This window comes from Stigmatopora nigra, chromosome 13 (genome assembly GCF_051989575.1).
Source record: "Stigmatopora nigra isolate UIUO_SnigA chromosome 13, RoL_Snig_1.1, whole genome shotgun sequence".
Classification (NCBI taxonomy): Eukaryota; Metazoa; Chordata; class Actinopteri; order Syngnathiformes; family Syngnathidae; genus Stigmatopora; species Stigmatopora nigra.
In genome coordinates this window covers 10,030,510-10,150,149 of record NC_135520.1, presented here as the reverse complement: position 1 = coordinate 10,150,149, position 119,640 = coordinate 10,030,510, and the positions used below count along the sequence as shown (strand labels likewise).

The following is a 119,640-nucleotide window of genomic DNA, read 5'->3' as shown; positions in this document are numbered from 1 at the left end:
GCAACCACAACAATAGCCTGTGGGACCATCTGTTTTCGAGATGAAATGTATGGAGACGTACAAGAAGTAGTGTCAGTAATGTAGGTCTATCCTTCTATTTAAAGATGATTAATTAGGGCATTTGAATAAGGGCGAAGAGAGATAGGGATTACCTTTATGAATAGTTAATTCATGTGCCAATTCTGCCACCACCAAGGGGATTGCGACTGTTTATTGGGTCAGAAGACACCTTCTGTTTTTCTTGTTCATATTTTCATTTAACAATCTATTAATTTTACTTATTATCAAGAAAGATGAATAGCCATCGAACATGGGTTTTAATCAGTCCACATTAGTTTCTAGAATTGTTCCCGTGAAGCGCCAAAAACTCTTTTTTTCTCTTACATGGAATGTGATAAAATAAGGATAGCTCATTAAGATGAAATGAAACTTCAGATGGATTTATTTATTCTTCAAAGGGGATTAGTAGGCAAATCCATCTTTCTCCTTGTCTTTGTCAAAGCTGGAACCACATTGTATGACTCACTCTGGATCACAGGTGTCAAAGTGGCGGCCCTGGGGCTAAATCTGGCCCGCCGCATCATTTTGTGCGGCCCGAGTAAGTAAATTATGAGTGCCGACTTTCTGTTTTAGGATCAAATTCAAATGAAGATTATAGGTGTATATTATATTTCCCGATTATGCCCTTTTTAAATCGATAATTGCAATGTTTATCCATTCCTTTCTTTTGGTGTTTTTGGTCAAAAAGCATTTTGTAAAATCTAAAAATAAACCTATGTACATATATATATATAAATATATATATATATATATATATATATATATATATATATATATATATATATATATATATATATATATATATATATATATATATATATATATATATATATATATATATATATATATATATATATATATATATATATATATATATATATATATATATATATATATATATATATATATATATATATATATATATATATATATATGTATATGTATATATATATATATATGTATATATATATATATATATATATGTATATATATATATATATATATATATATATATATATATATATATATATAAGGTTCAAATAAACAGTTTTATATCTATAAAAAACTGAATATTAAGGGATCTAAAAATAAACCTATATACATATATATATATATATATATATATATATATATATATATATATATATATATATATATATATATATATATATATATATATATATATATATTTATATATATATATATATATATATATATATATATATATATATATATATATATATATATATATATATATATATATATATATATATATATATATATATATATATATATATATATATATATATATATATATATATATATATATATATATATATATATATATATATATATATATATATATATATATATATATATATATATATATATATATATATATATATATATATATATATATATATATATATATATATATATATATATATATATATATATATATATATATATATATATATATATATATATATATATATATATATGTATATATATATATGTATATATATGTATATATATATATATATATATATATATATATATATATATATATATATATATATATATATATATATATATATATATATATATATATATATATATATATATATATATATATATATATATTCCGTTTTCAACTTTAATATTGAATATAATTTTAAAAAAAGGTTTCCATTTGAAATGAAAAAAAAATGATTATTAGATGTTTTCCCTGAAACAAAGGTTCAAATAAACAGTTTTATATCTATAAAAAACTGAATATTAAGGGATTTTGATTCAGTTCTTATAATCCAACTTAAAAAAAAATCTAAATATTATATCTAAAGCGGTCCGGCCCACATAAAATCGAGTTGATGTTATTGCGGCCCACAAACCAATCCGAGTTTGACACGTTTGATTTTGTCACCCCACAGTCAGTCACAATTTTGATTCAATCTATTCCAACTGTCCAAATGTTCTATTTTTTATTTTTTAGAACAACAAATTACAACATGAGGAAAAGATGGCACTATAAATGAATTCAAAACAATCCAAACAACTTGTGATATGTTAGTTATATGAAACCAGGACACTGCGCTTATTTAAAAGCCACAGCATTATGACAACACACAAATAATCTTTACAGTCCAATGTTTGTGCAATCCCTGACTTTTTGGTGCAAAATGAAACACACTACTACTCCAAGTTTATGTTTGCAAAGAGCATCTCTGCATAACCTATACCACCCACATAATGAATTCAATTAATACATATTAGCAGGTATCTTGGTCAGTAAGCAGGTATCACATCTGTCTCACAGTTCTGAGAACAAAAATTCAATGCAAGGTTCCATTTCTGATGTTCTCACATTCCCTACCTGCTTATGTGGGCTTTCTTTTGGGACTCTGATTTTCTCCCTCAGCCCCAAAATCGTTGTTTTTCAGCCTTTGAACCTTTTCAACATTCCGAAAAAAGAAAGGCTACAAAATAGCACCTCAATTTTGTCTGAATAATTTATACAATGAAACATTTTGGTGATGATTTTCTAATTGTTAAGAGGAGGGGCAACTGCCAAAACCCCCATGAAGGATGACTCAGAAGGAAGGTAACAAAGAAAGCCAGATAATAGAAAGCTACTATATATTAAAAGATCATGTCACGACTATGTGGTTGTTTAGCAACAAAAACATTAATATTGCTGCTTTTTAGTATCTGTGGTGAACATCAACAATATTCTACTGCAGCAACTATTTGCAATTCATTTGTAATCATTATCACATGCATTTATATAACAACTGTGAGTCCATCAGTGTCTCCTCTTTGTTAGCCACTGCTTTCCTTCTTATTTGTGTGCAGTTGTGGGGGTGTGTATGAGTGTGTGGGTGGTTGGCAGCTTTTTTTTTGTCTATGTGAATGTTTTCTATGTGGGTGATAGCAGTTTGAATGTGTCTCGTGTGAATGTTTGAATATCTGCAGAATATCACACACACACACAGGATTCAAGGTTGCTTCTTATTCTTTTGAAAAATACTGTTGCGTGGGTAAATTTTAATAGTCAGTTATGAACATTTACCAGCACCTACTTATGCCTCTTGCCTTCTTAATATAGGAAACAATGGACATACATCATGCGTGGGTTTCCTCCGAGTACTCTGCCTCTGGCCCGGAGAGAGCTGGGATTGGCTCCAACACCCCCTGCGACCCAAATGAAGCGGTTAAGAAAAAAAAAGAGAGGGAGAGAGAGAAAGAGAAAAAGAGAGTGAGAGAGAGAGAGAGAGAGAGAGAGGGAGTGAGAGAGAGAGGCAGTGAGAGAGAGGGAGAGGGAGAGGAGAGAGAGAGAGAGAGAGAGAGAGAGAGAGAGAGAGAGAGAGAGAGAGAGAGAGAGAGAGAGAGAGAGAGAGAGAGAGAGAGAGAGAGAGAGAGAGAGGCAGAGAGAGAGAGGGGGGGGGGGTAATTTTGAACAATGAACAAGGTTTGCAATGCATAAGGTAAATAATCCCAATATAAAAATCGGGATTCTATGATCGATTTAATTTAATTTCCTTTTATGAAAAGATGCTATTTTTTGAAGGAACTCCGATTCCCAACACTTCTCATATATGTAGTAATATGTCAAAAAACATACTGATAAATGGATTACAAGATCCAAGCATAGTGATAAAGAGTAAGAGTGTATCAGTAAGAGGTAGTTACATAACACCATTCCAAATATCATGGAAAAGACCTGAGAGGAAAATGAGCTATTTTAAACTCGGGCTACAGCTCAGAGAAACATGTTTTGTGGATGATCTAGTGGCCATCACAGCAATCTCTACTGATTTGTAAGTCTGTGCTCTCTTCCTAGTGGAAAACTGGCCTGACAGTACAATGAAGGTAGGACATGTAATGATGTTTATGGTACCAAACCTCAAAATGGTTATGATACATATAAAAATAGAAGCTAATACATTTATTGAATTCATTTTTTTAATTAAAAATCTGTTTACCCTTCCTTCTTTGGAGTGGATAGTTTTATTATCATTGCACAACCACAATATGCCTTCCCGGTACACCGCATAGTACTGCATTGGGGGAATAAAAGGCAGGCAGCCTCCAATGTGCTGTTGCATGCACTCCGACAATAGTGAAATGAAGATACTAATGGGGTGGTAGTGGTGGTGGTAGTAGTAGTGGGGGGAGGTAACCCCCGGCCTTTCACTCCCCTTTATAGGAAGAGAAATGACGGGTTTTGGAAATACACTTTGAAAGCAGTACATTAGAAAAGACATGTAGAGATTCTGACCTCATATACGGTAAGGACAGGGTTGGAGGAGGTGGTCCGTCATGAGGATGTGGGCAGTAGCAGTAACTATGGTCACTAGTTTGATGTACCTCAAAGTCGTTGGATCGCATTGTGTGTGTCTGTTGCTTGTTTTATCAAACAGTTATCAAGTTTTTTTTAGATAGACAGCTGATTTATATTTGTATATAAATAATCCTAAATCAGGTTTAGGGGGATTTGGCGGTTCACACTGAATGAATAAAATGTGATATGTGTCATATTTGGTAAATAAATCAGATTTAAACTGCAGTGGGCAAGGTATGTTTAGTACATCGGGTTTACAGTTGCGAAAACAAGGATTCGATCCTCGGTGATTCCGACCTTCCTGTGTGGAGTTCTCCCCCATACCTGCATGGGTTTTTTTCCAGGTACGCCGGTTTCCTCCCACAGCCCCAAAACATGGCTTGTAGGCTGATTGAAAACTGTAAATTGTACCTAGGTGTGAGTGTGAGCATGAATGGTTGTTCATCTCCTTGTGCCCTGTAATTAACTGGTTGGGATAGCCTCAGACCCCTCCCCGATGCTTGTGAGGACAAGCAAAATGGAAAATGAATGAATGAAGGTAAGGGCTTCTACCTTTCTGCACTAATTGTTATTATATAATTTTTTGGTGGGTTCTTTAATCCAAAATAGGTACACAGGTGAGCAATGTACTGGTTTTATTTGACTTTAGTCTATTTCAAAGGGCTTGACTCCACTCACGATATTTGTGTTGGACTTTTGTTAAAAAGGGATTATGGGAGTATACAGCATGTCTTCATTTTATCATTTTATAGATAAGTTTTCATTCCTGTCACTTTGATTTTAACTGCATAAACAAGGTAATTGAAAAAAATACAATCCATTGATTTTCCTAATGAGCAATTTAAAGAAAAAAAGTAAAGAATGAAAGAAAATTAGAGTAATTCTGACAAGAACATGGAAGTGATCAGGAGTCATTCTACAGGGACACTTATGTCACAATGCAGTTGCGTTTGATGTCATCGAACCGTTCTCTTCACATTGAAGTTTGTGCAATGTGAACAGTGACTCAAAAATATTGAAATTAATAAAACCCGAAATGGGCCTGACACACTTAGTGTTGCAGTCATGTATGTACTTTTCCTAATAGAATAAAACAAATGACTCATTACAGTGTAGTTTTGTCACATGTTTATTTGGAAAAAAAAATACAAAACATACACCACATTCAATAAAATATACTGTATCCAATGTTTTTTATGCTATGAAAGTTATGTAGTGTATTGAATGTGAATTGAAAAGTATCAGTAACACTCTACCAATAAACTAAAGCGTGGATGTGGGCACAAATAATCTAAATAATCAGATAAATAACTAAAAGATGCATCGTGTACTACGAAAGACAGGCTGCAGCACACAACATTGATCAGTTTGGGCGGATGAAGTGAAATTCATAAGAATTTAAACAACATGGACGCTTAAGTGAATAAATGAAGGTTTAATGATTTGTACAATTTATACAGGGCGGCCCAGCAGCTAAGTGGTTAGCGTGTCGGCCTCATAGTGGGGGTACCTGGATTCAAATCCATGCTGGTCCACCTGTGTGGAGTTTGCATGTTCTCCCCGTGCCTGCGTGGGTTTTCTCTGGGTACTACGGTTTCCTCCCACATTCCAAAGACATGCATGGTAAACTGATTGGACACCCTAAATTGCCCTAAGTTTGAATGTGAGCATGAATGGTTGTTTGTCTCCTCTGGCATGGAGTGGGCTGGGATAGGCTCCAGCACCCCCCACGGCTCTAATGAGGATAAAGCGGTTCAGAAAATGAGACGAGATCATACAATTTATACATTCTCATATTTGAATAACAAGCAAATAATATCTGTAAGAAATACATTTACACTGTGCCACACAGTAGCACCACCATAATAAAAATTTTGAATTTTTAATCATAGAATTGCCAGTTCTCAGAAGATGCAAACATGCTCAGGTAGAAACATAAATAACAACAATAATAATAACAAATATTAACCCAGGCTACCTGGCGACCGAGTGGTTAGCAAGTCGGCATCTCAGTTCTGAGGTCAAGTGTTCGACCCCAAGTTGGTCCTCTCAGTGGGTGTGGAGTTTACATGTTTTACCTGGCCTCGCATGGCTTTTCCCTGGATACTACGGTTCCCTCATATATACCCAAAAACACTCTAAATTGCCCCTAACTATGAGTGTGAATGGTTGTCCGTCTTATTGTGCCCTGCGATTGGCTGGTTGGAAGTGACGAGCACCACAAGAAAAAAGTAGTAGCTAATTTCGCATCCATAGGTATTAAGAAAATATATATAATATAATTACTTTAATCTCGTAACATTAAGTGTTTAATATTATGTTTATGTTTTATTTAACATTATGATTTGTTTAAACATAATAATACATAAATGTACTTGGTATGTATTACAAATTTCATCTCATTATATGGCAAAACATTTCTCATTGTCCATTTCTTTTTGTTTCTTTGTGTGGCCCGTAGTAATAATTGTACACTTGAATAAGCTTCTGTGTATCCCCACTTTGTGTTTAGTGTTTATACGGTTACTGTACATCAGCAAGAAGTGTTGGCTAATGTGGCACAACCGCATGGTCTCTTCTCTTCCTGCTGCGGATGCAATTTGAAGGCTCACCTTGAGATAAAGGACATTGAGTTTCCATCCTACCTCACCTATTATTCTATTACCTAAAACTCACACTTAACTTGAAAGTTATGCAACATAAACAACAGAACAAATAGCTTTGTAAACTCTACCCATTGTCAGCATTGGCATGCCTCCTGGGAATGTCTTTTATAGCTGTTTAGTGCCCTCTGTTGTATTTATATTACTGCATACAAAAATGCCCTGCAAATTCAGACGCATCTCTAGGGTGATTTTGACAATAGAGGATTTTTTTTCCTTTTGTGTGTTGTGTGTGTCTGCCTGAGAATGTCTAAGACATTGGTATAAAGTTTATATCAACAACATGTTTTATTACAGTGTCAAAGACCTAAGAGACCTTTGCCATTTGGCATCTAATCATCAAACTAAAAACAATTGCATTACGAAGCATTCCTCAGCGTAAACGTGTTTCCATTTCTCAAATAATACTTTAAAAAGTATATGTTAAATCACTGAAATTGCTGATTCAGATAACCAATGACTCATGAAGAATAAACCTTGAAAATTATCAGGGTTGTCCAAACATTTTCGTACCACTGCAATTTATACATTTTTTGCACATCTTTACAGTGTAGAAAAAATGCATTTGCCCGTATAAAAAATGAAAAAAAAACTATTCTGACAATACATTTCATAACAGGTGCATGGAAGTGCATTGTATAGAACCCAGGCTAGGCAGGGTTTTCGCCCTAGTGATTTCTTAGTACTCCAGCTGCCTGATTCGGTAAAGGTTTGCTGTGGTAATCCCTGAATCTGCCCAATGATAAGGGATATTGTCAAGGTGAAGAAACAGTCAGTTTTATTGGGTCATTTTTGGCCTGCAAGACTCCAGAAGCAGCTGACCAAGCGGAAAACAGCTCTGGTTGTCTCTGAGGCAAAAACAATGCCAGTATTTCCTCGAGGCCATGGAGAACTATTCTGAATGGCTTCAAATTAAATTTGGTCCACCACCTGACGTTTCAGGAGGGATTTGTGGTGGCTTCAACTCCACCGACACGCCTACCTCACTGCTTCTGTTCATAAAGTTTATGGACATAATATCTAGGAACACCCAAGGCATTGAGGTTCGAGTTTGGTAGTTTCAGTATTGCATCTCTGCTTTCTGCAATTTATGTCTTTCTGTTGGCTTCATCATAAGTGTTAAGTGGTCTTCATTCGGGAAAAGGTGTCATGTCAGTCCTAAAAAAAAGGTTTGAAGAGGAATCCAATTGGAATCAAATATCGAGGCCAATGTCTACCAAATGGCTTGGGAATGCCTTAGGAAACTTGGGCAGTGAAGTGGCTGGGGAGAGGAGAATCTGGGCTTTCCTGCTGAAACTGCTGCATTTCGACTCGACCTTTAATATTGTATGATTAAAATTAAATAACCATCTAATATCTCTTATAAAAAATATGTCATATCTTAACATGGTAAGCAAACATGTCCGCCAGCTTCAGCCAAAATGCTTTGTGGAAGATTTTTACAGGATAACAAAGATGTTGTCCTCTACAAACTGTAGTTCCAATGCAGTCCCGGTATTTAGGCACTAAACATCAGTTGCAGGGTCATTCTTCTTAGAGATGAGGACATAGAAATGTGAAATCCAAACATTATCCTATACCACACCACACAACAAGGCATATTTTCAGTCAATCCAGTTGAATCCATAAACCGCTGCAGTACAGGTGTCGAGGAGAACAGCTTCATTTTGACCAGAGGTCTAAAGCGTTGTAATCGCACCAATATCTCTTGTCTTCCCTCTGTTATTAAAATTTTGCTGACTCACATCCAATGTTGGATCAGTCTTCTTGTACATCGACCTAGGTGGGGCTATGGTGTTGAGATCGTGTTGATCGGCAAACAACTTCCTCTCATTCTCGTAGTGGGACTTTAGCATTTTGATAGTGCGCTTTCCAATGAGGTAGACCATCTCACAAATGCACATAAAGATACAAAGTGCACTAGAGATGACCATAAACAACATGAAGATCTTTTTTTCAGTTGGGCGGCTGATGAAGCAGTCCACGGTATTTGGGCAAGGTTCTTGTGAGCACTTGGATAACCTGAAAAAAAATGGCAATTTGATTTTACAAAACAATCGTTAATACTCTGATGCTAAATTGGTCATTACAAAAATGTGACCTTGTAAGTAGGATGTTGTATTAAACAAAGCAAAAACAGTGAATTGTATATTATTCTCAACCTCTGCTAAAATGAATTACAATGTCTATGTACAGTGTTCCCTCGGTTTTACACGGTTAATGGGGACCGGGACCACCCACAATAAGTGAATTTCCGCAAAGTAGGGATTCCCCTTCAAAAATGCTTAATTTTAATTTCCCCCCCCCCCCAATTTTTTTTTAAATTTTTGTTTTTAATTATTTTTACCCCCCTGTATACAGTACACCATTTAGAATACGGGTATAGTGAAATTCATGTTATATAAAAAAACTGTAAAATATGTTGTTTCAATGTAATATTTGTATTTTTTATTTTTTTTCCCCCAAAAAATCCGCGAAGCTCTGAGTCCGCGATAGCTGAACCGCAAAGTAGCGAGGGAACACTGTATATAATTCATAAGTTGAAATTAAATATCCTGTTTCATAAATTCTATTCATTATATCTAGAAAAATAAATTGTAAATCAATAGTATTTACATAGAATTGTACAATATAGAAAGAAATAAGTCATTACCTTGGCAAGTCATACCCATGGTAAATTTTATATAGAATGCATAGGAAAGAGATGTCGAATCCAGCCTTGAAGATCAAACTTAATAGATAGGTCCACCAAAGCCCTCCTCTCTTCTTTCCAGGGTTTGCATACAAGTGTGAACCTTCGTGCGAAGCCACATATTTTTTGTCCCTATCTTCCCGGAATTTGACATGGGCCATCACCAATAGGGATGGGCAGGTGACAAAAATCAGCTGCAGTGCCCACAGGCGGATGTGAGAGATGGGGAAGATGTGGTCATAACAGGCGTTGTTGCAGCCCGGCTGGAAATCAATTGAAACAATTGTGATTATTACTATTGAAACCCACATTTCCATTGAGTACCAATCATATCCCAACTTTGCAGATAAAATGTCTGATGTTAGTTTATAGATGGGATTAGGAAACTCACAATATTAGTGGACAGCATGTATATTCCAGAGTTCTCAATTGAGAAAAAAATAGAAAGTGAAAGTGGTAGCAGTAGAGGCAGAAATAAATGGAAATAAATGTTTTATATTATTTTAAATGTATTTCTTTATATGTAAATATAATAAGTACAATGGTTTTATTGACATATGTATTTTAAATAGAAACATTTAAAAATATGACAGAATGTTAACATAATGTATTATTATAAAAAATATATAAGTATAACATTAAAAGGAATACAGAGATTCAAAACATTGAGGTTTAATCCGCAGGTCAAGAAAAACCTGACTAACCTCATTTCATCTTTCTTTGAAAATGAAATATACCAAGTTTTATAAACATCAGAGCTACAGTAATTTTACAGTAAATTTAAGAATGATAATTATAATAATAATAACACAATTTTCTCATCTCATCTCATTTTCTGAACTGCTTTATCCTCACTAGGGTTGCGGGGGGTGCTAGAGCCTATCCCAGTTAACTCCGGACCAGAGGCCAGCCGATCGCAGGGCACAAGGAGACGGACAACTATGCACTCCCATACCTAGGGGCAATTTAGTGTGTTCAATCAGACTACCATACATGTTTTTGGAATGTGGGAGGAAACTGGAGTACCCAGAGGAAACCCACACAGGCCCGGGGAAAACATGTAAACTACAAACAGGTGGGACGTGACCTGGATTTGAACCCAGGATCCCAGACCTGTAAGGCCGATGTGCTAACAACTGGCTCAACCGGGCCGCCGTACAATTTTCTCAAAGTCTCAAAATACTACGATTAAAAAACAATCCATTTGTAAACCTGTCGATAATTCAGCAAGTTAAAAGCATTATAATGGAGAAATCACATTTTACATTGACTACATTAAAGCAGAAAACCCAAGATGGCTGCCTTTCGACAACAATCTTTATATACAGATTGTCCTGACAGCGTGAGGTAGGATGGTTGCGCAGATGAAAATGGTTGAGTTCTATTTTTAGAGGTGTGAGAAGTGTAAGGTGTGGCGTAGGGTGTAAGAATGGCCAGAAATGCATGACAGTGCATAAAGAACCTTGATATTCAGTCTTACCTGTCGTGTATTGCACACAAAATCTTTGCTTTCATCTCCCCAAACTCTCTGAGCTGCCACCACAAATACTAGCACACGGAAAAGGAACACCATGGACAGCCATATCTTTCCAAATGCAGTGGAGTACTTATTGACTCCACTCAAAAGGCTTTCAAATCCTGACCAGTTCATCCCAGTGGCCTGAAATTGTCTAGGTTATAAAAACACCGACACCTCCTGTAAAGGAAAAAGTAGAAACAAAAAATGTTGTTAGAAAAGATGATTGTTACTTAGCAACATGGGGCCTCGCGGTCGTGTTACACATAAGAAAGGATTCGCCACACCTTGCTTGTTGTAATCATCTTAACATGTGCAGACCTGTATCAAGCTTTTCATATTGACTCAATCAATACTAAGTAGGAATTTAGAATGCATGTTTTGACTCTGATTTTTAAACCAGACTGATGCCAGTCTCGTGGAGATGCTTTCTTTTAATGGTAGTATTTCATTATTTTAGCCTTATTGTTCATTCAACTCTCCAAGTCAAAATGGATTGGATATGCAATGGGGATTGATTCATTTGGATAGAAATCTTTTACAATACAGAACAAAGTGGAAATCAAAATACATCAGAAAATTAGGTAAACTTAAAAGTACTTCATACAGTCAGACCGTATGAAAGAAGACTGAGTCTTCTGATTCAGTCATGCAACAGTGTTTGAGTGTGTTTCCGCTCTTGATGCAGTGGAAACTTTGACGTGTATGAGGTTAAAGAGATTTGAGGGCATAAGAAGTCTAAATGAATTCAACTATATGACTCAAGCAACTAAGCTGTGCATGATTTTAAAATTGTAATCATTGTATTATCCCCGGTAAACCCATAGGCAATTAAAATGAAAACAACTCCCATTCTGTCATTTACTAAAACACTTTATCCCCACTAGGGTCATGGGCAAACCTGCAACCCTACTGAGGATAAAGCTGGTTGTTATCCCAACTGACTTCAGGACTGAGGCGAGGGACACCCTTAATTGGTGGCCAGACAATCGCAGGGTACAAGGGGACGGACCACCATTTACACTCACTCTCATACCTAGGAGCAATTTAGAGTGTTCAATCAGCCTTCCATGCTTTTTTTGGAATGTGGGAGGAAATTGGAGTACCCAGAGAAAAACCATGCAAGCCCGGGGAGAACATGCAAACTCCACACAGGTGGACGGACCCGGATTTGAACCCGGGACCTCAGAATTTTGAGGCCGACGCGGTAACTACTCAGCCGCCGGGCCGCCCTTTTCTAATTTGAAATAAAACAAATTATTCTTACAATCTCAAAAGTTCTCGGCGACCTGTGTGAGGATAAACAGCTTGGAAGACAAACAAATTAAAATGTCATTTTTGATCCTTTTCAGTGATATGTAGTCAAAAATCATATATAAAATAAATGTAATTGTATTCTTCCAGTGTATTTTGAAAAAATAATTCTCAATTTAACCTGCTGTTTTTATATTTTCTTTGCTGTTTGACATTAAAATATTGGGCCAATGTAGCAGACACAGCAGAGCACTGGTGGTCAAATTTGAGTGGACCTCAGATGCTTTCTCTTTATGTCACGATTCAATGTTCAAATACCAATACTATATGAACTAAATTCCAATGATTCCGTTCATTTAAAAAATATCTGTGTTTTTGGTCGGCAACTATACTTATGTTTAATGCATTTTTTGTGCCTTACAATCGGTGGTGAAGAAGCATTAGGGAGGTTGGGCCTCCAGCTATGGGATGCTAATTATGCCAGGGATTGGAAGTGGAATAAGTAATTTACAGGTAGAGTGAGGTAAAAAAGTTGCTGATGATTGAGCTCATTGTTCTAGCTATTAAAACGTCAATGAAGAGGTAATTGTCAGAGCTGAGAAGACTGCAAATTCAGAGAAAATGAATTGATTAACAGTGATTTTCTCCCCTGGCACTGAATGCCATCAAAAAAAGACTTTCAAAACTCAAGGCAAAAAAGGGAGACTTCTACAATCAGGCCATGGATGCTTCATTTTGAAGGGTTTGGGTGGACTTCATTGATGGGTAACATTAAGACTGAAATAACATTTTGAATGAAAATGTGTCATGCTACATTTTGTATCCGTAAGTAAAGAAAATATTTAAGGAGTTTTTAAACAAATAATAAATACGCTGGAGGTGGTCATATGTTTGTTAACCTGACTGATGACATTAGTGCATGCCAAACCATTAACCTCACCGCATCTTACGGTCCTTTGTATTACTCAAGTGTTATCATTGAAAAAATAGTCATTGCCAAATAATGTCTCTCGTGACTTATGAATATGAAAATATGTAAATAGTTGGGCCATTAAAAGAGTGTTCAGCGAGTCGGCAAAATTTTGGGGTCGAGGATTTGATCCCAGGTGGGTCCTCCATGCTACATAGCTACCAAGATTTAAAACAATTGACACACATTTGGCTGACTTCAAACAGCTAGTACACATGTCAAAGTGGCGGCCAGGGGGCCGAATCTGGCCCGCCGCATCATTTTGTGTGGCCCGGGTAAGTAAATCATGAGTGCCGCCTTTCTGTTTTCGGATCAAATTTAAATGAAGAGTATAGATGTATGTTACATTTCCTGATTTCACCCTTTTAAATCAATAATTGTAAATTTGTAATCATTTTTTTCTGTTTTTAGTTCAAAAATCATTTTGTAAAATCTAAAAATCTATATTAAAAAAAGCTAAAAAAAAATTCTTGTAGATCAATAACAAACTCAATATTCAGGGCTTTTAATCAAGTTCTTTTAATCCGTTTATAAAAAAATTAATCTAAATATTATATCTAAAATGGTCCGGCCCACGTGAAATCATGTTCACGTTAAAGCGGCCCGCGAACCAACTCGAGTCTGACACGTTTGAGTTAGTACAAAAACAACAATCCTCAAGAAGTAACCCCTTCCCCATCTTCCCCAATTTGTCTTTGGAGATATATGTATCCTGAGAAGGAGTGTACTGCGTTAGGAAACTTCAATTGCCACTTATTGACCATCAGTGATGTCTGATCTACAAGATCTCGTATACCATCATGATTTTATATATTGTATATTACCAATACAAAAACAGGAACAAAAACATGCCATTACATTGTGAATTCCAGTTGTGAATTGATATAACAATCATTTTTTCCCTCATGAAACACATCTGCTGGTGCTGTTCAGAAAATACATCTGAACTTGCCAGACATGGAAACGTTAGTCAAGAAATTCCATTTCAACTTACCTAGTCCTGAAACCCTTCCCAAACTTTAAAGTGTAATTCCTCAGAAAAAAAATTAGAAAGTATCAGATTAAAAGAACTTGAGTAGCTGTGAAACAGCAGTTTTCAACTATTTAGCGCTCTTCCGCCTTTCAGGGTTTGTCTGTTCTCACTCGCCCATTCTCCGTAAATCTTGCCAAACCAGATTCAGCAGCTCCCACGTCATTACACAAACACACACATACAAATGTACATGCACCTCCACACACGCCCTGGCATGTCCATTCTACAATACAGAGGCACTCATATCTAACACTCCAAGTCAAACTATATTCTTTGAGGCCAAATGAGGCCAACTTTTACATGTACCACATACATTCCTGTGCATTTCTGTGTGTGTGTGGGTGGTTTTTGGGAAATGTGGTGTGTGCTGCAAAAAGCCACACCCTCGTGTCCCACACATTTTGGACTCATTGGAAAAAAATGTAGTTATACCAAGGGTAACTTCCATCATATTTTCAATCACTACGTAAAATTTTTGGGGCATTGGTGCCATTGGAGGAGTGAGCCGTCCATTCCATGGGACCAATGTTTATTTACCCTCTACTAGTCACCTGAGAGAAAGAGAGCGAGAGGAGATAGATAGATAGAGAGAGAGAAAGAAAGAAACAAAGAAAGAAAGAGATAGAGAGAGAGAGGAAAGAGAGGAAAGAGACATAAAGAGGGAGAAAATGAGAGGGGGGGGGGGGGTTATTATAGATACTATATTGGTGGAGTGAGGATGTTTTCAAGTGGCGGCCATCTTTCAACAGTTGACATTTCTGCCATGCTCTTACAGCAGTGAACATAAATGATTACTTTTTTTCCTCTCTCTTCACTCGCTAGTATTTTTGACAGACTTACTAACAATTTGTTCCAAACCAAACCGTATTCGCATGCTACAATAAAGGTGGGTTGATTTTTTTCTGTTTAAATGTTACATTAAAAAAATGCATCAAACGTACATCACTGACGATCACAAAAAAATGAGGCCATCGGGAGACTATTCACAAATCTGTTTTCATTTCGAAATACACGCTCGATCAAATTTATTTACACTATTGTGACGAGAATGCATCTGACGTTCAGATGTCCGATAAATAACGACTTGCTGCCGATTTTCAGGGAATCTAGCCTTCCCATATATTATGCCTATGGTTGCACGGAGGACTGAGATGTCAATAAGTAAATGGGAGTAGTAGTAATAATATAGCAGCTTATAGTATTATAGAGAAATATTTTTTTCACAACATGTCTTCCCAAACCGACTTCATTTAAATATTTCCGCTGACAGCTGAACTGATTTTGTTCTGGACGTTAAGGTTCGTACCTTCCTATACATGCGTCTATGGGACAGGTTGTGCATGTTGGAAAAATTAATTGCTATATAAATGTATAAGTGATGACTTGTGCTTTTATTTATGCGTTGGTTTTGAAATGGAATTTCCTGCCATTTTATTATTTTACATGCACTATCATTTTTTACAGGTATGTTAAGACTAGTGTAGCGAGGATAAACAGTAAGGAACATTAATGACTATAATGTTAATACAGGTTAGATGATAAGGTCGTATCGCAAATAAAAAAATAAACTCCTCAGCTATTTTCAAATAAAATCCTTTCAATCTTGAATTTGTGATTGATTTTTAAAATTGTCTAATGCAAGTAATGTCTGCAATCTGAAGCTGTATCGTACAGACTTAACGCACCGATATTTAATATTACAATCATTATAAAAATCGCTGTCGTAGTCCTGAATATTTTTTTCCAACCGATTTCCCTCTTTTTTTAAATTGTTTTTTTTGGATATAGTACGCTACCGTGTTCCACTTTAGCATCAAGCTAGCAGGCCGTCGTTAGCCGGGATCAGATTCAGAAGAAAAACAACAACAACATCAGCATCATCATCAATGGTGTTTCTACATCCACGAGACGTCGCGTTGTCCTGTGTGTGCTCAATGAACTGTCTCCTCAGTGCACATCACAGTGAGTAATAGTCAATTTCACATTCTTAAATCCATAGTTGAAACAGTAGGAGCATTATGACTACAGTATGATTTTAGCTCTTCCCTATTGACTTGTATTCCTCCATTTTCAGGCTGCTCATGTATGGCAGTTGCAAGGCGTGAAGGGGAGTTCTGCCAAGCCCAACACCTGCTGGTCATTGTGGACAAGTGAACCACAGAGACTGGAAAAAAAACTCAAAACACTGCCTTTCACATTCACACAGGTGCGCCATAGTATACTTTTTAAATTGTGCAGTGCTGTCTGATATGGAACAAAAATGCTATGCACCCTTATTCTTTTTGATAACAATATTCCTTGAGATAAGAAAATTGTTTCTTCGTCCTAACCCTCGTGAAAAACTACGAAAAATAATACCGTTTTTCTCCCCAATCACATCTTTTTTTAGATTGACCTAAAATACAGCTGCCACAAATTTTCCATGCATCACATAGTGCTGCAATGTAAAATATGTATTACATTTTGAACACTTTCAGTGCAGTAGCATGCACATTTTGTGGAGAAAAAAAGTAAAAATATGTAATCATACACCACCTAATGGTGTAGAGGTTTGCTCTCCTGACTTTGGTGTGAGCAGGCGGGGGGCTCGATTCCCTCTGATGGTGGTACTGATTGTGAGTGAATGGTCTTATGTCTTTGTGTGTGCCCTATGGCTCAATGGCGACCAGTCTTTTGTGCGGTCTGCCTTTTACCTGAACGCAAATGGGGTAGGGGATAGGCTCTGGCAACCTTCGCAACCGAGGATGTGTGGTATGGATGATGACTGGTTATATTTTGATATATTTTTAGGGTTTGGCGACTGATCTATTGGTGATCTTTAGCTGTAAAGTACAAAAAGTCCCTGAATTATTTTGACAATATTGTTACACTGTTGCTCATCAATGAGTATCAATAAGAGTATGCATATTGGTGCGTTCAGGACTTTCCATATTTTACTTCACCAATTCGCGGAGAGCCATACGGAGAGGAGCCATCAATACCGCCTCATTTGGCTCTCGAGCCGTAGGATCCCTACCCCTGTTGTCGAGCAAACAATTAATATAGCAAGTTATCCCTAATCAGGTGCTAACTGTTGGCCAAAATGTACATTGCAGAAACAGGAATAATTATATATCTTGTCATATACGGCACTGAGTGATGATAATCATAATACAAAAAAATGTAATAATAATGATATTAATGCAAGACAGAAGAATAACACACTGTCACTACCTTTGCAGGTCTTCCCTGTTATCTTGTTGAACCTCATGAAGAAAACCTTTGGCACAGCAGAGGTTCTATTTTTGATTTTTGTTCAGAACCTTATCTTGCCTTTCTTTCCACCTTCCCCGTCCCATTTTCCTTCTTATCTGATCTTCATCTGAATTACCTCTCTGGATGGGTTGAGATTTTTTGAAGGAAGGCTGGGTTGATCTTTTTGTTTTGCCATCTCACACAGTCTTAAGATTTTGTCAACAATTCATTCTGTTTATCACTCGACCTTTGCTATTCTATATTTAGTACAGCACACTTGTGCAGGCTTAAAAATGAATCGACTTGCTCCAGTGGAAATCACTTATGACTGTTTAAGGTTCCTTATTACGCACAACCCCACTGATGCTCAACTTGGAAGATTTATAGAGGTAGGACTATGTTTATAATTTGTGCTATTATTTTCATGCTTTTAATTGTTAGAAAAACATGTTGTGACAAACCTAATTATGTGTTTATTCAAAGGATCTAAAGGCATATGGAGCTAACACCTTGGTTAGGGTGTGTGCTGCTACTTATGACAAGTCACCAGTGGAACAAGAAGGCATTCGAGTCCTGGTGCGTGACACTTTCAAACTAGTTTTTTTTTCATTTATTTGCACAATTATTTATTTAATTAAAAACCAAACGAGGCGATCCGGTGAGGGAGTGGTTAGTGCGTCAGCCTCACAGTTCCGGGTTTCCATCCACATCCCCATGCATAGTAGCCTAGTTGAACACTAGAATTTCCCCGTAGGTATGTGTGTGAGCGTATATGGTTGTCTGTCTCATTGTGCTCTGCAATTGGCCACTAGTGGGAAAGATTTCATCAGAAAGTGACCCAAAATTAACAAAGTGACCTGTCAGTACCGTAAAATGAACAAGGAAATGGCACAATATTGAAGACTTTGACCCTTATTGACAACACTTGGCACTCTATCAATTTAAACTGGGAAGAACAAACATCTTCCCCTCCCAGTGAAAATGGATTGGACATCTAGCATTATCAATGGCGGTTATCAAGGACGTTTACCCTAAAATGCCTCAAAATTAATAAAAAGTAAACAAAAATGTACAATTTCTCCAGAAATTGCATTTTATGGTTCCAACTTCAACTACCCTATTTTACGGTGTATAAGTCACATTTTTTTGATAATTTGGCCTGCGACTAATCATCAAGTGCGACTCATACGTTTGTTCTTCTCTCTGACCACCGATCTGAATAACTTGTGTTTTTGGCCTATTTGGCCAGTGGTTCTCCTATCATTGTTGCTTTAATGTAATTTCTTTTCTTAGTTTCTGATAGAATAAGAATTGCCAACCAAAAATGTGACTTATATATATTTTTCCTTTTCATTGTGTTTTATTTGGCTGGTGGGACTTATAGTGTCCGAAATATTCGGTAATTTCCTGCATGAATTTGCTAATATCCTCAATCTACAAATCTCTCCCCCTTCCAGGATATGCCATTTGATGACGGTTCTTCTCCCCCAGATCAAGTGGTTGATGGTTGGTTGAGTCTTTTGCAGACAAAGTTTCGAGACGAGCCGGGCAGCTGCGTGGCTGTGCATTGTGTTGCTGGACTGGGAAGGTATTTTTGCCCTTAGATGTATGATATACATTTGGTCCATTTACTTCAAATACTAAATAGGATTGGGATACTTGGCCTTTATAAACTGGAACTGAAAAAGGAGGTTGATTGGTTTGATGGAGGTTTTAGGACATTTTTTGTCTGACGAGCCAGCCTTCAAAAGTGGTCTGTGGGTCTTTAAAATGGCTTGCGCACCAGTTGAAAAATTCATGACTGGTGACGACTGATCAAAAAAGGTCAAATTTGATCTTTAGATTCGTATGAGAAGCACTTACAATAGACTTTGGATGTATTCATTTGTTGGAATTGGCTTTTTGTATCCAGAGCTCCAGTTCTGGTAGCCATCGCGCTTGTCGAGTGTGGGATGGAGTATGAAGATGCTGTTCACTTTATAAGACTGTGAGTACAATTTGGCCTTATTCTTGACAAAAAAAAACATTTTATACTCTCTCATTGACATTTATACATTCTACAATTGCAAATTTATACACTTTGTCACGAATGTTGTTTTTAATGCATGTTGTTTCTTCTCTCAGGAAGCGTCGTGGAGCGTTCAACTCAAAGCAACTACTTTTCCTGGAAAACTACAAACCCAAACTGTGCTTGCGCTCCAAAGATGCTAATGGACAGACTTGCACATTACAGTAGGAGTTCAGTCGGTGGTTCAAGCATATTTCGATTTTATTACAACTTTAAAAAATTAACTATGTCCATAAAACATCAAAGTAAGATGATCTCAGAGGCATTGAGAATTGGATCGTAGCTAAGAGACTTGGTATTTTTTAATTAACTTGGAGTCCTTAAGTATGCATTTTTCGATCATACAACTAAAATAATGCATCCAAAAAGTCTTGGAAAATCTTAAATGGAAAATTCGTTTTCATATTTTGTCTATAATTTAGTGGTTATTGGGTATATCTAAGAACATAACTGAAACATGCACAAGGTGTGCCATAAATGATTTTGGTCACTAATAATTTTGAGGCATTTCACATTTAATTTTCTTGATAACTTATTGAGTGCCATTGATGACGCTAGAAGTTTAATCTATTTTGAGTGGAAAAAAACAAAAAGTTTTTCCCCCCCTCCCTTGTGATTCGACGTCTAGCGTCGTTATTGGCACTGAAAGACAATCATTCGCAATTAGTCCTTCTGGTTTAAATGAATTCAATGTCTAACATTTATGATGGCGGGCAATGAGTTCAGTATCAACTCTTTCTACATAGTTGCAAGTAGGCTGGTTGTGTCGCAAGCAAAAAAACAAACACCACATTTGTCAGTGCTAAAAATAGGTAGCCTTGCTACAGTCGCAAAGTCATGACCCGGTAGGCGTCGACTTACTCCAGAAAAAAACTTTGTTGTAAATATTGAACACTTATGGTATCCAAACTAGGGGCCTGACCCATTCTTAGCCAAATTAATTCGTTTAGTAGCTTGATTTTTTTTTTAATGCTTGGCTAAATAATCTCAATGTTTTAAATTATTCCCTTCCTCATATCCTCATCTTTTCAGTTGTGAGTATTTCATTGTATATAGACAATATGAAATAATTGCCCTTTGAAGGTAGGTGTATGAACTGAATAATCCTCAGTTAAATTGATAAATTAGAGGTCAAGAAGAGAAAACAGGAATAATGGGTTTTTTTTATCTAATGGTTTTTACACTAAATACAACAATATTGGTGTTTGTTTCATTCACTTTATATCTTTAGTTGTTTTTTTTCCTTTCAAAATTTGTGCTTTGTGAATGTTGTTGACGTCCAGTTCCAATCTTTAGTCTTCATAGTTGTTTTTAGAGTAGCATAGCTTAGTAATGTTAAGGAAAAAAAATCAAATATATGTACGTTACGCATAAAACAAGCTGAACTGTTGTAGGTAAATGTTCATGTTATTCGGTTTTAATGTATCCAGTGTTTGTCTCATGTCACTGTTTCTCTGGGATAGTTTCCCGAAGGACACCAGGTCGTGCGATGGGAAATAGATTAAGAATTGTTATACGTATCTGTAGTACTGTTAAAAAAATAATAATCGTATATTTGTCCCCCCTACAAAACCATTTAAATGTGCATAATATGTACAAACCTCAGAAATAGGAAAAGGTTCATACTTTCAAAGTATGCTTAATATTTTACACATTGTGTCAGCTGTTAAGGGCAAACCCAGATAAAAAAAAAAAAACATTTTCTTCTTAGACGCCAGGCCTTTTTTAATGATAAAAAATCTTTATCCCTTTGTGATGCTGCTTTTTGGTCTTTATGCTGAATAGCAGTATATTGGTTGGCTGTAATGCAGCGTTGTGCATGGTAACAGTCCACATGAGAACACACTAAAATTGAGAAAACCAAAATGTTGCCAATTTAGCAAGTTCTTTTCCCGTCTAATACTCTTTCTTATGTTTTGTGTTAGACTTTAGACTATTCTAATGTCCTTATTAGTTTATTTGCTTTCTTTTCGTTTTGTATCTGTTAATACAGGAATATTTACCTATTTTACTGTTTATGTGAAATTATTAAACATCATAACTAGGCTTGTTTGTGTTCATACAAAGCATAAACCCGGATGAATATCCAAATTTGAAGGCAGGTTAAAAAGACACCTATTGGCCGCATATTATCATATTTGTAAGATTCAATGGCAAGGACACATTTGGAGATTATTTTACAAACAAGTAAGCTACCCTTTGTGACACTCTTTAGAGAAATGTTTGCGTGTTGTCAGGTCAGTCACTAAATCCAATCAACCTTGAACCGACTATTGTTTCCATGTGATGCCACTCTGACGATGTTGCACACAATTATACAACAACAATGTAGCCTAGTTTATGCCTTTTCGACCATGTTTGAACAATTCTTTGGTTCCCTTTACAGTTAGTTCCTCATTGTCAGGCAATAATTTTGTTGACCCCGCAACTCATCATTAGAATCAGAACACTTCATTCAACAATGCTTTAATTAACACTTTGAAATAATATGCAGATTGTATGTTTTCCTTCCAGGGGAATCAATCAGTCGCTGCAAATCCTTCCAGTCGAAGTAAATTCGACGTCTTTCGACGTCAATGGCAGTGAATGAGATAAATAGCAATGTGTTATTGGCTTTAGTGAACAGTAGAGGACGCCAAAGTTTCACGCGCCTATCACTGAAGGTCATTGAATGTTGTGGATATGGATTCTTATCTCCCAAGACCTTTAAGTATGTATTATAAATTACAGAATATTCCATTTCAAATATTTTTTGTGTGTATTAAGTAACTGTTAGATATATTTTTTGTCTTTTCATATTGTTTAAAATTACATGAAACTGGCTCAATTGCAGACAAATCCAAATAACTGTTGAAAATATGAATTATTATAATCTATTATATACTTGCATAAACAGTAATCGGCTTTGACCACAGTACACCCGCAGAGGGATGTCCAACAATTGAACTGCCATGCCTGATTAATATCCCATGCAAAAAAAACATATCCAGTATTAATTTCCACCATTTTATAGCATAAGCTTACATTTAAAAAGCAATAAAAATAATTTATTGGATGGGGGAGGAGGGAGAGACAGATGTGACGGATGAGCCGGACGGTGACCTACTTCAAACTGAGAACATTCGAAGCCCGATAAATGATGAGCAAACAATAATATGTTGTTTTCTTCTTGTACACTAATATTGCAGTGGATTTCAACTATGTGAGATCTCCCTGGTGGGTGAAGCGATCAAGAGGAACAGCGAGGGAGGAAGACGGCAGGAAGGAAGGAAGGAAGGAAGCACGGGGGTGGGTGGGGGTTGAGAGGAAAGAAGAGAGCAGGACTTTTGGCTTTTCCATGCATCTGGATTTCTGCTGCACTCCAAGTCTGGGAGGAGGAGATCGAGACAACTAAAGACACATTTGTGAAGAAGAAACGAGGAAAGGAGAGGATAAAGTTCTTTTTTTCCAAGTGGGCAGGAGTGGTGTGAGGAGCAGGAATGTTACCGGTGAGTTTCTTCTTTTTTCTTCTTTTTTTTTAATGATGGGATGAATATTTTATTTGAACCCTGCATTGGCTCCCAATGGTAACTGTTTGAATGTTAATGATTGGACGTTTGATATAGTCGATGGGACTAAAATAAGGGACTGGTAAAACTAAATCATGCTATTAATTATAGTGTTCCAATACAATGACAAAACTTACATATAAATAGTTGTAAATGGCATCTGAATAGGTTGAATTAATGTGTGGTAGTTAAGTCTCTAGTTATATTTAATGGCGATAGAGTTCCTATCATATCTGCTGGGAATTTAATGTTTTTTTTTAATAAATGACAAATAACTATCAGAATGTGTTAATGACATGCATTTCAACCAATATTTTTTTTGTTAAATCTCCTACTATTTGTGTCAGAATTTGTTTGAAATTCAGGGTCAAGTATTATTTTTATTTTATTTAAGTAAACTAAACTTCCATAAAGTAGTGAACTCAAACATTTAAGTAAAATGTATTCAATTTCAAATATGCATATAAAATATTTTAATCCAATCAAACCCAGGTTATCTCAGTGATCACGCCCAATTTAATACTATTAGTATTTTTTTTCATGTTATTAATGGTTAGGAATACCCAAAATATTTGACAATTTAATCTATAAGTATGTTTGGTTCTACTCTCCCATTTTTTAGACAATAAATCCAACCTGAGTGAGCCAAAAGCTAAATCTGTTAACATAACAAATTAACAAATATTCATATAACCATAGCCCCCAATCATAACCTGTTTATTAAAGTTTCAATATCTCTACTTACATCTCTACTAATTCCATTAAAGTCTAAACTTCTGAAATATTCTGAAGACTCTACAAGTATATTGTATGCCCAGAGCAACATTTTTATGGTTGTCCAAATTGTGAAAAAAATGCAGTTTTACGAGTATTATTCAGAACCATTCTTGTTTTTCTTCTTGTACTTGCTTTTTTCATCCAAAGTGCCAAAGAGCATGGGCGAATGTTTTAAAAAAAAAAAAAGGGATGACTTAAAGAAATTTACAATTTTTGCCAAGCACATCCTGATATGTCACTAAATTTCCAAGTTATTAGTTAGTATACTGTATATTAGTATATAAGTTAGTTTGCAAGATACATATTTTTTGGTTTCTGATACAGATTTGGTTAGGAGTAGTACTGGAGGGTCTGGGGTTAAATTCCAGGTCAGTCCTTACTGTGTAGTGTTTGCATGGTTTTTCTCCAGGTACACTGGTTTCTTCCCACATCCTAAAAACATGCATGGTAGGCTGATTGGACACTCTAAATTGCCTCTATGTATACGCCTGAGCGTGAAATGTTGTCCGTCTCCTTGTGCCCTGCGATTGGGTGGCCACTGAATCAGGGTGTCCCCTGCCTCGGGCCCATAGTTAGGTGAGATAGGGTCCAGCACCCCCCACAACTCTTGTGAGGATAACCGGTATGGAAAACGAATGAATATCTATCCATTTGAACAGTTTATCCTCACAAGGGTCGCTAGGTGTGCTGGAGCCTATCCCAGCTAACGGGGCAGGGGATCCCCTGAATTGGTGGCCAGCCAATCGCAGGGCACAAGGAGACCATTCAAGCTCACACTCATACTTAGGGCAATTTAGAATGTGTGAGCATGCTTTTGGGGTGTGGGAGGAAACTGGAGTACCCGGGGAAAACCCACGCCTACATGAAAATTCCACACTGGAAGGCTCGAAGCTGGGATTGAAACCTCAATCTCAGAACTCTGATGCCAATGTGGTAACCACTTGACCACTGGGAAATTTGATATTGATACCCAAAATAATACTCAGTCATTTTTGATATAACATTTTTTTTCAATTATATATTCTCTAGTATACTTTTTGTATTAATTTAATGTTCATTCATTTAATGTATAATTGATAAATTAAAATAAATAAAAAACTCAATGATTATGTTGTAATACATAATACTTACTCCTCTTATTAATTTTAAACTAATCAATAAATCCAGGCATCAAAGGGATTCATTCATTTGCTGTGTTTGAGACCTATATACTTCAACTATAGACTTCACAAATACAGATAGTAGACTTGTGACCCAAAAAGAGTGTTTTCTTTTCCTTGTTGAAGTGGAGGCTCGTGTTTAAGTGGTCACATGTGGTTCCTATAGAGATGATACTTGGCTCAGCGTGTGTGTGTGTGTGTGTGTGTGTGTGTGTGTGTGTGTGTGTGTGTCCATGCATGCATGTGTGCTTGGGTGTGGGCAGAAGAATCTTGACTCAATGGAACGCAAATCACCTTCAGCTGTCACTGTGTTTTGCTGTGCTTTGTGCAACCCCTTATGTTTGTTTCTTTGACTTTTTCTTTCTCAATATATATTGCAATAACATTTTGTGGTTTTCATCAGATGACTTGAATATCTCTAATTCTAGAGAATAAGAGAATTAAGTCATTCATTCCAATATTGAAATAACAATACCATTATTTTAAGACATTTTCGAATATTATGAGAATAAATGTGTTGTTTTGCTTATTTCAATGCAAAAATTGTGCCTCAGCTCAAAGTTAACACTTATTTAGCATCATTTAGACTAAATTTGGGTGTCCTGTGAAAAACCCAATCACCTATGAGGGGATCGGAGTAGAGACGCTGCTCCTCTGCATTGAGAAGAGCCAGATGAGGTGGCTTGGGCATCTGATTAGGATCCCTCTTGGACACCTCCCTAGTGAGGTATTCCCTGCATGCCCTACTGACAAGAGGTCGAGGGGCCTGATCATGGACACACTGTGCCTTGAAAACCTTGCGATTCCTCAGGAAAAACTGAATGAAGCCACTGGGGAGATTCCTTGCTGAAAATGTTGCACACGTGACCCAATCTTGGATTATAAATAATTAAATGGTACAATGCTAAGAAATTTGAAAAAAATAAGGCCCTCATAAGGATGATTGCTGTACTATATCCTCTTTATCATTTGTCAATGTGTGCTTTCTGAGTGTGTGTGTGTTTGTATGTGTAGAGAGTGCGTGCGATTGGGTGTTTGTATCTAATCCAAGATTTAGAGAATGTATCCGAGCTCTGTCCGTCTGCATGCAACCAGATCACGTGATCTGGATAGGTGTGTAGTAGACTACCAGGGATTAGTGTATAGTAATCAATCACATGTGATGTAAAGTTGTATCACAATGGACAATGCTTTTTTTGTGGTAAGGGAAGAGATCAATATTTGGGGAAGAATGCTAAGTACCCTAAATTCACCCTTCAACTCTTGACTTACGAACAGGCATGACATCATCTTACATAAATTCCTGTATATGTTAGAATAATGACAATAACAATCACAATGACAGTATTTATATTGAAAGAAAATTGTTTCAGTGATTGATCCAAAATCCTTCTTTAGGAAAGAAAACTAAAAATTAACTAATTATTTCTCTGCTTTTAGGTGATCCTGACAGTTTACCTCAATGACACCCAACAGATGCTTACTGAGGTCCCAGTTACACCCGCAACCAGAGTTGCAGATGTGGTGGAGTACTGTAAAGAGGCAGGTGAAGGGGAGTGTCACTTAGCTGAGAAATGGAATGGGCATGGTGAGTCGTTTTTTATTGGCCCCAAGTTATAACATTTTGTTGAATAATACCTGTTTATAGGTATATAATTACTCAGGGACCCATTCACTTACAAACACCATTAGCAAACTACAAAATCCCATTTCTTAAGAAATTGCATGGGGATTCTTTGCTTTCTCTCCCATGGCTCACTTGCTGTAGATTTTTAGTCAAGTCTTGTTTTTTAACATTTTTAGGTCACTTCCTTGTTATCGCAATTGATGCCATGAACAGCGCGAGACATCCAATCCATTTTGACGTTGGTACATTTGCCGCTAACCCGTCAAAAGGGAATGGACGTTTAACGCCGTCAATAGCACTGGAGGATGCGAGTCCCTCCAGTTAAAATGAATTAGAACAAATGACGTTGTAATTTAATTGGGTGTCACTTCCTTGTTCATTTTAGGTTGCTTATGGGTCACTTTCTTTTGATTCTGGGTAACTTTTTGCACATTTTGGGGCATTCTGTGGTCACTTGCTATACATTTGGATCATTTTCTGTTGATTTGAAGGCAAGTCTGGGTCTATAAAGGTTTATGTAAGGTATTTTTTTGAAGTAATGAGGATGTTTTTGTTAATATTAGAGGTGAAATCGAAAGAGAGGCTTTATCACATGAGTTAGAGAACATGGACAGGATTTTCATTTTTACAAATTCTGTATGTGGGGAACATGAACATAGTATGAAGTATATTGTGAAAAGGAGGATAGACATGAACAAAGCCAAACCCATGAAAGCATAACCTCATTTTATGCCTTGTCAAACTAAATGGACCAGTCTATTACATTCATACACTGGGAACCACTGTGGCCTTAATTCATTCAACCCTAACTGTTAGACCAGTGATCCACATCACGTCGCTGAGTATGTGTGACTGAGTGGTCAGACTATAAAAGGTTCTAATACAATAATGCTTTTAAAGGTTAAACATATAAAGCAGTAGTCAATAAATGGAAACCATAAATTACCATATGTCCTATGACAAGTTGCAAGATGTCTTGTCTGAAGGCTATAGTACAATCGAATGGTTATTTGTTTTTGTGTTTGTGCTATTATTCACATTCCTGGCATTTGTATTATTATACATATTATGTATTATGTATATTATTAATTTTTTTCTTGCAAACTCTACGGAGGGCCAAGTCACACTCATGCATTCATGCAAGAAGAGATTCAATGTGAAAAAGGGGGACAGACAGCACTTCATCATCTGAGCTCTGTTGTGGTTGTGGTCAGGGTTGGCTTGTGGCATACACAGTTTATGAATTTATTTGAGGCACATCCGCTGAGCGTGCATTTATTACCATATTTTTTTGCAACCTCATTTCCTCAACATCTTGTACTTGTGCTGCATGCAATCATAAAAGTTGCTATCGATATTTTACAAATATCCATGATAGGCAGACTAAACAAAATTATCAGTAGGTATGAATATGTGGGTGAATAATTGTTTGTTAACATGTGCTTTGCGATTGGCTGCCAAGCAGTTCAGTGTGTAGATCACATACTATCCATAGTTAGGTGGGTTGGGTAATGGAACCCCCATGACCCTTGTGAGGATAAGCATTTAAAAAAATGAATGGATTAAGATACTAGTTCCTGCAATGCATATGTTGATCAGGAGAAGGCATTCAATTTTTGCGCTCACTTTCTACATTGATCAGATTTTCTATGCCATAGTAGTAGGTAGTACTACTATCGGCCTAAAGATATCACTAACATACCCTGATAGTTAGCCTATTGGGTTTCCCGCCAAATGTATTTGAGTAATGCATGCAAGAGAATGGAAAAGAGCAACACATAATTCACATGGAACAAATACAACACTAATAATTCCAAATATCTATATTAGATAATTTATGGTTTTACTGTATTTTCTACACATGAATAGCTAGTATATTATCTCAATCCTGTACTTAATTTGTCATTGATTTTATATATACGAAATGTCCATAATAAACTATAGACTTACTATATTTGACGTATAGTTTGGATGCGATATGCATGCAGTATGTAATTAGATCTATTATATATATATCATTGTATTATTTCATTCCTTCCAACAAAATCAATGAAACATTCCTTTCAATTCTTATCAGTTTCCCTGTGATTGACTGGCTGCCGATTTAGGGTGTCTGGTGCCTACTGATTGTAGTTAGCCTGGATAGGATCTAGCACCCCCTTGACTTTTGTGAGGATAAGCAAAGGAAATTGAATAAATGATGAGTTTCTTTCCCTTTTGACAGTTGCTTTTCCTTTCACTCTCACTACAGAGCGAGTTCTCCCTCAGCAATTGTTACTAATGGATCTTCTTCAGCAGTGGGGTGCAAGGAGGCCTGAGGTCAGCTTCTACCTGCGACACTGTCCTTCTTTCCCACAAGGTAAAGCACTGTGCTAGGCTATGGGTATACCGACTGTGTATATGTCCAGTTATGGTGCTTCAATCCTGCAAGAGAAGAATATTTTGAGCCATTTTTTCAACCTGTTGTCAGTTGCATTACAGTGATTTAAAAAATAATAATGGTACTTGATTGGTATATGTATTTTTAGTACTTTGTAAGGCAAATTTATACCCCCAAGAAGAACAGTACACAATGAGTAGTGTTTACGAGGTTTAGAGGTGAGGTCAGGGGCTCGGTCAGCAATTAGCCCGATAAGATGATTAGAATTATGTAACATGCATAGTGCGACCCTGAATAGTAAGGGCTGCCTGATAAATGTTACTTCTTGGTTTATTTATTTTAATTCATGCAAACACTTCATTGACAGTTATATTCAGAACTCTGATCAAAATATTGGGATATTTTCCACGTTCAGCAAATATACAAAGATATTAAGTGCCAAAATATGTTGGAACAGAAAATTCAATGTAGAAAGTGTTCTGAATTCAACTACAAGATACGACCTGAGTCTAGTCTTGTTGTCACCGCAACATGTTAGAAATGCTTTAAGTTCAGGGCTTTAATATTCTCCACGTGATAGTGCAAAATGGCTGCATCATGGATGACCACTCTGTAAGAAGCTTTACTAATGACAATGTTTCTGCTTCTTAAGGAAGTATGCAGGCTTTTGAGACAACCTGGACCAAAGAAACAACAGAAGGCTCTAATACTACCGTAAGTCATTCATTACACAAACACACTTAATGTATTTTTGTCACACTTGCGTTCTACAGTGTGAGAATATAGAGGACATTTGACCATAGACCACATTTTAACAAAAAATTGATGTACATATGCTCCACATGACTACAAGCCGCATGTGTCCATGTCTTAATATGGGATATTTCCATTTATTTAAAGACAAAACATATCACTAAGTTTACCAAAAGAAAAGTCCACTTTATTTTAACCTCTATAGTTACGATGTCCTCTTTAAATCCCCATTGGTAGGCCATTTAACCTGAGGTGAACGGATGTATTGGTAGTGCGAGCATTGCATTTTGGGTATCCACCCACTTTTTAAGAAGCTATGTTAGGGTGAATATGAATTCGCAAAAACATCAACAAGTTCAAAACTTCCATTGCTTTTTGTCGCCAATAACATCCTCTGAGTTCTGGTTGAAATGGACTAATATGCAACAATGCAGCATCCCCTCATCGCAGTAAAATTTGGATATCTGTCCGTTTAAAATCTTTTATTTCCAACAGTACATTGTATTAAATGAAGCTTTATTCATCTAGAAAATCCCAAGTTTTTGATAAAGTCTGATGTAAAAGTAATGCCTTTTATCTGACGCAATTTTTAGAACACTAACATAACTAAGGATGCATTTATGTCAGAGCACACGATAAATCCAGTGATGTCACATCACCTGGAGCAAAGTTCCAAAAATGTGGATTTTGTTTGTGCTCACAGAGATAAGGCACTTTTTATAAAAGCTGCATAGATCAAAAAGAGTAGTGAAAAGAGTAGCAATTTATTGTCCAAAAATGAGTGTTCTTATACTTTATTCACAGCTATATTTCTAGTCAGTCTGTCCAAACAATGCCACATAGACAGTTCAACCAATAATGTTTCTTCTAGAACAAGCAGAACCTAACTCCAATCAACTGATTACACTTTTAAAACAGCAGAGTGGTGAAAATGTATCTTCTTTATCAGTTGGAATGAAAATCTGCACCCACTGCAGCCCATGAGGGCCATGCTTTAGTCTACTAACTTATCGAACCATACATTTTTAAAATTACATTTTGCCAGGTTGTAAACTCAGCTGTCATTTAAAAAACAGAATTAAAAAGTGTAGGATGGTGAGCAACTGTGCTGGATTTGTTGTGCTTTGGTGCTGCTTTCATGGTACAAAAAGACAACAAATCCAGCTCAGTGTTGGTCGAAGTGTGTTAGGCAAACTATTTTGGTCACTATTTCCGTTTGTTTTGAGCTCAGACGAGATCCTTCCTTTACAAATGCTGGTGAGGCAGTCATTGATAAACATTTGTGTGGTACAGCGTTGGTCAGTCTGCCTGTGAGTCAGCTAGTGTGTTTATGTGTGTGTTGGCAAGTCAGTGAAGGTGGGATTAGCTTGGTCTCATGACATAACCAGACTAAGAGGATTGTTTGCCAGCCAAACAGCTCCTCCTCATCCTTTTCTTCCTTTCACCTTTTCCCGCTCCTTTGCTATTGTCTTGTGTTACTCCTGTGTTATTTTCACATTTGCTGCAAATCCAAAAGAATTTGAGGAGTGGCTGCTGTTTGAAAGGGCGAGGGTAAGTTCTCCAGATGGTTTTCAAATAACTTTTTTTTCAGATTATGACCAAAGTGTTGAACATTTGCTTTATTTTTTGCTCCTCATTGCGACTGATCATAGTAACTCTGATGTTAATACCTATGTGTGGTTATTTCACAATGTTAGGGCAGAGTGTGTGTTTTGTCGCCAAAATTATTAAGTAAACTTGCTCCATGTTATCTCATTTGGCTCTTTCCATCCTTGTGCTGTGAATTGAAATGAGTTTGTCACTAGTAGACGTCCAATCCCTTTTTGGTAGGATGTTTCACAGTGAATGAATACTTTTGTGCATTCGCTGTTAGCATCTAACCTTAAATGAAGCCTTATTACATGTACTTGTTTTTTCGTTCATTCAAATTGTTCAGGGTCGTTGATAACACTCTTTACTTACACCAAATCCAACAATTTATTAATTTTTACTTTGAGTTGGCAGCACCATTAAAATCTCCGTTTTGCCCATTATTGTAAGATGACCATATATAGCCAAACCTTTACTTTTCAATCAACAATTTGCATATCTGTTGTCATTATTGCCATTCAGTGCTCAATTTATGAAGAGATGAATGAATGAATGAACAAAATTAGATATATCAATATGTAACAATATATTATATATGTATGTATGTATATATATATATATATATATATATATATATATATATATATATATATATATATATATATATATATATATATATATATATATATATATATATATATATATATATATATATATATATATATATATATATATATATATATATATATATATATAATGATGATCTCACAGTATGGCACCTTAATATTGTTAATATATAATAATATTAGATTGCTATACTGTGAGATCATCATTATTATGAGTCTTGTATAGCAATTGTATTGGAAGGTACACAGAGGTTCCTACCTATAATGGGAGTTTAAAGGGGTGTGTGTGTGTGTATATAAGGCGTGCTTTTTTCTTTGAGGGCCACTTACAGAAATATGCAAGTGTCAAACATTCCATTTTCTTTTGTTAAACAGAGTATAAGAGTGTGGTAAAAATTATTTGCTCCTGAGAATTTATTTATTTGTAAGCATTAACTCAATGGCTATTATTGCCGGCATTCAATGTCTATTTGGACTAAGAGAGTTGGCTGCGATTGCCACCAATCAAATTGGATTGAAAATCTAACCTTGTCAATGGCAGTCCAACATGATACTTAATTTCGCCCTTACAATTTGAAAAGGACTTGACTGTCAGTGAAAGTGAATGAGTTAAGAGCTATAAAATGAAAAATTATCCAGTGGTATAACAATATGCATAATATAAAAACGTATTAATACGACTGAACCAAACTGTGGAGATCAAAGACAAAATCTCTAGCGACACCAAAAAAGTCACAAAATCACCACCAAGATAGGTCAATTCATTACATTGAATTACTTTTTCTATATGTGTATTTAGTTAAAACAAAATAATTTTCCTAAATTGATTTACTAAATATGTGGCCACATGATTGTGTACTGGTTCACTTACCTTGCTTTGGTGAAGGCATGCGCGGGATCGATTTGCACTCGGTGGAGGTATCATTGTAAGTGTGAATGTTTTCTCTCTCTCTCTATCCGTGGGTGACTGGCAACCATATGGCGTGCTCTGCCTTTTGCCCAAAGTCAGCTGAGATAGGCAATAGGCTCCAGCAAAATCCGCAACCAAGGATGTGCGGTATGGATTATGACTTAATTAATTTCAATATGTTATCAGATTTCTGAGCCATTGGAGAGGTACTGTTTAAGTTAGGGATGCCCAACTCCTGTCCTCGAGGGTCCCTATCCAGTGTTTTTTCCATGTCTCCCTACACCAACACTTCTGAATCTAATGATCAGAATCGTTATTAAGCTTTTGGATAGCTTGCTGATGTGTTGATCATTTGATTTAGGTGTGTTTTGTAGTGGAGTACAGACTGTAAAGGAGCTCTCGAGGACCGAAGTTGGGCACCCCTGGTTTAAGTGTTAGGCATCATCTTATGTTAAAGATGAGATGTGCATCCGAGTGTAGATTTTACTTGAGCTTCTTGTGCAGCCAATATTCATTGATATTTTCAGAATTTGCTCGCAGGCCAATAAAAAAATGGGGGCCGCAGTTGGCCCGCAGGCCGCCGTTTGGCCACCCCTGGGCTAGTCGGGAGGTGAAACTTGGTGCCGTTGCAGCAAAAATCCAGCTGTAGCTGCATAAGAGGCACTGAGTGAAGGAGTATAGGCTAAAACTTGACCGGTTGTAGGAGAAAATATTAAATTACTGACATTATCATTCTATATAACATCAATTAAAAATGGATACAATGGGAGTTGGACTGTTTGCCTACCAAAAGTGAATATAGTTACATTGAGGGTTCTTACTCTGCACGTCACATCCGACCATCCCAATAACACTTTATTGAAAACACAGAGGGGAGGGAGTGCGGGTCGTGCTAAGGAGAGTGTGAAAGAGAGAGAGAGGAAGAGAAAGAGGAGGAGGTGTCGTAAATTTTAGCACATCAGCACCAAAATGGAGGAGAAAGTTGCGATAAGAATTGCTTTGTTTCTCCTCTGCCGCAACACTATGGCATTGTAATTCTGTTAAAAAAAAATCTAAACGTTTGTCTGGAAGTCCTCTAAGGATGGAGTGGAATGAGGTGGACATGGTGCAGGAATTTACCATTGAAGGACAATGCAGCAAAATTAAAGTCCGTTCCTGCAGGATCACATGGGACAGCCTGCAGGTAAAATACAGCATGGCAGGAAACCAGCAGATTCTGCATGATAATATGACTTGGAAATGACACTAGTGCAGTCTACAGGATGTTGCACAGTGGTCATTGCATGAGCTACAAAGTGTTATTTTATGTGCTCTAGTGATTCTTAGTATAACTGTAAAAAATACAATATAGTTCAATTGAATTAATTTTATAATTCTTGCCCCAACTATGACAAGTGATTACATTAACATAAATGTATTAAAAAAAGAAAGATTGAAATATGCCTAACATAAAAATGGCACAACTTAATGAACGTAAAGCAATCACAATAATGAAGTAAATCTACATATTAAGATAATGCTGAGCTGGCTTATTGTTAAAGGTTTGGTGCATTACACTATAAGTGGATTAATGCAGTAATTTAATGAAATGACACCAAGCCATTTTTTAACCCCATGCTGATTTTAGGGTGCTAGTTCCAACAACCTCCTCTAGCTTTTTTGTTATAATTAGGGCATAATGCACAACATTCACAATTCATTTTTTAGGCTGCCAAGAACAGCCACCTGGTTGTGTGTTATCATCTGATGCCGATACTGTAACAATATCACATAAAAAAGGGTATCAATAAAGCAGTGTGTGTAGCATGGATGCACAATGTTTGTGTGTGTGACTTAAAGTAAACAATTGCAGGATGTGGCTGGGTTGGGACCTTCCTTTCATGCAATCTTGTATAAATTTCTCTCCCCATACTCGCTGCTATAATTATATCGGTCTAAATAAGGATGAGTGGTACTGCATCGGCCTCATAATTGTGGGGTCGGGGGTTTGATTCCAGGTCAGTCCTCACTGTGTGGAGTTTGCATGTTCTCTCCGGGCTTGTGTGGGTTTTCCCTGGGTACTCCGGTTTTCCTCCCTCATTCCAAAAACACCGATTGGACATACTAAATTGCCCCTAGGTATGGGTGTGAGTGTGCTTGGTTGTCCATGTCCTTGCACCCTGTGATAGGCTGGCCACTGATTAAGGGTGTCCCCCGCTTCTGGCCCGGAGAATTGGCAGTGTTGTGATAACAATGTTGTTCATCCAGCAGCCATTCTTTAAGATGATTGGTAAAGTATTTGATATTGATTGAGTTCCAGTTATGCGAGGCATGAACTGAGATTGTGCTTTGGCTAAATAATGTACTCTTTATGAAGGGAACTACTCAGTCACCTCTAGAACCAGCTCTTGTAGATCTGTGTCTGAGTTTTGTGATGGTAGATTTTGTATACCAAGATGGCATCATCATGTTTAACGGGAATGTCGCATTTAGTCGTTCGTGTTTCTTTTAATATCTGACAGTGAGGGTACGTTTTTTATTTTTTTGTCCGTAGTCTAATGTGTAGTCTACATTTTACCCAAAGTTAACAGGGATGCGCTGTATGGATTATTAAAGAATGAAATGAGTTGTTTTGTTCATGTAATCCAGAAAATGGTATTAAATATTCTCTTCGAGTATTGATATTTAGTTGAAAATGTCAGTATTGTGACAACATCACTGATCAGATTGCACTTCAAATGTCATAATATCATTAACTGTGCCAGAAAAAAAACTGAAGCCAAATAGAAATCAGGCCATTTTCCCTGAACTAATGCCATAACGCCGTCACCCCGCCAAGGCCACCAGCTGCTAACATAATAACATTTCTGTAGTCAGCTGAAGAAGCTGAATGACCCTTACATGTGTGCAGCTGTGCATTCTAGGCCAGCATTTATCTAGCGTCATTGCCGTTTCATCTTATCAGAAAGAACCTCATCTCTCTTGACTCAAACACTGTATAATAGATGGACTCATGACTAAATAATACCAGCAATCCATGTAAGATATCATATTAAGATACGGTACATCATCTGATTTTACTGTCCTTATTGTTAGGTTCCCCGTGTGGAGCTAACCCTTTCTGAACTCCAGGAAATGGCTACAAGACAACAGCAACAAATAGACGCTCAACAACAGATGTTGCTTGCCAAGGTAACTTTTTCATGCACGCATTAACAGTCATTCTATTGATGGATTAGGTGTCACTTACCGTTTGCTTGTCTGAGTCCGTCTGAAAAGGATTGACCTCTATACTCTGGTAGTTAAAGTGAGAAGTGTGCATCTGTGTGGTTCAAAGGTCATGGCTCGTGTACTCTATTTTCCATGTGTATCTACTTGGATAAAATTAAATGATTAACTCATTGACTTCCTTTGTCGACGGTAGACGTCCAATCTATTTGGACTAGGAGATCGGGAATGAACAAATGTGACATATGAGCTTTCACAGCCATTATTAAAATGAACTAGAGTATATATATAGTACATATATTTATAGAGGACTTAAACGACTCTGTTTGGGAAGACCTGACTCACCATGAACACATGGTATTCATATAATACTGTTTATTTCAGGCTTTGGCAAAGGAGTGGTCCATATGGCAAAAATATAATTTCTCAATTTGTATTTTTTTTACAAATAAAATCACAATTTCGTCTTTGTTTCATTATTATTATTTTTTACATTGTCCATCTCCGTCTCAACCGCTGCAAGTGATGATCTGGTGTGCCGCAGAATATTATCTCCTAAGAAAGTGAGAGAAAAATTGTAATATGTAATGATAATTTCATAATTAAATAAATAAAAGACAAAAACTACGTGAAATTATTAGATTAAAGTCATAAATCAAAACTAAAGTGTTTGGAGCTTTAACTTTTGGCGACATAAGGCCTGTGCGATCACAAAACTACTTTTGGTATAATACTAGGAGATTCAATTATTGTTGATAATTGTGAATCAGAAAGATACAATTTAAGATAAAAATATGATGATTTTTTGTACGATTTTTTTTATTTATTTATGTATTTATTTTACACCTGAACTAAAAGATTTGTCAGGTGTGAAGAGTTAGGAATTAAAATAATGGTCAAGTGTCAACCAGCGTGTCGGCCTCACAGTTCTGGGGTTGAGGGTTTGATCCCAGGTGGGTCCTCACTGTGTGGAGTTTACATCTTTTCCCCAGTTTTGCATGGGTTTTCTCCGGGCATTCCGATTTCCTCCCACATCCCCAAAACATATAGGGTAGGCTATTCTAATCTAAATTGCCCCTTGATGTGAGTGTGAATGGTTGTCCGTCTCCTTGTGCCCTGCAATTGGCTGGCTGCCGATTCAGGCAGTCCCCCCAACATAGTTAGCTGGGATGGGCTCCAGCACCCCCCGCAACCCTAAGCGGTATAGAAAATGAATGAATAATACAAAACACAGCTGCTAGCAATGAATTACATTTCCTACAGGTCTAATTGTATGTACTGTACTAAAATAAGGTACCATTACAGAAACTATTTTTAGTTTTCAGGCATGAATGTGTTTTAGTGAGTGATGGGGACACTTGTCAACATTCCAGTGCCCTCTTTTTCTGGACATGTACGAGCACGCACACGTGCTGACACGCAGCTGTTTATTTCTGAATACAGGCAGTAGGCTACATGATCCAGAGAGGTGTGAAGTGTCTCTGTCAGTGTCAGCGTTCTCAGTCATTGTCACCTCTTCTTTCGTTTCAGTGCTGTTATATAAATCACGGCAGACATATTGTCACTCAGGTTGCAATGGAGGCAGATAGAATACAAATTAATGTATAGTATTTTTTGCACTATTAGGCACAACTCATATATTTGTATTTTCTCAAATGTGCCATATAATTCAATGGATCTTATATATGTTTAAATATTGGTTAATCATTGGATATTTATTATCACATCTCCATCTAACTTGAGGTATAACACAATCCAATACTACTACTTTACGTGTTGTAATAATAATAATAATGATAATAATGGTAATAATACCAATAATAATAATAGTAATAATAATAATCATAATAATAATAGTAATAATACCAACAATAATAATAGTGATAATGCCAATAAGAGTAATAAAACCAATAATAATAATAATAGTAATAATACCAATAATAATAATGGTAATAATACCAATAATAATAATAATAATAATAATAGTACCAATAATAATACCAATAATTATGATAGTAATAATAATACCAATAATAATAATACCAATAATAATAATACCAATAATAATACCAATAATAATAATACCAATAATAATAATAAAATAGGCGATTTGAAGAAGCGTCTCATCGTGCAGAAAATATGTTAATAAAAATGTTTTAATTTAAGCACTTATTTATATATGATCTTTACGTTATGTTGGCTGCTCCCTTTTGCTATAGTTTCCTCATTGAGTTGACACCTCATTTTGGTAAAGAACTTTGTTTTCAATCATAGGAAAATCGGTTCCCAGCTGAGGGGAATGACTAAGCATGGCTCTGAAGAAGAGCTACACATTATATGGAAGAATTATTGATTTTCTTATACTGCCAAGCGCAATATGTGTATCACAACAGGTTTTGCTAATTGTTTGTGTTTGACCTGTTAAAACACATTGCACCCCGCTTTAACACTTTCCAAATTGGCAAGAGACTTTACAGAATAGTCGCTTAAATGTGACTATTTATGATGGAATAAGAGAGTATGTTTTTTTAATCGGCATAATTTTTCTTATACTTATCGCTAAATGTTACTTATTCAAAATGTATAGCTCACAGGCACTTCTTTGCCCCCTGGCACAACCGACCCTGTTTTTCCTACCCTAGCTCCTCCAATACAAAGCATGCTTCTTTCTTGCCAAGTCCATACTTCCCGTGCACGTAAACAAACTTCACAAGAACAAACGCACATACTCATGTACTTGAGTATTGAGAAACGGCCTGTAAACATATGAACCTCCTTCCGCCTCGCTCCTCTATCAATAATCTCGATGGAATTTCTGGTGTAAACAGAGGATCCAGGACATAGGCAGTGGCACTTACGGACATAAAATGAACCCTATATGTGAATTAAAATTAAGGTTGCACAATTTCAGGGGGCAAATGAAGTGTGCCTTTGAAAATGAAATACCTCCCTGATTATATTCTTATCTATTTCGATAGGAGCAAAGACTGAGATATCTTCAAAGTGGGGGCAGACCCAATCATTTACAAACACAGGTAGGCACTAGATGGCAATTTTGCATGCCAATTTACAAAGTAAAATGGGTAAAGTGTTGAACTTTCGATTCGTATCGTTTAGTTGTACAATCGTAGCAGCCCTAGTTGGAACACATACTGGTCCTCCATAGGAACCGTAACTTAATGACAAAGATGAGTTTTCCATCCCTGATCTAAAAGAAAACAAAACTAAAACAAAGTATTTTGGATGTCGTTAACAATTTATTTCCTAAAACATTTGAGTCATACTTATAAAAACCATTCATTTTCACAAAATAGCATATTTAAGTGATCTTGATAAGTTTCAATTTGATTGTGCTCAATCAATCGATCCCTCAGTCCAGATCATTCAAGTGTTACACCTTTTACAAAAAAGGGTACTTTTATTTTTTTCTCCATTTTCAGTCTGAAGCTGAAAAACTGCAGCATTTGAAAGAGCGAATGGAGACTCAAGAAGCAAAGCTGAAGAAGATTCGAGCCATGAGAGGACAAGTGGACTACAGTAAACTGATCAATGGGAACCTCTGTGCGTCTGAACACACATAAGTATATAGTAGTGTTGCACCAATACGATACTTGCATATAGAAATAAATGAGGTGCCAATTCTGTGCAATAAGTACTATTCAAGATCTGGTTTTGTATTTCGGTACTGTTATGATAATATGCCTCCAATTGTGTGGCTTCCAATCATCCATTTAGCTGTGATTTGAATTATTCCATCACTCGCAAATGTCCAATCCATTTGAATTTGGTGGGTGGCAGAAAACAAACTTTTGTTCCCATTCGTTAATCCGCTACTACCTTCCATTTCAAATGTGTTGGACGTCTGTTAACATCAATTCGTTAAAGCAGTGTCTGACTAAGCCATGATAGCAATTACTTTACATTTTCAATACTAAATTATTTCAGAATTTTTAAGAAAAAAAAGTATCAAAAAATAAAAAATATATAGTTTTTCATAGAACGTGTAGTTGTGGGTACAGTAGCCACATTGGCATTGGTATTGGGGTCAAAGATATCTCCTAAATAAAATAACAATTTGTCTAGATAACTAACCGTGACCATTTTAACTCTATCATTGATCATGTTTTGTTTTTCAGCAGCAGAAATTGAACATGTTAGCAGCCTTTTTCAGGAAAAGCAAGTTGAGCTACAATCAGCCGTTACCCGAGTTGACCAGGTATGTCAGAGGGATTAAGCAGTCAAATTCATGCTGTCACCATAGGAATTATTTGTAATCTATTTTTAAACTCTTTAACCAGCTGACCCAACAGCTGGAGGATCTAAGGAAAGGACGCCTTCAGTTGAATTCTATTGCATCCCAGCAGGGGGCACCCAACAGACCCCTAGGTACCACTGGATTGAAAGGATCCGCACTTTCTGGCCCTGCTGCCTTAGAACTAAGAAAACTCTACCAAGAATTGCAGGTAATAAGATGATCCTTTTTGAAATGTTTATGTTTTTAAGAAATAAAAAAAGATTTTTTTTTTTACTGTTGTCGTATCAGGCTCGCAATCGTCATAACCTGGAGCAAAGTAGCAAGTTAGCGCACAACAAAGAGCTGCTGAACAAGAGAAATGCTCAGGTGACAGTGATGGACCAGCGCATCGGGGACCTGAGAGAGAGACTGCACAAGAAAAGAGCAGAAGTATCTTGACATTGTCCTTTCAAGATGACTGTTTGTTTACCTGATTCATATTTTACTTTCTATCCTGTAGTTGAACCGCATGAATGGAGGTGGCCCGCCTTCTCCTCGCAGCTCTTCGCGTCCATGCGGTGGCGATTCAGGACGAGTGGCTGCTGTCTGCCCCTATATTCAGGCTCCACTTGAAGGGGTACAGGAAGCAGGGTACAACATGTCACCTGATATACCACCAAAGCCCTCACAGATTAGTCACATCCGCTCCCAATCAGGTTGGTTATCAATTATCCACTTTTCTACTGCACTCTAGGTTTCTTCCTATGATATCTGGCAATTTTTCTAACTTGCTGATTTTCTTTCTTTTTCGTTCTTGTCGTTTTCATTTGTTATTGTTTGTTTTATCACTCAATGTGATTGTTTGACACTGTTGCTGGTTGACATCCTTTCCCAAAATTTCCACCAACTGTTGCCATTGGTCCTGTTTCCATCATTTGTTCCGATAATTGCCCCGTTGATTGTGCTTTGTGGTTGTTATTGTGGCTATTGGTGTGGTCATACAGACGAGAACAACATTGGCATCCGAAAGCCTTCCGGCAAGTGGAAAGTGTCAGATTTAGACATCATCCTGACAGAGCCAAATGACTTATGCGAGTGCCCTCATTCTCTTCAAGAGGACAAGAGTAACAACAGTGAGTCTTGAAAGAAGGAACTCACTATTTTTATTCATTAACCGGCAGCCCAATGAAAAAGTTGTTTGCGCGTTGGCTTCACATTTCCGAGAGCGAGGGTTCATTCCCAGGTTCGGATCTTCCTGTGTGGTGTTTGCATGTTCGCCCCGGGCTTGTGTGGGTTTTCTCTGGGTTTTCCAGTTTCCTCCCACATCCCCAAATCATGCAGGGTAGGCACTCTTAAGTTGAGTGAGCGTAAATAATTGTCAATCTCCTTGTACCCAGCAGTTGGCTGGCCACCAATTTAGGGTGTCCACGTAGTTGGCTGGAAGAGGCTCTGGCACACCATCTCCCCCAGTATGGAAAATTAATAAATGCGCAAAAATCATATTTGGGCTATAAGTTTCTCAGGGGTCAGCATGGTATTTTATCTGTTCGCACGATGCCTCACAGTTTTGAGATCAAGGATTCTATCCTTTACTTCAGCCATTCCATTGTAATCTTAAATGGCAAAGCAAATGCCACAGAGCTATTTATGGTCTTGGCTTACTTACATCAAGTAGAAACCAAAGAGTTGTAAATCACATCAACAAACTAAAAGCACGAGGCACTCAGTGAATCAAAGGAAGTTCCAGTCATTTTACTGCATGGCCATACAAAGTGCATCGTGCTTTTTCATTCACATTGGTTAGTTTATACCTAGAACTAGTCATGTACACTATGAAATTATTAACCGAACACATGACATAGAATGTTAAATTGACATTTTATATGTCAATCCTAATTCTTTCCATAAATAAACCTGTTCCCGCAATACACATTTAGATTTTTGCTATCTTGCTGGATTTTGAGATGGAAGTACCTACCACCAATCGGCCTCAAAATGTCCCCAACGCCATTACGTACATAATTAGCCAATTGGCCCCCTATCACACGTGAGAGATGCATGCAAGACAATTGAAAACAGCAGCATGGGCTTGTATAATCAACAATTTGTTCCTAAATCAATGTCAATTCGTTACTATTACAATGACATAATGCTCACTTAATATACTTCATTCTTAAAAGTCAAAACCACAAGTCACAAGCATTAGTAAACAATTAGATATATTAATTTACATTTGAGCAGAAATATGTAAACTAATGTGTAGCTTTGGTTTAAACAAGATTTTAAGGTTGCAGCATTACTTGATATATTTCACAGTTGGGGCAGGTCAGTTTTTAAAATATATTATACATTAAATCAAGTGAAAAATGGGTGAAACTAACTTAATATATGTATAATATTTCACCAAATTATTATTTTGTGGTATTTTGTGAAATAAATGCTCCAATAGTGATTTTTTTGTTATTTTACAATCGCACAAAACTACCTAAAACTGTAAATTCTATTTCCATTCTCTTTAACTAATTCTTGGAAAGCAAAAGGTTCAAAACATACATTCTCTCTCAAAGCCTGGTTTATATTCAAAGGGAATGTTTGCTAATGTTTCTAAAAATAAAGTATTTTTAACAATAGTTATAAGAATGGCATGCTAAATCAATGTTTAGTTAGTGTTTCCCACCATAAGTAAGCTTTTCTGTAGATCTTGCCCAAATATAACATACTTATTTGAATTTATCTGATGCCATTACCAGTGCTAGATGTCCAATGCATTTGAATTAGGAGGGTTTACGGTGAATATACAAACTTTCATTGTCCTCCAGCTTCCCAATTCAAATGGATTGTATATCTACTGACTGATAAACACATTTAAATTCACAAAACAATAAGAAAGCGACTAAAAATAAAGTATTTTTAACAATAGTTATAAGAATGGCATGCTAAATCAATGTTTAGTTAGTGTTTCCCACCATAAGTAAGCTTTTCTGTAGATCTTGCCCAAATATAACATACTTATTTGAATTTATCTGATGCCATTACCAGTGCTAGATGTCCAATGCATTTGAATTAGGAGGGTTTACGGTGAATATACAAACTTTCATTGTCCTCCAGCTTCCCAATTCAAATGGATTGTATATCTACTGACTGATAAACACATTTAAATTCACAAAACAATAAGAAAGCGACATAATAACAACAAAAAAGAAGGCTCAGCATGTAGGAAATAATGTAATGGCCAGTACTGTGGAATAATTCGCTTTAATCTGGGCTACAAGGCCGATAGCCAAATTTCTGCCCTGCCCAGAGCTGATTTTGTTTCCTGTTGTGACTGTTTTCATCATGATGTCAGCAGGATAGTGCAGTGCAGTCCAAAATTTTGTGCATCTGATCTTACAGGCCAAAGGACTTAGTAAATAATAAGTATTAATCTGTGTTAGTACTGTTACGTGGTTGCACTGCAGAAAACTGTGTCAAATGCTGAGATAACACTGCTCAGATTAATATTTGACGTTGAGGACTGGGTTTTTTAATATGGTACTTTTCCACTGCAAGATAAATAATACAGTAGTTTTTTTTTTTTTTTTAATCCAGCATGTATACACTATATAGACCTAAAATTAGTGACGGGCAAGGCCACTTATCCCGGGTTCAACCACTGTGACTGGAATCTTACTGTGTCAGACATTAATGTAACTTCACCACTGTGGAGAGAGTGAGAGTTTTAAATCATTTCATTGCATACCTACCTGTTGCATTAGCAGAGATTAAAATATGATCATTCAAATTTTCATTAAAAATGCATATTCATACTCAACTCATCTTTTATTTTACTTTACCTTACCTTTTGCTTTACTACTGATTTTTCAAGGGACCTATCAGTGACAGAATATTTTTTTCTTTTTATATATTTTACTACACTTTGTGTCACTTTACAATTATGTTTCAATAGTCAATCTTTCCCTTTTAACTTTCTGACAAACACAGCTGAAAGCTAGTACCGTAAGTGTTTAATAAAACAAAAACTTGTGCAGGTTAGAAATTACCCCTGCCCAATAACATCATTACCTTAATCTGTTTGTGTTATGGTCAGTGCTTATATCTTATCACAGGCTATTTCAGTCATTCACTGCAATTGACAGTGATAGCCATCAAATCCATTTGTACTTGGATGGCTTGATTTGAGTGATCATGTTTCACTGCCATTGATGGCGCTAGACATGAAATCCAATCATATTGGGGTTATTGAAAGGGATTGAACGATCACTTCCAGTCAAAATAGATTCAACGTCTTGCACTGTTGATTCCAGCCAATGAGTTAAGCATACTGAAGTTTGTGTTTGCTGTGACTAAAGAGCTGTTTTAGATTGTGCAAGGTTCTGTGGTCTTTGTGTGCTTCAACATAACAAACAGATAACCTTGACAACTGAATGTTGGCCTTGTTAAAACAAATTAAAGTTACTTGATGGGATTTGTCCCAGAGGTTCTATCATTCAATTGTGCAATGTACTTCTAAAATATAGGCAGTCTTTGAGCTATAGTTCTGCTTGCTTCTGTCTGGATGCCCTACCATTATTTGTACACTAATCCAAGAGTCAACAAGTCTTTAAATCTGGTTGTCCTGAATTTTTGGCATATATAGTAGAAACTTGTGTAACTTGGTATCTTTCTTGCATTGCAGCCAATGAAGCATTGTGGCCTACCATTGGAAAAAATGTATCGAATAGGAGGACCAACAGTTCAGAACAGGTACACTTTAAAGACATTGCTTGATTAACACACTACAATACAAACCATCAAATCACACAAGTATAGCGTGACAATAGTTTATGCTCAACTCTGACAGGGAAAACCATTAATGACCTCTGACTTGACAACTAATTTCGTCATGTGTGTTTTTAAACATCTTGTAGAAAGCAAACAGCAAGACTGGCTGTTTTACGCTGATTCCATTTCTCGGTGATAAGATCCATATTAATGAGAATGTGTGAATGCTCAAACAATGTTGTTCCCTTACACAAAGCAAAGTCCTCAGAAGCATGAAGAGATATATTGTGTTTCCTATTTCTTTTCATTCTTCATCAGAATCTTCCATCTGGTTATGGCACTTATCCCAGCGCCACCCACCAAGCAGCAGGCAATCACTGCTCCACCAGTTCCCTGCCTCGATCTGCTCCTGGCACATTGGCCTGGCCTCGATCCAGTACTGGAAATTCCACCTCAACTTCTTCAACCTCCTCTTCCTCTTTACAGCAAATTCAACACCGTATTGCTGTCCCTCCAAACTCTAACCAAGGTATTATTAGACTCGGTGGCCAACTATCACCATCAAAAATACATAGTCGTATTAACAGTGTATTGCAGAAAGAGTAAGGCCACAGCCACTGTATGATGCGATGGAGTTTTCACAATCTCATCGTCAATATGCTATCTTTACTTATGTTCTGGCTTTATCACATGAGCTGTGGTCCTAGTAATGTCTGTTGTCTCTTTTGATAGGCTGTAACACTCCCTCTCAGCCATCACCATTGCCACCTCAGAGTGAACGAACAGATCCTCCTCCAGCAGTGGCTGTACGTCCTTATGTCCCTGACCATCCATCCAGACCCCAGTCACCTAGAAAAGGCCCTGCAACAATGAACAGCAGCTCCATCTACAGCATGTATCTCCAACAGCCTCAAGCTAAGAACTATGGCTCACTCAGCAACAGGGCGACTGTTAAAGCGGGCAAGTAACAATGAATACAAATATACACATACTAGATTTTTTTTCTGTGAACAGTGAATGTTGTTGTTGTTTTTTAAAATCAGACTGTATTCAATTTGTATTTTTATTATTATTATTATTCTTTTTTTTTTTTTTTTTACAATTTTCCTTTCCACCCCACAGTCTATGGGAAACCCATTCTGCCCACATCTTCCACATCCCCATCCCCTCTTCCTTTTCTCCATGGTGGAGTAATAAAAACGGGAGAAGATGTGACAGAAAAGGGAGAAGTGAAAGGAGTTGGTGGAGAAGAGACAATGGAACGGCAAATCATTCCACCTCCAAGCGTGGACAACATTCCTCGTCCGCTCAGTCCTACAAAGTTAACTCCAGTTGGTAGGTCATACCGGAGGTATCTGTCATTCCCACGCACCTACAGGATAAACTTCGGATGGGGCCGGTCTGATCCTTTATTGGTATCGGGTCTTGATATAAGTTTAATTCACCGAACATATCGCCCCAACCTGTCAATTTTTCTGACCATAACTCAGACATCTTCATTTAAAAGAACCATATGTAAATTGGCGGCCAAAAATGGACGGACATAGCCCCTTCCACTTTGGGTTGCCAAATAAGCACTTTGCAATCCACTTTTTGGTGAGATTGCACTTGTTCTGAGTTCTGTATCACAGATACTAAAAAACAACACAAAAATATTAGCAATGATAATGTAAACATACAAATGTATAGTCTACAAACATGTCTCTTACATACCAAAAATGAAATCAGTACATGCTGCAGTCTTCAAACATAAAGTTTTCAAATTGCACCAGGGATAAGTTGGTGCACAAATAAATACTGTAATCATTTTTTAAAGGTTTGGCGAGCCACCGATTCAGGGTGTCCCCCGCCTGGTGCCCATAGTAAACTAGGATAGGCTCCAGCACCCCTGGCAATCTTTGTGAGGATATGCAGTTTGTAAAATTTAAGACATAATTTTTAAAGCAGATGAGTTGCAAGGTCCAGGTTAATTTCTATTGCCAAGTGAGGAGATGAACTACCGTAAAATTTCTCAACATATAAGCAGACTAGCAAAGAAATATATAATTTGAAAGCATCCAAAATGACAATTATATTTCTAATCAATTTACAAAATTTAACATTAGATTATGTTCTACCCATTGTCTTCAGCACATTCTCAACTACGCTACCAAAATGATGCTGATCTGGAAGTCCTCCGTCGTCGTCTCAGCAATGCTCCGCGACCTCTGAAGAAGCGCAGTTCGATTACTGAACCTGAGGGTCCACAAGGACCAAACATCCAAAAACTACTGTACCAAAGGTTTGCAACAAGCTCCATCCTATTGTATAAGCCTTGTTTTGATCATCTTTATTGAAAGCTTGTAAATTGAAAAGTATGAATGTGATCTACAGGTTTAACACCTTGGCTGGAGGCATGGAAGGCGTTTCTGGTAGGACAATAATACCTGACCACATTGGTTCTAATCAATCAATCATAATACTAATCATAATACGTTGTGGTTCAGGGTCAATATACATTAGCATTTTGTTTTTATTATTGTATTTTAGGCAATCCTTTCTACCAGCCTGAATGCATCATAAGTGATCTGGACAACATCCATTCAGCTGAGGGGTTTCTAGAATCAAGTGAAAAGGATGCTAACTTGGCAAAAGAAGATGCTGAAGTACAAAACTTGAATTTAGAATGCCATCACTTATTACCTGCTGCTGCCATGGAGGTGCCCACCACATCTGAGATGATCAAGAATGAGTCCCCATCCCCACAACCCAATGTTCCCTCATCACCCGAGAAATCAGAAGATCAGAATAACAATCAAAGCAGTGATAGTCCAGCCTACACCATGACAAATTCATCACCATCACCACCTCCTCCACCTTCAAAACCCAAGGTAAATCATATCACTGTATACTCAATACAGTATCGAATATTTAAGTTGTAATTTCACATGAATGAAGTTATTTTCATAATTTCTTTTAATCAGTTAAAGGTATTACTTGTGTATATTGTTGGAGCAGAGCTGACATTGTCTTTTTAAATCTTATCAATCATTTTGTAATTTGGATTATATTTTTCACTTTTTTATTTATTAATTTTACCATACTCTCATCAGATTAAGCGAACCAACCTGAAGAAGCCTTCATCAGAGCGGACAGGCCATGGATTGAGAGTCAAGTTTAACCCACTAGCTCTGTTGCTTGATGCATCATTAGAGGGAGAGTTTGATCTGGTACAGAGAATTATATATGAGGTAAAATGCACTGTTATTATTTTCTTATATTAGTAACACAAATAGTACTAGTTTAACAGCCAAAATTGTATTATGAAACCACATGCAACAAAGTGAATTTCCCAAGTATGGGATGAATAAAGTTTAATCTACTAATGTAATGATGAGTGTACACATGAGACGTTTCATTAGCGTCAATAATTGACACCCTATACCAGCATAGGCAAACTACCGCCTGCGGGCCACATCTGGCCCGCCGACGTTCTCCAAATAAAGTTTTTTTTTCTTCTCTTTTTTTCCCAAGATGACGCAGAAGCCAGTGGCAGTAGCTCTGTCCACTCTTATTTGTTTTTCGTGTTTTACAGCCCCTCCATCTTTTTTAAATTACATTTTATTATTTCTTAATACATTCCTATTTACTTTACTTTGTACTTTATACTTTTTACTTTAACTATGAGTGATGAGTATGTTAATGTTAATACTTTAGTCCTTTCTTTCAGTTAATGTTTCATATGTACTGTTAACGGATGCAGGTTTTTATGTGTATTGTATTTTGTGCTGACCTGGCCCATCTGTCAAATTTTTAAAGTCAATGTGGCTCCAGGGCCAAAAAGTTTGGCTATGTACCGAGGGTAAAAAATTCCCTAATTTATTTTTCAGGTGGAAAATCCCAGTATGCCAAATGATGAAGGTATTACTCCTCTTCACAATGCTGTCTGTGCTGGCCACCACCACATAGTGAAATTCCTGCTGGATTTTGGGGTGAACGTCAATGCAGCAGACAGTGATGGATGGTCAGTACCTTTGGTCAGTCATTTTTCCAGGCTAAAAGCCTTTAGCAGTGTAAATTCACTATTTATCAATCAGGTCTAGCTATTCCGAAAGTGGAATAGTGATTACACTCATTTGTGAAATTTTCACCATATCAGTGACTAATTCATGCAACAAGGTCTCATACAGGAATAGGGAGCACGTGTTAAATTCGATGTAATCAATTTCAAGCACTATCCTCTTGCCTTATATTTTTATAGGCTGAAGGCCTATCAAATCACCATTCAAGTATAGGTGCTGATCTGTGGACTCTAACTTTGAAGTTCAACTCTTTCGTCATTCACGGATAAATTGTCTTAAAACGTGAAAGTTATGTAGAATGGGCCAATATATATCGATCCTCGGAGCCTGACTTATTTATTTTTGGATTAGGACTGATGAATTAATTGCGGACCTCTTTTTATCTAGTAGGTTAGGAGTTAGATTGACAAGATACCAATATGGCTTTGCTACTTCAGATCATCAATAATCAATAGATTTTTTTACACTAACACTGCATTGCCTTCCTGTACCATTTGTTAGCTGTCTTATCCCTTCCTCACAGGTCCCCCCTCTGTAAATAAAGCCATAACTGCTTTGCAACAGTACTCCTAGTCATGCCGCACATTGTACATTCAGTCATGTTTTGGTTGTACTATCATATATCAATATTGCCTATTCTCGTTCTTTCACTTAACAGTTATAAGTAACATATTTAATTATGTATATTCCTTAATGCATTCATTTTTTTAACCACTTAGCCTTACAAAGTTCACTAGAGCCTATCCCAGTTGATTTCGGGGACCAAGCAGGGTTTTTCATTTACATTTATTGTACTATGCTCCCACCTGTTGGTCAACTCACACATCACTTTTTTAAACGTGTTATATTGCCCATCCCAAGCGCCTATATTACAGTCATGGACATGTGCTATTTGGGGGAAAATTCATCCATAACAGTAACATTGAACACAGAAGAAATGGAAATCGTACACAATATACAGGCAACGTCATCTTGAACTAGGAACATAGTCTACTAACATCCATTAAAATACTTGTGGCTTTTTCATAGTAGCAATTGCATGTCATATTTTCCTCACATTTTCTTTGTTCCTTTTTGGTCAGGACACCTCTGCACTGTGCCGCTTCTTGTAACAGTGTCCACCTCTGTAAGATGCTGGTAGAATCAGGGGCAGCTATTTTTGCCCAAACAATCAGTGATGTTGAAACAGCAGCAGACAAATGTGAAGAAATGGAGGAAGGTTATGCACAGTGTTCTCAGTTCCTCTATGGTAGGTGCTTTTGACAACAGAAACAGAATATAGCAGTTTAATCAGAGGATGTAATACAATCAATTCAATTATACATTCCATTTGGATATGTATTTTGTCTCATCAAGTGAATTTATTTTAGGTGTACAGGAGAAACTGGGTGTGATGAACAAAGGCTTGGTCTACACGCTTTGGGACTACACGGGCCAGCAGTCTGATGAACTTACGTTCAACGAGGCGGATGCACTCACAATACTTCGACGGCGTGATGACACAGAGACAGAGTGGTGGTGGACTCGACTTGGAGATCGTGAGGGATATGTTCCTAGGAACTTGCTGGGGGTAAGAACCTGTACATCTCATTGAAACCATCATGTACTATGTGCTGATAACAAGTGTTTTAATTAAATAATTAGTGAAGTTGAAGCAATCCAAACAAATTGAATGTTTGAATAATCACATAATAATATAAATCCTTGGAATCTGTCTTCAGAGATGATGAAGGGCACGGTCATTAACCTTGCTGAGAGGGTGCATATGTATATATTTTTGATACAATAGTTGAAATAATTGAGGGTTTTTAAAAAAATAATTTGAAATTAAAAAAAACAATTTGAAATAAAAAACAATTTTCAATAAAAAACAATTTTAAATAAAAAAACAATTTTAAATAAAAAAACAATTTTAAATAAAAAACATTTTTAAATAAAAAAACATTTTAAATTAAAAAACTAAAATTTTAAAAAGTAACAAATTATAAAACATGATTTTATTCTAAATAAATTAAATAGAATTCAAATAATTTCAACAAAAATGAAAGTTGAAAAAAATTACTAAAACACATTGTAATACATTTAAAATGAAGAAGCAAAACATTCAATACATTCAAATAAGTGCCAATGACAACATTCAAACTGGAAGTGGCCAAATCATCAGCGGCTGCAGACTTGACTTAGATTTAATTGGAGTTGTTTTTATTATTATTTAGGTGGCCCGCCAGGCATATGGTTAGCGCATGGGCCTGACATTTCTGGGGTCGAGGGTTTGATCCCAGGTCGGTGCTCACTGTGTATATGCTCAAAAAATGAATGGAATTATTGTGGTTTCTTTCCAGCTGTATCCAAGGATCAAACCCAGGCAACGCTCACTGGCCTAAATCCTAGATCTACTGCATTGTGCAAAGACATCAGAAGGCAGATTGAACTACAAATGGAGATTTGAAGTAAAATGGCATGCTCAATAAGAGAAGACTGAAGACATTTTTTGAAATGTTGCACAGATGCCTCCTCCAGTCATCACCAAAGAAAATACAACCATCTAACTGCTGCAAATGTAATGCAACTGTTGCCAACCATTTGTTAAAAAAGAGTTCAGCTCCATTAAATTCAAACTAGAAGAATATTCACAACATTTTCACAACAATTATACAATACATCAGGGGGTACAAACATTATATAACAAAATCTTCATTGTTATTTTCTGAATAGTCAGGATTTTGTAATTTAAATTGATTTTATTTTTGTATGGATTTATTGAAGGGGTTCCTCTTATATTATGGTGAGGTTCAAAGAAAATAAAACCTTTGAGGTTAAATGTAAAGAAGCAAGTTGGTGTGAGTGGTAAAATGTACATGTTCTGAGTGAGAATGTGGACAGGCAGAATGCAAATATTTTATTGGCTTTAATGATTTATGTTAATTGGAAAAAGTCAAAATCCCTTCATTCAAAGCATGCACTGATGTTTACTTTGCTTTTAATAATATTTCACATTTTACTGGCATTACAGCAGCTGAAGCCCGTACTTTGCAAAGGCTACTCGTGAAATGAAAGAACTGAAGGAAAATAGGAATGTTGTGGAAGGGTTTTGTAAGAGTTTTGTATCTTTTGGTAGTTTGGAAATGGTGAAATTTCATGCAATGTACTGTTGATTTTATTTTGAAGAAACACTTTAAAAACATATATAGTATTATCACCGGACTAATAACTACTATTAGGAGGCATTACCTCAGTGTCAAGAATGTATTTCTCATGTGCTATCGCCACAAAATGTACATTTAGTATCGGACACTGACCTTGAATATAACAATAAATACGACATGTTCATATATAATAATCTGAAACAAGGTGTGGTGTTTTATATGTTACAAATTTAAAATTCTACCAGGTCTCAAAGGAAGACAACACTGATAGAAGGCAGACAAATAGAAAACATTTTAAAATAAAGCCCTTCTAAAAAAATAAATAAAGAAAGAAAGAAACAGTTATGGTCATTTTTAGTGGCTGCGCGTTGGTTTTTGGATGTGAAGGTGGCCCCATCCAACATGGCCGTCAGATAGGCACGTTCTTTAACTGAGTCACTACAGCACACTGACTTGTCTTCGCCCCGCGTCACTCTAGGCACGCAATACAAAAGGGGCGTGTACAGTGGTCGGATTCCCATCTTTCTCAGCTTTGATTATCTCCAAAAAGCAACAATATTGTTGGGATCCAAGGTAAATCGGCGAAAACGCGCTTTTTTCTCAGCTTTGATTATCTCCAAAAAGCAACAATATTGTTGTGATCCAAGGTAAGTCGGCGAAAACACGCTTTTTTCCCCCTTAGTGACCTTACTATCGTAAATACCTTCCACCTGGGACTTATCACGTGTTGACATCAACATAGTTCCGTTTAGTCTGGTTATTTGTTTTGGTTAAATATTAGTCAATGCAGTTTTGTCCACGCTTAAAGTACGATTGCGATTTTATGCATTAACATTGCTCATCTAATTTTCTGAACTGCTTTATAATCATAAGGGTCGCAGGGGGTACTGGAGCCTATCCCAGCTGACTTCGGGCCAGAGTAGGGGGACAACTTGAATCGGTGGCCACCAGCTCGTATCCAATACCCCCCGTGACACTTGTGAGGATAAGTGGTTCAAAAAATCGGTGACAATGTGATTGTGAACGTGAGTTGTCTTCCTTCACGTTGTGCCCTGCGATTGGCTGGCAACTAATTCCTGGTGTCCTTCACCTGCTCTCTGTGGTTGGCTGGGATCGGCTCCAGCACCCCCGTGACATTTGTGTGCATAACCAGCATGGAAGTTGAATGAATATAACTGTTTTAAATGGTTTTCTTGCATGATGAAAATGAAACAAACTCATACAAACCTACATGTCAGTACAATCATCTGGCAATTTGTTATGTTGACAACCTGAATACTTTTTTTGTTCAATATAAGCTGTCTCACAGCTGCAACATGACTGAACATTTCCATGTCAACACGCCCTTACTTGAAAGTGCTGCAATGTCCAAACGTATGGGAATAACTGTGTATCTGAAAATGGAGAATTCCCAGCCCTCTGGTTCGTTCAAGATTCGGGGCATTGGATATCTCTGCCAACAGGTATGGATTTTGGATGTACAGTAAAAGCATGAATCATTTTGAAGTAGAGTATTGTATTTCATGAACTACTTATTCTGTACTTTGCAGCTTGCATCCCAGGCCAAAGGATTTGTGTGCTCCTCAGGTTAACTCTTAATTCTTAGAATGGCCCCATGTCACCACTTTTACATATGTTGGTACCACACTGTTAATCTTTGGTTTGTAACATAATTCCTCATTTCAGGTGGTAATGCTGGAATGGCGGCTGCCTATGCAACCCGAAAAATGGGTGTGCCAGCCACTATAATTGTTCCCTCATCAACACCGCATTTCGTTGTCCAAAGACTCAAGGATCAACGTGCTGATGTCAAGATAATCGGCAAAGTATAGCTCTCTAAATATCAATTTGGACATCTACTTAATAAATCAATAGTATTTAGACCTGTTCCTGCCCCATACACTTTGCCAGCAGATGGTACCCAAATTGATTGGATTCCATATCCATATTAATACAGTGTTTCCTCGCTACTTCGCGGTTCAGCTATCGCGGACTCAGGGCTTCGCAGATTTTTTTGGGGAAAAAAAATACAAATATTACATTGAAACAACATATTTTACAGTTTTTTTGTTATAACATGAATTTCACTCTCTCTACCCGTATTCTATATGGTGTACTGTATACAGGGGTAAAAACATTTTAAAATCCTTACTAAACATGGTTATTTTTAAAAAAAAATCACTTACTATAGTTAGTCATTTCTAAGAAAAAAAGGCCTTACTATACATTGTATAGTAAGGCTTTTTATCTTAAAAATGATCAAGTATAGTAATGGAATTTTATTGAAAAATGACCATGTATAGTAAGGCTTTTAAATAAAATTACCATGTATAGTAAGGCTTTAAAAAAAAAAAATATCACCATGTATAATATGGCTTTGTTTTTAAAATGACCATGTATAATAAGGCACTTTTTAAAGACCTTTCTATATATTTGTAGTCAAGACCTTCCAATAATGAACGAAATAAGGTGTGACTGATTCGTGGTGTAGAGGTTAACTCGCGTGATTCCCATGTGTGAGGCTGGGGTTCGATTCCCAGATGGGAAACATTTTCCCTTAGTTGTTTCTATATAGTTGTAGTCAAGACCTTCCATTAATGACAAAGGAAAGTCTGGCCAAATTATGGCGTAGAGGTTAAGTCACTTGACTCCCATGTGGGAGACCTGGGTTCAAATCCCGGTTTGGACATTTTTTCATTTAGTTGTTTGTGTGCACTTCCTGTCAAGATACTCAAATGATTACAGGGAAAAGTGTAGCTGCCTGGTTGGCGCAGAGGTTAGTTCACTGGACTCCTGTCGGGGAGACCTGAGTTCGAATCCTGGCGGTGACATATTTTCACTTAATTGTTTGTGTGAACTTCCTGTCAAGACACTCAAATGATTACATAGAAAAGTGTAGTCACTTGGTTGGCGCAGAGGTTAGTTCACTGGACTCCCGCCTGGGAGACCTGGGTTCGATTCCCGCTGTCGTCATTTGGTTGATCATCAAAACCATGTAGGTGAGTAAATGGAATAAGAAAAAAAAAAGAATAACATTTTTATTTTATATTAAACACTTAGTCATACTTTTCAGCAAAAGGTTATATTCCGAACTGCCTTCGGCAGTTCGGAAGACAGTTGAGGGACCTGTCTGTGCACAAGGCGTTCTCGGGTCGGCCTTCGGCCGACCCTCGACCGCTTGCTTGGTCAGTCAACCGCCGACACCGGGAAGCGAACTCACGTTCTCTCCATGCAAAGGCGAGTGTGCAACCCACTACACCAACTCGTGCCCCACTTATACATAGGTGTTGAAACGTTTTATCCAAGGAAATGGGGTGCAACACTTAGTCATTTTTTTGACAAAATCTTTCATCCACCACTGAATACTTATACACTTAAACACTTAGGCATTAGAACTTATTCTTTTAACTGAATAATATTGTGAAAATCTTTGCCTGCACTGGGATTTGAACCCAGGACCACTGGTGTGGGAGACTGATGACTTAGCCACTGGGCCACCACCCTGTGAGAGAATGTAGTAATACTTATACTTTTGTCTCATTCATCTACCTGCATAATATTGTGAAAATCTTTGCCTGCACTGGGATTTGAACCCAGGACCACTGGTGTGGGAGACTGATGACTTAGCCACTGGGCCACCACCCTGTGAGAGAATGTAGTAATACTTATACTTTTGTCTCATTCATCTACCTGCATAATATTGGGAAAATCTTTGCCTGCACTGGGATTTGAACCCAGGACCTCATAGGCGACAGACTGATGACTTAGCCACTGGGCCACCACCCTGTGAGAGAAAGTGGTAATACTTATACTTTTGTCTCATTCATCTACCTGCATAATATTGTGAAAATCTTTGCCTGCACTGGGATTTGAACCCAGGACCACTGGTGTGGGAGACTGATGACTTAGCCACTGGGCCACCACCCTGTGAGAGAATGTAGTAATACTTATACTTTTGTCTCATTCATCTACCTGCATAATATTGGGAAAATCTTTGCCTGCACTGGGATTTGAACCCAGGACCTCATAGGCGACAGACTGATGACTTAGCCACTGGGCCACCACCCTGTGAGAGAAAGTGGTAATACTTATACTTTTGTCTCATTCATCTACCTGCATAATATTGTGAAAATCTTTGCCTGCACTGGGATTTGAACCCAGTACCACAGAGGTGAGAGATGGATGACTTATCCACTGGGCCACCACCCTGTGAAAGAAAGTGGTAGTACTTATACTTTTACCTCTTTCATTCACCTGAATAATATTGGGAAAATCTTTGCCTGCACTTGGATTTGAACCCTTGACCACAGAGGTGGGAGACTGATGACTTATCCACTGAGCCACCACCTTGTGAAAGAAAGTGGTAGTACTTATACTTTTACCTCTTTCATTCACCTGAATAATATTGGGAAAATCTTAGCCTGCACTTGGATTTGAACCTAGGACCACAGAGGTGGGAGACTGATGACTTATCCACTGGGCCACCACCCTGTGAAAGAAAGTGGTAGTACTTATACTTTTACCTCTTTCATTCACCTGAATAATATTAGGAAAATCTTTGCATGTACTTGGATTTGAACCCAGGACCACAGAGGTGGGAGACTAATGACTTATCCACTGAGCCACCACCCTGTGAAAGAAAGTGGTAGTACTTATACTTTTACCTCTTTCATTCACCTGAATAATATTGGGAAAATCTTAGCCTGCACTTGGATTTGAACCTAGGACCACAGAGGTGGGAGACTGATGACTTATCCACTGGGCCACCACCCTGTGAGCTACCATGGTAGTACTTATACTTTTACCTATTTCATTCACCTGAATAATATTGGTAGAATCATTGCATGCACTTGGATTTGAACCCAGGACCACAGAAGTAGGAGACTGATGACTTATCCACTGGGCCACCACCCTGTGAACTAACATGGTAGTACATATACTTTTACCCATTTCATTTACCTGAATAATAGTGTGAAAATATTTGCAAGCACTGAGACTTGAACCCAAGACCATAGAGGTGGAAGACTGATGACTGATCCCCTGGGCCACCACTCTACAGGATCATGCAGTAGTATTTGTTGTTTGTCTCTTTCCACTCCCAGATCATACTTAGTACTTTATGGTACTTTCAAGTGGGAAAAGTTAGGTAAGCAGAGCAAAGCAGGATTTGACATGAATTTCACTCTCTACCCGTATTCTATATGGTGTACTGTACACATGGGGGTAGAATTTTTTTTGTTTTTTTTAAATTAAAAAAAATGGAATTAAATTCAAATTAAGCATTTTTGAAGGGGAATCTCTACTTCGCGGAAATTCACTTATCGCGGGTGGTCCCGGTCCCCATTAACCGCGATAACCGAGGGAACACTGTACCACAAATAGGGCCTCAAGATCGCAATTCAATAGTTCTCCAATTGACATTTTGCAAAATCTCCACTCCAACCTTAATTACTGTTACTTGTCCTTCAACCTGGACTACCTCAGTCGACACTTTTAGCAGAAAAGTCAGTACAGACATGAAAAATAAGGTAAAATTTAGGGCAGATTTCTGGATATTCTAGTGACATTCATTAAGATATTTTATTTATGGATATTAATCATCAAATTTTATTATGACTCGATCATTCATGGGTAGTAGAAATACTGGTGTGTGGCCACAGTGAGCACTTCCCTTCTATGTTGCTCACAGTGGTCCTCAGTATACTCATGACGGTTGTCTGTATGCCCAAACATATAAAAAATCAGAAGGAACAGAAGTCTCAAACACCCCCCCCCCCGTCCTATATCGCAGAGAAATATTTTGAGAAATTAGTACTGTATACAGTATTCACAATTAAACCTAAATATACAACAACTGTACACAGGTATGGGATGACGCAAATGCTGAGGCTCTTAGACTTGTCAAAACTGAGGGTCTTGCCTATGTACCTCCGTTTGACCATCCCTTGATATGGTAGACAGTTATCATTTATTACTTTTCCAAAATGTAAGTTCTCTCAAACCTTTAATATTTCATCTGTTCTTTTTTTCTAACACATCCAGGAAGGGACACTCTAGTGTGATCTTAGAAGTTGCAGCCAGTTTGAGCCCAAATGTCAAGCCTGGGGCAGTGCTGACATCAGTGGGAGGAGGGGGCCTACTTTGTGGGCTCGTCCAAGGCTTGAAGGATGTAGGCTGGATGGATGTGCCCATCATTGCCATGGAAACTGTTGGGGCAGACTGCTTGAATGCTTCAGTAAAGGCAGGAAGGATAGTTACTTTGGATGACATCACCAGGTTAAATATATTCTTGGTTCAGGGGATATCTCAAAAATGTCTTATTTTCATTTGTTATCTCACTCTCTATCACTTCCCAGTGAAGCTAAATGCCTTGGAGCAAAGACTGTTTGTACCAAAGCATTTGAATATAGTCAAAGCAAAGAGGTCAATATCATTTCTGAAGTGGTAACTGACCAGCAGGCTCTTCATGCTGTCGAAACATTCTTGGGTAAGTTTCTGATAGAGCATTAAATTAGAGTACCGTATTTTCACGACTATAAGGCGCACCGCATTATAAGGCGCACTCTCGATGAATGACATTTTTCCATATATAAGGCGCACTGTATTATAAAGCGCACTGTCTATTTTGGAGAAAATTTAAGACTTTTAAGTGCGCCTTATAGTCGTGAAACTACGGTAATTGCTATCGACTTTCCGGTGTGAAGCACTCACTACACAGTCACCTCTAGAGCCAGCCATTGTTGATGTTTTAGATTTTTTTGTATAAAATCTTGCAGTGGGGTAGGAGCTATATGATGGAAGATTTTGTAATTTAAGATGGCATCTGCATATTTAACAGTATTGTTTCAGTTCAGGCGTTTTTGTTTTTTTAATATCTGACAGTGGTGGTTTTTCGTTTTTGGTTTTCTGTTTTTTCCATATATAAGGCTCACTGGATTATAAGGCGCACCGTCTATTTTGGAGAAAATTTAAGACTTTTAAGTGCGCCTTATAGTCGTGAAAATATGGTATTAAAAATGGCCAAGATTAATGTAGCCCTTTTTTTGATGTTTTTTCAACTACTTCTGATAGATGAGGAGCGAGTACTGGTGGAAATGGCATGTGGAGCAACACTTGCCGCTGTTTACAGTGGAGTTGTGCACAGATTACAGGAAGAAGGTAAGTTTGCTAGATGTCCAATTATGTGGCATGCAATCATCCTGCCGGGAATCGAAATGAGTCCAGCATTAGTAAATGATTAATTGGGTGCCAGTGACAATATTAGATGTCTAATCAATTTTGAGTGGGAGGGCTTGGCACCGAATGTTCACTCCCACACACATTTCATATGAACTGGACATTTACAATGGATAAACTAGTTTATATTCACAGCAGAAGAATGAACCAAGCCACATAATTAGACATCTTTCATCACCAGTGGTATCTAAGGAGTTAGTCTATATTGGTCCTATGAGTTAAACTATGATAAGCTAAAACATTGTATAATGTGTTTGATTTGTTTTAGGTCGTCTACCACCTCTCATGGGACCCCTGCTGGTTATTGTGTGTGGAGGCAGCAACATTGACACTGAGCAGCTATCCATTTTGAAACAAAAACTGAAGACCAAGTAAATGTTTGGCACAAAAATGAATACATAGAGTAAAAGAGTAGTATTGATTCTTAGCAGTGGTGGACCTTCAAGGCCTGCAAGGCCTTGTCTGCTGCCGTAAAAAAAATCTGAATCATAGACTGATGTTTAAGTATATTTTGTCCATGAATACTTATCAAATACTTCCAAATTGTCTGTCATTTTCTTTTATTTCTTTTACCCTGGTTGCGCTGCTCCCAAATGTCTCATCTCATTTCCTGACACGCTTTATCCTCATTCGATTTGTGGGGGGTGCTGCAGCCAATACCCAGGGATAATGTGTAGCGTCCAATCAGCCTACCATACATGTTTTTTTGGAATGTAGGAGGAATCTGGAGTACCCGGAAGAATCTCACACATGCTTCCAGATTTGTGGATTGATTTTTAAGCATTTAACCCATCACATTTAAGCCATTATTTGTTGCCAGGGTTAGAAATCTACCCAGGGGCCTTCACGGGTTGTCTATTCTGTAAAGATGCACCCACCATGTAAATGCTTTGTTGTATGGTGCTGCCTGAAATTTAACTTCATTGCAATTTCAAGGAATCATGTGTCTTTGCAAAAACTAAAGTAATGCAATAAAAAATCTGATTTTAAAGTATTTTGTGTGTGTGTGTGTGGGGGGGGGGGGGGGGGTGAGCTCCTTTTCCATCTGTGAATTATTTTCCACACTTTATCATCTCCCACGTTGTAACAAAACTGTTCGGAGATGCAACCCACTTCTTAAATATTTTTTTCTAATTTATCCAGAATTAATGCAATCACACTTTTTATATTTCCCAACTGGGTACTCACTTGCAAATGTAGCACCTGACTGCATTTTTTGTTAGTATTTGACAACTTCTGCATTGGCTATGAATGTAAATGATTCACCCCCAGAAACAATCTATCCTTGATTTCCTCCATAGTTGAGTATGTTTTAAGCGAAAATAAATTAATGAGAAACATGAAACGAGGGAAAGGGCCACTGTACGCAAAATATGAAAAGAAGCATTTCGACCGGGAGCCGCATGCAGTTCGAGAGCCACGTGGTCGCCACCCTTGGACAACAGAAATCCTATTTCAATAAAAAATATATTTCTCTCCCCCATTTTCAAACATTTTGGGAAAAAAAGCTCAATGAAGCCACCAGGGCAGCGCTAAAGAGCCGCATGCGGCTCCAAATATAATATTGCCAACCCCCGGAATAAACCATCAACACCGCCCACCATCACCTAGCTCCTTGCATTCTATTTCTCAGTACTAGTCCGTCCCCCCTTCTTCACCGCCCGCCTTGGTTGAAGCCAAAGCACAACATCATGGCGATTGATGGTAAGTCGGCAGAAAGCTCTCCTCTTTCTTCATAATTAACCTTAACAGCCACAAATGCCTGCCTTTTGTAAAGATTGAAAGAGCATATGTTAGCTTCACCAGTGTACTATACTCATCGTCTATGCGCTTTTTTTTATTTATTTATTTTTTATTTTTTTTGCTGTGGTAGTTGATAGCGAGGAGTCATAGCTCGTGGTGCTGAATGGACAGCGCCGCTACGGCTGCTGTCAAACAAAACAAAACCAAAATACACAAATAAACGGAACCTTATAATGTTGTGATACATTCGATATGACGTTTAATTTTAACATTACAATGACGATGACGGTTTTTTCGTTACCTTTCTGAAGTGTTTATGTAACTTTTGGTTGCAAGCTATGGTGTTAATTTTCCTGTGATCTGAAAGATTGCAGAGAGAAGAATATAAATTAAATATTCACGAAAAGGCACCACATAAACTAAAGACTAGGAAACGACCAACTTTGTGGAGTGGTAACAATGCATATCAGCTGCTCTTGGAGATGGTGCTTAATCCAAATGCAGTTAATTTACTGTATTCTAATCCATACAAACTGAGAAACACCTCGGATGTATCCTGTAGTCTCCATTAAACTTGCATCAAATATGCATTGATGCAATTGGAAGACTGTCTATTGATTATTTGGATGTCATGAAAATACCAACTCTTTAATTTCTGTTCGATTAAGGGGCCTTTGATTGATTAAATGCAATATGTACTCATTTTACATAAATACAATATTCATTCATACATCTTCCATACCACGCATCCCCGCAAGGGATGCGGGGGTCATTGGAGCCTATCCCAGCTGACTTCTGGCAAACTAAGACAGGCGTCGGGAACCTTTTTGACGAAGAAAGCCATAATCAATTCATCTTTTCAAACATTATTCCTTGAGAGCCATACTTAGAATTTAAAAGTAAAAATACATGAAAATGTGAGCATTTATTATTCATTTCACCACTTTGAAGTATAAAAGAGTTTGAACTCTTTTAAGAACATTATATCAATGTTGCTAATCAACGAGTATCAAAGAGAATGCATGCAGTAGAATCTAATGAAGAAAAAATATGATTTAAAAAAGGCACTAGAGATAGTTCCGGCGCCACATTGCCGGCATTATGCTTCCATTGGTGCGTCCGGGACTTAGGTCTCTCACCAGCTGTTCCCATATTTTACCACACAGGTTTGCGGAGAGCCATATACATCCATCAAAAGAGCCACACATGGCTCCCGAGCCATAGGTTCACTACCCATGCTCTAGGGTATCCTACCAAACTAAGAGCACGAGTTGGGGCACAACCTGAATCCATAGCCAGCAAATTGTAAGGGTACAAGGAGACAAACAACCATTCACGCTCATATCCAGGGGCATTTTAAAGTTTTCAACTAGCCCACCATGCATGATTATGGGATGTGGGAGGAAACCAAAGTACCTGGAGAAAACATAGATTATGGGGAAACATGCAAACATGCAACAATTTTCAAGGCTGAGGTTGCATCGAGAGTAGTAGGACAAAGCAAACAAAGACTGGGAGTGGATTGCGCTAACCAAAAACTTTAATAACTATGGCAGTATACTCCAAAAATAACCAACAATTTGGAATCAAATAAGAAAATCAAACCTGACAGGGAAGACGTGGGTAAACAAGGATCATGGGACATGAGCATGACAACGCAGGCAATCCAACAAAGACTGACAAACACACAGGGTTTAAATAGACAGACATGGGTTGATGAGACAATCAGAAACACCTGGATCACACAAACCACAGCAAGGAGGAGATACACCAGTAGCAGGGGGACAACAGCTGAACTCAATGGCCAATCACATGGAGAGGTCATACAGGGAGAAAAAAAATAACAGTGATGACCAACCTGGAATTGAACTCCCAATCTCAGAACTGTAAGGCCACTACACTAGCCACTCCTCCACCAGTTCCCCATATTAAATCACCCAAATGCAAATATCTTCTATTGAGTCTAAACACCAGAGCTAATCATTTTCTGTATAAAAAAAGGCATTTTTCTCCCAAAATAGTAGTAAGACTTCCTAGACTTTGTGCTGATTTAAGTTAAAAGTTTAAGTTTAAAAAATGCTTAAGTAGAAACTGTCAAAAATAGAGTAAAGATGGGCAAAAACCTCTGTTTTACATTTTGACCTTTCTGTTTCTAGTCGAATGGCTCACATGTTATACTGTTCCATATGAAAAAAAAAAAAGGAAGACATGAGAGATGTTTGAAAGTTCAACCTTTAGGGCAAATCCCTGGCTGCACAGCTCAGAGACTCATATTCTTTCACAAGTGTAAGTAACTGTTAAGAATTACACTTGTTAGTCTGGAGGACACAATGAATCTAAAGGAGGTGATTGAAAGAAAATCATGCCAAGTATGTAGTGTATAAATAAACAGCAAATTTAGGTGTTTTGCTCATTGCCCCGAGAATGCTAATGAACAGTTTAATGGCACGATGAACTAAAGGTTATTGTAAAAGGTTATCCTGCTCATTTTCCACAAAGATTACATTGTTAACTTGATCAAAGGTCATAAATATTCAATCATTCATTCATTATTTTGAACCGCTTTATCCCCACAAAGGTCAAAAGGGGTGCTGGAGCCTATCCCAGCTGACTTGGGGCACGAGGCAGGAATGTATTTTAACTCATTCTCTCATTGTAAGTTAATCAAGATATATATTTCAGTAATTCCATTGTACATCTGCAATAAGTGCTAAATACAACTTTTAAATTCATTATTATATTGCATTAATCTCACAGTTAATTATTTGAATTGCAGATTGACTCATTCATTCATTTTCTGAATCACTTATGCTCGCAAGGGTCACGAGGGGTGCTGGAGCCAACCCAGCTGACTTCAGCCATGAGGCAGGGGACACTGAATTGGTGGCCAACCAATCACAGACGACCACTTGCACTCAAAAACATACCGCCACCATGAATTGAGCCCAGACCAAAGTCAGGACTGAACCATGAGAATATCAGGAAGCACCATTCATTTACATAAAATTGAAATTGGAACATTGAGTGGAAACGTGTAATAATAAAAGAAAACAGCAATAAATGTCACACTCTTATTGTCCTCTGCCCTGCAGCCTTGTTATACTGGTACTGGTCTAAGAATATACATGTGTTATACCTTGCAGTCATTGTGTTTTCTTTTGTTACGTTCACCACAGTGAAACTCATTCAAAAACATTGTTTTCCCAGGTGGTGAGCGAAGTTGTGGAGTACATGAGTTGATCTGCGTCAGGAAAGGTAGGACAGGGTGACTAATCTTGGACCCCAGACAGCACCCTTCACACTCCTCTGCATTCATAGTTGTTTTTTTTCTGCACTATACATACATGATAATACATTAAAAAATCCTTATGTGATCAATGATCCACTATTTAGTATAAAAATTACATGAAGAATTGAATATTATGACAAGTTTTTGAGCACTACCAAAATGATGGTCCTTGTAAGCTGCATTTCTTTCTTTATTTTATTAACTAGTTTGTTAGTTTGGTGTCTTTTGTGTTTAATCAGTGAAGTATAGTCCTCTCTGAACATGCGTGGGAATGTGTATAGGAGTGCTAGTGAGAGTGTTAAGGCCTGCCTGTGGAGAACGTGGGTGTCTTGGTGATTGTGAGGTGGGATTTTTTGCATTTTTATATTCAACATGGCAACAGTCTGTATGCAGACATAGAGGAGAGATAAAAAGATTTAAAACTAAAGGATTACAACATTGCTAACAATGTTAGTTTAATATACAGTAATTCATTGAAAAGTAATTTATGAATTAAACACAAAGTAATTCAACGTGTTTTATATCACATTAAAGTATGAAATAATTAAAAAAACAGTAACATTGAGAAATACAAGTTTAACCTATAAAAGATTAAAACAAGCCTAAAAAATTTAAAAAGCCATTCTTTGCACAATTCAAATCAGTTAGAACTTTGGTTGTTCAGTCGGATTAAGAACCGAAAAAAAGTTCAGTGATTCGGTGTCTTGTAAGACACAGTTGCATGTCTGCATAAGAGCATTTTCACACTAATAAGAGCAACTGTGGTAAAAGCTGCCCTAGCAATTTACTGGTGCCATAAAAACAAACCAACAACGACAACAAAAACTTCCTAATATGGTCTAGTATGCACTGAGGGCCATTATCACCTCTTTGACTGTAAATTAGTTCATTTCCACACCACAACAATACCAAATATTATTATATTATAATATTATATAGTTTGTTGTCATATTTTATTGAGTAATTTATTGACTGCAATTAATTGCAATTGACAGCACTACACATCCAATTGTATTAAAGTGACAAAGTTCAAAGCAAATGATATGGATTCCACATTTATGAGTGATATACTCGTGAAAATTGTTAAAATTCATATTCGAGAAATATGTTATGGTTAGAAAATCTTGTTTCATTCCTATGTTGAGAAATTATTTGTAATGCTATCAGATATAGTATGAAATAGGCTAAGTTGTACGACTCATGAATGAATAATAAATCAATGGGACAATTTGGCTTATGACATTTTCATCAGTCATATTAAAGAGAACGTGCAATTTGATGATAAAAATGTGTTGATGCTTTTCTCAGTTTCTCCAGAGGTGTTTGGATTTCTGACAGCTATTGGATTCTTCATTATTCTTATGACTCTCCTCTTCTGGTACCTTAATAACAAGTTGTCACTAGAGAATGCAGCAAGCCTTCACTGCCTTGATAACTTCAGGAAAAACACTGAACAACAAGGTGAATGGACCTTCCTCTGCCATATTCCAAATACTATGTTATAAAACTTCTAACTGCATTTTCCAAATTGACATTCCAAATGTAGATATGTTCATGCAATGTATATTTCGGCCAGCAGCAGGCGCCCAATTTGCGCTAATATATTAAATAGGTGGATTTGGATCTGCATTGAATTGAATTGTATGCATTTATTGTAATTATATGCAAGTGTAATAAGTTTTTAAGGTTCAACACAAAGTTCACAACTAATAACATCACACAAACATACAAATAAATAATCAAGAAATAAGAAATATTCATAAATAAATAAGTAGTCAACACAAGAACAAACAAACAGATATATTATCAATGAATAATAAAAAATAATTAATAAGTAGTGGAGTAGAGGTTCACTTGCCTGAGTTTGGGGTTGCCCTGGCTCAATTCCCACTGATGGCGGAAAGATTGGGAGTACAGATAGTCGTTTTTCACTCTGTGTTCCCATGACTGACTGGAGAACAGTCTAGGACAGTGGTCGGGAACCTTTTTGATGAAGAAGAGAGCCATAAACAATTCATATTTTCAAACATTATTCCTTGAAAGCCTTACTCAGAATTAAAAAGTAAAAATACATGAAAATGTGAGCATTTATTATTCATTTCACCACTTTAAAAGTAAAAAAAGTCTACATTCTTTTGAGAACATTATATCTCTGTTGCTAATCAATGAGTATCAATGAGAGGATGCATGCAGAAGAGTCTAATGAAGAAAAAATATGATTTAAAAAGGCGCTAGAGATAGTTTCGGCGCCACAGTGGCGGCGTGACGCTCCCATTGGTGCATCCGGGGACTTAGGTCTCTCACCAGCGGTTCCCATATTTTACCACACAGGTTCGCGAAGAGCCGTATACACCCATCAAAAGAGCCACATATGGCTCCCGAGCCATAGGTTTCCTACCCCTGGTTTAGGATGTAGTCTGCCTTTCGCCCAAAGATAGCTGGGTTAGGCTCTAGCAATTCCCGGAACACTTTTGAGGATGGACAGTATGGGAGATGATGAATGAATAAAACATAAATAGTAGTCAACATAGATAAGTAGCCAACATGAATAAGTGGTCACAGAAATATGTACATACAAAAAGTGAATAAAGTGGTTAACAGCCTAGGAAATTTTAGTGCAGTACAAGATCAGCCTTGATTAGGACCACCTAGGACTTGAGTTGAGTAGGGTGACGGCGCGTGGAAAGAAACTGTCCTTGAGTCTGTTTGTCTTGGCTGCTACTGTCCTGCATCGCCTGCTAGTACAAGTACTAGTAACACCGATCAGCCTCAATATGTCCCTATATCAATTTAATAGGTAACCAATTGACTTGTCATGTCAACTAATTATACACCATCTGGCCTTCTTAAAGCCATAACAACTTCACATGAAATAATAACTTAGCCCCACCCAAGCCTCTTTTATAGCCCCCCAGGTTCCGTCGCTGCCTTTGAGTCAATAAAAAACTAAAGATTGTTTAGCTAACAGTTTACTTGTTTCTTTCAGAAGTTTACGGTGATGATGATGAGCATGCCTCGTCATCATCAGACAGCGAGGATGAATTGATGGGTCAGTATCAAGAAGCAGTCAGCCGGGCTCAAGGTCTGAGAGGAGAAGCCAAGGTGTCTACGAATGTCAAACAAACAAGACGATTCCGGTGGGAAAACCCACAGAAGTACAGCCCTCTGTTAGCTGAGTATGGAGGCTACAGTAGCGACGCCTCAGCTGATATCGGTAGGTTTACTGTACACAAATCCATATACCCATACCTAGGGGCAATTTAGAGTGTCCAATCAGCATTTATTGCATGTTTTTGGAATGTGGGAGGAAACCAGGGTAGCTGGAAGAAACCCAGGAAGAAACCCACACAAGCCCAGGGAGAACATGTAAACGCCACACAGGTGGACGTGACCTGAATTTGAACGCAGGGCCCTAGAGATGTAAGACCAACGCGCTAACCACTCGCCCCACAGGCCTATAATAAACTTCCAAAACAAATTTATGTAATAATGTACACACCCGTTTTTACACAGTTGATTTAGCGAGATGATGAAAGTGGAGCTTTCGTTCAGAAAACTCTCAATGGGAGTGTTATGAAAAAGTCAGCTGTCTGCATATTTTTTGTAATCCCCTTTCTTTAATTCTCTCTCTCTCTCTCTCTCTCTCTCTCTCTCTCTCTCTCTCTCTCTCTCTCTCTCTCTCTCTCTCTCTCTTTCTCTCTCTCTGTGTTTTGCTCTCTCTTGGTCTCTTGATTTCTTGGCATGTTTTGTTTTCGATGTTGGGAAAATTCAACATGGACTTAGTCAAAGGGGAACCAGTTCTAGCCTATTTGGATCAGTCTGTTTGTTCTCTGCATTCAACTGTTACATAACTAGAAGTGTGACATTCAATTTCAAACATGAAAATTGTAAAAGTGAACTCCTAATGAACATGAACATACCCGATTTTGCATATATAATCGTTGAATTTTACAATTTCTCGCTTATAAGCCGCTTCTGATTTAATAGGGAGTAGAAATGTGTTACTTTGAAGGGAAAATTTTAAGAAACATCATCGCATGTGGTATTTCTGAGATACTGTATATATATATATATATATATATATATATATATATATATATATATATATATATATATATATATATATATATATATATATATATATATATATATATATATATATATATATATATATTTATTCATGTATTTATTTCTTAATATATTACCTATCTATTTATGTCTAAAATGCCTTTCCTATTTCTTCATCCTCACCCTCTTGCTACGGTGACAACAAATTTTCCCGAATACGGGATGAATAAAGTTATCCAATCCAATCCAATAAATGAATATAAAATGAACAAATAAGTAAAAAAAAGAATGATCACATTGCCTGCTATTAAAAGCTATACATTCCCGTAAACTAGGAGATTTGGCTGCAAATTCTCTTCTCTTCAACTTATCCCAGTTGAAATGTATTGGACGTCTAGCTCCGTAAATGGCAGTCAATAAACTAACAGGGACACTACTTACCAAGCGCTTGCTTTCTGTTTACTTGCTTAACCTTAGAAATAGCTTCATCTTTGCTAAATCACATGATGTTTAAAAAGATTAATGCCTATCATGTGTCTGTAAAACAGCTGCTCCAAGTAAATGTATTAGCCCATGTAAATAATTGATCTTCAAATGGAATGATTTTAATTGGTATGGAAAAAAAAGTCTGCATTGCTGCATATCACTGCATCATTTCTCAACTGTCTTCCTGTTATATAAGCAATTGGGTTTTAGGACTGAATGTCTAGGGCAATCTATTTAAAGCGTTGGTAAAATATGCTGCCGAGTGATGAATAGTTTATGACGTGCCTGGGTTCTATCACAAATCATGCTGTGAAAACTGCAGAGTACCAAATCCTTGCAGAGTAAAAAATGTGTCATTGATACAAGGTGGTGAAATAAGTGTTATTAGTTCCATATTTGCAATATTTCTTATACCATCATAATGTTTTAATATTTAAAATAGTAGTTTGATCCTAGGTGGGTCTTCACTGTGTGGAGATTGCATGTTCTCCCCGGGCTTGCATGGGTTTTCTCTGGGTACTCCAGTTTCCTCCCACAACCCAAAAACATTGGTAGGCTGGTTGAACACTTTAAATTGGCCATAGGTGTGAGTGTGAGTGTGAATAGTTGTCCGTCTCCTTTTACGTACCAATTGGCTGGCCACCAATTAAGGGTGTCCCATAGGTAGGATTTTACACCGCAACACGCTGGTAACATAACAAACTAATTTAAATGAAATTGGATTCGATGCAGACACACTCAAAAATAAATGTAATCTAACCTCACACTAAACCTAATTTAATTTAGTTCTAAATTTTGATACCTTTCTCCTCCCGGGTTGTCTCTATTTGCCCTGCCTGCACCCTGACTTTCAGATAAAACCTATCGAGGGTTATTTTGTAACCCCATCAAAATATTCCCAAAATGATGCACGCAAATCGGATAACGCATGACCACTTGCCAACGAGAAGTAGTAAAGACGCCATTACCACTAACGGGAAAAAAAAAAAACTGAAAAAATGCAACGCTCCCCCCAGTGCTCACAGAGGCATTACAAGAGGGAGTTGCGACCAGAGAGACATTACACAAGGAAGTTGCAGGGAGAGATAGTACCCATGATGTTCTTATGAGCAGCCTCTCGCGTCTGCTCGTATATAAAAATTTGTCTTCAATCTCACGATAAATATTTGCTCATAATTTTACTCGTATCTCAAATTGCTTGTATGTCGGGGCAGTCATATGTCATGGTACAACTGTACATTCATTACCTGTGTTAATTCATATGTGAGTTAATCCCTAATTAACTTGCCCACCATTAAAAGTGAGTATCAATACTATAACAATTAAATATTGTTTATTCAGATACAATATTTCAGTATCTCTACTTCGATATTTTGACAACCATAATTGGACATCGACTCGTGAATAACTCCTTTCAGTTCACAGGAGAATGATGGAAAGAGCCACATGATTGGACATCTATCTTGGTCAATGACCAATGACTTAAATGTAGAATGTTGTCATCTCTCCCTTGTCAGATGAAGTGTCAAACACCAGATAAAATAAAACTTGTACTCATGCATTAGCCTTTTGGTGAATGCCTTTTAAAAAGGAAAACAAGACTGGGTGGAAAGGACAAAATTCTTTGAAGAAAAGAGAGCTTAGAAGAAAAGTGCAAGTGTAACCATTCCAATTAGCAGGTTGCAGGAAAAAGTGACACCTTTACACAGCAGCTTCCATTAAATCAACCGCCCCCGCTCAGCAGGAGGTAAAAAAAAAGCTGCTCAAAATGGGTTTGCTTCTTTTATCAAGCCCTCCATGACACTTACTTAAAACGTGTTTTCCTCCATCGTGCCACTGATATGTGGCACTTTGAGGTAAAGTCTCGTCTGACATGAGATTGAAAGTTGCAAGAATTCAGCAGAGAGGTAGGAACAACACGTTGGAGTTGATTGCATAGGCTTGACTTTTTCTAAAAGTTAGACACCTGGAAGGCAGTTTTTTCCCTGCGCTGTTTTTAATTTTCTCATATCCTGCAAGTCTCACTCCTACTCAACTTCAGTTTTGAGAGGCCAAACTGCACAATGCAAGCAATTTATTCATTTATGTTGTGTAATATCTACTCATAATCAGACTGTTGCAGTAACTACTTCTTTTTCTAAATATCCTATTATACAATTATAACCATAGGCCTTTTCTTCTGATTTCTTGAGCATGTGATCAAGATGACCACCATTCATTCACCTCTGTGCATTTCTTGAGAACCTCTGTGCATTTCTTGAGACACAGCACAAAGTTGGTAAAGACATCCTTACAGACTATAGACTTCAGAATTGTTCTTATCCCCAGCATGATGGTTGGAGCCTATCCCAGTTAAATATGGGGCCCAGGTAGGAGACACCCTGAATTGGTGGCCAGTCCATCGGAGGGCACAATGAGATAGACAATCATTCCCAATCACACTCATACCGAGAGCCAATTTAGAGTTTTCATCCAGCCTGCATGTTTTGGGGATGTGGAAGGAAACCAGAGTTGGGGCTCTCGAAGACCGGACTTGGCCACCCCTGGTTTAGATTGCACTCTGTCTTTTGCCTGAAGTCGACTAGGTTGGGCTCAAGCACCCCACAACCTTGGCCAGGATGGGCATTGCTAGAAATGGACGAATAAATATTTGTTTGATGCCAACATTATCACCAAAAGCACTGTTATTTATCTGTATCCACACTTAGTTAATCTTTCCCTGTGTCATGTCTTAAACAGCAAACTGTATCCAGAGAATGAGGCGAACACCTCCCCTGGATGAACTCCAACCTCCACCATATCAGGATGAAAATGGATCCCCTCGGATGTCTTATACACTCTCTGATCTGGGTGATGGCAAATGTGATCTCTCACAAACCAGTGGTAGCCCTCATCTCTCCTTTCGCAAATGTACAAGCGAGGGAAGTGATGGCCACGAAACAGAGAGTTATCTAAATAAGGGCTATGAAGAAGATGTACCCAGTGACAGTACTGCTGTTCTCAGCCCAGAGGTAAAATGTGCTTCCTCACAGATAGATAAAAGCAATAAGGCACAGTAATAAATGATGTAGAAACCCTGTATCTCTCAATTATCCTTAGATGTCCGCCCATGGTTCATCAGCACAACTTCTCAAAAACTACGAACCGGATCAGATTGAAAAATATGGCACTCTCGATGTCGTGTTTGACTATGATCCAGAAGAGCAACAGCTGGCAGTGACCATCATGACAATAACAGACCTCCCTATTCAAAAACACACTGGAAACATCTCCTGGCAGGTTCACCTGGTTCTGTTGCCTACAAAGAAGCAGAGAGCAAAGACAGGGGTCCAAAGAGGCCCATGCCCTCTCTTCACAGAGACCTTTCATTTTTGCCATATGGAATCTGAGATGATTGGCAACTACGCCATCAGATTCCGACTTTACAGTATGCGGCGGATGAAGAAGGAGAAGGTGCTTGGGGAAAATGTGTTTTATCTCACCAAACTACACCTTCAAGGAAAAATGACTGTGCCTGTCATTTTAGACCCCTGCTGCATGCACCCAGTAAGTACTACTGCGGGTTCAAAGCAGGTCTTAGTAAACACTTATTTTTCAATACGCCCAGTGACATTGGAATATTGTTTTACAATGCTGCAAAGTTCAATTCCTCAGCATTAACCCCAGTCCCCAAATACAATAAATTGCAGATTTTTTCACTTGTCCAAATGTCACATCCTCTCTTGTCTATTGTTAGCTTTTTTTTTAATCATGGTCAATGAGAAAAACGACAAACGATAGGTCGATGGAAATATAAGCCAACAGTACAGATGTGTACAGACATTTTTGACTCATACTGTAAGTGGAAAAACTTAGAACCCTTGGAGTTTAAGAAGTACTTCACTTATTTTACATCATACCCGTCAATTTCATCCAATTACTCCCCTTATTAATAATTGCAATTCCCATTATTAAACAATAATGTGCCTGTTTTGGGTGTGTGTATCTGGAGAAAACCAAGGCATGCAAGACGATAAATTTAAACTCCATTTAGGAAGGTCAGGCCCTGGGATTGAAAGAACAGTTGTTAGGCGCCATACTAACCACTCATCCACCATGGCGCCAGTATGTTTTTTTTATATAATATTTACAGTCAATGAAATACCAGTCTCCAGTACATCTGTATTAGCCTGCACATCAAACTCATTATAAATTATCTTAATCACAATAATAGGAAGATATGTTCCGAATTAAAATACTAATAGTCTTCCCTCGATTATCTTCGACTTCACTTCTTTGCGATTTTTTGTGCTATATATATATATATATATATATATATATATATATATATATATATATATATATATATATATATATATATATATATATATATATATATATATATATATATATATATATATATATATATATATATATATATATATATATATATATATATATATATATATATATATATATATATATATATATATATATATATATATATATATATATTTTTTTTTTTTTTTTTTTTTTTTTTTTGGTTAAAGTTCATTAAAATGTGGAATTCCACACTAGAACTTGCAAGTGGAAGCCACTCACGCAACTAGGACTCAGCACTTTAAAAAGGTAGTTATTATAGGGTTGACCCTACTTCGCGAGGATTCGATTATCACGGCCATGTCTAGTCTACATTAACAGCGATATTCAAGGGATTAGTGTATGTGTTGTATGCTTTGTTGTCAAAATGGGCTTATTGAGTCATTGGTGGCTAATGTCCAATTCATTTGAAGTGTCTATGTGGCAGGAAGGTTGACAGATAATTAACATTGCTAACATGTCACTTGAAATGGATTGGACGTCTACTAGTGATAAACTAGACCATTCTTAACAGTGTCCAATCTGAATGTTTTGAAACTTGCAGGGTGCTGAATCCCAAATAAGTCTTTCAGACATGACATGCAGTGAAAGTGCCTCATCATTTCCTTCAGTCAGTCAATCCTCCACTCCAGAAATTCTGGTGGGCCTGGTGTACAATGCAACGACAGGACATCTCTCTGTGGAGGTTATAAAAGGAATTCATTTCAAGAACCTTGCTACCAATAAGCCACCCAGTAAGTATTGACAAATCATTAGTATTGACACATCATCACTATTCTCACAATATTTATCGAGCGGTAAAAAAAATGGCATGGATGCAACACTCTGCTGGCCTCCCCATCGTCTTATGAATTCTACCCTTAATTGTAGGATAGACTTTCCTGTCACACAACAAGAGCTATCAGCTTGTTGGGAACCTTTTCTAAATCTCCAATGAAATCATAAACCCACGACTTAAATTTAGACTTTGAACCAAATATTTAAAGTCTGCAACTGTTTTACTTAGACTAATCTTCATTCCTCTCCTTCCAAAGCATCCTCCTCCTGCTCTCTGTTCTTTCTCCAGATCACAAACAATGTCATAATTCAGATTCCAGACTCACTCAATCTCTCATTTTATCCATCAACATTACAGGAAGAAAGAGGCTCAGACCTTTTCCTGGTGAGATGTTCCAGGCAGTGAATGAAAGGTCACAGAAAAGACTCAGGATATGATAGACAGAATACTATGTTTTTTGGCTAATCCCTGTTTTTCCAATCACAATCTCTTATGACAAATGCCCATCTTCCAGTCAGTAAAACCACATTCTGTTTATCTAACCCCAATGTTGCATTACAAGAGCACACTTCTATTGGTATTATGCTGTGATGACAACTATCTATGAATTTATTATCCTATTCTGTGAACTCTGGATTAAAACAATCAATTTCAGTAAGACCTAAAATGTTACCTATGCAACACAGAATATTACAAGACTGAAAGGTCTTAGATTCCGACTCCCCCTCCTTCTCTCTCCACCCTGACTTCGGATGAACTCTTATCGTAGATATAAGAGTCATAAAAGATATTTTCTATTATTTTAATGGATGGATTAACGACCATTAAGGCCGTGTCTCTGTCGGTTCTACGTAATTTCCTTGTTGTCCTCCGCACTCAGTTTTAAGATCTTCAGCTGCATGTTCAAATTGATACTCTTATGAATGTTTCCATTGGTGATAGTTTTTCCTCCCTTGCATCTTCTGCATTTGCCTAAAATTTTGCTATCCTCTGCCACTTATTTGACACCTTGGTTTGCTGTTTTTCTTACTGCTGCCCAACCTTTGTTGTCAGATGGGCTGTTTTGTTGTCTTAAACACTTGATAGGTGGACAGGTTTATATTATCAGAGGTGAGTGTCTATCCCTGTTTCCAATTACAAACATTTCAGTGTTTTCATGTGCCTTCATGGATGTAGATAACAAAGTTAGTCGTAGATTAAATGAATATGGCATTGGGTCTATATTTTGAAAACCTTAACACTTCACCTCAATTGTTACCCACACATCCATGAAGACAACAGCTCACTGTAAATCTTGCTATGCTTCCTTGCATGTCGCTGCCTCCATCACTTAGCTATGGTATCTTTTTCATGTATTCTCATCATGCCTGATTACCTTGACATTTTTCACTAAGATATTTAACTCATGTTCAATACAGCTTGCTTGATAATTCGTTGAGGCCTAACTGTTTAGTTATGCATGTGTACATGCCCTGGCTGAAGTTGTATTCTTTTTCAGTTATACATAGAGCACACAAAACTGTTGTAATGCAGACAATATGATGAAAAAGTTTCTATCAACATTTTTAATGTCTACCGCCGTTATCGCTATATATAGACCTATCTATTGCACACTTTAAACACCTGATCATGCCCAATTTGCATTAACTTGGTACATTTATGGGATTTGAGGTCAAAACTTTGATTCACAAGTATGAGATATCTTTATATGTGGGGTTAACTATTATGCTATTGTGCTGCTACTGTATTATTGTTAAGTAAGAATGATCTGCCAAACTCTTGAATGCCCCATTGTCTATTTGATTATTAATATTATTTTTTGAGATCGTCAAGTGCCATAAAACTTTACGGAAGATGAAATGTATCCAAAATGTGAAGGGATGCACTTATAGAACACCCAAATTGGATACAGGTTTCTGCAGCCATTTATCATTAGGATTTTTTTTTTCCTTTCTGAAGATGAAAAAAACAACTATATTACAATGGATTAAATTGTCTGGCAATATGACCACACTTCCACCTAAATGTTTAAAATAAAAAAGCACAAAACATGTTTCCTTGACTAATAAGATGCCTCACCTAATATGATTTAGTAGAGGCAAGAAAATTTATCAAACTAAAATATTTAATTTATAGTTACAGTTATCAGAAATTATATTTTACAAGGACATCTTTGCTGCAAGCATAGTTATTTTAACTGCTCTAACATTAAAGCAATGCTTCTTTTTCTAAATACACATAGCGTTTTAATAAGGACCTAGAACCTATTTTGTTTTGTTTTATTTCTATGTAAGATTATATATTAATTGGTACCTTAATGTTGAAACAATTTTCTGGCTATAAAAGTTGAACCTGTATGTTTGTTTTTGCTTGCTACAACTTTTTAGTATTTTCAATATAACCCTCCACTGCTTATTGCAAACATTTTTAGCTCAATCTGGAGGATGTTGCACTGCTAATACTTTTTAAAAAATGACCAATAACACCCATCTATGTTGTATAGTTTTTTTACCCCGAAATATTGAAAATGTATTATAATATGGCAAATCAATAAATAATATATAAAATTGGGCATATTGTGATGAGAGTTCATAATAGGACTTCTTATCCATTTCCAAAATGCACTAGATTGTAGTGTTTAAGTTAAGCATGAATATTCATGTTTTTCACCCGATACAGCTATCATAAATTAATATGACAAATGAGAAGCAGATGCATTGTATTGTTTGTTCTGAATGGCACCTTTAGAATTGTATGTAATTTTCATTCTATATTTTGGAAATAGGGACATTTTGAAATTCAGAAAAAATACCTTTGAGCGAAATTGTTACGCATGTCTTGACTGATTTTGTGTGTTTTACAAAACTGTCGGTGAATGACGCGCAACAATTTCTCTGAACAATCTCTAGTTTTATGTCTCTCTGTCGGTCCATCCATATATATCCATAAATATATAATGCACAAAAAATGTATATATATAATTTTTTTAAACACTAGCAAGCCTGCATTTCCAATGAATCATTAGTTCCAGCCCCTATAGTTCTGCAACAATACCAAAGTGCCTTGCATGACTGTTATTGACCACTTAAGACATCCACGGCTCTTCCAGAGTCTTTTCAGCAGCTGTCAAAAAAAAAATCAAGACATTTTTTTCCTACAGTGTTTTCTGTCAAAGAGAGCTATTGAATATCTCAAATGAGCGAGATATTGGAAGGCAGCTGGCACTCAACAGCATGAAAGCCAAAGCTATTCATTCCATTGACTCCCTCCTAGACACAGTGCGATACAGTCTTATAAAGAAATAAAGTTTTAGACAAGCTGTGCAACACTCTCAGAGCCATTGTGATTATCTAATTTGGTTTTGTCTAGCTTTAAGTAAGATTGTAACCACTGGACCTCCAATGAATTTAAACCGGAAGGATGGCAGCCCTTGGACATGTATGCCCTCAATGGGAAATATGATTGCATGTTTTTTCACAATACATTTCACATGCCTTTATCACGACTTTGGTAATTTTGTCAATTAGCGCTGTAAGATATGATGATAAATTGCCAAAACCTTCTTTTGTCATTTTACATGTCCCAATTCCAACTGAAGAAAATAGTCATGAATCATGATTCACTGACCCCTTTAAGTACCGTGACCGGACATTTGGTCGCTGGCCTTTTGGTCGCCAGTCTTTTGGTCCGTTTTGGTCCGGGTCAAAATGTACTTAGATATTAAAAAGTACTTAGATATTAAACTCTCTTTTATGAATATCAAAAGACCAGCACCTTTAGCTACGGGGTCCTTTTGGCAATGAACAGTACTGTGTTTGCTCCAAACTCCCAAAGGACTTAACTGTATTACCAACATTTTCAATATTGACAAAATATCCTCAACACATCTTGAACAAAAGGGATCAGGTTTTCCTCTATTTGGAATGTATAAATTAATGGTGGTTAATCCAACACTGCTTCACATAAATTGACAGATCCTCTAACACACCAGTTATTTGGTATCTACCCAGTTTTTGTTGTTCTCATTTTCAATTTATCTGCAATGTCTTTACAGAATGATTGATACCTAATCAACTTAGGCTTTCTTATCTCTTACAACTTGTAGATTTTTCTTTTAAAAAAGAGCAAAATTATGTCATACAAGCCAACTAAGTACCATGTGACCCACTTTTGGGTTCATATACAGACTCGTTGTCACCAATGTAGTATTTTTTTGTAATTAAATTACTATCATAAGCAAATTCTCATCCTCAACCTGTAAACTCACATATTACTGACTTTATGTATTCTACTTTTTATCGTTAAAGTATGTTCAGATTAGAAACAGTTGCATAGCAACAAGAAAGGCTGCAGAAAGACATTTTTTTTTGCCCTTTGAGTTCTTGTCTTTGTGGTGAGAAGAAACACTTTGCATTTGAGCTGGAGGAGAAAACATCCTATACAGTACATTTGAGAGACATAAGGATTTTGCACAAATAACTAAATGTGTATGCTCATTTTTCAATGCCATCGATGTTGATAATTGTCCAATCCATTTTGACTAAAAAGGGTGAAAGAACATTCGTTCATTCTGCTGTCATTGGCAGCCAATGATTGAATTCACAGAAAAATTTTGTTTGACTACCCTATTAAAGTCCACTTCTAATTGTACACTTGTTTATTTCTTTACAATTTGTTTAGACACATACGTTAAGCTGACCCTACTGAACTCCATGGGCCACGAGATGTCCAAGTGTAAAACATCCATCTGTCGAGGACAACCCAACCCGACCTACAAAGAGACATTTGTCTTCCAGGTTGCCCTTTTCCAGCTATCGGATGTTACGCTTATTCTTTCTGTCTACAACAAACGCAGTATGAAACGAAAGGAGATGATTGGTTGGATATCTCTTGGCCTCAATAGTTCTGGAGAGGAAGAGCTCAACCACTGGACAATGATGAAAGAGTCCAGAGGACAGCAGGTTTGCCGTTGGCACAGTCTTTTAGAATCCTAACCATACCAAAAATGTCCATAAATTGAAAAATGAGCACAACATTTTAAAATCTGTATAGATGGTGACAAGTGGGATTATTTTGTCAATGTGAAAGAGCTACCATTACTCACTTTTCCGTTTCACTCATATTCATTGAAAGATAGATACATTAAAATGAAATATATTGTGCGAAATATTCAAGTTGTAAAAAAAAAATAACTTTGTGAGAAGGACTTTCTCTTTGGAGGATTAAAAATGACAACATAATTCTCACTTCCCAATCAGTGCAGACATCATCAAACAAAGGACCTTCAGACAACTTAAAAATATTTATGATATTGCTACTATGGTACTTTATGATCTAAAGATTCCATCCATGATGGTTTCATGAAATACTGAGTACTGATAAAAAGAATAATTTTCATGAACTACTTTGAGTCCATAATGACAATGAAGTCTACAGCTTATTTTTTCATTGATGCTAACTCAAGGTCAATTCTGGTGCTATGCGGTGTTTGCTGCACATCGAATCTCTTGCCTTATAACTTAGTCCTTCTGTATATTTCTCTCAAAGGAGCCAAATCGTAAAGATTTTTTTGCGTGATTACTGAGAGATTACAGTACTCCATTCAAACAATCCTGACACGCCACGGTCCCATTTCAATAGAGATAAAGTCCCCAACAATCTAAAAATAATGATGGCCTTGTGCAGTGTTTACAACGTGTTTACTGTATGCGGCAAAAATGCTGTGAAATGTACAAGAAAGTGTGACACCATTTGAGCTGTTTCTTTTTTTCATCATTATTTAGAATTAGTATTAGTGTTGCATCAAAACCTGTATCAGTAATGATACTGCACTCAAATTACATAATCAGTATTGGGGAGTACTAACAAATACCATGCCAATGCTGGGTAACATATACTCTTTGAAGATGTATTTTAAACCTACTGGTCGCCAATAAAAAAAGATGATTCAAATTTAACACGTGTTTATCAGTAGTCGACACCCAATCCATTGAAAATGTGTCATGTTGAGTATCCACAATGACAGTCAAAGAGTTAAGCAGTGTCGGACCAAGCTACGATAGAACTAATTTATATTAAAGTGAGCATGCTAAATTGTTATTTTAAAAATGATTCATTCATTTTCTGAACCACTTTATCCTCACTAGGGTTGTGGGGGTGCTGGAGCCTATCCCAGCTGACTTCTGGCCAGAGGCGGGGGACACATTGAAAGGGTGGCCAGCCAATCGCAGGGCACAAGGAGACGGACAACCATTCACACTCGTATTTAGGGAAAATGGAGTGTCCTACCATGCATGAGTGTGGAAGGAAATTGGAGTACCCGGAGAAAACCCACGCAAGAACGGAGTGAACAAACAAACTCCGCCCAGGTGGACTGACTTGGCTTTGGGTGTCTTAACCACTCATCTGCCGGGCCGCCCTTATTTTGAAATACAAAATCCAATTTTCAAAAGAATAAGATATTGGTACATTATTGGTCAATACAACATATAGGAAGCCAAAAAAATGGAATTGGTGCAACACTAAATACTATAACCCAATTTTTAACTGTTGTCACAGAAAATAGGAAAGAAAATGTCATTTCAGCAGTTATTAATGGATTAATTGATGTGTCTTTCATGTAGAATTGTATATTTTTTCCCCTAAGCTTGTCTTGTCACAGCGCAGGTCGCTACATCAAAAGCCCGCCATATTAAAAAGGACTTAGCGTAAAGATGAATGTAATCATTTACATCTACAATGTTTTTTTGTTTTTTATTTAAAAAAATAGTAGTCATTGGCTGCAACTATGAAGAATGCAATGTATAATTCAAAATTTCCTAAGCCATAATTGTCAAGGTCAATGTCTGAAAAAGAATTCCAGAAGACCAAAATGCATGCTTCTCTTTTTTCACCTTTTATTTACTTCACTCTGTCCAAAGTTTCTGATTCCCGGTACTTGAATGTAACCAAGGCCGAGCGCCTTGTTCTAAAACCTCTGTATTTTCATTCCATTCATAAAACTCTCTGTTTATACAGTGGGTAGAGAAAGTATGCACTGACCCTTTGGAATTTCTTAAATGTCTACATTAACTGGTCATAAAATGTGGGTTGAGCTCCATCAAATTTTCAATAATAAACAGTCTGCTGAAATTATAAAACCACATAAACGATGGATCCCTACATTTTTTTTGTAATAGAACATCTAAACATTCGCTGGACAGAGATGGAAAAAGTGTATAAACCCTTGGATTGAATATCTTTGGCAGCAATCCTCTTAACTCAAACATGTTTCCCATAACTGCAGATGAGCACAACCTTATTTTTGCATTTCAGCAAAACTTCTGGGATGTCTGATGTCATTTAGCTTCTTGTAATTAGACTGTACTAAAGTAATTTGTTAGGTTCCTTATTTTTTGTGTGGCCTTGATATTCTTCCGTTGGGATTTTGATGATCAAATCACATTTTCTTATCATCTCATGCAAAAAAAAAAAATACAAACTTGTTCTTCTTACTACATTATATAGTTTCAAAGCCCAAGTTTTACACAAATTTCATTTTTAGCTCAGTGACTAAACTTCTCCCGTTTCAGGTGAGTCAGGACTAATGAACTTATTTTATTTTGTTAAAGGCCTCTGTATTGAGAGAAGGAATTCATTTATTCATCTTCCGTACTGCACATCCTAGTAAGGGTTATGGGGTTTACTGGAGACCATTACAGCTGATTTCAGGCAAAAGGCAGAGTTCACCCTAGACTGGTCGATCAAAGAGAAACATCAGACCAATCATTCGCCCTGAAGTCAGGCGAGTGAACCACTAGCCCATCAGGCGAAGAGATTTTTTTTCACAGTCAAAAAAGTGTCTACAAAAATAAAAATGACAAAGTTACATTTTCTTAAAAAAACGTGTAACTCCAGATGATGACATCATGCTTTGTGAGCTCCTGATAGATGAATTAATTGACAACATGTGAGTTAACACTTAGGAACGTGTAATAGGCCACATTTCAAGCACTCTCACAAAACTTCCAACTGCTGCTCGTCCTACCTAAAATGTCCACCAGCTACACCACCACCGTAAATAAATGAGCATTTGTCTACCTTTCCAAGATGACAGACACCCAACTTTGTGGTGTTCAAATATACTTCTACCCGGTCAGATAAGCTCCTACTTAAACGTCAGGGCAATTTGGAGTGTTCGGGCAACTTTTTGTTCTGGGGAGGAGGGTTCAACCTCAGGTCAATCCTCTCTCTGTGCAGCGTGGATTTCCTCTGGGTACTCCAGTTTCCTTCCACATCCCAAAATCATGCAAAGTCAGATGGTTCAACACTTTAAATTGCCCCTATGTATGAGTGTGTGCATGAATGGTTGTCCATCTTCTTCTGCCCTGCGATTGCCTGGCCACTGATTGAGGGTGTCACACGCCTATTGCTTGTAGTTATCTATCCTTGTGAGGATAAGTGGTTGAGAAAATGCATTAATTAACAATACATCCTTTGCCTCTGTAAAAACAAGAGGCCTGGTCATTTAGTGGTTTCACAAGCCCACATCAAACATGTTTCCACCATTTTGAACCACATTTATCTTTTGATTGCTTTGTTGCCGGATTTTATACCTTTGCTGGTGCCTTATGTTTTTTTTTTTTTTTTTTGCACAGCGACCTGAGATAATGTCTTAATGTACTACTGTACCAGTAAATGTACTGTACTTCATCTCTTCTTTATGGTTGTGATTTTGGAAAATAAATATTTTTAAAAATGGTCCAATTTGAGGGTTTGCTGTTTTATTTGGAAGTTTTCTGCTGAAGCAAGCAAAGGGAAGAACTTAAAAGATTGTTTGAAAAATGTTTTACATCGCAACAGCACCAAGCAACCAACAGGTGGAGCAGCCATTATAGTGTGCAGTAATATCTTGACATACAAGTGCCCTAACATACAACCCATTTGAAATAAGAGTAAAATTCTGAGCAAATATTTGCCTTGAGATACGAGGCAAATTTGGAGATACGAGCATATAAAATGGCTAGGTGCCCGAGACACAAAAGGCTGCGTATGATAACATCACACTTTCTCACCGCATTTCCCTCGCGTAAAGATCTCTACGAACACTGGGTAAAGCCTATCATTAATTTGTCAGTGCAAAATTAGCAAGCAGGTGTATTGGACCTGGGTATAAATCCAGGTGGTTCCACCTGTGTGGAGTTCTGGAAATTCCAGTTTTCTCCCACATTCCAAAGACATGCATATTAGGCTGATTGGACACTCTAAATTGTCCCTAAGTATGAGCATTATATATTTCTGATCTCTTTTTCTGAACCGCTTTATCCTCATTAGGGTCGCGGGGGGGGGGGGGGGGGGGGGGTGCTGGTATTGGTATTGGTGCCTATACCAACTGACTAGAAGGCCAGAAGCAGGGGACACCCTGAATCGGTGGCCAGCCGGGCATAGGGCACAAGGGGACGGACAACTATGCATTCTCACACCAATACCTAGGGACAATTTCAAGTGTCCAATCAGCCTACAATGCATGTTTTTTGGAATGTGGCAGGAAACCAGAGTACCCGTAGGAAACCCACACAGTCCCAGGGAGAACATGCAAACTCCACCGAGATGGACATGACATGTATTTGAACCCAGGACCCCAGAGTTGTGAGCCCGACGCACTAACCACTCGCTCCACCGGGCAAAAATACAAGTCGGCATGATTATATGGTAATAATTTTTCTGTCTCCCAACCCTCCCTTCTTTGAAAATTAGATGGTCGCCCGGAGACAGCAGAGACAGCGTCGACTTTGTCAATTTCCAAGCAGTCAGCGAGCGCTAGACAAGCAGCGGCGGCAATTCACATGAAGGGATGGAACTGCGACGCTGCTGTTGTTTTTCCTTCTTCGTCACATACTCACTCTCAAGAGCCCGGACAACAACAGCAGCAGCCGCGTCTTAGTAAGCCACTCTTGGACGGAATAACACTTTATTTAATGATATGCTGCCACTCTTCTGACTGAAGAAACGGACAAGACGTTTGAGCTACAGCGGGTGACGCTCGGGAATTCTTTTGGCAGTTCGGGTGACGAAACTGGACGGAACACGTTGTAGTACGTTGTCTTTGCAGCCTACAGATTACATTTAACGTCACGCACGCTCTTGTTATTGCTGCATTTTGGGATTTCCTCTGCATCCGAGAAGCAAATACCAAAGGGCTTCGCCTCAGGTAACACAATAGCGTTTGAGGATGCTGTGATACTGTTGGGATACTGATGAATAAATGTGCATTCTCTGCCAGCCCTCCCAGTTCAAATGAATTGGTCGTCCACTGTTGATAAACTCATCTAATTTAACAGCAAGATCATGAATAGGATCAGATAGTCAGCTATCGTCGTGAATTATAATGAAATAATTAAATTAAGAATTTTTTTTACCGAAATGCCTATTTTAAATCAATATATCGTTTAATCATTAGAATTAATTATTTAAAATACTTCACAAAATTTACTTCAAAAAGTCAACAATAATCTACGATTATAACAATATAGAATTATTGCTTACTAATATCCTCACAATATTAAACCCAATTTAAAAGTTAAAGATGAAGATTCCTTTTCCTTACCAATTTGAATATTTGTACTTTGTTATGAGGCAAAATATGTCCAATACATCTCATCTTTGCAAAAGTATCCATACCCAGTTTTTTTTTTTTTGTTATTGCACGACCATAAGCAACGGAAAATGTATTGTCATGGAGTCTGTGATTCTGCACGACTCCTGTTACTAATTTAAGATAGTTTTGCATTTTCTTTGTTGACTCATTAGCTGTCATTGATCCAAATCAATGTATCTTTTCATGTGCTTCCACCCAGCCCGGTGACTGAGTGGTTAGTGCGTTGGTCTCACAGTGGGGGTCCTGGGTTCAAATCCAGGTCAGTCCACCTGTGTGAATTGCATGTTCTCCCTGGGGGAGGTGTGGGTTTTCTCTGGGTACTCCGGTTTCCTCCCACTTTCCAAATATATTCATGTTAGGCTGTTGGACACTCTAAATTGTCTCAAAGTACGTGAGGGCGAATGGTTGCCTCTGACCCTAAGTCAGCAACCCCACAACCCTAGTGAGGATAAAGCAGTTCAGAAAATGGGGAAAAAAATGTCCTGAAACTTTCCCTGTTCAAATGGAATGGATCTCTATCAGTAATAAACTTGATTTACTGAAAAAAGAGGAATAGAGCAACAAATTTGACTATCATTGGCAAAGCCACTGAAAGAGTTAAAAGTTGTATACACAGGTTTAGATAAAATTTGCAATTATTATCATTATTTCAGTATGGAGGGAGGTAATACATGAAACTATATGAACAAGGACTCACTAGAGTTTTGTTACTTTTAGTGTGATGAAGTGGATATGCTTCTGGTTTCACTTTGGGTGAAAATAAGAAGATAAATCATTCAAACTTGTTTTTATAATTCATCTGGCATTTGATCAACATTTCAACAAGATCATAACAAGGTAAGTTAAAAAGGCTGAAATATGTATTTGCGCCAAGGTGCATTCCCCTGGTTGCCTTTGTGTTCAGATATAACAATGCACATGTATATTAACTCATGTTAGCCTAGCAGCAAATAAGGCAAAAAAAATGTTCTTCCTAATACAATACCCACCTTTGGAAAACAAGGGCTAAAACGTCTGGTGGAAAACCATTATAAAACAAGTAAAACATGACCGCATACTATTTTGGACATTTCTCATATTTTCAGTTCAAAAGTTGAGAATAAGTGGCTAAGTTATCATAATTTACGCATGTTAAGTTTACAAACCAGGGAAAGTTCTCTCAAGATGACGTGACATCCTTTGGTAGTGCACTGGATTATTGTCTTTACCATATGCAAGAACCCAGTGCTCCTCAACCTTATCAAAAGATCTGTTATCCCCCTCTCTGATTCTCTGGTGAGGCCATCAATCATATCTTGATCTCACCAGATTCTTCTGCTCATTAAGGTAGTGAACTTGCCGGTAATCAGAAGCACCCTAAGCCATTCATCTTTCTCAGCAGGACATTGAGACGCACATCTGGAACAGTATTTCAGAACATGGCCTTTACCATGCAGCACACACTGAAAGGGAGTTGATACATATTTAAGGGACAGGGTTTCGGCAGACATGGTGCCAAGCATAACGTTATTACAACTTGTGCTGCACATACTGCATCTAAACCTACTGCTTTGCAAAAGAAAAAGCACAAATGAAAATCAACATAATAATGCAAACATATAGCCATAACTAGAAGGTAAATAACCACAACACAAACGTGAATTACCGCAACAGATCACAAATTGTCTCCTGTGGAATACAGCAAGTGAAAGCCCAACAGAATAGTTAAATCAAATCAATTTTTACATGGCTGAAGCGCATACATTAGGGTCCCGATATTGTCCCGAGCTCATATTTTTGCATGTGACTTATCTGATTTTGGTCCCTAATCCAATAGCTATTAAGATAAGGAATACTATCATTTATCAAGGATAATATATATTTTTTAAGAAAGCTATAAAAGGATTACTAATACAAATATCAAATCCTTTTATTCATTTTCCGTTTCGCCTGTCATCACAAGGGTCACGGGAGATGCTGGGGACAATCCCACCCTTCGAGCAGACATCAGGGGAATCCATGAATTGATTGGCTGACAAGGAGACAAAAAACCATTCCCACTCACACTCATGCTTAAGAGCATTTAGATAAACCAGCCAAGCACAAAAGTTTTGGGATGTGGCAGGAAATATCTATATAATCTATACAACTTCAAATTTTGAATTCAAAACAACTTAGCATTAATGAGCTGTTTTTTCCCCCTGAAATAAACGACTCAGTCTGTCTGTCCTGCATTTTCTTCCTTCTCTATCCAAAGTAGTGACCGTGTCTGGACCTTTCGGTGCAGAAATGCCACGCCAAGTAGTCGTCACTTCTAATGCTTCCTTATATTTAATATTATAGTGATGGTATAGATGGGTTATGGCTGTATTGCCTTGTAATATCAGTAATAGATGAATAACATGGCCCGGTTCTTCTTTCATTCGCTGCAGGGATTTTAAATAACAAACTAAGTTTCCTTAACTCCACAACATCAGAAAACATTTCACAGTTGTTTTTGTGAGACAGCTAATGGGAAGCCAGACTGTTGGGAAATTGTCAATTGGGATGAGACACTGCTGTGACAATTTCAAAATAAAATAAGGGATTCAAGAAACTTATTCAGATTTTTGGAACTTGGATCTTGTTTTCAAAGATTCGAACAATAATTTGCATATGAAAGGGTTATGTAACCTGAACATTTTGCATATAGAATCATTTGTAAGTAAAAGTACATTGCTCAGTACGCATTAAGCTCTTATCACAAAGTATTACTGTATATTCCCATTGAAGTGCTTCGGACCCAGAATGTTTTGTATTTCTGGGTGTTTGTAAGCAGAAGTATCACTGTATTATAAACCTAAAATAAGATCTACATTCCGAACAGTGATGCAACTTTTAGTGTTTGTAAATCTATGTGGGAGTGCCATTCGTCTAAGACATTTTCAATGAGATTTTAGAATGTCTGCTGTGAGATCACCGCGCTCTGATGCTCGCTGTCAGGCCCCTGTCAGTGCAACCGCAGGCAGCTCTTATAGGTTATGCCCACTTATTTTTTCACTGCAGAGATGTGTCACTTAGATTTGGTTCAACAGAAACACAAATTCCCGTCTACATGTAAAGAGCATACCGGGGCTCTTCTCTTGTGTGTAGAGTTTAATATTTATTTTTCTTTCATGCTACAGTACATATTTTGACCAAGCTTTGGCACACACAATGCATCATCGATGTGGTCATTTAGTGGGCGTGCCACACCACAGATATTTGAAGGAGTACTACTCACTGAACTTGGATTAAATGAAAGATTTAAAGAAATAGTCATTTATCTGATACTGAGTCTTGATCAAGCAGACTCATAGTAATTTCTTCCACAGATAAACATGCATAGCGTATACCATAATTAACTTAATAATACACTGAAGGCTATGCCCTCACCTGGCCAACTTTCAGCCTACAGGCACAATACATCCACACTTAATTAATAAGCCCCTGATCTAAAGAATAACAAAATCTCAACCTCAAAACTCCTTATAGAGACAAGTGAACCACTTTTTTCTATGCTGGCCAGTGTGACTTTTTTCATTCTGAATGTTCTTTATCATCTGAATTCATTGTTAAAAGGATATCTGAGCTGCCAAATATTATGACAGTCTTTAACAAACTTTTAAATACCCAGTTATGGGTAAAAGAAAGTCTTAAAACTCTGCCAACTGAAAATAATAATAATAATAATAACAATAATAATAGAAAGAATAATAAAATGCAAATACATTGGGGCAAAATGAGCAATATAAAAGGGAAATAGTAAAAGGGTGAGGGAAAAAAATGGAAACTATGGTATAAAGCAAAAAAACAAAACCCCCAAAAAACAGCACCACAAAGGGGAACAGAATGCGCAAAGCAATGACCCAAGTGTTGACATAATATAATGACTAATAAAACATCATTTTGACTTCATACAGGATTTGCAGATCCACAACCACATAGTATTCTAAATTATATCTTTTCTTCATGTTTATGCAACAGATTTACTAAATCAATAACCAGTGGAGAGCACATTTCACACCTGGGCCTTCACTAGTGGCTATAAAATCTTTACCACAGCTACAACTACGACACATACAAAAAGCATCAATAATAATCTCCTAAAATTGGAATATTATTTAACAATATAGGCAATTTAGCAAAACATAAAATCACTTTACTCACCAAAAATCCTACTATTTGTACACAAAATCCACCCACTGTTACGTCTTTGGGGAGACATCGAGGAGAGGACACGAGGAATAGGACCCAATCGCAGGGAAGCAGGCGAGGACGAGTACTCATAGTTCTCATACCAAAACTTTAATAATTTAGGCAGAATCTTAGAGAGTAACAAAGATTTAGAACTCAAATCACAAACCCAAACCTGACTAGGGAAAATACAGGGAATCGAGGAACAAGGTAACACAGACACATGACAAGGGAAGCAAACAACTACAAATGACATAACAATCAGTGGGGTTTAAATAGACTGACATGAGTTGATGAGACAATTAGGAACACCTGAGAAACACACAAGGGAGCAGGCAGGGAATAAATACACCAGGGGCGGAGAAACAACAACTGAACACAATGGGCAATCACTCAAACAGGACACCAGGGGGAAAAACATAAAACCAACTAGCCCTAACACCTACCTTTGCTTCCTCAGAATTTTACAGATGATCCATTTCCCTGAAATGAAAGTTTCCACTTCTTTAAAAAGAATGACCAAGTCTATCAGGTTAAGATTTTGGAATTTTCTTTACCTTTTCATTGTGGAGGTCTGTTGCCCTGTGCAATTGCTCTCTGAGCCCTAGATACACTCTAGTCTAGTGAAATTAAATGTTTTGGAGAGCCCCATTGCTTGTAATTATCTGCAGTGCTTTGGTGTCTCGTTGCTTCCTTGGTTAGGCAAGTCAAAGTACAAATCCAATGTTTCCCCAAACACCATGTCGATCCGTGCCAAAAAACAAGCATTACAATAGCAATACAATTTGCTATATTCCTCATAGTCTGTGAGCATAGTAGTTAGTAGACTTAAAGTGGTGTACAAATTCTATTGCCAGCTTTGACAGACTTGCTTGCTTCAAAGTTACCTGACCTTTCTTACCAATGTCCCTTACTGAGGTATTTATTACAAGTGGAAATTATATAACAGAATCTAAAAGCAAAAAAAAAAAATCTATGCTGTATTTGTCATTGTGTTATACAAATGCATTGAATGTCAAAATAACATGCTTATGAATCCTAAGAAAGTTATTACACACATCATTGCATGTGGGTGTTTCTGTAGTATGACACTCCTGGATGGACCTGGAACTATTTTGATGTTAAAAACCACAGAGGACAAAGTGTTTTCATTGTAATCTGTTTCCCCTGCGGCTTGGAAACACTTGGCTTAAAAAAAATAAAATCAGACTAAACATTGAACGCATACACATACTGAAACCATTAGTATTTCTGAGGTTGCATAAGGAAATTCTTTACATTTCTTTAATTTTATTATTAGAACCATGTTTTAGAAAACCTTTAACATCTAACAAATGAATTGTCCACATTTTTCTAGGATGTTTTCCATTAAATACTGAAGAAATGAACATAATTGGGTGTTAGACTACAGTTACAAAAAATAAAATGGTCATATATATATATATATATATATATATATATATATATATATATATATATATATATATATATATATATATATATATATATATATATATATATATATATATATATATATATATATATATATATATATATATATATATATATATATATATATATATATATATATATATATATATATATATATATATATATATATATATATATATATATATATATATATATATATATATATATATATATATATATATATATATATATATATATATATATATATATATGTATGTATGTATGTATGTATGTATGTATGTATGTATGTATGTATGTATGTATGTATATATATAGTATGACTGAGCATCTCAGTTGACCTTGGTTGACTCCCCATCAAAATGACAAGCTGTGTATGAGTGTGTGCTCTCTGTTTCGGCGCTGGAGGGAGGGAGTCAATCATAACAGCAGAAATCGTCACTGTGGGTGACTTGTCTCCACTCATGACAAGGCTCCCTAAGGCACTTATCTTTCCATTCCTAACTCATTCTATCCATCCATTCTCTCTCTCTCTCTACCGCTATCCCTTCTCATGTGTTCTATATAAATTCTCATTCAGTCTTTTTTTCCCACACCGTCTTGTGTTCTGGCACTGCAATTAATTGCTCATCATCAAAGTTTCTAATGAAAGAATGCAATATAAAGTCTGACAACTGGGGGAGTTGTGCAAGGAAAGATAAGTGGGATGAAGCCAGGAGAAGCTCTCACTGAACATACGTGAAGTAGTGTTTTTTACACTCACACATTGCATATGCTTTCACTCTTACAAGTTTTTTTTCCCCCCTTGGATGTACACCCTGAAACACAAGCTCACACATTACACAAGTCTGCACTTTTAGTCAATTCAGAAAAATGGAAATTGTTTGGTTTTATGAATATTTCTTGTGTCATAGAATATTGTTGGTTGATTTCCTAACCCAGGTATTATTGTTGTATTGCCATATCGTGAGTTCATCATTACCGTTATAGCCAGTCTTAAATCACAAATCATAAGGTTTAGTAGACAAACATTCCCACTCCGTCTCGGCCACTAACCTCCACGTCTCAAATAACACATTGCAGCTCAGTCTGTATTGTCTTTGCTGTTGTCTACACTTCATATTTGTTAGTAAGCTGTCAACTGTGACCGCTATTGAAAGGATGTAAGACAGATGGAGCGAAATAGCGAAACGAGGGGGATGAAAGAGTTAGTAAAGGAGAGTGTGGGATGTCAAAATGGAGGTCCCTGCAGATGGGAAGGAAAGCAATGGCATGCTTATTTCTTTGTGCCAAGCCAACATAGCAACAGCAGCAGTGAGGGGAGGTGATGAGGAAGAAAATAGCTGCGGGTGAAGATGCAACTCTGGAGGGAAACATACAGGGCAAAAAGATGCCAATTATCTATGATTGCAGCACTCAATGGCTTTGACATAATTAGCCCTAGTGGAGGTCCTTTGTGGGGGGAGTCCCTTCGATACAAGCAGTCAGTGGTTTGACACAAATAATGACGATAGGCGTCCAATCATGTGGTTCTTTTCATGCCTCTCCTGTGAATTTAACGGAGTTTATTACTAGTAGACGTCCAATCCATTTGAAGTGGGACGGTGGCAGTATAAGAATGTTCATTCATTTGGTGTCGGCCTTTCTACTTCAAATGATTTGGATGTCTATTGCGGTCAACGGCAAATTTCAATGATTAAAAACATCACTAATATCCTTAGGCGATCAAGCCCGGTCAAATCAAGGTTTTATACCGGACATCAGAATTCCGGTGCGTCAAAACACAACCAAAATTTTGCAATAAACGGACAGACATGACAAGGCTAGATTTGTTTGTATCCGAGATGTTGCTGGAGCTTTTAAAAGATTATGAAATTGTTTCAAAGCTTGATTGTAAAATAATATGAGAAAATATGTAAAATAACACTACTTTTTACTTTTAATTGGTCAATCTTCAGGTTTTATTCCTAGGAGGACATTGGTCATAAAACTTGTGACAATTCTATCATGTTTTTCAGGTCTAATTCATTTCTAGCAAAGGTGTGATGCACGAACACCCAAGACCTAATTGAATCAATACATTTAGCATTTATTAAAACAGTACATCTAATCATATTTTTAATCAGATCTTTGATCAGATTAAAGAAATTTTGCTGCTGACTGTGCTCAAACCATGAGAAAAATGGATGCTACTTTGTCTACCCCATTCTGCACAAATTTTCTACTATGTCAGCAACGTTTTGGGACCATGAACGCAGGGAGAAGTATCGTATATATTTTCGGGACACACCTCAATCCCTCATTACAGCTGTATGGTCACTAGTGCAAGATGCCCCACTAACCTCAGATGAGAAGCCAACTGTTGCCTTACGCTGGTATAAAAAGCCTAAATAACGTTAAACTCTCAAGGTGGTTTATTCCTGACTCCCTAATGAAGTTTAAATTTTAATTGACAGAAAAAAATAGTTAGATACACACACAAAAATACACACTTAGTAGCTTGCAGCCTCCCATTTTTGTGTGTGAGACTGAATAAATAAATGAATAAAATGTCTGTCATTGAATGGAGCATATGCACAAACAGTACACTTCACTTTTGAGTTTAGGAACAATTTCTTGTGAGGGATATACACGCATAAAACTGTTCAGTCATGCCAAGTGGGAAGCTTATTGAAGCGGACACTTTAATCTGCTACCCCAGCAGGAGTGAGCATGGTGTCACCTCAGTTTGTGTCTGTCATGAAGGGTTGTACTCAAGAGTATCTGTAGAGGCTATCAAAGTGAACAAGCATTGTGGCAGAAAGGTAGTGACAAGAAAGTCCATCTGCTGATATTTGGAACAGCTGGTTTTGCATTGTACATGAACGGGAGGACTCATTTATAAATCACATGACAGAAATTCACAGTGATCAAACGGATACACTGTCTGTAGACTTCGCATTGGACCTCTCCATTTCCAAATATAAAAGAACAATATAAAACGCATTGCTGTCAAAGTGGGATTCTGATTCAACATGACCTATCTCAGTTTTGTCAGGAAGTCTTTATTCTTTAGGAATGACAAAACGTGGTTCACACATAATATCATAATTGGTCAGTATCTTCTCTGGCCTACTTCTCTGTCTAAGCCGACATTAATTCGGAATCTGTCTATCTCTAACTTTAAACACATTACATTGTCATTGAGTCGGCAAATTTCTAAACTTTAACTCAGTCAATCATATGTAAAATAACAACAAGATTATATTAACATATGACACAAATATGTGTAATGACAAGTCACATTTAAAGGGTTATTACCTGGAAATGACAAATACGATAAACAAGTAATTAATTTAGACTAGGAGAAGGGACTGAACAGTCTAAATCTATTGGATGTCTAACCCCATCAATGGCAGCCAATGAGTTGACATAAACTTTTGTGGCGAAAAGCTTCAGAACCAATGTGTTGGTTCCTCTATTTTACATGATACCTTGTGGGACCATATCATCGTATTGTGGTATATTACCCTATTGATTTATTGTTATTCAGTAGGTAATGGAATGTTTTTCTTTTTTTCTAGATTCAAATCACTAGAAGAAATGACCCTCGTCTTGTCTATGAGTCCTTTCTTGGAGCCAGAAGGAGAACCTACCCTCTCAACATACCAACCTCTATGGAAAACGGAGCGCTGCAGTAAACCATGCCTGTCAAATACCACCTCATCCACCCACAATGAATACCAGAGGAAACAGGGTAAATACAGTCAAATTAATATTTATTTGTTGACCCATTTTTCCCAAATCTGTGACCATATTTTTGTGTCTATGTGGCCAGGAGTTGCACCTTTTATCGTATAAGATTCATTAGACAATAAAATGAACCTTAAAGTCCAGCTATCATGATTTTTTACAATCCAATTAAATGATAAAATTGTTAAGAGTATACAAAATAAATTATCAAGACTCACACAGATCCATAACTATGGAAATGGTACAATAAGTATTTTAAAATTATTTATTTATTTAAAATAAGCATCTAATGGTGTACCTCTGCATAGTTGAAACCGATGAAGTAATGGAAGGATCCGGCAGAGGCTGTATGACTCAATCAAAAACAGTAGTCAATACGTTTTGTGTTTGTGCGACGAGTCAATACAAAATTGAAAGTGGATCAGAGAAAGAAAAGTAAGTCCATACACATTATTTATTAACCGATTTCCCAATAAAACAATTTATTTTCTTGAAAAAAAAACAACAACAACTAAAATGACAGAGGTTAAACTAAACAGATGATTTGACACCACTCGAAGAATCTTACTTTCCACTACTTTAATTTCCACAACTGACTCTAGCTTCCGGGTCAACATTGAAATGGGATTAAACTATGTTTTGCGCTTTTTGGTATATTTTGCAAAGGAAAATACTAAGGCTTGTGGCTCAGTGAAGTACAATTTATCAAAATCAATAAATGACCTCCTGAGGTCATAGTGAGACCTTATGGAACCTGAGCTATATGATTCTTGAGATCGGCTCCATTGAATCCACAACTCTCATGAGGATAACCACTACATAAATGTTTGATATCCTTTTATGTCATGCTATTGTGTCCAAGCACAATACAAGTGCAATACAAGTTTATTAAAGATATCTCGATGCAACATATTTAAACCTTTATGCACGTAGTGTTAGCCATATTTCTGTGAATTGCTCCTTACAATAATTCTTTGTTCCTCTGTAGAACCCCCTTTTCGACAACCACCTGACCATCTGTCAATATCAAGAATTGCATATTTCAAGAGGAAGTTTGTTGATGATGATGAAGCATCCTTGAGTTTCAGGACATACTGCCAAAATGTAAGTACCAAAGAGCCATGGTTCAGTAATTAAACCAAAATGTACCTTCTGGAAGGTAGCTTGAATTTTTCATAATTATTTGCAATAAATTATATTATGATTATTCTTTTCATCATGACATAGTTGATCTCTTTAATGCATAAACTTGCTTTGGATTCAGATATATATTATAGTACATAGAGCTGATATCACAGGAAACAGGGCAGTGAACCTGTAAAAACTTAAAGGGGCATTGAAAATCAACTTGACTAAAGAGGACACACTTTCCACAAAGCCTGGCCATCTCTGATGTTTGTGTCAAAAATCAGAAAAGCAAAAACAGGGAGCACGTAAAATTGCAAGCAAAAAGAGCTGATGCAAACGAGGCATTTCGCCATTGAGAGCAATTAAATCATGACATTTGTCTGGCTGAATCAGAATAATTGTTTCTTTTTTTTTAACAATTTCTTTTCCCTGAAACTAATTCCTCCTTTAGGTGGCACCCGCTCTGGAGGAACGGGCCTACGTATTGCGTCTCTCGCTGGAGAAGATGAGATTCATTGACGACCCCGAGGCTTTCTTGCGACGCTCCGTCCTCGTTAACAATCTCCTCCGACGTCTACGAACGGACATTTTGCTCCAGAGCACCGAATGGTGCTTCTCTCCCAACCCGGTTTTTACCAGCGCCTTACCTCTGACCTCAAACGACACACAGCAGGCCCTCAACAGGTCCGCTTCCACACCAACATGCTTCACGCACCAGGCAAGCCCACCCTTCCGTAAACGGTTCCGTATGGTCCGTGCGGGACAGGGAGGCCTCCGCAACGACTGCGGCCAGACGTGCTGCTGCATTTACGCTGCGGCAGCAGCAGCAGGACACTACCTTCACCTCCCTTTTTCAGTCTACGATTCAGACCTGTCCGGACCACACTCGTCTTCCTTCTTTCAAATAGCTAGCCATCCTAAGTTCGAAGTGACCATGATAGAAGACCACCATGATGAGGAATTAGAGGAAGAGGAAATTGATGATGAAGAGGAGGAAGCAGCTCCTAGTGAGTGGAATAGAGAGAGACCAAGGCAGAAAAATAAGAAGAAGACACCTCAGGGTCACGCTCACCTAAGGACAGAGGGACAGAGTAGCGTGACTGCTGGTGTAAAAGTGCAGGACGAGGATGGCGAGAAAGAAGACGAAGTACATGTCACGCGACCTCGTAAGCAGGAGTCTGCTGTTGACGGAGTTCTTCAAAAGTTTCACAGTTGGGACCGTGGATGTCACAGACAAGAACAAAATGCTTCTCCTGCAGATGCCGGCAATTAAAAAAAATGCAGAAATGACAAACAAAAATGGGAACTTTACCTGTAAATCTAATCTAACTGTATTTTATTGATAAAAGAAGGAAAGCGGAACAAACGCAAAAAAATTGTCGTCAGCATTTTCTCGTTAATTGATTTGTAATGTTGAATATTAAGGGATCTTAATATTCAGTATTACATGATCTGTAAATTTCATTTACCAGAGTTGTAGAACGCAGTGTAACATGTGAAATTGCATAATGGTCTTATTCAACGACCCTAAACAAGAGTGTTTGTTTATAATTCAGTTCAGAATGTCGCATTCTGAGGAGAAATACTGGCTTTAAACTCAACTTGATTACATAAACGCGCACACATGCTAAAAAAAAGTGTTTGTCCGGATTGTTAATGAAAGAAAACTCAGTGTTCACAGGAGTAATTTGAAAAAAAAAGTACAATAATTTGATTTATTTGTAAAGCAGGGCCACTTTATTTCGTGGCTCTGCCGATAACAAAGTGGGAAAAAGGCACTTCAAAATCATTTTTACAGATTTGTACAAATCTCTCCTTGCAATTTATCCCCTATTATTTTATTGCAAATGAGTTTATTTCGTAAAAAATAAGGTTACCAACATTTTTTTTAAAACTGGGATAGACTACAGCGCCCCGCTAACCCTTGTGAGGATAAATGGCTCGGACAAGGAAAAATGAATCAATTATTTCTTTGACCACTCTGATTTTTTCTTTCATTAATAGAGAGGCAATGAAATATTTGTGCACGTGTATAATTGTGTATGTTTTCTATGGTTTTGACCTGCAAAAGAAATTAGTGTGTTCTCATTTTTATTGAGACAACAATCATAAGCTTTGGCAATGAATAAACACAAATAAGAGTGCCTTAGAGTTTTTAAAGTTCATGCACAATATTTTGTGTATTTATTTAACTTTTCCTCAAAGACATATTTGTTAAATTTTGTGACTTTTTGTCAAGTGTGGGTAAAGTATTGACTAAATATACACTTAAAATATTTTTTTATATTTTGAATGCATGTTGTGGTTAACAAAAATACACAAACAAAAAACTTCTTGCAACTTACTTGCTAACAGCAGTATTTTGTATCCATTTCTTAAGAATGTTATAGTTGTGTTATTTAAACAGTAAGGGCATTTAGGGAAATTCTTTCATAAACAATGGTGTGTTCTGTCCTGGTTTTCCAAGGAACAGCTGTTTGAGCCTGCCTCAGATTTTCTGGTAATTTGTTAGAATTTTGGTCCAGTTTCTTTGTTATTGTGAGGACTCAGGCTATATTCTGGGTACCCGGATGTTTCGAAGACGGACGTTTGGTTGACGAACACTTGGTCCCCAGATGTTTCGTCAAACGGACGTTTGGCCGGCGGACAGTTCTCTCTCTCATGATTATATTTTTGAGAGTGAGCGAATCCGGTGACCAAACGTCCGGTCACGATATTCTGAATTGACTAGAGCATCCTGAATTACTTTTCTTAAATCAATGGCTGCTGGGAGGGTTGGCAGCGATTATTCAATCACTGCTATCACCCCAGTCAAACTAGATTGGACAACTGTTACCGTCAATGCAAGTGAAATGTGATCACTATGCGAGCCTTTACAAATGAAATGGACTTGATCTTCTATGACTTTCACTTGCATAGTTAAAACATGCCAATTCAGCATTCCAATAATCTAATCAGCTAAAAATGAATACAGTGATTGTTTCTCCATGTTATTTTAATACAATCAGTATTAACTAACTCACTGCCACTTTCAATGATAGACATTCCTGACAAACACCACTCACAATTATTTTAAACATGTAGCACCGTCAGTGAGTTAATAAACATCACAAAAGGATACACACCGCCTACAAGTGCATTAGTGGCATGATTTTCTGGTTTGTTTATATAAATCTGACTCAACTCAACTAACAAAATTCAAGTTTTTGGGTGTGTGTGTGTGTGTGTGTGTGTGTGTGCCTGCGTGTATATTTTAAGGAAGCTAAATAATAGAACAAACAGACTTTACTTTCCAAAACAATTCACGCTCCCAATTAGTTTGACAGGCACGGAAACATGTTTGCCACAACAAGCGTTACTTGCTACCTGCCTCTCATCGACTGTTCAAATAACACACTAATGACGATTTTGGCAAGTGTGACACTTACACATTGACAAGTGAAGTACCAGCCGTATCAGTGGGTTTTTCTTTCAAGCTAGGCATTTGACAAATCTCTTTTTGAAACAAAAAAACAAAAGAAGTGTATATGTACTGATAAATGTGAAAAAACAAGATACAAGCTCATGTGCTCTTGTATCTTTTCAGTAACGTTCTGTGATGTGTAAAATTAGTAAAAGCATAAGTAAAACAAAATGGGCTCCTTTTCATTCCTTGTGAAACAGTATTAAGCTCTCAGATATAGTCCTCACATGGCCATGTCATATAAAAATGAGATGTATATTCCATCCTCCCATGCAAATTACAAGTCCAAGAAATTCTGAAAGCTTATATCAGCCAGTTATTGTGACGATGCAAAAATACTCTTATCTTTTGGTGCAATGGGGGCTCAGTGACATTGGACAGTGAAATGTTCCTTTGATCTGGTTATAGTACTCGGCATGTGTGCCCTAATTACTGGATTATTGCTGAAACTGTGCGGGTTCTGGATGACATTAATACAGATTGCTTGAAAGCTGCTAAGCCATTGTGAAGCACACATTTTACACTCTGTGTGCATGTTGAGATAAAGTCACAGCTATGGTGTGAACATGTTGACAGCTGTGATGTAAGGTGAGGATGGTAGCTCATCTATTCATGACACTTATGCCGCAGGGTGTTTGTATCCTGCCTCTCAGTCGGACTCCATTTTTTGGTGCTCTGAACTCAAATCCCCGTCTCTTTGTCTCATGTGTCACTGCACTATTACACTATTATTAGACCTACAAACTAGACAGATCCAGTTCAATCTGTGCATTAAAAATGGAGACAAAACATTGCTCACTGCTGATTGACAACAATATTACAAAGATATTAAAGGGAAAGACAAAACCTTTCTGTACCTACTCAATCTGTTGCTGTCTGTCTCCTTCTGAGAGTCAGACAAAGCAGCCTCAATTGCTAGCTGCATTAAAGATCGTTTCTTCAATAGAGAACGATAATTTTTATATAAATTTGCATCTAATGGGAGGACAATTTCAGGTTGGTCCAATAGAGGCACACTGCATAATACGTACAGTAGGGGAGAATCTGGAATACTTGTATTTTATTGATTAAAACAGTGCTGGTATTGATCTCTTTCAGATTAAAATTCTGATTTAAATTAGAATTTAATTCATTTGATTTCTGTGGTTAATTGTCTGTGCAGTTCACATTAGCATTCCTATGCTGTCACATTTGTATTATTTTATTGGCTCAAATATATATATATATATATATATATATATATATATATATATATATATATATATATATATATATATATATATATATATATATATATATATATATATATATATATATATATATATATATATATATATATATATATATATATATATATATATATATATATATATATATATATATATATATATATATATATATATATATATATATATATATATATATATATATATATATATATATATATATATATTTTTTTTTTTTATTATTATTATTTTTTTGTACATTGGGGTGTGGGGGGGTTGTCTCAAATTTACTCAGTTCAGTGGATTTGAAGTGAGAGAGGGGAAGCATATGATACATGTTGCATTTGAATTTGTCTGAAGTTAATAGAAATTGAATTTGGCTACAGCCCACTAAGCCAGGCTGTTTAGCTTTGCGTTGCGCTTGGAATCCTGCTTGGATTAGTTTGTTAAGTACAAAATTAAACTTGGTTTAATTTTGAGTTCAAATTACTTACCTAACATTATTTCAGTTTACTTCAGCAATAACTTGAATTGGAAAAATTTATGTGTACCAAAAAATTCAGGTTGTGCTGATTTTCCTTTTACATTGTGAAGGCGGACATTTGAATAAATAGTTTTTGTAACTCAAATGTCTGCACTTCCTCATCGTTAAACAATTTGTCAAAACAATTGTGGTGTAAGATTATACCAAAGAAGATCACAAAGATACTAGTAAAACCATACAGTTAGTATTGTTACAAGCTAGGATTTTGCGTGTGAAAACCGCACGTGAATACCATAAAGGGTCTTGGCAATAAAACACCGTACCCACACAGACGTACATACACACATTGCCAACCAAGTAGGTGCTGAGCAAAGGAGAGCTGTCATTTGTCAACAAAGAACTTTGGCAGCTCACTGTTACCATGGAAACTGTCTGTTGCTGAGGACTGCTTTTGCATCACAAGGTCCTCAAGAGGCTCAGAAATTCCACTTTTGTCTCATCGCTGTGCCCTAAAAATTTAACCCTTTATTGCACAAATTATATATCTATATATATCTCTCCTCCCTTCATTTATATATATATATATATATATATATATATATATATATATATATATATATATATATATATATATATATATATATATATATATATATATATATATATATATATATATATATATATATATATATATATATATATATATATATATATATATATATATATATATATATATATATATATATATATATATATATATATATATATATATATATATATATATATATATATATATATATATATATATATATATATATATATATATATATATATATATATATATATATATATATATATATATATATATATATATATATATATATATATATACATACATACATACATACATATATACATATATACATACATACATACATACATACATATATACATATATACATACATACATACATACATACATACATACATATATACATATATACATACATACATACATACATACATACATACATACATACATACATACATACATACATACATACATACATACATATATATATATATATATATATATATATATATATATATATATATATATATATATATATATATATATATATATATATATATATATATATATATATATATATATATATATATATATATATATATATATATATATATATATATATATATATATATATATATATATATAATTTAGATATTTTATTTTACACATTTTAATGCTATCATATTTTGAAAATTTGTATTTTTTATTTGTAAATATTATTTATTTATTTACAATGGATCTAACACATTATAACAATGTGCCATTTGTAAAACTAATTTGTTGAATTGCACGTCCAAATCAGATATTGCCTCAGAAAAGAATACATTTTGTGCTATACTGCTCTCTGGTGTCAAAACTGTATTCTGCATTGTTTATTTTTCTATCTCAACGGATACTCACAGTATTTTATAATAAATACTATATCAGCGTTATCATCACTGCATTGCATTTCTCATGCATTTCTTCTTATTCCACGCCCTCAAGGCACATCATTAATTCATAATCCACAATTTAAAAAAATGTCTCGATATAAAATCTTTTAATTCACAACAGAATATGATCTGTCAGTAAAAATTGTCTGCTTCTGCCTTATAAATATCACGCATACAAGCCACAGCCACCATTCTTCATTTTTTTGTGTGTAATATGTGGAATTTAGGAATTTTCCCTTGTCTACGGACATCTCAGTTCAATGCCGAAAAAGTTAAAAAGCAGCATGTGACCTTCCGGTGGTTGGTTAATTCGTCAGCGCCTCAAAATTCAGTAAACTATTGACAGCGTTAGGTTAACGTTGACAGCAGTATACTTTGTTATTTCAGACTATGCGGTAAATGGAGTTTGGAATCACTAGTAAAACTCATATAGGTTGCACTTGAGTAGTAGTCGTAGGCCCAAGCCAAACTATTAAAAACCCCGATTTATAGTCCAGAAAAATACAGTAATTGTCTGTGCCACTATGTGACATTTTATTGTTCTCTTGATAACTCTTTTGCTCTCAAATGCTTTGGTGTCTATCTTGTTATAAGTAGCTTTCACAAGGCAAATAACATCCAAACACAAAATTAAACTGTTATTTATTGTATAATCAGCAATTTAAGACGTTTGTGAATTATTCTCTAGAAATGTTGGAACCAATTGCATTCCAGCGCAGTGATAAGCATTAGAGAAAAACATTTGGACTATAACACATTTATTACTTTGCTAGGCATGGGCCAACAGAAGCAAAATAATTTATTTTCTAACCACTACGGAATATGAAAATCAATTGAGGAAAAAAAGTGAAATGTAAATTCTTTGGTTTAAGATGATCGAGTGTTCAAACCTCTCAAAATGCAACTCTTTCGCTGCCACTGACGATGACAAACGACCAAGCGCCTGGTGGCTAACCATCATTTGCTTTGAATTAAAATTAATGTATCATGGGCCGATGCCCAATTCGATTTAACCAGGGATTTGGAAGCAAATGACCATTTGTTTATTCTCCTCTATCTCTCCCACTCAAAATATATTGGACCTCTATTGCTGTCAATAGCAACCGATGAGTTAATAAATGGAAATATTGCAAGGTACCCCAGTGTAACTGCTTGCAGGTTAGAACGACAATACGTCCGGTCGGTTCAAGGATTAGTGGCTTCTGTTTCATCACATCGAGAACTGCATACTCATTCATTTTCCAAATCGCTTATCCTCAACTAGAGTCGTGGGGGGTGTTGGAGATCTCAGCAAAATGTGGGCACCACAAGGAGAGGTACGGCCATTTATGCTCACACTCATACCTAGTGGTAAATTAGATTGTTCAAGTGAGGACGTTCCCCAGAACTCTCAGGCCTGACGTTCTAACCACTCGACCCACAGGCCACCAAAAATTATACTTCTAAGAATATTTATATTTTTAGAAATGAACCATAACACATTCATAAAAGATTAACGTGATACATCAAGTCAAAGTCATTATCAATTTGAATTTACTTAACTACACTTTGAGTGACCAGCAGCCTGGTTAGCGCGTTGGCCTCAAAGTTCTGGGGTCGTGGGTTGGATCCCAGGTCGGTCCTCACTGTGTGGAGTTTGCATGTTCTCCCTGAGCTTGCAAGGGTTTTCATCCACATCCGAAAAACATGCAAAGTATACTGAATGAACACTCTAAAGTGCCCCTAGGTATGTGTGTAAGTGTGCATGTTTGTCCTTTTCCTTGTGCCCTGTGATTGGCCTGCCACCAATTCAGAGTGACCCCTACCTGGTGCTTGAAGTCATATGGGATAGCCTCCAACACTCCTCACGACCCATGTGAGGATAAGCAGTAGTACAAAAAATGAATGAATGAATGCATTTGGGTGAGCAATGGCTACTCAGCAACTAGCAGTAATAGCCATCCAAGTTGACATTGATGGCGAAAGACAGATGAAAGAACATTCATTTGCTGCTACCACCGCACTGCTGAAAACAGCCATAGATTAGATGGCTATCATTGTCAACGGCAGTAAAAAGAGAATTTTTTTTTCAGATCACGTTGAAGCAAAATATGAGAATTTGTAAAAATCAATGCAGTTCAACTGCTAACATTGACATTTGTACATACGCACGTGACCCTATGCAGTTTTCTTGCAAACGTGGATGAAGTAGCACGGTGCTTGAGCTTGACCAGGAACGTATGGCATAAAATCTCCATAGACATTGTGCTCCACTTTTCCATGGAAGGCTTCTTGCAGTATCGACTTGAAGTTCTCCAGGCAATGAGGGTAGTAGGAGAGACGGAATTTACTGGGAACATACATCGAGCACACTTTAAAATGTGATCATTTCTCAACTAACATGTCAAAAAACAAGCAATGTAAAAATGTAAATCTTATATTATTTGGTGTTGTGGACATTTTAAATTAACAGTATCGTGACAACAATTTACCTGACTTCAGGCAAGCTCTGAGAAGTAAGCTGAGGAATTTCGATAGTGTAGTCCAGAGTGATCATGTGTGGCTTATTATTCACCCACAATACAGAAGTGGAAATGTCCTGAGTTAGATCGCTCTGAAACAGAAAAAGGTAAAACGAAGCCATGATGCATCAAGTATAAGTTAACTCAGTCTTGAAGTTATAGACTTCCCCAATCATTGTCTACTCAGGAGTTAATGAACAAAACAAAAAAAAGAATCATCTCCCACTGTTTGGCCATTCTGTTTATACACTTTCAGATATTTGAGTTGCTGTTTTAGTGTTGCTTGACACCATTTTAGACCTCTGAGGTTATTTTCTCTGATTTAATGCACTAATAGTTTCAGTGGTTTTTCCAGGAAGGCACATTACTACATTGAAGTTCTGTTGTAGTATCAGGTAGCAACCTATATAGATCTCCTGAAGATATTTGCGTTTGTATCAAAAATAAGATATTAAAAAGAATTAAATATGTGAGGAATAAAATCTAATTACGTCACCAAGATTAGGCCGATCTAGGCAGTTTTGACTATTTGGCACGATTGATGAACTCTTCAACCATCCATCCCAAAATACAAATATGATACCAATATTAATGCTTATGCTATCTTAAAAGATTTTAGCAGAAATTAAAGGTAGAAACCTACCTGGCAAAACCTGGAGCCTAATTTTAACTCATCCAAGATGGCTGCTGTTCTATTGCTTTTTGAGCACTTTAGACATAGATGAAAATAAATCTGTTTCTGATCGATAGAGCTTGATGAGACTAAGCTTACTGTAGTATTCAGCCAAAGACTCAATTAAAAAAAATTGAAAGAAAATGTGTTTCTGCAAGAATTTCCAATTCAAATAGATTGTAGGGCTAGTGCTGCCATTGGCAGTCAATGAGGTAAACAGCAAAACTACCTCCGGGCAAGATGCACCCTACCTTCAATTAGAATATTAGAAACAGCATTGAAGTTTAAATATTTCACTGTATTTTTATTTTTTTAAATGGTCCAAGTCAGTAGCTACATTATTTGGTGAGAGTTCTCACTATTTTCTTGTTACAAAATCAACCCAATCCATTCCCCTTCATACCTTGTAGTAAACATTTTTGCCTTGTGGCGCTCGCCCAGTCTCCAGGATATAGTCATAATTGCGGTGGTCAATGATGAGGATTCCACCTGGTTTGACCATGCTCGCGATGTTCCGAAGAGCCAATTTTTGGTCACTCTGGTCCCCTTACGAACAACACAATGGTTTATTTTATTGAGAAGTGACATGATATACAATACTATATTCAATTGTGATTGCAATGATGGAGGGTCATTTTTATTGTTTCTGCACTTACAATGAATGACATGTTTATGCAGACAATTAGAATGAAAGTAACTTTATGACCAATTATCCCATTTACGGTACCTTTAAAATCTGGTAAGTGGGCGAAGGAGTTGCCAAGGCAAATAACTGCGTCAAAGCCGCTTGATCCTGGTTTCTGGACGTCTTCTGGGAGTGTCAGCCAGTTGGCTTCTTCAATTACTGCCAAGCCCCCATTGTCCCAAAAAACGCATATTATTGGGGGAAGAAATACTAGACGTGAATGAAATGCACATTATAACACATGTATTTTCTATTTAAAGGTACAAACACTTGAATAACTCAAAATACAGTGGCTCATCTATTGTGCATGTATCAGTGCATCACACATATCTTTTAGTGAATGTTGACCAAAACGGTCACACTATTTTACTAAGCTTATCATACACACCATGTATACAATTTAAATGATCTTAACCATTTGTTTTAAAATGTACTAAATCAATAACATTCGCAAGTGATCGCTTTGAAAATGAATTTTCTCACCCTTTGTATAACACTAATGAAATATGGGAATTTTGGACATTTGAGTTCCATATAATGTTGAAATTATATCATTAATTGGCTTCTAATTACAACATGTTGTTGGCTGAGGCGCCTTTGTGTCGATAATACATTTTTCAACAAAAACATTTATTAATTTTCTGCACCCCTTGGGTCACGGGGGGTGTTGTCTATCCCAGACAACTATAGGCAATAGGTGCGGGAGAACCTGAATCAGGGGCCAGTCAATCACAGGGCAGAAGGAGATAAAAAAAACAACACTCACACACAATTTATAATGTTCAACCAGACTACCGTGCCTGTTTTTGGAATGTGTGTGTGTGTGTGGGGGGGGGGGGGGGGGTGTAGAGTACTTGGAGAAAACCCACGCAAGCATGCAAACTCCACCCAGAAAGTTCCAAATCCACCTACGATCGAACCCTCGACCTAGAACTGTGAGGCCAACACACTAACCATCCCTCCACCAGTCTGTCTATTCGTATAAATATATTTTTTCTTAATTCATCATTGCTACATATTAACTTGAATGCATAAAAAAAATGCTATAATGCCTGGTCAGACACTGGTTCTACTCATTGGCTGGACCTTGACGTGAAGAGATTAAAGCACAAAGACAGAAGTCATTTGCCCAAAAGATTTTTAAAAAAATTAAAATGGTGAGCCATACAAAAAAGAGTCCAAAACTTGTAATTCAACTTTCGTTTCCATAGGTAAACAAAAATATCATACCCCATTGGTCGAATGCTGCTTCTTTTCTTCTCTCCCATCTTGACTTCAGTGCATACTTGAGCATTTTGTCACTAGCATCCACACTCATCACCTTGAAGCCCTCCTCCACCAACATAATTGAATCCACTCTACAAAATAACAAAAAAAGATAAACAAGTACAGTTACAGTAAAAGTACTAATGAGCTACACGTGTTATATGCTGATTAATGTGTTCATTTAAATATTATATAGTGAGTTGGTTTCGTTGACTGAAATGTTTGTTTAATCCAACGGTGTATGAGAACAACTGAGACATTTTGAAACAGAGTTTGGAGGTTTCACAAGTTTATACCTGTCCGCTTACCTGTGAGTAAATCGATGTTATTACAGAGTTGAAGTCACATTGTTCTTGTGTGTGTGTGTGTGTGTGTGTGTGTGTGTGTGTGTGTGTGTGTGTGTGTGTGTGTGTGTGTGTGTGTGTGTGTGTGTGTGTGTGTGTGCATGCATTTGGTTGAGAACAAATTGACAAAAACATTATTTTGTGATTATTTATTTTATGTTTTACCCACTGCCCAATTCCCAACTTCAGTGTACTTTGGATTTGTATAATTTATTTTACTTAACGATACACAAAGCTATAATTGCATTTTAATTTAGTATGCTACTAAAACAATGAACTAGCAAAGTGTTCTTATATGAAAATAGCTCAATTTGATAATTAATTTGAAAAATAAAGCCTTGACAGTTTCTGTCTTTGCAAAGATCGTTTGCATTTTTTAATTAATTTAACAATGCTGATTTCTATTTGTAGTTTTCATGGTTTTACCCATGAGTTGGTTCCTTTAATCTGGGGCATTTTAAAATTGCATGAAAATGACCTCAAAGGCTCCTTTTGCCATCAATCTTGAACAAAACAAGCCAGATTGGGTAATATGCAATGGACAACGACCTGAAAAAGTAGTTCACCAACTGCAATGATTAACAGCAACTAAGTATGACAAAGGGAATGTTTTGTGGAAATCATTCCATCTGACAAACAGATTATATAATCCAATTCGTGTCGACACATGTTTCACTAGAAACAATATTGATCTGGGGAAATGTATCAATTTTTCACATGACGACGCCGGCTCTCATCCTGTCCTGACTCCGAAATGGTCAGCAGCCAATCACAGACACACATTATGGAAAGAAAATCAAACTTTCTAGGAACCTGTTAGACATAGTTATCAGATGTAGGAAGACTACCTGGAAAAAGGCCAAGAAAGAATTGAGAGAACATGACAACTTCACATAGGATGATCAATGTTTATCTATTAGAATTTCAACAATAAACAGAATAATTAATAACAAATGAGTATAGCAAGTTAGTATGATTGGTTGTCCACCAAATCAAGGGTGTGTCCCCTGGCTGGTGACCATAGTTGGCTGGGATAGACTACAGCACCCCCCTGTTACCCTGAAAATGAATGAATACATACAAATTATTTAACACTTATGAAAATATAAAATACTGCAATCCTACTGTTCTCTACACCGATTGGAACCTGTATTGTTTTTTTTCTTTTTTTTAGCCCTGAGCTATTGGAGAGATGCAGTTAAAGTTGTTAAAAAATAAAACTGAGTACGACAGACAGTAAGCTGCTTTTAGATTCTTGTGCGGGGTATATTAAATATGTTTTCAAATTCTCAACAGGCCAATAAAAAATGGCCAACATGCCATAGTTTGCACACTCTGATATACAAAGATTGAAATTAAAAGTGGTTCATCTTTTTGTGTAGGGGAGTGGTCAGTTATTTGTCACAGAAAACATATGGACTTTTTTAAGGGTGTTAAAAATAGAGCGGCCAGTTGTAACAACATTCCACATGCTTAAATCATGGCACATGGCTATGCTACGGACATGTCATTCGGACATTCTGCGTCAATGAAGATCTAACTGGGCTCAATTTAAATATCGAATAAATTACCACACTGTGATAAAAGCTATCTTACACAAACTTCCAGTTTAGCCAGTATGCTAAAAGCAAAAGATGTGCAGTGTTGACTTTTTCTCTTCATTACATGACAAAAGTAAGACAATTATGACTGTAGGACAGTTATAAAATACTAATATAAATTCCCAATATGAAGCTATTGTACATTCATACAATGTGTATGGCAGCCGTCCCATTTCAGGCGACCTATGATGAATAAAATGGGGGTAGTAGTGTTGCACCGATACAGTAGTAAAATGGCATCATCGGTATTGGTTAATATAAAGAAATAACAATAATAATAACAAGTTGGGCAGCATATAATTTTTGAGATCTAGTTTTCTCCCTACTCAAAATGATGATAAACATTTGTGTGGCATTGAATCATCCTTCTACTGTGAATTTAAATTAGTTTTTCACTAGTAGATGTCTAATTCATTTAAAGTGTAACGCTGACAGTGACTGGATGTTTAGTCATTTTCTGTCAACCTCTTACTTGAAAGTCAATGAACGTCTGGCATTGTCAATGGCAAGCAATGAATGAATATGAGATCTTTTCACATTAAAGAGAAATAAGAGAAATTAGTTAGTTATGAGTTAATGTTTAATGTCAGTGCATTGTGCATTGAAGGGAATGTCAGTCCTACCAATGTGGCAACCTTGGGGCCATTTTGGGAGAGGCAATGAATGATCTTTTCAGCTTCTGCTAGGAATTGAAATTAGTTCATCAGTAGTAGACGTCTAATCCATTTTATAAGGAGGATGATACATATTTATTCACTTCCAGACCTTCAACATCAAATGGATTGGAGGTCTGGGTTTGAGTTGGAGATTGATTTATGAAATAAAGGACAGTACATATTATTGAACATGCTTATATTCAAGTTTATGAAAATATATATGTACGATCTATATGTAAGATTGTATTCAAGGGCTAATTTCAATCTTTAGTCCCTTATGTAGTTTGAACATAAACAATGACACACTACGTGTGTGCGTGTGTCTCTCTGGTATGTCTAGCGCGTTTATTAGCAGCCAAATAAGTTAAGCAATGTCTGACCAACCCGTAACGGTGTTACTCCAATTACTGTACTGTAAAGTGAGTATGCAGTCATTTAGAATTAATTTAAAGATTTTTTTTAAAATAAACATTCCAAAGGATTCAAGACTTGATTATTTGTCATGAATGTCCCCCAAGGATTTTACCTGGCATCTGTGGTTGATCATTGGTTGTTTTGTTGTTGACTATGCACTAAATCATGTTACGCTCTTGTGCTTTTAGGACTCACCACAACCGTACCCATATTACAGATGCTACTATCTTACACTGAATGAATAAGCCTAGCTAGACTTGCACAAAAAAAGTTTGAATCCCAAAATGCATTCAATTCCATTGCCGTAGACTTATTTGCGTCAAGACTACATGGCAAAACTGCACTATGGACATGCTTAATGTGAGAACAACCTTGGATCACAGATAAACTATCACAAGGTAAACACACCCATGAACCAGTCAAAACTACTCACTGCACCTGTCAAAGGCACACTACATGGCATTCTTACAGATGTGGCAACGGAAAAGTGATTATGTGCCACTTTGTTCAGGCTACCAATTCCCATGGGGGGGGGACAGAAAAGAAAACAGACAGGTTGTTCAACTCAGCATTTTCATTATTCTCCAATGGCATGCGGATTTTTCTTCACTTGTCAATGACTTCAATGGCCCCAAAACATAGGGGAAAAAATCATGGCAGACAAAATGGCAGATGTTTAATCCATGTAGTCTCTCTAACCACAGAAAAGTATCTGAAAAAATATACAATACTACTAAAAAACACTGCTATTTCGTTCGCTCGTTGCCATCCAACAAAAAAATGCGTTGAACATCTATTGTTTTTGATCAATCAATCACTGCCAATCCTCCTAGTCAAAATTGATTAGCGGTCTATTACGACTGGCAGCCAAAGAGTTGGGAATTAGTTTAAAACACACTGAGTGATTTCTTTGATCACTGCAAACTCTTCCCAGTAAAAGTGGATTGGACGTCTATGGCTGTCAATGGCAGCCAATGAGTTAATTCATCAATATTTAAAAGCCCATTGACAAGTAGTAATGGGATCCTTTAATATCAGTGTTAAATATTATATTTTTATCATGTTCCTTTGTGGTAAATGCAAAACAATGGGCTAATATTTAAAGAAACTAGCTCATTTATCACATGTACACAAGTATATTTTGGCAGCAGTCATTTTCTTTAAGTTACATTAATAATAATAAAATGACATAAACCAAAAAGAAGGTAAATTAGTTTGCTGATGACAGATGTCGTCATCTTTGAAATAGATTGACGTGACAATGTTAGCATCTGTTCAATCCATTTACCCTGTTCCACAGGCTACATCCAGCACTGTTCGGACACCTTGTTTCTTCAGCAGTGACACCACCCAGCTCTTGTACTCCTGCGTCCTACTCTGTGTGTTTCCAATGTAATGCTGCCACACTTTCGCTGCTTTCCCATCCGCATATTGATCAGGAAGACCCTCAGCAGCCACGCCGAGGGAGCGGGTCCGGAATACGCTGTCTACCGACATGCTGAAGTTGTTACGCACTGTTAGAGATTTAAGTTAAACACAGACCAAGCGAGCTGTCAACGTGGACTCGAAATGCATATTGTTGTTATTATTTATATGAGGAATACGAGAGTGAACAAACTTTAATCCAATCACACTCTTGCGTGAGTAAACACCTACTTTTTGATTGGCCGAGGGCTATGCGTCACATCCGTATTTACTGTCAGTAATCCTAAATATATTTGAACCGTCATCGCAATTTGCAGGCAAACCTTATCGATACGTAGGGCACGTTATTTTTTTTATGGAAATGATGTATATATTTGTGTGGGCACTACACCTTTTTTTGGACTGTGATATTTATTATAGCTCAATAAATATCGTGTAAATAATTCTAGGTGATATATGGTCATTGTAAACCAACATGGGCGTCGTTCCTAGTCCACTGTTTTGCGTCTCTATATAATTGAGTTTTCATGGTCTCCCCCGGGCCTGTGTGGGTTTTCTCCGGGTACTCCGGTTTCCTCTCAGATTCGTAATTCATGCATGGTAGGCTGATTGGGCACTCTAAATTGCCCATGGGGATTGGCTCCAGCACCCCCCGCGACCCTAATGAGGATACAGCGGTTCAGAAAATGAGATGAGTGATGGATTTAGCCCGTAAGTGTGATTATGGTTTCTTGTGTCCCATTATTGGCTGGCCACCAATTCAGGGTGTTCCTGACATGATACCCATATTTAGCTGGGATAGGCTCCAATTAATTTTAGACACATAATTGGTTAAGTTGGTCCAGGAGCAAAAAGGAGACATTGTTAACAGGGTAAAGTGTTCACCTTTCCCACTGTCATGATGTTTTTTTTTTAATCTTTCACTGATTTCTGTTCCCTGATCTATGGACTTAAAATGTCAATTTTAGTGGTAGTAAAGTTGTTCATTTATTACAAGTGGGGGTTAGTGTTTACATACAACCTTATCTGTTATTGCTAACTGGATAAAAGCAGTTCTGGGTGATGTTCAAAGTTTCCTCTCCATTTTATTATGGGGAACACACATTTACAACCAGATCATCTATGTAATATACATTAAACCATTTACTTTGCTTTTGACTGCCGTGCCTAATAAATAAGAACAACTTTATAAAACAACAAGACCTTTTTGAAATAAACAATATTGATAAGGAAAGCAAATATAGTTGAAGAATAAGCAATGTATGCTCAAAACACAGTGATTGGTTGTAGTGATGTATTCAGAATAAAGGCAATAGTCACATATTTTTTTTCTAAAGTATACAGAATAATGCAGGTTGAACAAAATTCACATATTGTGAAAACTATTTAAAACAACAGTAGATGGTGCTCTATGACAGACACAGTTTTCTCTATGGGAGCCAAGGTAGGCCTCATAAATATTGTTTTCTATGTACTGTATATAAAACTTGCATGTTCAAAAAACGTTTAAAATCATACAAATAATCATTTTTTTACATTAAATAATAATAATTTAATTATTACCTTTTGATAGATGATAAATGGCAATGGTTCAAATACTCATGAGTAAAATTACCAATATATTATATGAGATGAGGCCTGATGACCAAGTGGTTACTGCCACGCCCTCAAAGTTCTGGGCCCAAGCATTCGTTCACAGGTCAGTCCTTACTGTGTGGAGTTTGCATATTCTTTGCGGGCTTGTTTGGGCTTTCTAAGAGGACCGTGGTTTCCTCCTACATCCCAAAACATGGCCTATGCAAGAGTGCGAATGTGTATGGTTGTCTGTCTTCTTGTTCCCTGTGATTGGCTGGCCATCAATTCAGGGTGTCCCCTGCATGATGCCCTTTGTTAGCTGGGATAGCTGGGATAGGATCCAGCACCCCCGTGACCCTTGTGGGGATAAGCAGGAATGAAAGAATGAATGGATGAATGAATAAAGCAAAACACTGGAAAAAATCTACTGAATTTCCTCTATTAATAATTTTGTTGCTGAGGTTTTTCTGACTGATTTTATTTATATTTTGATGCATTAAAAAGATGCTACAATCTGAAGCAAAAAATCAGTTCCAGAAAAATGTAGTCAAATTATTTTTCCCCCATAATTTTTATGTGTGAATGTGTATAAGTCAGTCTCTTAATGAAGTATGTTATTCACCACTAGGTAATTTCCACTGTAGCTCTTGACATTTGGTTAGAATTTTGTACTCTATGTTTTTGATGTTTAATCACATAAAAACGCCCAACACAAATTAACCCAATGACAACCAAAGCAGCTAAAATCCACAGCCAAATAAACGTGCCTGCAGATGAAGCAGAGCCTTTCGTAGTTCCATTTTCAGGCTTAGCATAACTTCTCACGACGGGAGTGGTAATGACAACATCATCAACCACTTTGACACACATTCCCTTCTGTCTTAGTACATAACCATCATTACAAGAACAGACAAAACTTCCAAATGTGTTTTTACACTCCTGGTCACATTCATAATTCAAGCATTCATCAATGTCTTCGCAGAATTCGTCATTGATGATATAACCTTCAGGGCAAAAGCAAGCACTGTCAGTATTTTTCTCACAAATAGCGGGACATCTCTCTTGCGCACAGTGGATTTCACACCTCTTAGGATCTGTTTGGTCCGGTGCGAACCCTTGAAAACAAGAGCATTTAAAGCCATCTTTCACAGGAGTACATTGGTGCTCACAAGGAGCACCTGAGCAGCCTTTTGAACTCCGAAAAAATGTTTCCTCAGATAGCCTTTCTGCATTGCATGCATCCATGCGGGAGGTCCTACATAGGAATCCATCAATTTTATCAGAGCATGACCACTCTATTAGCTTTTGCTCATTTGAAAGTGAGACACAGCTAGGAGAACAGGTTCGAACATTATTTTTCCAGGTGATATCAAAAGGAACAAAGTTACCGTGCCCTTCACCGGAGGTCCATTCATAGCCCCGCATGTGAAGCGACAGGTTGCTGCAGGCATTGGCTGGCAGTTGAAGTCCAAGCCAGAAGTTTCCAGTTATTTCTTGTCTCACAATATCAAACAATCTCTTATCTTCTGCTGAGTGAAGAGTTAATAATGTTCCTTTCCTGGCTTGACATTGTTCTTTGGCAGTTGTAAAATCCACCTCGTCTCGGTTGACAAACAAACAGTTGCTACCAATGCAGAAAGGGCTGCATGCGCCAGCATGTCCAACAGAAATACATGTATTGAGAGAGGACATCAAAATAGACCATGTCAAAAGAACCTGGAGATTTAAACACGCCATGTTGCCGTATTGTAGTTCATCTTCAAATGTTGGCTGGTTGGCGGAAAAACTCGGAGCCCTGCAGGCGACTGCGGAAGGAAACTTAAGGCAGGAAGGAAACCTGATAAAGACTTAACTGTGGTGTTTTTCCAATGTGAAGGGCTGATGACACAGAAAACATTCATTTTTTTGTCTCAAGAGTTGTAAATGTCAGGGCGAGGTTCTTTGGCTATATTTCATGTGACCTGTGATTGTCTAGCAACCAGTTCAGGATGTAACCCCGATTTGGGATAGGTTTCTTTCTTTTTTTTTAGCAAAGGGACTTATTGTCAAAATCAAAGTTGGTTCTGAATGTTTTATTATAAATCTTTGATAACATCTACATTTTTTACACACAGGGGTGAACTCTTTGTAGCAATACCACTTTTGGCCCCATTTCTAGATACTCACTTGAATTTAAATTAATTCTCTGATTGATTGGTCAAACACTGCTTATTTCATTGGCTGCCATTGACACCATTTGATGTCACAACAACAAATGTACCTTTTTAACTCATTGACAGCCAATTCATTTAAAATGTCAGGGTTGGCAATGAATATTCATGCATCGCCACCTTATAGTTTTAATAGATATGAGGGCTACTGTGCTAATGATACCTTGATCTGGTTTGCTATATCATTTGTTTGAGCACCATAAAATCAAAATTGAGAGAAACTTAAAACATTGATTAACATAAATGTTCAGTTGTTTTTGTTAAAACAAATGGTTTACACTTGAAATATTGTATCAAATTGACTAAATACCCACCAATCAGATCGAATTTGTGGCAGCCTTTGTAATATTTACACATTTTCTATCATTTTCCAAGGAATCGATCGTTTCGTCATGAAATTTTTATTTACAACACCAGTGCTAATCAGTCAGCTTCCATGCCACCACACATACATTAACTAAATCCACTTAATTTATGTAGATAATTCAGACATTGGCCACCTGATGGGGTAGTGGTTCTTCCGCCAGCCCTTGGTGGGGGCAGTGGTTCAATTGCCCAATTGTGAGGATCCCTTTAATTGTGCCATGCGATTGGCTGTGAACACCTTCAGAATGTACCCCACTTGCTGACTGTGGTTGTCTGGGATAGGCTCCAGCACCCCCTGCTACCCTTGTCTGAATAAGCGGTGCAGAAGATTATTGAATAAATTAAGACAATACATCAGGTCATAGGTCATCAGTCAAGATGGATTCATAGAGTTTTTCTAGGCGTGGGTCAAAACCGGAAGAAACCCAACAATAGCTGTCTGTTGCGCTTTTCTTTGCTTCTTTTTTCAAACGATGACATCGCACAATGCCAATTGTTAAAGTCACGGTGATTAAAAGAAACAAAGGAATCACTGAGCCAAGGACACAGATGAGGACTTGGGAGTTGACCACTTTGGTGCTCGCAAACAGAGATGCGTTAGTACTCGGAGAAGTGGGCGCCATATGTGGGAGAGGCGTATCTGTAAGTGTGGTGGCTCTCTGAGATGTAACTGTTGTCATGGATACAATCTCAAGTATGTTTACACTTGCTTCCTGTCCCACTGATCTGTTTATTGTCGTCACATCTGGAGTACAGTTCTTTCCAGTGGCATGCAAATGAAAACCACCCGGGCATATGCAGATGAAACTTCCTTCCGTATTGACACATTTTAAGTGGCATTGCCCAGTTTCACATTCGTTAATGTCCACACATGAGAAGCCATCTTCTGATAAAGTAAAGCCATCTTCACAGAAGCAAGAGAACGAACCGACGGTGTTCAAGCAACCGTGTGAACATTTGGAATGCTTACATTCATCCAGGTCACGACAGTTCCCGGCCACCATTTTGTAGCCGTCTTCACACATACACATGTAACTGCCTGGTGTGTTAATACACACGTGTTTGCCACATGGATGCGATTGTTCACACTCATCAATGTCAGAACAGTTGTGCTGGTTTGCTTCCAGTTCAAACCCTGCGGGACACTTGCAGATGTGTCCAGACTCTGCTACGATGCACTTGTACTCACAGGTCTCCATCCCGCACACATCCTCTGGCTTACAGGAAAGTCCATTGTCCTGAAGGGTGAAACCCTGGTTACAGGTGCATTTCACCTGATCCGAGTCCTGATGGCAGATATGTTCGCATCCGCCATTGATGTGAGCACATTCCCGATGTCCAGTTTGGCAAAACGGACCTGGAACAGTCCATTGATATTTCTCATCATTCCAGACGCACACCGAAAAGTGCGAATGCCGGTCATCGCATGTGATTTTAGCATACGTTCCAATTGGCAAGGATTTCATCTCGCTTTGTAGTGGCTCAGCAGAGAAAGGAGCCGTGTACGATATCTGTCCGGAGCCTGACAGATGCAGAGCATTGCACATTCCTTTAAAATAAAACTTGCACACAGAAAATGAAGGTCCTTTGCAAGCTCCAGCCGTCCATTTGGGTTGATCGTCATCAAGAGAATTGTAACTAACCCGTACACATCGCTCAGTGCATGTGTCCACAGGCTCTTTATTCCAATTGGAGTAGTGGGAATCTTCCTTCCCAGACACCCACTTGAAGCCTCTCAGGGGCTTGTGAGCTAAAACGCAGTCCCCTCTGTATAGTTTTAATCCAATCCAAAATTGTTGACTCCTGTCCTTCCTGACCAACTTGAGGAGGGAGTGCAGTTTGGCTTCTTCTTCTTTGTCTCTTACTGTCATCAAGTAACCTCCATTGTCAAAGCAGCTTTGATTAGCCTTATAAAAGCTCACCTTCTCCATATGTACAGTGAAACAGGCATTAGACGTGCACATTGTTTCATGTTCGATGCCGTTACATCCATCAAAATTGGAGAGCAGAAGGAGTAGTAAAGAGATCAGCAGCATAGTTTTGCTTAACGACAATTTCACTGAAACCCCTCAAGAGTTTTCTCATGAAGTGTAGAAAACATAAGGTTGTCTCTTTGTAGCAAAGCCGTTCGCCTCCGTAAGCAACGTTCATGTATCCTGTTTGGGACCATGAAAGACGGAAACAATGTTTAGCAGCAGTTAAGAGCGCCTTCTTTTTCCACTGCTGAGCACTTCCGGTTTGAGTTGGAAAACAATGGCATAATCCTTTGTGTTTTGACTGGTTCTCCAGATGTCTCCGGCCCCTGCAGACTTGAAGTTTTTATGTTGACTCCCTTAATTGTACTGAGTTACAATGCGTGAACACACAGGGGTCATGTGACCATTTGCATTGATCCAATTTAGGTTTTTAAAATCAATTTAAAAATGATAATAATAATGGGACATAGGCTTTGTCATCATCACTGGCTCGACAAAAAGCCTAATTGTCATCAGAACCAGATACGTATGACGAAATTGGTAAATTTGTGACATTCGTGCCCGTATAGGCCGATGTCTATACTGTTCTGCACTTTTCCTGCAAAAATATACTTTTTTAAAAATTCTAAATTATTCCATACCCACTTCAATGTAAAGTAAATGCTACCATACCTAACTCATTGTCTGCCATCAACGGTACTAGCATCAGTCAATCGCAGAACACAAAGAGCCTAACAACCATGCATTTGGTCACACATTGGAACACATTTTGAGATGTCAGCCTAACATGCATGTTTTAACCATGTGCAGGGACAACAGAGTAGTCAGAAAATCCACGCAGGCAAGAAAAACGACAAATACACACATTTCAGACAGGAAAGTTAGAAACCAACAGGGAGTGTGTGTGTGTGGGTTGGTGTGTGTGTGGGTGTCTGTTTGTGTGTATGTGTGTGTGTTTTAACCAAATACATTCCCTTCACTGAATGTGCTGGCATTACCCGGTGGTCTGAAAACACAAATCAAAACACTTCCTGTGTTTGTTTAAATTGAGCGGATGGCCAACTACAATGGCAGGAATTGCAGTAACATACTCCCACCAGCTATATCAACTCAATGAAAAGAGAGCAGCAATCTTTATGCTTTACCCCATTGTGATTACCTATATCTAAATGTTCTCATATCAGGTTTCACGAATTCCAAAATGAGTTTCTGTGTTTGTTAAAAAATAGAACCTATTGGTCTTTGTGAAGTAAAGTTGAAACTGCGATTGGCTGGCCACCAATTAAGGGTCTCCTCTTCCTTAGTGTCTAGGGAAAAGGTTATTTGTGTTAAAACAGCACTTAATACACAAGTTGACCAGTTACTCTACACAGCAACAATGTACACCCATAAAATACTGCATAATTTTATAATTTATTTAAGAACTGTGTGTTGACTCAGTAAACAAGTGAGGACATGTTCTTACTCAACAATTTTAAAACTGGAATGTTCTTTCTTCATCATGAAAATAATGTGCTGAACCAATTTTAGATTGAGTGTAT

At 37.1% G+C, this 119,640-nt stretch overlaps 8 protein-coding genes and 1 long non-coding RNA gene across 14 annotated transcripts; 5 read left to right on the top strand and 4 right to left on the bottom strand.

Moving 5' to 3' along the window:
* Positions 1 to 5,515: 5,515 nt before the first annotated feature.
* On the bottom strand, positions 5,516 to 14,756 carry gjb9a (gap junction protein beta 9a). The gene is made up of 4 exons (XM_077731646.1): positions 14,492 to 14,756; positions 11,238 to 11,453; positions 9,719 to 10,020; positions 5,516 to 9,087 (listed from the first exon to the last, which is right to left on the bottom strand). The coding sequence occupies exons 2-4, from the start codon at positions 11,406 to 11,408 to the stop codon at positions 8,745 to 8,747; spliced, it is 816 nt and encodes a 271-aa protein (XP_077587772.1). The 5' UTR covers positions 11,409 to 11,453; positions 14,492 to 14,756; the 3' UTR covers positions 5,516 to 8,744.
* Positions 14,757 to 15,634: 878 nt separating this feature from the next.
* LOC144206064 (protein tyrosine phosphatase type IVA 2-like) lies at positions 15,635 to 21,878 on the top strand. Its single transcript, XM_077730766.1, has 9 exons — positions 15,635 to 15,828; positions 16,319 to 16,492; positions 16,605 to 16,736; positions 17,752 to 17,805; positions 18,032 to 18,153; positions 18,248 to 18,340; positions 19,222 to 19,352; positions 19,677 to 19,751; positions 19,889 to 21,878. The coding sequence occupies exons 5-9, from the start codon at positions 18,058 to 18,060 to the stop codon at positions 19,998 to 20,000; spliced, it is 507 nt and encodes a 168-aa protein (XP_077586892.1). The 5' UTR covers positions 15,635 to 15,828; positions 16,319 to 16,492; positions 16,605 to 16,736; positions 17,752 to 17,805; positions 18,032 to 18,057; the 3' UTR covers positions 20,001 to 21,878.
* A 908-nt stretch (positions 21,879 to 22,786) lies between these two features.
* On the top strand, positions 22,787 to 52,806 carry LOC144206063 (apoptosis-stimulating of p53 protein 1-like). 5 transcript variants are annotated; one of them, XM_077730762.1, is made up of 24 exons: positions 22,787 to 23,320; positions 26,758 to 26,905; positions 29,196 to 29,303; positions 29,977 to 30,038; positions 36,279 to 36,374; positions 39,389 to 39,445; positions 39,851 to 39,971; positions 40,550 to 40,626; positions 40,709 to 40,873; positions 40,954 to 41,094; positions 41,165 to 41,360; positions 41,649 to 41,777; positions 45,320 to 45,387; positions 45,724 to 45,934; positions 46,138 to 46,365; positions 46,528 to 46,740; positions 47,536 to 47,686; positions 47,779 to 47,816; positions 47,935 to 48,275; positions 48,498 to 48,635; positions 49,275 to 49,408; positions 50,549 to 50,715; positions 50,837 to 51,036; positions 51,809 to 52,806. In XM_077730762.1, the coding sequence occupies exons 1-24, from the start codon at positions 23,312 to 23,314 to the stop codon at positions 51,848 to 51,850; spliced, it is 3,240 nt and encodes a 1,079-aa protein (XP_077586888.1). In that variant the 5' UTR covers positions 22,787 to 23,311; the 3' UTR covers positions 51,851 to 52,806. The 5 variants fall into 5 exon arrangements, with proteins under 5 accessions (XP_077586888.1, XP_077586887.1, XP_077586889.1 ...); XM_077730761.1 differs by having other exon boundaries at positions 22,789 to 23,320; positions 40,547 to 40,626; XM_077730763.1 differs by lacking the exon at positions 41,649 to 41,777 and having other exon boundaries at positions 22,789 to 23,320; positions 40,547 to 40,626.
* Positions 52,807 to 53,060: 254 nt separating this feature from the next.
* sdsl (serine dehydratase-like) lies at positions 53,061 to 60,842 on the top strand. The gene is made up of 9 exons (XM_077731883.1): positions 53,061 to 53,259; positions 53,911 to 54,075; positions 54,163 to 54,199; positions 54,299 to 54,438; positions 58,477 to 58,565; positions 58,655 to 58,888; positions 58,969 to 59,099; positions 59,684 to 59,770; positions 60,117 to 60,842. The coding sequence occupies exons 2-9, from the start codon at positions 53,929 to 53,931 to the stop codon at positions 60,221 to 60,223; spliced, it is 972 nt and encodes a 323-aa protein (XP_077588009.1). The 5' UTR covers positions 53,061 to 53,259; positions 53,911 to 53,928; the 3' UTR covers positions 60,224 to 60,842.
* Positions 60,843 to 61,456: 614 nt separating this feature from the next.
* Positions 61,457 to 80,861, top strand: syt14a (synaptotagmin XIVa). Its single transcript, XM_077730941.1, has 9 exons — positions 61,457 to 61,552; positions 64,799 to 64,846; positions 66,189 to 66,341; positions 67,867 to 68,094; positions 72,174 to 72,445; positions 72,534 to 72,980; positions 74,338 to 74,527; positions 75,625 to 75,681; positions 79,252 to 80,861. Exons 1-9 carry the CDS (start codon positions 61,540 to 61,542, stop codon positions 79,563 to 79,565), a joined length of 1,722 nt encoding a protein of 573 aa, XP_077587067.1. The 5' UTR covers positions 61,457 to 61,539; the 3' UTR covers positions 79,566 to 80,861.
* On the bottom strand, positions 66,739 to 89,864 carry LOC144206157 (uncharacterized). Of its 2 annotated transcripts, none has more exons than XR_013328306.1 (2): positions 89,375 to 89,864; positions 66,739 to 66,863 (listed from the first exon to the last, which is right to left on the bottom strand). It is a non-coding gene; the product is annotated as an uncharacterized LOC144206157 (long non-coding RNA). The 2 variants fall into 2 exon arrangements; XR_013328305.1 differs by lacking the exon at positions 66,739 to 66,863 and adding an exon at positions 86,267 to 86,649.
* sertad4 (SERTA domain containing 4) lies at positions 84,294 to 97,211 on the top strand. Its single transcript, XM_077730940.1, has 4 exons — positions 84,294 to 84,760; positions 94,414 to 94,586; positions 95,571 to 95,686; positions 96,162 to 97,211. Exons 2-4 carry the CDS (start codon positions 94,433 to 94,435, stop codon positions 96,981 to 96,983), a joined length of 1,092 nt encoding a protein of 363 aa, XP_077587066.1. The 5' UTR covers positions 84,294 to 84,760; positions 94,414 to 94,432; the 3' UTR covers positions 96,984 to 97,211.
* A 5,821-nt stretch (positions 97,212 to 103,032) lies between these two features.
* gnmt (glycine N-methyltransferase) lies at positions 103,033 to 112,126 on the bottom strand. The gene is made up of 6 exons (XM_077731566.1): positions 111,836 to 112,126; positions 107,497 to 107,624; positions 106,309 to 106,425; positions 105,985 to 106,127; positions 104,879 to 105,000; positions 103,033 to 104,736 (listed from the first exon to the last, which is right to left on the bottom strand). The coding sequence occupies exons 1-6, from the start codon at positions 112,042 to 112,044 to the stop codon at positions 104,565 to 104,567; spliced, it is 891 nt and encodes a 296-aa protein (XP_077587692.1). The 5' UTR covers positions 112,045 to 112,126; the 3' UTR covers positions 103,033 to 104,564.
* Positions 112,127 to 116,142: 4,016 nt separating this feature from the next.
* On the bottom strand, positions 116,143 to 118,821 carry cd93 (CD93 molecule). Its single transcript, XM_077731909.1, has one exon. It carries the CDS (start codon positions 118,157 to 118,159, stop codon positions 116,483 to 116,485), a length of 1,677 nt encoding a protein of 558 aa, XP_077588035.1. The 5' UTR covers positions 118,160 to 118,821; the 3' UTR covers positions 116,143 to 116,482.
* Positions 118,822 to 119,640: the final 819 nt, after the last annotated feature.

Bases quoted from the DNA above. Each gene is read 5' to 3' on its own strand.
- syt14a (XM_077730941.1), top strand. The intron at 66,342-67,866 runs GTGAATGGACCT...TGTTTCTTTCAG, and splicing joins GAAAAACACTGAACAACAAG to AAGTTTACGGTGATGATGAT. The intron at 74,528-75,624 runs GTAAGTATTGAC...CTTTGTTGTCAG, and splicing joins TGCTACCAATAAGCCACCCA to ATGGGCTGTTTTGTTGTCTT.
- cd93 (XM_077731909.1), bottom strand. From the start codon at position 118,159: ATGCTGCTGATCTCTTTACTACTCCTTCTGCTCTCCAATTTTGATGGA.
- gjb9a (XM_077731646.1), bottom strand. From the start codon at position 11,408: ATGAACTGGTCAGGATTTGAAAGCCTTTTGAGTGGAGTCAATAAGTAC. The intron at 10,021-11,237 runs GTAAGACTGAAT...ATTGATTTCCAG, and splicing joins TTGTGTGCAATACACGACAG to CCGGGCTGCAACAACGCCTG. The intron at 9,088-9,718 runs GTAATGACTTAT...ATTTTTTTTCAG, and splicing joins CATGGGTATGACTTGCCAAG to GTTATCCAAGTGCTCACAAG.
- LOC144206064 (XM_077730766.1), top strand. From the start codon at position 18,058: ATGAATCGACTTGCTCCAGTGGAAATCACTTATGACTGTTTAAGGTTC. The intron at 18,341-19,221 runs GTGCGTGACACT...TCCCCCTTCCAG, and splicing joins AAGAAGGCATTCGAGTCCTG to GATATGCCATTTGATGACGG. The intron at 19,353-19,676 runs GTATTTTTGCCC...TTTTGTATCCAG, and splicing joins TGTGTTGCTGGACTGGGAAG to AGCTCCAGTTCTGGTAGCCA.
- gnmt (XM_077731566.1), bottom strand. From the start codon at position 112,044: ATGTCGGTAGACAGCGTATTCCGGACCCGCTCCCTCGGCGTGGCTGCT. The intron at 105,001-105,984 runs GTATGAAGGGGA...TTTCTGTTTCAG, and splicing joins GCAAAAATGTTTACTACAAG to AGCGATCTAACTCAGGACAT. The intron at 104,737-104,878 runs GTAAATTGTTGT...GTATGTTCCCAG, and splicing joins CAGAGCTTGCCTGAAGTCAG to TAAATTCCGTCTCTCCTACT.
- sertad4 (XM_077730940.1), top strand. From the start codon at position 94,433: ATGACCCTCGTCTTGTCTATGAGTCCTTTCTTGGAGCCAGAAGGAGAA. The intron at 94,587-95,570 runs GTAAATACAGTC...GTTCCTCTGTAG, and splicing joins TGAATACCAGAGGAAACAGG to AACCCCCTTTTCGACAACCA. The intron at 95,687-96,161 runs GTAAGTACCAAA...TTCCTCCTTTAG, and splicing joins TCAGGACATACTGCCAAAAT to GTGGCACCCGCTCTGGAGGA.
- LOC144206063 (XM_077730761.1), top strand. The intron at 30,039-36,278 runs GTAAGTCATTCA...CCTTATTGTTAG, and splicing joins CAGAAGGCTCTAATACTACC to GTTCCCCGTGTGGAGCTAAC. The intron at 51,037-51,808 runs GTAAGAACCTGT...GTTTCTTTCCAG, and splicing joins TTCCTAGGAACTTGCTGGGG to CTGTATCCAAGGATCAAACC.
- sdsl (XM_077731883.1), top strand. From the start codon at position 53,929: ATGACTGAACATTTCCATGTCAACACGCCCTTACTTGAAAGTGCTGCA. The intron at 54,076-54,162 runs GTATGGATTTTG...TGTACTTTGCAG, and splicing joins TTGGATATCTCTGCCAACAG to CTTGCATCCCAGGCCAAAGG. The intron at 59,100-59,683 runs GTAAGTTTCTGA...TACTTCTGATAG, and splicing joins TGCTGTCGAAACATTCTTGG to ATGAGGAGCGAGTACTGGTG.